Below are 144,179 nucleotides of genomic sequence, written 5' to 3' on the forward strand. Positions count from 1 at the left end.
CCTCTCGGGTATGAAAGGTCGAACCCCCGGAGGCAGAGCCATGATATCGGGATCACCTCCGGCGTCCGAAGGACCTCCACCATGGGGGAAATGACCAGCCATTTCGGAAAATCTACAAAAGGGGGCAAAATGAGCGAAAATGAGCCAAAATTGGAAAAAGTCAACAAAAGTCAACTCTCGGGAAATGAAAAAGTCAACAAAAGTCAACTCTCGAAAAAATCTTCCAAATATTGAGACAAACTCACCTCAAGTGGCGAAAATGAGAAAAGAAGCCTTGAAAGCAAAATTTAATCGGTTCAAAGTGCTTAAAACTGAAAGATTTCACGAAAACAACTTGCGTGGGACGTCGGAAAACGCGTATAGAGCACAGATCTGAGGGAGAAAATGGTTTGGGAAGCTAGAGGAGATGTTTTCGGAGCTGCACTTGTGAGCACAAAGTGTTTGGATGAGTGTATTTAAAGAAAAGAGGGTGAAAGTACGAAATTGCCCCGAAATTTGGCAAAATGGCCGGCCGGCCACTTTTTCTTGCAGGCCGGCCATTCCCTTTTCAAAAACTGGCCGGTGGCCTCCCACTCCCAATAAAGATGGCCGGTGGTGTTCCCCACATGCCCTTCAAGGTCCCTGCAAATTTTGGGGAGGATTGGAGTTCCCGGGAGCTGAAAAAGTACAAGAGAAGTGCACTTTCTGTCGCGAAATCGCTCCGCCGGAACCTCAACTTCAACTTCCGATGCGTGTCTCATCATTACTCATCGAGAGTGAGATATATCCTTTTGAACATGTTGTAACCTCTCCGGGAGGTGAACCGGAGGCCGCGAACGAGTCGCCCTCGCCAAAACGCGCATTTCCTTGCTCATTGTTTTGTGACAAACATACATCCTGGTTTACGCTTGTTCTGCATTATCATGCACATAACTTGCATTCTCATGCACATACTCACATTGTTATGCACGCCACTTTGATATCACCGAGCCTCCGTTCTTAAACTCGCATTGTCACGCGCGTTTCTTCCCGCATTGCGATGCACTTTTTTCATCAACAACGCGATTGTCTGCATTTGATATCACATTGAACATATGTTGTTAGATATGTTGTGCTTGTTGAGTTTCTTTCTTTTGCAGGCACGATATTGTATGTACGGTTCATTTGAAGCTGATGCGACCAGACGAATCGCGCAGGTATCGTATCTTCTCCGTGTGAGACACAACGAGAATTGAATAATTCTCTGCATTCCTAACTGCACGAAATGTAGTTGTTGCTTTGCATTCTTGCTTAAAACTGTTGCATCTATTTGCGAATACTTGCCTCATTACAGCTTGCTGCATTTGAATGATCATGAGCTACATTCGGCTTTGTGCATATCATTTTGCATCTTGCCCCCTGCCTGCGGGCACATCTCTGTTTATCTCACCTGTTTGTCTAAGTCTTCGGCCTTGTCAAAAATGGATCGTCTCTAGGCTTTGACATTCACTCCCGTCACTTATGACTTTCGAGTTCTGTCAAAGAGGGGCAACTGTAGACACCCCATTCTTGATCAACCTTAAGACTCACACGTCACCGATTGAGCGCTTGGTGATGTTGCATATAATGCTCATTCAGAAGTTTTAGAGTCTCGGCTGCGAGCCTTGCCTCCAGACTTCCGGACTCTTTCATGCTTTGCCTCGGTTTGCGAACCAGGCTCTATTTTCTCTGTTTTCTCTTCCTGAAGGGAGGGAGAGGTCTCGTCGATCATCTCTCAGTGGCCGTAGGTTACGTTTCGTGGTCATAGGCCATTTTGCCCGTTTGGAGTCCGGTTTTCGATTTTTCGGAGCCGTTGGCCGTGTGCCTCGGTTCGGGACCGCTTAACCACCTCCGTTTGCTCCGATTTTTGGCATGCATCTTATTTGCTCCCTTTTGAGGGACACTATGGCTCGAGAGACCAACTTCGTGGTTGAACACCACTTCCGGTGCCTAACAGTCAGTTTTCGGGGTCTCGGGCTGCGCGTTTCGGCCCCCGAACCTTCATTTTGCATCGGTTTGGGTTCATTTTTGGCAGGGACCTCTGTTTCATTGTTAGGAAGGTCATAGAAGGGTGGGAGGCCAGCAATTGTTCTGACAACCAGTTTTATTTCTCCATCGACCTCCGTCGCCCGTTTTTTCTCACTTGGAAGCCAATGTTGACCACCCTAAGGCCACTTTTTCTTGCCCCAAACCACATATTTGTGTTGTACACACCTGGGAGGCCACCAATATCATATGGCCGGCCAGTAATTGTGTGTGACCCTTTTGAACCCCTCCAAAAAGTAGACTTTTCTCTCTCCCGGTTTACTTTCTCCAGTTTTTGACCACATGGTTGTGTTGTGCACACATGAGAGGCCCTCTTTTTGGCATGGCCGGCCAATAAACCTCATTGAGCCTTTTGACCCTTGGCCGGCCGGCCATGGGGAAGGCCAACCGGCCACCTAAACCCTAGCAAACCAGCCGGCCTTGATCCTCTCTCCAGGTACATTACAAATATGTATTTTGTTTCCCCCTAGATTGTGTATCTGGGGGGCTGCACTTTTGGGGGGAAACTTGAATTCATTTCCCTCCCTTTTTCCCACACTTTTGCCTATATATCAGGCCCTCCAGCTCCCATTTGAAGGGTTGCAAAATTTGCTCTAAGCCTCCTATATTGTATCTCTCTCTCCCTACACTCCAACCCTCAAAATCTTCCAAACCCTACACCATTTCCACACCACCACATAGCACCACACCACCACCATCCTTTCCAACACTTGGAGCTGGTTTTCCAGAGGCAAGGAGCACCTTTTCTCAAGCCAAGAGGCTGTTGAAGTTTGGTCTACAAGGGTGAGCCACACTTTCCCTCTTTTTGAGCTTCTTTTGCATGCTTTCTAAGCCATACTTGCTTCAATTTTTGGACTCCGAGCCTAACTAAAAATAGTATTATTTTGAGTTTCTTTTCATGTTTGTTTAAGGGCCTCTCCCTGTTTGAGGCTTCCTTTTTACACTTGCTTCTTTACCTCTCTTGTATGCCTCTTTCTTGCATAGTATTTTAGGCCTATTTTTAAACTGTTTTGAGCTTGGTTATAAACTGTAAAGTGGCTTATTTTGAGCCCTTATTCAACATTGCTGAAGGGCTCTTTACTGTTTGAGGCTTCCTTTTGTCACTTGCCTCTTTATCCCTCTTTTGGCCTTATTTTTGGATGTTTTGTTAGCCCCTTGTGCTTGTGTTTTTGAGCCCTAGTCCGAACTATAAATAGCCTTATTTTGACCCCCTCTTCATGTTTGATTAAGGCACTTTTTCTGTTTGAAGCTCCCTTTTTGCTCTTTGTGTTTAAACCTCTTTTTAGGACTTATTTTGCATAGTATTTTAAGCTTGCATGTGCACTGTTTTGGGTCTGGTCACTAACTGTAAAACACCATGTTTTGGGCCCCTCTTCAACTTTGTTGAAGGGCCCTCCTCTAGTTGAGGCCAAAAACCATCACTTGCTTCTTTGTCCCCCTTTTGGCCCATTTCTTGCACAATAGTTTAGCCATACTTTTGTTTGTTTTCGTGGCTTGTTGTAAACTTTAAAGTACCATTTTTTCAGCCCCTCTTCAACTCTGTTGAAGGGCTCATAGCCATTTAGGGCCATCAGCTGCTACTTGCTTCATTATCTCTCTTTTGGGGCCATTTTTACATGTTAACTTAGCCCTATTTGTGTTCACTTTTTGGCCTTTCTTAAAACTGTAAATATGCTTGTTTTGGGACTTTCTTGATTCTTTCTTCACACTTTGTGTTCAAATAATGCATGCTTTGTATAGCTATAGGCCATTGCGTGTGCCTAGTTTTGCATTTCGGGTCTCATTTCATGCATCGGGTACCATATTGCCATATTTCGGGGCTGTTTTGCATCATATTTTGGTACTTAAATTTTCAAGCTTGTATGCCATATTCCATGCCTTGCCATGCTTTGGTAGAGTGGCATTCGTGCCTTAGGTTCGGTCCTCGGTTTGCGTGCATGTGTGCACGCATTTCGAGTGTCTCATTTTCACACCATGGCTACTAATGTGAGTGTGGCTGAGGTCCACTCATGTTGGTGTAATTCCATTATGCATTGTGTGTGCCATTTCATTTCATAGCATTGTGTATGCTAGGTTGTATGTTAGCGCATTGTGTATGCCATGTTACCTCGTGCATCGTGTATGCCATTTCATAGCATTGTGCATGCTAGGTTGTATATTAGTTGCATTCATGCATGTCATGCATACTGTATTGTGCTTGGGATAGGAGTTAGCCCGAGCACGGGAAACGAGGTACGTTTCGTACTCCGAGTGACGGAATGTATCTCAATTCCCAGTCACCGACACTCCGGATTATCCATGATGGAGTTTAGGTTTTGTTGTGTTTATATGTGCATTCATTTCATATTGAGTCGTGCAATTCGTCTCCTCGGCCATCATGCATCGATATGCGTGATTGGTGGCAGGAGGATCGAGGACTACACTCCCTGAAGGGTAGTCATGCATACATATGTGAAAATACTTTGCCATGCCCCTTTCTTGCTCTCTATTACAGCAAATCAAGAATCAGCAGCCTTCCGAAGCTTGGCACGCATCTCGAGAATAATTGCAAACATAGGCTAATTGGGGCATCGCAATGGATTTCTGCGCAAGGCAACCCGGACATGCATCATTCATCATCCGAAGTAGCATCGAGGCAGTCCCTAGCTTGCATGCTAGTTTACAGCTTACCTAGTTTAATTTTTTAATTAATTAGGATTTTGTAATTATTTGGACTGTAATATTTATTCGGGACTGTATGTTATTTATTTGGACCCTCTGCGCGAGGGCACAACTGTAATAAGTGTGCGTGTGTGTGATGTATGTCTTCCAATCCCACGTCTTTCTTCCTTTTATTTACCCGCTTATGATGGTTAGATTAGGGCATGTTTCAATTAGCATACAGTATGATAGCATGTTTGCATTCATTCATCTGTTTTGCATGCACCGGGCTCGGCGCATCGTACTAACTGCATTGCATTTTCAATTCCAAGTTGAATACATGTTAGCTGTAGCATTTCATATGCCATGTTTAGAATAGCCGAGCCTGCTATAGTTGCATTTTTGCATGTGTTGCATTAGGCACTTCTGTATAGTTAGGATTATGCATGGATTTCTAATCAGCTTCTGTTTTGGCTTGGAGTACTCGGTAAGTTTTATGCTTTAGCATCCTTGCATGTGTGTGAGTGACTGCCATGACAGCATGCTTACCATGAGGCTAATTGCTTATGTGATATAACTGCCTGAATGCCTGTGGGTGAAGGTTGGGTTATTTGAATTGGAACAATTCATCAAATGTGTGTTTTAAAGCCCACTAGATAGTGGCAAAATCTTGTTTTCTAAGCCCACCTGAGGGTGGCAAATCCACGTCTTAGCCTACTTGCGGGTAGCACCGTCAAACCATTTTCAAAATAAACAAACATGAAATGTTTTGTTCCAATTCATACGATCCAGCCTATACTTGTATGTTGCGCGCATCACATAGTAAATCTTGGCTAATAACCGGAATAAGAACGCATAAAGTTTTCAAAACTAGATATCATGGTTAGTAGAGGCCGATCTTTGATCGGGCGAGCGGGGGTGCTCACGAAGTGACCTTCCCCAATCGTACTCAAGTTCCCGAGCCGAGGCAACTTTGGTAATGACGGACACGTGGCCTTAGGCAAACGAGTCAGGGTTTCCTAAATTTCTCCAAAATAAAACATTTAGGTGGCGACTCTGTATCTGGCAAAGTAGTCCATGTTTGGCACTTCTTTCAAAATCTGTTTTCTCAAAACGATTTGCCGGATTTGGACTCTTTGGTTCAGATTTAGAACCGTGACAATTTGAGAGTCCGAACTGTAGTGAACCCCAAATGAACAGAACGGGACTCATCCCTCCCGGGGCGTTCGGGGACGTCTACAGCTTTGAAGTCATGTTCTAGGCCTCATTTTGAGGGTTTTACGGTCTGCCTTAGCTCTGTCCAAGGCCCTTTTGGGCATATTTTATGTCCCCCATGCATGTGTGGAATAACCCTCCTTATGCCTTTCAAGAGGACCTTTTATTGTATGCTTTATGGATCAATTTCAGGCCCTTTTTGGTGAGTTTTAGGGCTTTCATATTTGATGTCCAGAGTTGGTTTTGCTATGCTAAGTGTCCATCATATATGTGTTGAGTAACCCCTTGCATGCCCTTTCAAAGGAGCTCATCATTTTCGCACAGGTTGGCTGCATTTCAATGGTTATTTGGGCATATTTTGTCATGTTTTATTCACTGTTTTTAGTTGGTTTGATGAGTTCTCATACGCTTTATATACATGCCATGTAAACCATGCTTGCTAGCCAAATTTGCATGCTATTTTAGTCCATCATGTTAGCACTTTTTGGCCATGCTTTAAACTAGAAATGTTCATGTTTTGGGACTACCTTGGCTCTGTCTTTATACTTCATGGCCAAATAATGCTTGCTTTGCATAGTTATAATTCAATACATGTGCCTAGCTTTGAGTTTCGGGGCTTATTTCATGCATCGGGTGCTATATTTTCATGTTTTGGGACCATTTAGCATCATGATTCAGTGCTGGAAATTACATGTTTGTATGCCATCTTTCATCCCTTGCCATGCTTTGATAGAGTGGCATTTTATGCCTTAGGTTCGGTCCCCGGTATGCATGGACGTGTGCACGTATTTCGGTTGTCTCGTTTCCATCTCATGGCCACTGATGTGAGTGTGGCTGAGGTTCACTCATCTTGGTGTAAGTCCATCATGCATTGTGTATGCCATTTCAGTTCATAGCATTGCGTATGCTAGGTTGTATGTTAGAGCATTGTGTATGATAGGTTGTATGTTAATCGCATTGTGTATGCCATCTCATTTGCATCGTGTTTGGAATAATGCGTTTACTGTGAGTTTTAAGCCCACTTGAGAGTGGCAAATTATCTTGTTTTCTAAGCCCACCTGAGGGTGGCAAAATCTGCATTTTAAGCCTACTTGCGAGTAGCAAACCATTTTCAAAACAAACATGAGATGTGTTGTTCCAATTCAGGCGATCCGGTCTATATTTGTATGCTGTGCGCATCACATAGTAAATCTAGGCTAATAACCGGAATAAGAACGCATAATGTTTTCAAAACTAGATATCATGGTTAGTAGAGGCCGATCTTTGATCTGGCGAGCGGGGGTGCTCACGAAGTGACCTTCCCCAATCGTACCCAAGTTCCCGAGCCGAGACAACTTTGGTGATGACGGACACGTGGCCTTAGGCAAACGAGTCAGGGTTTCCTAAATTTCCCAAAACGAAACATTTAGGTGGCGACTCTATATCTGGCAAAGCAGGCCATGTTTGGCACTTCTTTCAAAAAATCTGTTTTCAAAAACGATTGCCAGATTTGGACTCTTTGATGATTCATTGGTCTTGCATTGCACTCTGCGAGATTAGATACAGGACCGTGACTTTTGAGTCCGAACTGTAGTGAGCCCATATGAGCAAAACGGGATCTCCCTCCCAAGACGTTCGGGGACGTCTACAATTTCTGGCAACTCTGCTGGGGAGTTAGAGAACTTGACTCGAACTCATGATATCTGGTTTCGACTACATTTATGTGTTTCTTTGCATTGCATCTGCATTGGTGCACGTAGAGCACCGTGTCTGCCGTATGCTATTCCTGAATGGTTTGCTAGAGGCTCGTTTTGAGAAGCGTGCCATAAGGTTGACCAGTTGCGAGCTCTTCCACGACGGGAACCCAAACCCCGGTTTTACCGGGGCACCCTTTTGACCATTCGACATAGTGCATATTCGCAATCCATTGTGACCATTCCAAACTAGGACAGGTTGCTTACCCGTTTATAGGTTGTTTGAAACCGCTGCGTGCGTAGTGGAACCCTAGCTCCTGACAAAATAGGACAGAGAAACCCTACCCCAACATAGGGGGTGTTTTTGCTCTTACTTGCTTGTTATGTGCTTTTAGAGTGCATCTCTACAGGAATGCATGTATCAGTTTGCAAGTTTGGGCATCAGGCCTGCGTGCACCAGTTTAGTATTTTGGAAGAATTAGTTTTACCTGAGGGTATCAGTTTAATGGCAGAATTTTGGGCAGAATTTAGTAGAGAGCACACTCATACAACTATGCTCGTATCTGTTCAGGTGAAATCAGCCTGAGATGCTGTCTATTTTCTCTTTTGCTAGGTAGTCTTGGAACCATAGCTTCAAAAGGCTCCAATATCCCCCGGGTACACCGAACTTGTGTTGATAGACTTTGTTGGGTCAGAGATTCAATTCAAGGGAAATCAACGTTCCTTTGCCAGAGACAGGGTAAAAGGGGCCAGTTAGGCACAGATCACCGGTTCAGCAGTTACCAGATCAGTGGCCCTTATTCACCACACTAGTGAACAGTCAGGCTGGGGCCTCAATTTTTATCACAGAGATAGATATACCAGTCAGTCAGCCGGAACAACAGAACATGGCAGGGATGGAGGAAATGATGCGTCAACTCCAAGAGAGTATGAAACTCATGCAGCAAGACGCTGCCCGCCAGACGAAATTTGCCAAACAGTAGGCAGCGATCATGGCCCAGCAGGCTGAGCTAATCACCTGGCTGCAACAGCAAACCGAAGCATCTGCTTCGCACCAAGCCCCTCCCCCACCAGGAGTTCCAGCACCTGAGGAGGCACCAAATGTCCAGGGAGATACGGACATTCCGACAGGACCGGCTCCGCCCCCAATCCTATCCCAATTATCCAAAACACCCACCAACCTGTCGGATTCTCCCTTTGAGTCTGAGGTGGACCCCACAGCATTGAAGGTGAGCAAGCTTGAAAAACTGTTCAAGAAATCTCAAGGCGTCAAGTCCATCCCGGACATTGAGGATAGGTATACTGATGCGACCGTGACGCTGCCAGACCGCTTTAAAATGCCACATATTGACCGCTTCGACGGGTCCGGGGATCCCATGGTGTACTTACGGCTGTTTTCAGACATATTAAGGCCGATGGGCCTCACCAGACTACAGAAGCTTTCTTTATTCGGCCGGACCCTGTCGGGTGTGGTGGCCATCTGGTACACAAAACTGGAAGATGACGTTAAAAGGAATTGGGATGAGATGGCCGAGGCTTTGACGCTCAGTACTCCTATAATACACAGATCGAGGTCACAACCCGTGATCTCGAGACGACTAGGTAGGAGCCTAAGGAGAGTTTTTCTGACTTCGTAACCTAGTGGAGGGCCAAGGCCTCAATAATGACCACTAGGCCCACTGACAAAGATCAGATTCGGATGATTGTGCGCAATCTCCAGTCCAAGCTTATGCAGAAAATGATCGTTCTCCCCTTCCCCACCTTTTCAGACTTACATGAGATGGGAGTACAGATCGAGTACACTATGAAGCAGGGCCTTCTTGACCAGGAGAAAGAGCAACCCAGGAAGGCGTTTTCCCGCAGTTCAAATGCGACCACCAGTGGTGATGCAGCTGCAAGATCTTCTGAAGTGGGCATGGTTACCACCACCGCATCAAAAACAGCTACCCCGTTCACCGGTGCGTTCGGAAGTATCTCACAAAAAACCAAATATCCACCTCGAGTCAAGAGGGTTTTTACCCCACTTTATATGCCTTTGTCAAAAGCTCTAGAGGCCTTACTTCGGAAGGGATATCTAAAACCGTTGGAACAACGACCTCTACCTGATCCTCTCCCTCCAAAGCATGACCAGACTAAGTACTGTGCCTACCATCAACAAACCGGTCATGACACTGACAGTTGCTTTCGTCTGCGCCATGATGTGTAGGATCTGTTTGACAACAAGGTCATCGCCGCACCTGCTCAGCAAAGTCTATCGCCACTGGATCAATGAACTTGGGGGATAGTGCGAATATGTGATCAGGGGATGAACCACCTACGGGTGCACTCAGTGTACTCCAAATGTGGCGTGTGGCACGCACTGTTTTGAGCATTTATGAATGCTAGTTTTTGTATTTTCTGACTTAGGTATTGGGTCAGTTTTGTTGTTTTGTGCATAGTCAGTCTTTTTGTACTGTGTCAGTTGGGTCTGTCTTGTTGTATCGAGTCAGTCCTGTTTTGTTAGAGTCGGGTGATCCTGGGGGCGTTACCTCGGATATCACTATTTTGTTTTGTGTCTGTCCTTTCGCTTTCTTTTGAGTCTGTTTCTACCGAGGAGACAGTAACACCAAAAGATTTGAATGAAACAACAGTGATTTTCACACTTTTGTGTTTGCTTCTGCCTTGCGCCAGTTGTGCTAGAAAGTTTGAATGAAGCGGCAGTACTTTTCACCTGCTCTTCTGTGCCTTGAAATTGTTGCATTGACCTAAGTTTTTCAAAACTTTTTCGTACACTGCGGTGAAAACGAAGAGGAAGGAATTCCGCGGGTTTTGCGAAGTTTTATCAATTGAGAGAAAGAGAGGCATGCTAAGCCCTTAATGAATGAAATCATTATTGTTAATGTGAGTACTAAGAAGGATCCTGGCTTGATCTAGATTGGTTTCGCATTGTCTTCCGCGCGAGCGATTAGTCGCTTTCCTAAAAGATTTCAAAAAATATTTCGCACAGTCCTGCGAAGACCTGTGTGGAATCGCTCTTGAGATTGTGCAGCTTAGGATCGCTCTCAGCCTCGAGACTCGACCCCTTTACTTTCAAACCTTGAACTTGGATTCAGAATGTTCAACGGTCAACCATCATGTAAAGCCCGTGTGGCCGGATCAGAAGCAGCCCTCGAACTAGGGGCAAGTCATATCAAGAAGATCAGATGTCGTCAAAAGAAGCTTGCAAAGCTAGATCAGAAGCACCCCTCGAACTAGGGGCAAAGATGACAGATGTGCTCGAAGAGTCAAAAAAATTGGGATGTTTCTCAAACTAACAAAGATCGGCAAGAATGCCAAATCCCAAAAGGGAGGAAAGAAGAAAGTATTGCTGATGGATAACTGAGTTCCTATCCACAACACTAGGGGCAAATTCAGCCCCTCCCATTGGATGGACTCCTGCATCATCAGCCAACAATAGCCATTCTTGGATTCAGATGGCTCTGAGATCTCAAACCATTCAACATGGACAAAGCTACACCTTTACCCTTGAGAGGCTCGCTGGGCCAAAAACCCGGAAGGGCAACCCAGGAAAAAGTTAGAGCAAGAAAAAAAAAAGAAGAAAAGAAAAATGCAAAAAAAAAATGAAGAAAAAGAAATAAAAAAATCTTGAAAAGATTGAAGAAAAGAAAATGAAAAGAAATGAAGAACAAAGCTCGGAAGGCCAAAAACCCAGAAGGGCGGCCTTGGCAAAAGTTAGAGCGCAAAAGGAGAGGTTAATACCCGAGTGTACCTTAACCCCGAACTACGTAAGGCTTGATTCCCATCTTTAGGATACGCAGGCAACTTCACTCTGAAGTCCAGTCGTAAAACACTTCAAATCTGATTGTGTCCATGTGATGGTTTTGGTCATCTTTGTCTTCTCTGTATCCGAGAATTTGGTTGTAATTGTCACTGTGAGGACTGGTTGCCATGTGTTGCGGCGCTAGTGAGGACTGGTTGCCATGAGCTACGACGCCATTCAAACAAGGGGCAACTTTCCGTTGCCATACAGCGCGCTGCGGTGCCATTCAAACAAGGGGCAACTTTCCGTTGCCATGCAGTGCTGTTCAGACAAAGGGCAATTCTCCTTCGGATATGAGGTTGTGCATCTCGAGAGTAGGTTCCGTGCTCGTTGAGCAGTAGCCGTTTGCAAAAATAGTTTTTAAGAATTTTTACTAAGGTTGATTAATTTTCTTGAAAAGTATTCCATTTTTCAAAACTCGACCATTTCTTGGACCCAAAAAGGAAAAATTTCAGTGCTCATAACCTACCTTGCATGATTTTAAATCAGAAAATCGAACAAGCACGTTAATCTAACTTTCATGTTTTAGCAGAACGTCAAAAACAAAAAATGATCAAAATAATGAACTAGGGGCACAGTTGAGTCAGACTTCCTATCTTTCTCCCGTTGTCAATGCATTTGCCAGAAAAGGCACCATACTTGCCAAGAAGGACACTCTACCTGCCAGAAAGGGGCGTAACTAAAGCTACTAATAAAGGGCCGAACAGCTCTCTTATCCTCCAAGCAACGAAGTATCATATCAAGTGCGAAGCACGAACTGGAATGGAGCAAGGCATTCCACTCCCTCATTCGGGTAGATCTGATCACGTCCAAACTCCCTAGCGGAGCATCGTCAACCAATGTCAATTGCAGATCTGCTGCGCGTCTGGTCGCATTGCAACCCGTCTGTGACAGAAACTCACTGTTATGAACAAGAAAGAGAATCTAGAAGAATGCTAGGGGCAAGAGCCCGCAATTTTTTGTTTATCCATCAACCACTCAGGGGAGGGATAAAAAAATGAGAGATTAAAGAATAGAGAGATGTGTGCTGAGAGAAAAAGTGAGAAAAATGGCTTTTTCAGAGAAAAAAAAAGAGAGAGCCTGAGGGCCGAGTGATTGGAGAATCAAAAATGAGAGAGGGTGGGAAACAATACCCAGAGAAACAGGTTCCCTGTGCACGTCTGAGTGTCGTGTCTTTTTGTTTTATCTCGATTCTTGTCTTGAGTCGTTTTTTGAGTGTCTGTGTTTGTGTTTAGGTTGTTTTGCCTTTGTTGTCCGTTGTTGAGTCCTTTTTCACTGTGTTCAGTCGTAGGCTCAATACCCGGTTGAAAACCCACTCCTCAAATCGTTTTATGCTCAGGGTGCTGTGCCATTCTCCACATTTGTGCAAAACAGGATTGGTTCTTTCATAAAACCTCAGGGTTCAACCCAGGTCATGTGGGAACAGTAAAACCAAGACCTATCTGAAGCTATATAGGTTCCAGACTGCAAAGTAAAAGAAAAGAGGGAAAATGTCGGGTATCTGAGTTTGTTTCAACTTCAGTAAGTTCCGAGATTGCATTTCGTGTGTACCTCTTCAGGTCTTGCCAATGCTCCGAAGCATGAGCGTACCTCTACCTCAAGCTCAAGATCAAGTCTGCTTCAAGCCAGAATGGCGATCAAAAGTTCTCTCCCTGAGTACCATTCCCTACTAGAGGCATCTTGGCTGTGTTCGCAATGAGTTCCTAGGAGACCAACTGCGACGGTGGAAACTAGAGCTCGAATGGCTGTTGCCTAGAACTCAAAGGTTCCGGATTTCCGAGACTAAAGTCTGGTTTAAATACCAGAGGTGGGTCCTTGGCTTGAAATCTATATGGAAGCCCCATAGGTTGAGATAGCATGTATGCACCTCAATTCTAGATACTGAACCAACCTAGTCTGTCACCCCATTGGAGAATAGGGAAAGTTGTGAATATGATCAGGAAGAAAGGCAGCATCCAAAGTGTTTTACGTGAAAAACCCTTGTCAGTATTTCAGAGCCTTTGTACGGTGAGTTGAAGGTAAGTGTTCGAAGAGCACGAAAGGAGATCCCTGTCAGAGTAGAGCGGTTCATCGCCACTCACCCCATGAGGTGCTTTCTAAAGCACCGCTACGCTTGTTTATTGCGTTCTTTAAACATCATGCATTGTATTGCATTGTACCTATCAAGTTTCTTTCTCATTCATGCACGATATTGTATGTACGGTTCATTCAAAGAAGTTCCGTTTGAGATCATTTATTTAGTGTATCAATCACACTTCATTCAGTTAGTGTACCAATCACACTTCATTTACTTAGTGTATCAATCACACTTCACTTTCTTCATTTACTTAGTGTATCAATCACACTTCACTTTCTTCATTCGCTTAGTGTATCAATCACACTTCATTTATTTAGTGTATCAATCACACCCTCTTCACTTAGTGTGTCAATCACACACATTCTCATTTTGTGTATCTATCACACACATTCTCATTGTGTGTATCTATCACACACATTCTCATTTCCTGTATCTATCACACATTCTCATTTTCTGTATCCATCACACGTTCACTTTGTGTATCCATCACACGCTCGCTTTGTGTATCCATCACACATTTACTTTCTGTATCCATCACACGCACGCCTTATGTATCCATCACATGCTCACTTTAGTGTATCTATCACTACACTCGCTTTGTGTGTCTATCGCACATGCTTACTCACTCTGTGTATCTATCATACCTCATCCACTTTTGTGTATCTATCGCACATGCTCGCTAAGATTGCATAATCTTTTTATATCCTTTCTGTATGTAATATAGTTTGGTTTTTATTCTTACTTAAAACGGTTGCATTTATTGTGAATATTTGTTTCATTACAGCTCGCTGCTTTGCATTGTCACGAGTTGCGTTTGGCTTTGTGCATATCGTTTTTGCATTTTGCCCCTGCCTGCGGGCATGCCTTCGGGCACATCTTTGTTTATCTTGCCTGTTTGTCTAAGTCTTCGGCCTTGTCAAAAATGGGTCGTCTCTGGGCTTTGACATTCACTCCCGTCACGTATGATTTCCAAGTTCTGTCAAAGAGGGGCAACTGTAGGCACCCCATTTTTGACCAATCTTAAGACTCACACGTCACCAGTTAAGCACTTGGTGATGTTGCATATTGTGCTTGTTTTGAGGTTTCAGAGTCTCGACTGTGAGCCTTGCCTCCAGACTTCGAGGCCCTTTTGTGCTTTGCCTCAGTTTGCGAACCAAGCCCTGCTTTTTCTGTTTTCTTTTCCCGAAGGGAGGGAGAGGTCCCGTAGACCATCTCTCAGTGGCCGTAGGCTATGTTTCGCGGCCGTAGGCCATTTTTCCCGTTTGGAGCCCAATTTCCGATTTTCAGAGCCGTCAGGCCGTGTGCCTCGGTTCAAGACTGCCTAACTACTTCCGTTTGCTCCGGTCTTTGGCACACCCCTTATTTTCTCCCTTTGGAGGGCCATTGTGGCCCAGGAGACCACCTTCGTGGTCATACGCCACTTCCGGTGCCTAATAGCTTGTTTTCGGGGCCTCGAACTGCGCGTTTTGGCCCCCGAACTCTTGTTTTGCATCCGTCTTGGTCCATTTTTGGTAGGGACCCTATTTTCATTGCTAGGGAGGTAATAGGATGTTGGGAGGCCACCTTTTCCCCTAAAAAACTAGTTTTCCCTTTTTCTCTCTCCAAAAGTCGATTTTTCTAACAGAAAGCTGGTTTTTCTCACTTTTGAACCACAATTTCTGGCTTTTCATACCACCATTGTGTTGTGCTCATCTGGGAGGCCACCAATACGGGAAGGCCGACCAGTATTTCATCTTAACCCTTTTGAACCTTGCTAAAAAGTTGGTTTTTCTCTCTCTTGGGTCACATTTTCTGTTTTTTCAATATACAGTTGTGTTACACTCATCTGGGAGGCCACCTTTTTAGGGTGGCCGGCTAGAAATTCTTCTTGAACCTTTTGACCCCTGGTCGGCCGACCAAGGGGAGTGGCCGGCCGGCCACTTGAATTGGCCGGCCTACTTCTTGCTTTTTGCCCTCTCTGAATGCATCACAGTTGTGCCAGCTGTGAGGCAATTAGACCATCCTCCATGTATGTGTATGGAGGATATGTGAAGCCACTTTAAGATATTTTAGAGCCTCTCATCTATAAAGGGGAGGCTGATCTTCCATTGCAAGGGTTGAACCCCTTTTTGAAGGCTTACAACCCTCTCTCTCTCTATATCTCTACACTTGAGCTTCCAAACCCTAATATTCTTGCACCATTTGCACACCAACCCTTAGCACAACACCTCCTCCATCCATTCCAGCACTTTGGGACTGATTTGCAAGGTTTGAAGGTTCACCAACTTGGTCCAAAAGCTCCAGCTTTGCTGCTCTTTAAGGGTAAGCACCTATTTCCCTTAAACTTGTATCTTTTTGTTCCATTGATTAGCCTTACTTGAAAGCATTTCTGGGCCTCCACCTAAACTGTAAAGTGTCTTATTTTGAGCTTCTCTTCAACTTTGTTGAAGGGAACTTTGCTTTTTGAAGTGATCTACTTCCCCTTCCCCTATATCTCTTTTTTACGGCTTTTTTTGCATCATATTTTGGCCTTACTTGTGAACATTTTTGAGATTTGTCATAAACTGAAAAAGATCTTGTTTTAATCTACTCTTCAAGTTTGGTTAAGGTCTCTTTTCTATTTTAGGTCATCTTCCCCCTATTCATGCTTCATCTCTTCATGATTAGGGCTATACATTAGAGCACTTGCATTGGCCATGTTTTGGCCTCTTAACCACTGAAATCCAGTATATTTTAAGTGGCTTAGATGCATTTTTGAGAGCCAAAATCAGAGGGGAGTGACCCCCTCTCTCCTTGTTTTGTTTGGTGGTCTTGTTGGCCTTCCAAAGGGACCCCTTTTTGCATGCTTTGAAGTCATGTTCCAGGCCTCATTCTGAGGGTTTTGAGATCTGCCTTAGCTCTGTCCAAGGCCCTTTTGGCCATATTTTATGTCCCTCATGCATGTATGGAATAACCCTCCTCAAGGCTTTTCAAGAGGACCATTCATTGTATGCTTTATTGATATATTTCAGACCCTTTTTGGTGAGTTTTAGAGCTGTCATATTTGATTTCCATAGTTGGTTTTGCTATGCTAAGTGTCCATCATATATATGTTGAGTAACCCCTTGCATGCCCTTTCAAAGGAGCTCATCATTTTCGCACATGTTGGCTGCATTTCAGTGGTTATTTGGGCATATTTTGTCATGTTTTATTCACTGTTTTTAGTTGGTTTGATGAGTTCTCATACGCTTCATATACATGCCATGTAAACCATGCTTGCTAGCCAAATTTGCATGCTATTTTAGTCCATCATTTTACCACTTTTCGGCCATGCTTTAAACTAGAAATGTGCATGTTTTGGGACTGCCTTCTGTCTTTATACTTCATGGCCAAATAATGCTTGCTTTGCATAGTTATAATTCAATACATGTGCCTAGCTTTGAGTTTCGGGGCTTATTTTATGCATTGGGTGCCATATTTCCATGTTTCGGGACCATTTAGCATCATGATTCAGTGCTAGAAATGACGTGTTTGTACGCCATCTTTCATCCCTTGCCATGCTTTGATAGAGTGGCATTTTATGCCTTAGGTTCGGTCCTCGGTATGCGTGCACGTGTGCACGCATTTCGGTTGTCTCTTTTCCATCTCATAGCCACTGATGTGAGTGTGGCTGAGGTCCACTCATCTTGGTGTAAGTCCATCATGCATTGTGTATGCCATTTCAGTTCATAGCATTGCGTATGCTAGGTTGCATGTTGGAGCATTGTGTATGCCATGTTACATAGAGCATTGTGTATGCCATTTCATAGTATTGCGTATACTAGGTTGTATGTTAATCGCATTGTGTATGCCATCTCATTTGCATCGTGTTTGGGATAGGAGTTAGCCCAAGCATGGGAAACAAGGTATGTTTCGTACTCCGAGTGACGGAACGTGTCCCAATTCCCTGTCGCCGACACTCCGGATTACCCATGATGGAGTTTAGGTCTTGTTATGTTTTCATGGCCATCATGCATCGATATGCGTGATTAGTTGCACGAGGATCGAGGACTACACTCCCTGAAGAGTAGTCATGCATACATATGTGAAAATACTTTGCCATGCCCCTTTGTTGCTCTCTGTTGCAGTAAATCAGAAATCAACAGCCTTCCAGAGCCTGGCATAGCATTCCGGGATTAATTGCAAACAGAGGCAAACCGGGGCATCGCAATGGATTTTCGCACAAGGCAACTCAAGCATGCCTCATTCATCATTCGGAACAGAGCTGAGGCTGTCCATGGATTTGCGTGCTAATTTACCTGCTTTCCTAGATTAATTTGTTAATTAATTAGGATTTTGTATGTATTCGGACTGTGCTATTTGTTCGGACTGTATATTATTTATTCAGACCCTCCAAGCGAGGGCAATATTGTAATAAGTGTGCGTGCGTGTGATGTATGCCTTCCAACCCCACGTCTTTCTCCCTTTTATTTACCCGCTTATGATGGTTAGATTAGGGCATGTTTCAATTAGCATACTTATGCTTGCATGTTTGCATTATTCATCTGTATTGCATGCACTGGGCTCGGCGCATCATACTAACTGCATTGTATTTCAATTCCAAGTTGAATACTTGTTAGTTGTAGCATCTCACATGCCATCCTTAGAATAGCCGAGCCTATTGTAGTTGCATTTTTGCATGTATTGCATTAGGCATTTCTGTATAGTTAGGATCATGCATGGATTTCTAACATAGCTTCTGTTTTGGCTTGGATTACTCGGTAAGTGTTTATGTTTTAGCATCTTTGCATGTGTGTGAGTGACTGCCATGATAGCATGCTTACCATGAGGCTATTTGCTTATGTGATATACCTGCCTGAGTGCCTGTTGGTGAAGGTTGGGTTATCTGAATTGGAATAATGCATTGACTGTGAGTTTTAAGCCCACTTGAGAGTGGCAAATCATCTTGTTTTCGAAGCCCACCAGAGGGTGGCAAAATCTGCATTTTAAGCCTACTTGCGAGTAGCAAGCCATTTTCAAAACAAACATGAGATGTGTTGTTCCAATTCAGGCGATCCGGTCTATATTTGTATGTTGTGTGCATCACATAGTAAATCTGGGCTAATAACCGGAATAAGAACGCATAATGTTTTCAAAACTAGATATCATGGTTAGTAGAGGCCGATCTTTGATCAGGCGAGCGGGGGTGCTCACAAAGTGACCATCCCCAATCGTATCCAAGCTCCCGAGCCGAGGCAACTTTGGTGATGATGGACACGTGGCCTTAAGTAAACGAGTTAGGGCTTCCTAAATTTCCCAAAACGAAACATTTAGGTGGCGACTCTGTATCTGGCAAAGCAGTCCATGTTTGGCACTTCTTTCAAAAAATCTGTTTTCAAAAACAATTTACCAGATTTGGACTCTTTGATGTTCATCGGTCTTGCATTGCACTCTGCGAGATTAGATACAGGACTGTGACTTTTGAGTCCGAACTGTAGTGAGCCCATATGAACAAAACGGGATCTCCCTCCCAGGACGTTCGGGGACATCGACAGATAGCTTTGAAAATTGATTGTTGATTTAAGAAGTTGAGCGATTTTGAAAGTGGGTTTGTCTCTTGTTCTTTTAAAATGATCTTATGGGTTTTGATCTTCGTTGATTGAAGAAAAGATGATTTTGAAAAGTTTTCTTTCAAAAGATTTGTGTTGTGTAGTTTTGGTGAGAAAACCTTGAATTTGGAGATTTTTTTAAAGGAGACTGAAAATCCATGAATGATATTGTTATATTTATTTAGTGTGTCAAAATAAATGAATGTTTGGAAAATTTATTATTTATATTTATATAAATGATGAATTTCAGGGAATATGAGAATTGTTGTTCATTTTGAAAATTATTGTTCAAAACGTTGAAATAGTCTTGAAACAACTAATTGTTGAGGATACTTAAGAAGAGAGAATTGTGCTATTCCTTGGATGATGAATTGGAATAAAAGTATTTATATTCATCTTGTGAAATTGGCATATCAATTCATTTGATTACATTAAACTTTGAAAGTTGATTTGAAAACTTGCATTGAGAAAAGAATGTTTAGAAACAAGTTTTCATGGAATGGTTTTGGGGTAAATACATTGGTAAGTCTTGATAGGTGGTGTAGATGATATTGAACAAGTTGGCCTGAGAGTCCGGGGTGAAAGACAAAAAACCGGCACAGATAGGTGTCGAGCCTTCCAGTTAATACGGTAAAAATGACAATTTGGTAGTACTTGTATAGTCTACTTGTAGACACTGACCTAGGGATTACCAAAGTCATATTTATTGCCCTTGAAATAAATTGTTAAGTTTTGAATAATGAAATTGTATAATATCATTGAGCATGATGGTTTTCAAAAGATGAAAAATGTGATTTATCTTCAAAAAGGGCATAGCATGGCATGTGCATTTCATCTCTTGAGGCTAGTATAAAATGTATATACTTTGTTAAGAATTTCTCACTGGGCTTTATGCTCACCCTATGGGTTTTTTGTGCAGGAAAAGATGTGGTGATGCCACCCAACTAGGGGCATGGAAGTATGTGTGTTGGGAGTACAATGCTCTCATTTTGCTGTGACTCTCTGTGTAAGCCAAGGGCTGTGTTTGTGTAGGTTTGAATAACCGTTTTGTGTAACTAGGCTTAACCCTTGGAAACTTGTAAACCCTTGGGGGTATTTATTTGTTTATTTACTTGTTGTTGGATTAATGTATTGTTGCATGAAGAACTATTGTATCATGTAATGTAAGTTTGGAAATATATATTCGGTTTTCCTTTAAAGAGCCATGATTGTTGTATTATCATTTGGGCTAGAAATTTGGGGCGTTACAACTTGGTATCAAAGGTACCGAGTTTGAATACTTGGAGCTCGTGGGAAGTGGTTGTTTAACCGCAATGGGTTCATTTAGCATGCTTAGGAAGTGTTATGCATTTTGTGACTATGTGATAACATGCTTATGTTACTAAATGGGTATGGGATTGGACTTTTGGGATGTTGTTTGTGCTTGTTAAATTCCTTGAGGTCTTATTAGAAAGGTACTTGATCAATACTCATTCTACTAAGAATTCTTGGTTTTTCGTGGGATGAATCTTATCACAAGAGTATAATCCGTATGTGTTTACATGACTAAGTGTTTATGTGGGGTGAAATTTAATTATTATATGGTAGCGGAATATATAACATTATTGTAATCAAACATGTGAGGCAAGTTGTGGGCACGTGTTGGTTAGTGTGCTAAATTAATTCTACTATCATTTATAGGATGTCAGGAAGAGGTCAAACCCGTGGTGGTACATGCGGGAGGAGTGGTAGGGCTTGCCGAGGTGTGCATGAGGTACCGGTGCAAGAGAAAGAGTCCAGCCAAGCTAATGTGGCCAAACAAGTGGGGCATACGGGAATCCCAGGACAAGCGGGTCAAACTGCAATGGGGGCCCTAGCTCAAGAAATGACAGGGGCTTTAAGGGAGTCTATGAACTTGTTGTGGGTGGAGAATCAAGCCCGAGAGAACACCGCGGAGTCAAGGGCGAGTTTCCTTACTAGAGTGTTCTTGCGGGCAAAATCAGATGAGTTTCATGGTGGTCCTGAGCCCAAGAAAGCGGTTGAGTGGCTTGAATAAACTGTGAAGACATTTGAGATGTTTCACATCAAAGATAGTGAACTAAGAGTGACTCTAGCGAGTTACTACCTTAAGGGAGACGCGAGTCAATGGTGGAAATATGCCAAGGGTAGAGTGGAACCGACATGGGAAGCCTTTACAGTGGCTTTCTAAGATAAGTACATACCTCTCACTACTAGGGAGAGATTGAGGCAAGAGTTTAAAGACCTCAAACAACTCGACATGCCCATGGTCGAGTTTAAGGCGGTCTTCTCTAGTTTGTCTAGATTTGCACCAGAGTTGGTGGCAATGGAAGAGTGCCGTTGTATTGAATTTGAAAAAGAAAAATTGAAAACAAAAATTATGTTCAAGCTTGTCAGAAATATGATTCGGGAATATGACCGTCTTGGAGAGACGGCGACACACGTAGAAATTTCAATACAAACCGAGGAGAAGAGGCTTCAGAGTTTGAGGTTTAGGGGCCAAGAGTCTTAAGGAGACTATAGGCAGAACAAGAAGAGTAGGAACACCTATCCATGCCAGTCCCAACCACAGTAGTGTAGATTCACTTTTCCTTTGCCTAGTGCGGGTCCGGGAAAAGGTGCATCGAGTAGCTTCTCGTGTTTCAAGTGTGGCCAATCGGGTCACAAACCTTCTCATGCCCACAGAAGGGAGGAGGGCAGTTAACAGTACCACCACCTAACCGATCTCAAAGTCAATCTCAGTCTCAGAATAAAGGTCGAGGGTTTAATTGTTGTCAGTGTGGTCAGTTGGGGCATATGAAGAGAACTTGTCCACAGTTGGGAGGCGCATCTGGCGTATCAAGGTCGAGGTAGACTCAGAGCCACCAGTAAGCTCAATCAGTCCAAGCTTCGCGAGTTAATCAGGGAGCCACTCCGGCTTAGTCAGTACAATAGGCCTATGCTCCGAGAGGGGAGCAAGTCAATTAGGGGCCACAGGGGCGCGTGTATGCTATTACCGTGCAAAAGCAGTTGCCAGAATATTCAGTTGTGAGTGGTATTTTTGTAGTGTGTAATTCTTTAGCTAATGTGTAATTCAATTAGGGGCCACAGGGGCGCGTCTCATTCATTTTTATCTACTACATTTGCTTTTGCATTGCGGTTAAAGGTAGTAGGGTTAGTGCCTCCACTCAGAGTAGAGTCACCTGTTGGGGGTACAGTTGATTTAGACCGGGGTTATCGTGATTGTGAAATAGAAGTTGTCAGGCGTCGACTTCTGTTTGCTTTTGTGTTGCTAGATATGTCGAGTTTTGATGTCATTTTGGCATGGATTGGTTGTGTTCTTATCAAGCTGTGATTGATTGTTACCGTTAGAGAGTTACAGTATGCACTTCGGGTGGTGATCGTTTCTATTTTCTGGGGAATCGAGTTGATAGAGCTTTGTCGCCAGTTGTTGACCCTCGTAGTAGGACCAAGCTTAGTGGCCTTCTTGCAACTCTCTTGGATAGTGAGAGTGACGGGGCTCATGTTGAGTTACCATGGGTAGTTTGTGAATACCCGGATGTCTTTCCAGAAGATCTTACTAGTTTACCACTTCACTGGGAGATCGAGTTCTCCATTGAATTAGTGCCTGGCACGACACCAATTTCCATGTCACCGTATAGATTTGCACATGCCGAATTGCATGAGTTGAAGATTCAACTCCAAAAACTTTTAGACAAGGGCTTCATTCGCCACAGTACATTGCCTCGGGGAGCGCCGGCTCTCTTTGCGAAGAAGAAGGATGGGTCATTGCGGTTTTGTATTGATTACCGCAAGTTGAATAGAGTTACAGTTAAGAACAAGTATCCTCTACCCTGAATGGATGATTTGTTTGATTTGTTTGACCAACTTTGAGGGTCTCATTGCTTCTCAAAAATAGATTTGAGGTAGGGGTACCATCAGTTGAGAGTCCGGGAGGAGGACATTCAGAAGACGGCCTTTCGTACTCGTTATGGCCACTATGAATTCCTTGTAATGCCTTTTGGGTTGACCAATGCACCAGCTTCCTTTATGGATTTGATGAACATAATTTTTTGGGAATACATGGACCGTTTTGTGGTCGTCTTTGTGGATGACATCTTGATTTATTCAACCTCTGAAGAGGAACACAAGACTCACTTGCGAGTAGTGCTGGCTTTACTTAGTGAGCACCAATTGTATGCCAAATTTGAAAAATGCGAGTTTTGGTTAATGGAGGTGAAGTTTTTGGGACATGTATTGTCTAGAGAGGGAGTGACTGTGGACTTCTCAAAGATAGATGCTGTACAGGATTGGGAATAACCCAAGAATGTTTTTGAAATCTGAAGTTTCTTGGGATTAACGGGGTATTATTGATGTTTTGTAAGGGACGTCTCTAGACTAGCTGCACCTTTGACTAGGTTGACTAGAAAGGGTATCAAATTTGTATGGAGTGAGCCTTGTGAAAAGTCATTCCAAGAGCTTAAGACTAGATTGACCACCGCACTGGTTTTGATAATTCCGGAAAGGGGTTTGAATTACAATGTCCATTGTGATGCATCCGGGGATAGACTTGGTTGTGTCTTGATGCAAAAGGGAAAAGTTGTGGCCTACGGTTCACGAAAATTGAAAACTCATGAGAAAAATTAGCCCACCCATGATCTAGAATTAGCAACGGTGATTTTTGCTTTGAAAATTTGGAGGCATTACTTATATGGTGAGAAGTTTGAAGTCTTCTCTGATCATAAGAGTCTAAAGTAGTTGTTTTCTCAAAAAGGCTTGAATTTACGACAATAGAGGTGGATGAAATTTATGGAGAATTATGACTTTGAGTTACACTATCATCCAGGAAGGCCAATGTGGTGGCCGATGCTTTGAGTTCGAAAATCTGTGAGTAGTTTGGCAAGTGTGGCAATTCGGGAATGAGATATGCTAGATGTTATTGGCAAGTTTGATTTGTACTTGGTTGAGTCCGGAGAGGGTGCTACCTTGTTTACTTTGAATGCTCAACCTACCTTGGTTAGTAAGGTCATAGAGGCACAGCGAGGAGACCATGATGTGGAATCAATTCGTGTTAAGATTTCTAATGGGAAGGAAGAGAAAGGTTTGAATGTTCACTTTGATATAAGTGTACGTTACCTAGACCGTTTGTTGTACCAAAAACTTATAGAGAGAAAGTACTTCAAGAGTTCCATCACTCATGCCTTGCGGTACACCCGGAAGGCACTAAAATGTATCATGATCTTAGTCGTCAGTTTTTGTGGAGGGGTATGAAACGGGATGTCGCTTTATTTGTATCAAAGTGCCTTACTTGTCAACAAGTGAAGGCCGAACACCAAAGACTAGCGGGTTTGTCACAACCCTTACCGATAGCCGAGTGGAAGTGGGAGCGTGTTACCATGGATTTTGTAGTTGGGCTTCCTAGAACACAACGAGGCAATGACGCCGTTTGGGTGATTGTTGATAGGTTGACTAAGTCTACCCATTTCATTCTGATGTGCACCAGCGACTCAATTGAATGCCTGGCAGAGTTGTACATTAGAGAGATAGTTCGACTTCATGGAGTCCCTGTGACTATTGTGTCAGATAGCGATCCTTGTTTTACTGCTCGGTTATGGCAAAGCCTTCAAGAAGCATTGGGAACTAAGTTAACTCTTAGTACCGCTTATCATCCTCAAACCATTGATTGAGTTTGCTTACAACAATAGTTACCAACAATAGTTACCAAGCTTGGGAACATACCATTCAGATTTTGGAGGACATGCTTAGTGCTTGTGTCCTTGATTTTAAGGGCCCTTGGGAAAGGCACTTACCATTGATTGAGTTTGCTTACAACAATAGTTACCAAGCTAGTATTGGGATGTCACCATTTGAGGCCTTGTATGGCCGACCTTATAGATCACTGGTTTGTTGGGCCAAAGTGGGTGATGCACCACTACTGGGTCCGGAAATTGTTAGAGAGACAACCGAAAAAGTTGTTCTCATTCGGAAGAGGTTAGCTATGGCCCAAAGCCGACAAAAGAGTTATGCCGATAAGAGGAGAAGACCTTTATCTTCTAAAGTTGGTGACCATGTGTATCTAAAAATCTCACCAAGGCGGGGTTTGATGAGATTTGGTAAAAGTGGTAAATTATCTCCAAGGTTCATTGGGCCTTTTGAGATCTTAGAGCAAATTGGGGAAGTGGCATACCAGTTAGCTTTACTGCCATAACTTTCGAGAGTTCACAATGTATTTCATGCAGCTATGCTTGGGAAGTATGAACCCGACCCTTCTCATGTGTTTGATTGGGCTAACTTGGAGGTAGATAAGGATGCCTCTGACGAAGAATGACTAGTTCAAATATTAGAAACCCGGGAGCAAGTGCTACTGGGCAAAACTATACCGTTGGTAAAGGTGTTGTGGAGACACCATGGGGTTGAAGAAGCGACGTGGGAACGAGAGGTGGAAGTCCGCTCCAAATATCTGGATTTGTTTGAAAATGTTTAAGTTGCTTTTCTTGTAATATTCCCTAGTGTTGAGGGAAACGTATTTCAAGTTGTTAACCACATGTTGATATGTGCGTTGTTGTTTTAAGCATAAGGTTGTTGAGAGTTGCCATTACTTTTTAGGAAATTTCATGTTTATGTGTATTTGGGAGGTTGTTGTTAATGCGATAACCATGGTGGAAATGGTGAAATTTGGTTGAGAGTTAGTATTGTGATTTGAAAATGAAATAGCGTGGTTTTGATCGCTAGAAAACTGTTTGTTTGGGTAGTTTGATTTGAAATTTTGGGGATGGAATTCTTTAAGGGGGGAAGGTCGTAACGATCCCAGTTTTTCCACTTCGCTGAGTATGTCGGGGATCAAGCTGCCCGGTCAGCTCGCGGGGGTCCAGGAGGCAGCGCCCCTTGGCGAGTCCTAGGGCAGCGCCTTGGCGGGGTTGAAGGGCAGTGCCCCTGAAACAAAAATGCAAAATGCATTAGAAGTTGCTTGTTCGCTCGAGCGGCCGTTTATGCGCTCGAGCAAAGAATGTTCGGTTCCAGAAGTTTGACCTCTCTCCAAAAGTACTGGGAAAATGTATTTGACGCTCGAGCGGGGCTTTCGACGCTGGAGCGGACCATGTTATATCAGTTCGTGAATTTGATATTTCAGATCACTTTTTTATATCGCTCTTTAAAAACCCTTTCCTCTCCACTCTTTCTACATTTCCCTACGCCAAATTGGATCAAAACCTTGATTTCTCAAGATCCATTAGAGTTCTGCCATAGGTTCTTCATCAAAGTTGGTTAACTTCTCGAGGGCTTCGTTGTGTGCGGTGAAGATCAAGTTTCGACACCGTTGATTTTGGGGGCTTCATAGCATTTGTTCTTCAAAACTTGAGGTAGAGATTTTCTTAGAGTTATATATATATATATATTTGTAAGATCTATTGATTTTCGAAATAATCTTTCAATAGCTTTGAAAATTGATTATTGCTTCAAGAAGTTGAGCGATTTTGAAAGTGGGCTTATCTCTTGTTCTTTTCAAATGATCTTATGGGTTTTGATCTTCGTTGATTGAAGAAAAGATGATTTTGAAAAGTTTTCTTTCAAAAGATTTGAATTGTATAGTTTTGGTGAGAAAACCTAAAATTTGGGGATTTTTTTAAAGGAGTCTGAAAATCCATGCATGATATTGTTATATTTATTTTGTGTGTCAAAATAAATGGATGTTTGAAAATTTTATTTTTTATATTTATATAAATGATGAATTTCAAGGAATATGAGAATTGTTGTTCATTTTGAAAATTATTGTTCAAAATGTTGAAATAGTCTTGAAATAACTAATTGTTGAGGATACTTGAGAAGAGGGAATTGTGTTATTCCTTGGATTATGAATTGGAATAAAAGTATTTATATTCATCTTGTGAAATTGGCATATCAATTCATTTGATTACATTAAACTTTGAAAGTTGATTTGAAAACTTGCATTGAGAAAAGAATATTGAGAAACAAGTTTTCATGAAATGGTTTTGGTGTAAATACGTTGGTAAGTCTTGATAGGTGGTATAGATGATATTGAACAAGTTAGTCTAAGAGTCCAGGGTGAAAGACCGAAAACCTGCGCGGATAGGTGTTGAGCCTTTCGGTTAATACTGGTAAAAATGACAATTTGGTAGTACTTGTATAGTCTACTTGCAGACACCGACCTAGGATTACCAGAGTCGTATTTACCGCCCTTGAAATAAATTGTTAAGTTTTAAACAATTGAAATTGCATGATATCATTAAGCATGATGGTTTTCAAAAGATGAAAAATGTTATTTATCTTCAAAAAGGGCATAGCATGGCATGTGCATTTCATCTCTTGAGACTAGTATAAAATGTATATACTTTGTTAAGAATTTCTCACTGGGCTTTATGCTCACCCTACGAGATTTTTGTGTAGGAAAAGATGCGCTGATCCCACCCAACTAGGGGCATGGAAGTATGTGTGTTGGGAGTACAATGCTCTCATTTTGCTATGACTCTCTGTGTAAGCCAAGGGCTGTGTTTGTGTGGGTTTGAATAACTGTTTTGTGTAATCAGGCTTAAGCCTTGGAAACTTGTAAACCCTTGATGGTATTTATTTGTTTATTTACTTCTTGTTGGATTAATGTGTTGTTGCATGAAGAACTATTGTATCATGTAATGTACGTTTGGATATTTATATTCGGTTTTCCTTGAAAGAGCCATGATTGTTGTATTATCATTTGGGCTAGAAATTTGGGGCGTTACATGTGAGTTGAATGACATACCTCTTTTGGGAAGAAAATATACTTGGTGTAATGCTCAGGAGGCATAGAAATAGAGCAGAATTAATAGAGTTTTGCTAAGCCTAGAGTGGTTGATTCACTTCCAAATGAAGCTTTGGGAACTGCCTAGACTAATATTAGATCACTGCCCTCTACTAATGATGGAAGATGAAAGAGATTGGGGCCCTAAACCCTTCAGATTTATCAATGCTTGGACTTTACATCCTAGTTTTTCTTATCTATTTAAGTCTTGCTGGGAAAACACTAATTTTGTAGGGTGGCCTGGGTTTATTCTCTAACAAAAATTGAAACACTTGAAGGTAGAATTAAAGAAATGGAATTCTGAAGTGTTTGGCAATGTCTCATCTAAACTTAAGGCTTCAGATGATGAATTGCATGCATTAGATATCACTGCTGAGGTTAGAGACCTGCTTGATTCATAAAAGGTTAGAAGAAGGGTGGTTAGAGGTGAAGTGTGGCAGCTTTATAGAAGGGTGGAGTAGTTATGGCATCAAAAATCCAGAGTGAATTGGTCCCTGCAGGGGGGCAAAAATACTAAGTTCTTTCATGTCATTGCAAGTACTAGACAAAGTCGCAACATGATCAATTCCATTTCAGTTAATGGTGTGTCTGTTGAGGAACCTAGCAAAGTCATGCATGAGATTTTTCTTCATTTCAGGACCCATTTCCATGATAGTTGGGTTATTAGGCCTACTTTAGGCAGGGATTTCAAATCAATTGAGGATAGCACTGTCTCTCAACATCTTATTCCAGAATTCACTGTTGCAAAAGTTTGGGTAGCCACAAAAGACAGCAATAGTAACAAAGCTCCAGGCCTCAATGGTTTTAATATGTTGTGTGATTAGAAATTTTGGAAAGTCATAAAGCATGAGATTATGCAATTCTTTAAAGATTTTCATAACCATAATATGCTTACCTATGGAATAAACATCTCCTTCATCACCCTCATTCCCAAGATAGATAATCTCAACAATCTGTCTGACTATAGACCCATTAGCCTGGTTGGTTCACTATACAAAATTTTGGCAAAAGTCCTAGCACATAGATTGAAGTCAGTGATGCCGTTAATTATTGGTGAAACTCAGATAGCATTTATAGGAGGTAGGAATATCTTAGACGGGGTGTTTATTGCTAATGAAGTAGTTGATGGTTGAAAGAAGGCCAAGTTGCAAGGGTTGATTATCAAGTTGGACTTTGAGAAAGCTTTTGATTCAGTAAATTGGGAATTCTTGTTCACCATGATGTCTAGTTTTGGTTTTGGGTCTCAATGGGTCTCTTGGATGAAAACTTATGTATCTTTAGCCCGTATCTCCATCCTCGTGAACGGATCACCAACTAAAGAGTTCTCTCCGCAAAGAGGTCTTAGGGAAGGTGACCTATTTTCACCATTCCGTTTCAATATTGTGGTTAAAGGGCTCAACATTCTCCTCACCAGAGCACTTAATCTTGGCATCCTCAATGGAGTACTGGTTGGGGCTCATGAGGTACTTATATCACATCTTTAATTTGCTGACGACTTTGTTCTCTTATGTGAAGCTAATATGGACCAGGTAGTAATTATCAAAAGAGTACTTCGGTGCTTTGAAGTCCTATCCAGACTCAGAATCAACTACCACAAAAGTGTTGTTTGTGGAGTGGGTGTGGCTGATGAGTCATTGCATACTTATGCTAACCTCTTGAATTGCAAGGTCCTTAGCTTGACTTTGAAATTTTTAGGGCTACCTTTAGGTGCCAACCCAAGTAGGAAATCTACTTGGAAACCAGTGCTTGACAATATTAGATCAAGACTATCAGGCTGGATGAGGAAATTGTTGTTCTTTGTTAGAAGATTAACTTTGATCAAGTCTATCTTATCAAGTCTACCTGTGTACTATCTTTCTCTTGTCAAGATGCCTGAAGGTGTGGCTCGCGAATTTGAAAAGATTGAAGCTACTTTCTTGTGGGGTGGTAATGAACTAAAAAGAAAATTTCATTTGGTGAAATGGATTGAGGTCACAAAGAGTGCTGCCCAGGGAGGTCTGGGCATTAGGAGGATTAGGGATGTTAATGCCAGCCTGCTTCTCAAATGGTGGTGGAAATTTGGAAATCAAATAAATGCACTATGAAGGAAAATTATCTGCAGCAAATACAAGGTTGAAGTAGATAGCTGGCATCCTCTTGTCACATCTTCTTATAAGCATTCTAGGGTGTGGTAGGATATTACTTTCATTGGGGTTCAGAATAGAAACTTGTTCAACTTCTTCTTGGAAAACTGCCAAATCAAGGTCGGGGATGGTAGCAGAATCAAATTTTGGCATGATAAGTGGTGTGGTGTTACTTGTCTCAAGGATGAGTTCTCTTCTCTATTCAACCTCTCTACTGAAAAGAATGGCTCTCTTCATCACTTTCATGCTAAGAAAACCAACATTACTGATTGGCACTTCCTTTATAGAAGAGTTTTGTACGCTTGGGAACTGGCTGATGAAGTTAGGTTAATTTCTTTGTTATCCTCTGCTCCTCCATTGAGCCCAGTAAGTGTTGATAGTCTGGTTTAGGCATATTCATCTGCAGGTTCCTGTTTTTTCTTGGTGTCTCTTTATACTCTTTTATCACTTCTCTTCTTGGGCCTCATCTTAGTATTAGCAAGTTTATTTGGAGAAATATCTTACCACCCAAAGTCCATTTCTGTGGATGGTTGGCTTGGAAAAATAGAATTAAAACTGCTGATTTCTTGGACAATCTTAGCATCCTTGGTATCAATGTTTCCACCTACTGCTCCTTCTGCAAATCTGTCCCTGAATCTGCTTGTCATATTTTACTCCGTTGCCCATTCTCTTGGTCCATTTGGTCATATGTGTTATATGAATGGGGGCTTCAATGGTGCATCCCAGAAACTGTGGCAGATATCCTCAACTGGTGGATGGGTGGGAAATTTAAGAGTCCACCCAGGAAATTTTAGAGAGCTATTCCCCTACTAGTTCTTTTGTCACTTTGCAAGCTTAGAAATGAGTGTGTCTTCACCAATGCTCATCCTAATTCATCTAACTTATGGGATCTCATCAAGTTTAGATTAGCTTTTTGGTTTAAAGACTCTCTCAAGGACTTTCCCTTCTCAGTTGTTGATGTTGTTCTCAATTGGAGGCAAATCATATGTTGCTATTGAGTTTATATTTTGGATGTCCTCCTTTTTGGGTAGAAGCTGGTTGCATAAGTTGGTTTGTTAGTCCTGCTGCATTCTATTGCTTTGCTTTGGCAATCTGGGAGCCTGCTGTTGGGTGATGATCTGTTGATCTGTTGGGTATAAGCTATCTGCTAGTCAGATGTGCTGGGTGCATTCTGTTGCTTTGCTGATTTCTTATGGGTGATTTGCTTTTGGTTTTTGCTCTGATTGTGGCTATAATTTGGTTGTTTCGAACCTGGTTTTTTTTTGTTTTCTCTTTTGTTAGTTTCTTACCAACTGGAGCTTCGAGCATCAGCTAGCTCTGAGCTCCTCTTTATTGATGTACTCTATCATACTTAGCATGTTTCCATCAATAAAGATTTATTTTGCCGATCAAAAAAATAAATAAATAAAAATAAAATTGGAACACATTATTGTGTCTTGAAGATCTCTCTCCATAGCAACCCCAAAAACATCACCTTGGGTTGGGTTGTGATGTAAACCACAATTCAAGTTAGAGAAGACTCTGAGCTGATGGGTTGCCCAACAATGTAGCCTGAGACCGACCAAACATCTCAATCATTGACGGTGTTTGATAGCACTGAACAAGACTTGAATCCTCTGTGGAGTCACCCGGTGCTGTTGCTCTCCACCATCAGTGTGGCTTAGTCTAGAAAGAATATAAGCTCTTCTAGATGCCTCATAGACATGTCTGCTCACCATCTTCTCCTACATCTCCTTCAGCTTAGCATCCAATTCAACGCAAAGCCTGTCACCGGATTTAGCTAACACATGCCCTACAACAACTCTCAAGGATTGACACCGCACCAGCTAGGTCTCCCAGCTAGGCTACACTCTGTGCTTGTGCCATTGCTTCTATTGCCTGTCCACTTTTATTGACACTGTCTCTTGTCCAACTATTTCATGTCTCTTAATCCTAACTTCTTCGCTCTTCAACAAAGTAATCATTTCTTTTGATATGGGATCGTTGTAAATGCATCTCACCTTTAACAATGATGTTTCGTTGCTTGAAAAGTCTGTTGGGACGGTGACTGAAAGAAGAAAATCCCTCTCCTCATTAGCATACAAATCTCCGACATTGATAAAACCCGTGCGTCGATCAGCCACCACACGATTTCGGTAGCTTCCTGCTCGTAAAGAGCCTATACGGATGGTTGCGTGTAAACACTCCACACACACTTGCAGCTCCTTCGCCATAACTCTCAAAAGCCCTTCAATGCATCCTGAATCACAACATCAGTCTTAATGAAAGAGATGGTCCCTCCCGAAATCTCTGAAATCAAGTGCATGGATGATGCATCATGATCTGTACCAATCCTAAATGCATGCGTTGGGATCTTAAATGCTCCGCTGTCATTTCCAAAAATAGACAAAGGAAGGAGTAACTGGTAATTTGGTTGTCCCTGATTGGCATTAGAAGCATTGACAGTATATGTATCCTGCCCGTCGGACAACAGTATTACATTAGAAACTGGGTTCTTGTCCTTTCGGTCTTCCATTACCTTGGCACCCTTTCACAAGCCTTTAGCGATGTTTGTCCCGCCATTTGCAATTAAAGAGTTAACATCTTGCAATGTTTGTTGTTTTCTATGGAGGGGAAGATGCAACGGGCGTTGAAGAGAAAGCAATGACAGACAACCTATCGTTGGGGCCAAGATTCTGTATCACGTGTTCGATTTATTTTCTAGTGTTGCCTAACAGCCTACATATTTTTTACATGTTTTATTTTATTTGGACTCCACAATTAGATAAAGCCAATATTTGAGATGAAGTTCAGTAATTAGAATTTTAATATAATTACTCTTCTAAGATAAGAAGGAAACCTTGACGGACAAGAATTCTTCTAATAGAGTTTATTTGACCCTATTCTCTCCTCTATAAAAGGATGGGTGACTCCCTTTTTATATCATAAGTATTTTTCTATCACTCTAAGTTCTGTAGTCATCATAATTAAGAGAGGCAAAGAGAAGAAGGTTTGCCAAGAATTTAAGGTTCAACTCTTAGGGGTATTTTCTCAACTTCTCTAATTTAATGGCTGACAAAGGTATGTTCGTTTTATTCTTGAGATGTATTGAATTCAAGATTCAGCAAAGTTCAATTCCACATTATTATTATGGTTACATGTACATTAATTTCTTACATGTGGTATCATAGCCTTAGTTTTGTGAATCAATACACATTGGAATAATAATATATTTATGAATATTGTTATTAAATTATAATTATATTTATTCATGATACTAAGTGTGGTCCCTTGCTTTTTTCTGATGTGTCCACTGAGGCATAACCGTCTGAAGCCAGTTCACCTAGTAAAGTCAAAGAGGTGAGTAGGGCTATCGGCTCTAATAATGGGGGAACGAAATTGTATGATAAATGTGTAATATGCATGCTTTGGTTTATCATTAATTTTAACAATACTAATTTTTATAATCATTATAATATGACACTAAATTGAGTGTAATATTTATATTGTCTGCCGTTATGATAAAGTGCATAGATTAAAAGCAATTTTAGAATTTTATTGAATCGTTCGGTCGATTAAATAAATATATTTATTTGACTGTATTGTGTTAGAGAACTATGTTTTTACCTTGTCTGATTGTGTACACTTATTGTTTATTATTATTGATATTTATGTATTTGCATTATTTAAATTTGATATCATGATATAATTTTATGTCATTAAATATTAAATATTGAAGTGGTTAATTCATATTAGGTGTAATTCTTATTGACCATTATATGAGATATTCATGGTTGTCATATTACATAATTTGATATATATATATATATATATATTTATGTTCATCTAGAGTTAATATTATTATATTGGTAATTGCAATCACAAAAAAAAAAAAAAAAAAAAACAATTTAGAAATAAAAAATTGTGATTTCATTAAAATAGTGATTGAATTAATGATAATTAATTAACTCAAATTAATGAACAGAGAATATTGTTGGTTAGTTCTGTATTCATAGGGTTTACCAATTTAGTAATTGCCAAAGTAGCCTAGATTTGTAAAACTTATAAACATAGAACTACATAAAAGAATTGTTAAAAAGGTAACATTAAGATCGATAATATTCTTAAATTGCAGTTATAATTAGGAGATTGGGACTAGCCCAAAGGAGAGTGTAGACACCCCATTTTTGATGGCCCTTAAGACTTGGGTGCCACTGATTGATCACCCGATGATGAATGTGTACGTTTGTCAAATGCTTGATTTCTTCAGCAGGAAACCTCAGTTTGAACCTACAAATCTTGTGCCTTGTTTTGGACTAAAACAGTGGTTTTTTAGGCATGAGCAACCAGGGACCTACAGACCCACTAGTGTGGCATGCCGCCCACTATTAGCCCACTATTAGGGGCTTTCCAGCCACTAGTGCAAAAAACTAGATATTTTCTGCGAGCTGTGTTTGTAAGGATATTTTTGAGGGTCTCTCATATATTTCTATATATAGATGACCCTCTCTTTTGTTAGAGAGGTTAGAAAAAATATTTCAATTTTGAAAATTTTGGAGAGCAAAAGTTTAGAAAATTTCTCTCTCTGCAATTCTCTCTCTCTCTCTCTCTCTCTCTCTCTCTTTCAACTTACACAACCTTTGCCTAAACACTCTAAACCAAACCTAGAGAGTTCCTTGTTGAGGTGATTTAAGTTTGCGTTTTAGCTTTTGAGGCTCTTGAGAGTGTGAAATAGTGGTTTGGGAAGTCAAGGGATCATTCCACTTCAAGAGGTATACATTCTAGTTCTTTTGTACCATCTCTTTCTCATCTTTTCTTTCTATTTTTGAGCTATTTATTACCTGTATTTTTGTGCTAAAACTTTTGGTTTAAGGCCAGTAAAGGTAGAGGGGATGACAACACTTCTTTGACCTTGCTTCTAAGGCCTTTGCCCTTGTGTTTCTCATCTTCTCATTAACCATTTTTCAGCTTTTTACCACTGATTTTTAGAGGTTTTTCATAGGCTAAAATCATGTTTTGAAGTCCCAAAAGTGGAGGGGTTAGCGTCCCCTTCTTGTGCTTGTGTGCTAGTTTTAATCCCTCAATATTTTAGCTTGTTGCTGTAGTTTTTTTCTTCTTTTTAATTCCAACACTTTTTTGGACTGTTTTAGGACTATTTTTATGAGTTAGTTTCATTCGTGGTTCATATAGTATGCTTGTAGTGTGATGGTCCTCATAGGCTTTGTGGTTTAGGTCTTAACCACCAACCTATTTGAGTTGATAGCCTTTATTTCTTGTTTTTCATACTTGTGTTCACCTCTAAGAATCTCTACAACCTCCCTCATTTCTTGGCTTTTTCTCTTTGTTTTGAGAGTCGCTCCAAAAAGAGTGTTGTTTAAGCTTGAAGGGGTGATATTGTGCTTAATGGTTTAATCCCCTTAGGGGTTCATTACCAATGTCATGATTTCCCTCTCATGCCTAAAATAACATTTGGTTTGGTACTTCACTCCATTAGTGGACTTAAAGCTCATTATTGGACTTAATTGACTAATGAATGGACGGTAATTACAATGGAGTAATAAAATTGGGGTTAAAACGAAGCAAGATAAGAAAACGATTTGGTGTTCAATCGAACGTCAATTGAACACATGGAGACTTGGGTCATTTCATACTTGTTAGTGATGAAATGGTTCAAGTTTCCAAGGTCAACCACTTCCCTTGATCAATCCATGGTAGGGAGGAGGTTTTGAGAGTCATTTATTGTGCATTTATCAAAATTGCATCGCTTGGTTCATAAGTCATCATGCAATGAAATTGCACCGATTGTTGACTTGCGAATCAAGCCTACCCCTTCTTTGAGCTATTTGATGATAATAAGAGGCAGGGTGGACAAACATCTCTTGAGAATGCTCTGTTTGAGATCTGTTTGTTATCTGTTGCTGCAGGAAAGAACCAACATTAGTGGCCAGCATACCATTTTTATTGGGCGGCAGACAACTATTAGTGGCTGGCTAGTCACTACTTCTGGGTTGCCGACAACTCTTTTTTTCCAGCTAGGCAGTATCCCTTTTCCAGCAGGGCAGAGCAGTGGCTGAGGTAGAATAACAGTGCAATTTTCTAACTGTGCAATATAGGCATTCCGATAGCCAAACAACGGAGTTTTTTCGAGTGAAAATCCGCGTGCATGCATGGGTCAACCCTCATTCCCCTGGGCTCATAATAGTTAATTAATTGGCTAATTAATTGTGCATTGTAATTAGCTAGGTAGTTTTTGTATTAAACTAAGTAGAATAGCTAGTTAATTTTGTGTTGTACTTATTTAATTAGCTAAAGTAGTTAGTTAATTTGTGGTGTTGTAATAATTATCTAGTGTAGTTGGTTTATTTCATTTGGGTTGTAATAGATTAGTTAAGTAGTTTAGCTAATTCATTCATTCAGACCCTCTTGTGCGAGGGCAAATATGTAATAACGCATATGTCTTCCAACCCCATGTCTTTCTTCCTTTTATTTATCCACTTATGAAGGAAATAATAGAACATCATGTTTCATTTAGCATATTCCATGTTTGCATCCACTTGTCCTGCATGCATTGAGGCTTGGTCCATCAATCTAACAAGCATTGTTGTTAATTACTACGTTGAATATGTGTTTAAACTGCATACTATCAAATTGATTCATTAGTAGTCGAGCCTATTAATTGCATCATTGCATGTGTTGCATTAGTCATGTTGCATTAGTTAGGGGCATGCATGTTTTCTAACTTTTGTGTTTCTTTTGGCTTGTCTTGGGGTACAAGGTGAGCATTTTTGTGCTTTAACATATTGCATGAGTGTGACTGTTACTATGTCTAGCATGATTACCATGAGGCTAAGTGCTTAATTGATATAACTCTTTAATGCCTATGGATGATGGCTAATTGCTTGAATTGGAATAAGTTGAGTAATGTGCATACGAGATCACTTTTTCAAGTGGTACATATTCAAAAAAAAATTCAAAACAAACATGAAATCAATGTGTTCCAATTTTTGCAAATTAGTCTATACTTGTGTGCAACACATAGTAATACTAGCCTAATAATCGGAATAGGAGCATATAATGTAAATAAGATTCACATCATGACTAGTAGAGGCCAATCTTTGATCGGGCAAGCAGGGGTGCTCAATTCATGACCTTCCCTTCTCGTACCTAAGTTCCCGAGCCGAGACACTTTGGTGATAACGAATAAGTGGCCTTTGGCACGAGTCTCAAGTTTCCTAAATTTTCCAAAAACGTTTAGGTGGTGACCTTGTAATCTGGCAAAACAGTCCATTTTTGGCATTTTGATTCAAAATTGATTTTCCAAAAGATTTGTCGGACTTGGACTCTTTTGTATTTATCTATTTCACATTGCACTTGTGAGATCAGACTGAAAACGATAGGAGCCCGAACTGTAGGGCTATTGTATCTGAAAGGAGCACGAAAAGTCAAACTATAGTTTCTGGTGACTCTGCTGGGGAAATTAGAGAACTTGACTTGAACTTCATGATGTGAAATTTTATTTACACTTATATGTTTTTTGCATTGCATTTGCATTAGTGCACTTAAGTCATTGTGTTTTCCATCTACTATTCGTGGATGATTTGCCGGAGGCTTGCCCAAAAGCTTGCCAAAAGGCCGACCGGTCGTGGGCTCTACCATGATGGGAACACAACCCTTCGATCTAGACTACCGTTGTACCGTTTGATCCTCCTTTTACTTCTCGATGTTAGGTGTTAGAGGTATATTAGGTAGTCTTGTTGAGGTACCCCTTTTAACCATTCAGCCTAGCTGCATATAGTAAAGCCCTAGTGACTGTTCCAAGCTAGGACAGGATGCTCACCCAAAATGCAGAATTGGCTGAAACTGTTTGATTAAAATAGTGAAACCTAGTTCATGACAAAACTAGGACAGGGTAACCCTACCCCCTCATAAGGGTGTTTTGGCTCTTCCTTAACTGGTATGTGCTTTACAGTGAAACTGTACAGGAATGTGCATAGCAATTGCAAATTTGGTATTTGTTTTGGGGGAAGAATTCTGTATGGAATATAGTCCTACAACTTTGATCATGTTTGTGTTGATAAACATATTATCTACCATGCTGTGCGATTTCTGATTATTACTCTTTTACTTTATTTCTTTTGCTAGGTAGTTTAAAACCATAGCTTTAGAAAGTTCGGATATCCCCTAAGTACTTTGGACCCGAGTTAGAAGACTTTGCAAAGCCGGTGATCTTGTTCGGGGACAACCCGTGTTTACCTCACTCTCATCGGTTACAAGACAGAGGAGAATCAGGCAGAGTTCACCAGTTCAGTTTTTATAACGGTCACCGCTCAGCTCACCTATGTCCAGTCTGGTTCCGGAACGGTCATCTACTTCTAGCCCATCATGAGATTAATTACCTTTTCCAATGACATAGTATCCCCCAGCCAGTATGGAAGAACTGATACACCATCTGCAACTAACAGTTGAGACCCTGTAGTAAGATGCAGCCCATCAGGCCGTGGTCATGGCTCGTCAGACAGAGGTTATAATCAGGCTACAACAACAACCATAGCCGGCTGTGGCCTCTGCATCCCATGCACCTACCGCGACTATCCCAACACCCAGAGCCACCGCTCATACTGCTAATGTTTAAGAAAACCAGGGCAATCCAATAGAGCCAATCCCAGCACAAACCTCCCAAGCCTCGGTTTATCAGACCGAGGCTCCGTTTGAGTTCGAAGTTGATCCAACTACGCTCAAGGTTAATAAATTGGAAAAGTTGTTCAAGAGAACGCAAGGGGTCAACTCCATCCCAAACATAGAGGATGGGTACACCAATTCTGCAGTTACATTACTAGATCTATTTAAAATGTTGCACATTGACCATTTTGACGGTTCTGGAGATCCGATGGTTCACCTACGACTATTTTCAGATATCTTGCGGCCGATGGGCTTAACTAAACTACAGAAGTTGTCTCTCTTTGGCCGAACCATGTTGGGTAAAACGGCCATTTGGTATGCTAAGTTGGAAGATTCTGTCAAATAAAATTGGGAAGAGATGGCCGAGGCCTTCATTGCTCAGTATTCTTACAATACACAGATTGAGGTCACAACTCGTGATCTCGAGGCAATATGCCAAGAGCCGAATGCGAGTTTCTGTAAATTTGTGACAAGATGGAGAGCTAAAGCCTCGATGATGACCACGAAGACATCTGAGAAGGACCAAATTAGGATGGTCGTCTGGAATCTGCATGGCAAGCTGTTGCAGAAAATGATTGCGCTTCCATTATTTACATTTACAGAACTTCATGAAATGGGAGTGCAAATCGAAGAGGCCATGAAGCAGGGGCTTATCACAAATGAGAAGGAGTCGGCAAAAAGGCCATTGGTTCACAGTTCCAATGCTGCCAGTGGTAGCACTGCTGCGAGGTCGTTAGACGTAAGTGTTGTCACCACAACCAAGGTTGCTGACCCCTTTGCTAGCACAAGCTCACAAACATCGTCCAACCCTACTCGATCCTAGAGGACTTTTAACCAACTATACATGACTCTCTCTCAAAAGCCATGAAGGTGCTAGTCAAGAAAGGACACCTCAAGCCCTTAGAACCTCGCCCACTTCCTGATCCTTTCCCACCCAAACATAAACTCGCAAAATACTGTGCGTTTCACCAACAACATGGTCATGATACCGATCAATGCTTTTGATTGCGTCATGAGGTTCAGGATCTCAATGACAAAAAGATTATCGCACCACCCCAGAAGCTAAACGTGAAAGTCAATCCACTTCCAGCCCATAAACAAGTCCCCCCACTGCAAAATCTTAACCTGATCCATATACCCACCATCTCTTACGACCCCAACATATATATTACTCCTTCCCTCCTACTAAAATTGACGAAGACCTGTGCATGATTGACACGACCAAACCTCAACCCAAGCCTATGGTGGTGACACTTACAATGAAAGGGGATTCGACCTTTGAGAAAGGTACTAATCTGTTGCCAAAGTGTCCTGAGGACTTATCTGATAGGGTGTATGATCCAAGTTGCTATATTGTGTCAACTAGTCAAATTGAGCCTGAATTGGTGCTGCCAACCTTGGTAGACATTAATGTGGTCAGGAAAGATGGACCGAGCTAGGGGTTGGATGATCTAGTAGAACCCGAAGAGGATTTGGATAATCTGTAGTTCCTTAATGAGCAGGATCAAGGAGATGTACAGATCAGTTGGTTTGACCTGAACGAATCAACTAATAACACTGGATGGCTGAGTGATAAGCCAGCTAAAGAAAAAAAAACTGGAATGAAACCAGAGGGAAAAGAAGCAGAGATAGCTATAATAGCCGGAAGGACTGATGAGAAAAAAAAGCTGCCGGAGAGCGCTAGTACGGAAAACCCAGCCCAGGAAGTGGGCATTGTGAACATTGTAGATATTGAACAGGAAGCTGCGCTCAGGCAGTTTGAACGAGAAAGAATTGAAGACAGCTGCAAAACTGTAATTTCACGACACCCTGTGGGGGACACCTATGATGTGAACGTGATACAAGCAAAGCTAGACAACTATTTGTCAGCCACTGAGGGCGAATGGTGGGACGCTAATGATCTGCATCTGGCCCATACTGATGAGGACTGGGGCGATTGCATTTCGGACAATACGTGGTATGCCAAGAAAATAGATCATCTCACCCGTAGTGGATGATATTTTAAGCCGCCGCACCTGGATCAAGCAAAGGTGTCTAGAAAAGACAAAGAGGCCGAAAAACAAAAGGAGAAACAATTAGAAGAAGCAGCAGTATTAAAACAGCTTAAGAAAATCCAAGCTGACATCTCTATCTGGGGTCTTCTCATGGCCTTACGAGTACACCAGCAGACAGTGTTGTCGGTAATGGACAAGGCTAAATTGTCCATTAACACCACGTCTGAGTAGCTTGTGGGCTTGGTTTTTCCAAGTGGTGCCAGGCTAATGCTCACTTTTTCTGACAAAGAGTTGTCGCAAGGAGGGCTCGGCTCACAATAAGCCATTGTACATATCTATGGAATGCAGGGAGAAATGGGTGTCGGTAGTGTTGGTAGATACCGGTTTGGCCATTAATGTTTGTCCTTCCCGTACCGCCTACGCAATTGGCCTCAAACTAACGGACTTTGTTCCCACAACCCAAGTGATACGAGTAGAGAGGTCATGGGTACAATGCAAGTGGGAGTCCAGGTGGGCCCATCAAAGCAAGAGATTGAGTTTCATGTCTTGGATGTGCTAGGTACCTTCAATTTGCTGTTACAGAGGCCCTGGTTGCGCTATGTGAAGGTTGTCTCTTCCACTCTCCATCAGATGCTGAAGTATACTTATGAGAGAGGAGTGGCAATTATTTTTGGAAACTCCTCCATCCATCTGCCGCCCAAGGTTACCACTCCAGTGCTAGAGATCAAACATGGCGAGGAGGTTGTATTCGTTTTGGGATTCACTTTGGCCAAAGCCTAGATCGTGCAAACAATCCTGGCCGTACACGAAGGCCTATACGTCAGAGTCTAGTCCATCTATTTTATGAACAAACTACGGCACGTTCTTGGAATGGGGCTTGGAAAGAGTGGTCAGAAAGGTGTTGCAGCACTGACAAATTTGCTACACAACCTGCATGCCTTTGGACTGGGCTATGTGCTCACCAAAGAGGACTGGATCAAAAAGAGGGAAAAAATGAGAGGTAGAGCCAAGGCCAAGCAAGCCAGAAAATGTTATGAACTCATCCACATGCTAATCTAGGGGACACTAAATGGTCATTTTGTTCAGGAAGGAGAGGATTTCCCTTTTTGTTGCTTTCTCGAGCCTTGGGTAAATTCCTCGAAGCAACATGTTCCTAGGTTCGAGATCTTCTTTGATCATTTGTTGTAGGACAATGATGATGAGGAAAAGGCTGAACTAAGCATCAGAGCTAAACAGAGCACAGAAGGTAACTCAGATGACATTGAACTTGGAGTAGGGGCAGCACTGGCTAGTCTCCTAACAGATCCTGCGGCTGACCTAGAGAACTTAGAGGATAACTTAACTGTCTCCATGATCGGGGAAGCACCGGGTGTGAACTCAACTAGTGGCATTTTGGATGTATCAGGGGCACCACATCTTACTTGGCAGTTGGAGAAAGGCTATCTTTCCAGTTCTGAATCGGGGGATGAGCCAGAATCTGATTCCATTGAGTTTGTGGGGTCGGGATCAGATTCAAGTTCTTATGAATTTGAGTCTAGTATTTCTAGGGGTGTAGACGTCCCCGAACGTCCCGGGAGGAGATCCCCCGTTTTGTTCGTTTGGGCTCACTACAGTTCGGACTCTCAAATTGTCACGGTTCTTAATCTGAACCAAAGAGTCCAAATCTGGCCAATCGTTTTGAGAAAAACAGATTTTTAGAAAAGAAGTGCCAAACATGGACTACTTTGCCCGATACAGAGTCACCATCTAAATATTTTATTTTGGGGGAAATTTAGGATACCCTGACTCGTGCCTAAGGCCACGTGTCTGTCATCACCAAAGTTACCTCGGCTCGGGAACTTGGGTACGATTGGGGAAAGTCACTTTGTGAGCACCCCCGCTCACCCGATCAAAGATCGGTCTCTACTAACCATGATATCGGGTTTTGAAAACATTATGCGTTCTTATTCCAGTTTTTAGCCTAGATTTACTATGTGATGCGCACAACATACAAGTATAGACTGGATCGCCTGAATTGGAACAAAACATTGCATATCCGTTTGTTTGGAAATGTTTGAAGTTTGCTACTCGCAAGTAGGCTAAAATGCGGATTTCAATGAATTATCCCAATTCAAGTAATCTAACCTTCACCCACAGGCATTCAGGCAGTTTATCACATAAGCATATAGCCATATGGTAAGCATGCTGTCATGTTAACAATCACACTCATGCGAGATATTAAAGCATAAATACTTACAGTGTACTCCGAGCCAAAACAAAGAACTCGTTAGTAATCAAATTTATGATCCAAGTCCATGTTAGAATGGCTAATGCATCGCACGCAAAATGCAACTAGAATAGGCTCAGCTAATCTATGGATGGCATGTGAAATGCAACAGATAACACGTATTCAAGTTAGATTGGAAATACTATGCAGTTAGTACGATGCGCCGAGCCCAGTGCATGCAATACAGATGAATGAATTCACACATGCATAGCATAAGGTATGCTAATTGAAATATGCCCTAAATCTAACCATTATAAGCGGTTAAATAAAAGGAAGAAAGAAATGGCGTTGGAAGACATGCACGCACACACCCACACTTATTACAATTGTGCCCTCGCTCGAAGGGTCCGAATAAATAATACAAGCCACCTAATTAACTAACTCACAATCTAATTAATTATTATAGAACCAAATTGAATAACTAGCTACAACTAATTATTACACAACTTAATTAATTAACAAATCAATTAACTAATTAATGAATGACAACAAGCAGGTAGGGAAAGCAGTAAACAGTGCTATTCCAGCTCTGTTTGAAGAAGGGAGGAATGCATGCTCGCTTCAGTTCTTCGCCTCGAAACGCCTTCTGGTTGCTCTTTAGACGCTCTGTTTGCAGGGTGTCTTCCAGTGCTTGTTGCTGGACCTTACCAAAACACTGCAGGGGAAGTCACCAGTGGCTTGCCGGCCGTGGAAGGATCACTGCCGGCCAAAGGTGGTCCATTGCCGGCCAAGGGTGGCACACTGGTGTGCTGTGACCCCAAACTGTAACGAAGCACAAAATAGAGGAACTGAAGGGTCTCCCAAAGACATGTATGCACCATGGCACTCCAAATCACCTCAAAACATCAAGGGAGAGGCCTAGTCGGATCCACAACCATCAATCACGCATCCCGATGCATGATGGCCAAATATCCAACTTGTGCAAATCAATATGAAAATGAATGCACAAATAAAGCAAGTAAAGCCTAGAACTCTATCATGAATTATCAACAGCTTCGGCGACCGAGAATTGAGACACATTCCATCACTTGAAGTATGAAACGCCCCTTGTTCCTCGGGCTCGGATTAACACTTAATCCAAGCAATACAACACATAAGCATGGCAAACATGCAACATGACCTAAATGTGCAAACATGTAACTAAACTAAGCATGCAACAAGCATATAAGTATGATGTGAGGTGATGACCTTGGACAACATGACAAAATGCAACATGAACATGTGAGCATGCAAGGTATGCAAAGTTAAACAAGTATGTGACAACATACGAAATGAAACAAGCATGGGACAACATGGTAAGATGGGCTTACACCAAAGATGGACAGCTCTCAACTAGGTCCAAATCAGTAGCCAAAGCGATGAATTAAGCCAAACAACACACTCAAGCATGCGAAATGCAAAAGGTTCATCAAAGGGGCCTAAATGGGCAACTCTCAAAAGTGCCTAAGAAGTGACAAATGTGCAAGCGTAACAACACTATATGCACTGAAATGAGATGATAAATGATGCCAAATCATTTAAATAGCTCAAGGATAGCATGCGTCAATCACCGAAACACGAAGCTTGCAAGGCCAATTACACTACAGCTATACAAAGCATGAAGGATATGGTAAGGGCAACCCAAAACAGTCCTAGTACATGTTGATATGAGACTAAAACATGCAAGGAAGTAAGCCAAAGCCAGCTAGCATACAATGCTAAAACATAGGACATGCAAGGCTACAAAAGAGGCAATGCACCGCACCTATTAGAACCAATCATGGCGTGACTTGGACAACCAAAAACAGAGTTACGTCATGGTATATTAGGACCCAAAATGTACTGAAATGATGAGCCAAAGACTTAGGCTAAGTGGCATGCGCAAAAGTCCATTCTTGAAGCATAAAGCATTAGCTATACAAAGCATTAAAGGCATGTCAAATGCAAGTGAACAACAATATTTCATGGACTGAAATAGTATGTGGAATGAGGGCAAGGCATGCAAACATCACATGTATGGCATGGTAGGGGCCTCAAAACCCAAGACTAGCCTAAGCATTTACACTATAGCTATACAAAGCATGAGTGATATGGTCATGGCAGCCCAAAACAGTCCTAGAACACTTCAAAATAAGCATAAAATCAAGTTTGAGCAAAGCCAAAATATGCTAGTATGATGAGTCAAAACATCATGCACAAAGGGCTAGTTAACATGATTTGTTCTACGCCTATATGGAGCATGCAAAGGATGATCAAACCAACTATGGATAGGGTCATATCATGCCAAATGATGACCAAATACATGCTGGAATGTAAACCAAACAAGCTAAAATGACATGACATGGAATGTAAACCAAACTCTATCATAGATCATATGAAGCTAGTTTAGGGGATTTACACTACAAGTGCATCATGCAAGCATGGGGTAACAAAACCAACCCAAAACAGGTTCATGGCATGGTAAAACATCACAAAAAAACCCACTGAAATGGACTCAACACAAGCTAAGCACACATGCTACTTTGATGAGCTATGGATGGAGTTACACTACACATGCTAGATGCAAGCAAGACATGACCAAACCAGCCTTGGACAGGGCCAAGGCATGTCCTAGAAGTCACAAAAATAGGCCTGAACCAAGCCTCCAAAATGCATAGAGGGATGGTCCTTTGGAAGGCCAAAATGCAAGCAAAGAGGAACACAAAGAGAGGGGACTACCCCCTCTAATTTAGGACCTCAAACCCACACCTTTACCACTGAAAATCCACTGGATTTCAGTGGTAGGAAGGCTAAACCAAGGCTAGCTCGGGGGCTCCAAGATATGGCTTAAAGCAAAGCCAAACAAAGCAAGGAAGGGGGTTACACACCCTTAACAGCAAAGTGACCTCAACCAAACTTAAAAAGCACTTAAAAACAAAACTTTTTCCAGTTATAAGAAGATCCTAAATCAATATGCAAAGAGGACTAAAGCAAGGTGCAAGAAAATGCAAAAATGGGGAAAATGCTCACCCTTGAAGACCCTCTTCGAAACCAGCAATTTCAGGGGGTGGAAGCTTACTTTCAGACCTCAACAAGTCCTCCCAAGAAGCTTGGTTCAATGGTGGTGGTGTATATCTAGGTGTTGTAGTGTAAAAGTGCAAGGAAATCCAACTTCAAAGCACAAAACTCCAACAATATATAGAGAGAGAGAGAGATTTTTCTCTTCAAAATGGCTGAACCATTGGCAAAGAGGGAGCCCTCTTGCTTACATAGAGGAATGCAAAGCCAAAGCTTCTTCAAGAAGCTTTACAAGGGCATCATCCCTCTATACACATGTGTGGAGGGGAGTAAACAAAAAAACCAGCTGGCTCAAAAGATCTGGAGGAAAACCAGCTGAGACAGGGGGGGTGCTGGCCATCATCAATGGCCGACAGTGGCTCACTGATGGCCGGCATGGCTTCACCAGTGGCCGGCAGGAGCAAAGCAAAGGCCGGCAGTTCCATGCCATGGCCGGCAGTGCACCAAGAAGGTCCCTCTGAAAGGACCTAGCCAAGGTCCAAAAATGGAGCAGAAAGGATACAAGGTCCAGGAAGCTCGAACCCGGTGACGTTCCGCCGCGACAGTCGAGTACTCGGCGAGCAATCGAACTAGTCGTTGGGTGTACCTACAAGCACAACCAAGTCCCGAGGACGGTCAAAAATGGGGTGTCTACAGTTGCCCCTCTTTGACAGAACTCGAAAGTCACAAAGTGACGGGAGTGAGTGTCAAAGCCCAGAGACGACCCATTTTTGACAAGGCCGAAGACTCAGACAATCAATCAATATAGACATGTAGGGATGTGCCCGGAGGCTGGGGCAAAATGCAAACAGCATGCAAGATGCAAGAGCATGACTAATAATCATGCAAAGAAAGCTGTAACGAACCAATGCAACAGTTTTAAGCAAGTGGAAACCAAGCTACATTACAATGCAGAAAGGATGTAAGAGAATTATTCAATTCTCGCTATGTCTCACGCGGAGAACACTAAGAGCGACCGTTGGGGACACCCGAGGTCTCAAACAAGATTCTGACGCGTGGCACGCGAAAGGAAAAAGAGTGGCATAAGCATTAGAACATGTTCCAAATGCTCTTAACCAAAGATGGAGAAACATAGGGACATATCCCGGTGTTCCGAAAAGGTATAATCATTGGAACGTATTCCAAATACTCTTAACCAAAGAGGGAGAAACGTAGGGACATATCCCGCTGTTTCGGATTGAGTGAGAAACATAGGGACGTATCCCGGTGTTTCGGAATGGTGTGAGCATTGGAACGTGTTCCAAATGCTTTTAACCAAAGAAGGAGAAACATTGGGACATATCTCGCTGTTTCGGATTGAGTGAGAAACGTAGGGACGTATCCCAGTGTTTCGGAAAAGGAGAAACATAGGGACATATACCGGTGTTTCGGAAAAGGAGAAACATAGGGACGTATCCCGGTGTTTCAGAAAAGGAGAAACATAGGGACGTATCCCGGTGTTTCGAAAAAGAGAAGAAACATAGGGACATATCCCAGTGCTTCAGAAAAGGAGAAACATAGAGGCATATCTCGGTGTTTCCAAACAAAGGAGAAGAAACATAGGGACATATCCCGGTGTTTCGGAAGGAAGGGATCGTGCAAAATGATGCAATTGAAAGGGTGCATAGCAATGCGAGTGAAACGTGCATAACAATGCAGGTGGAACGATGCATAACAATGCAAGCGAATCAGTGCATGACAATGCAGGAGGAATGGGTGCATAACAATGCAAGTGAAGTGTGCGTGACAACGCAAGTAAAGAGATGTATGACAATGCAAGTAACGTGCGTGACAGCGCAGGTTAAAGAGGTGTGCAAGACAATGCAATACAGGTACACAAGACAATGCGATGTAGATTAAATGCACAAAATAGTGCGATGCAATACACTAACAAGCACAGGTAAGGTGCGCAAGATAGCGCGATGCAATGCACTAACAAGTGCAGGTAAGATGCACAAGAAAGCACGAACAATGCAATGCACTAACAAGGGCAGGTAAGGTGCGCAAGACAGTGCGAGTAGGGCGAATGCACAAAACAGTGTGATGCAGATAAGGTACGCAAGATAGTGTGATATAATGCACTAACAAGTGCAAGTAAGTCACGCAAGATAGCGCGGATGATACACTGTAATGCACAAAACAGTGCGATGCGCAAGAAAGTGCGAAAGTAAATTGCACAAAACAGTGCGATACGCTAAACAAGAGTCCAAATTGTAGGGCTAGTTATATCTAAAAGGCGCACGAAAAGTCGAGTTACAGAGGGTTACGACCATTATTCTGCATGACATGATCCACAAAGAGGTTGAGGTGTACGTGGACGACATGATTGTCAAGTCAAAGAACGAGAGGGCTACTACACCACGCAGGAGAAATTCTTTCAACAAATCAGGGAATACAGATTGAGGTTAAACCCGCAAAAATGCACCTTCAGTGTAACTGTAGGAAAAATATTGGGCTTTTTGATCATACAGAAGGGAATTGAAGTAGATCCTTCCAAACACTACTACAAATACAGATAAAGATCACACTTTTTTTGTGTGATGTTTGTTTTTTAATCACACCTTTTAAGTTTTATTAAAGTGTGGTCTTTGGGAGTGTGATTAAAAAGGATCATTTTTAATCACACTTTTTAAGTGTCATTAAAAAATGCTTTCATCACATCTTTTAAGTGTGATTAATAATATTTATATCACACCTTTTAAGTGTGATTAAAAACATTTTGATCACACATTTTAAGTGTGATTAATAAAATTTAGATCACACATTTTAAGTGTGATTAAAAACATTTAGATCACATCTTTTAAGTGTGATTAATAACTAATAAAACCTGTGATAAAAAAAAAAAGAATTCGACATATTTAAAAAATAATCAATATTATTTTTGTACGCGCATTTGAAGAATATAATACACACTATATACTATATTTTGAATCACAACCATATATTGAATGGAATAACGTCATGTATTTCATAAATAAAAGTTAAATGTTCAAAAGTATATACAAAGAAATTAACAAAAAGTTTTTAACTGTGATTACATATATTAAAAAAAAAAAAACTTGAAAAAACTAAGTTCTTGAATTCTTTGACCATATTTTGCATCTCTCCAAGAAATTTCTGACCTGAAAAATAAAAAAACAAATTAATTTAGAAACCGCTAGAAGCATATGAAAAAACTTACTATTTTTATAGAGATTGTTCTTGTCTTACAAAAGACAAAATCGAACATTTTCTCACCACACTAACTCTTCATCCCCTGCATCAATAGAAATAAATAACGAATTTGATTATTACTAGTATAAAATGTTTGTATTACCATTTTCTTAATTTTATTTTTTTAGGGTAAATATTTTATATTTTACATATTTATTTATTATTTTAATATGCACTATATTTCATACATTTGTGTGCTATATTTTTTAAAAAATATTTTTAAAATATTAAAAATTCATTTTATTTTACAAATATATTTTTAAATATTTTAATTTTTTTTGTTATGTGTTTGGTTACAATTTGAGTGTGGAGTTTTGAAAATAGTGTAGAGTTTCGAAAACAAATATTCTCTTTTAACAAAACAAATATTCTCTTTTAAAAACTCAACTCACAATTTCACAGTTAAATCATAACTTTACACTCAAATCATAATTCCAAAACTAAACCAAACGGAGCATTTTTAAAGGGATTTTAATGCTCATGTAGGTTTCCAATGAGAGGTTGAGAAGGATCCTCGGGAATAAAATTTTCATGTATATAATTCTACCAACTATGAATTATCAATGAATAGGAACAACAAGCTGGTAATTACAGTAGATGTCCCAATACCAAAAAAAAATAGCAAATTGAAGACTCAAATTTTAAGAGCAACAGTTTGCTAGTTCGCACTAGTTTAAAGCTATATGCATGAAGTCAAACAACATGTGAGAAAAGAACTTTATCATTCCCAAGAAAACTTTTTTTTAAAAAAAAGGGAGTCCAAAATGCAATGTACATACAGATTCCGTGACAGAGCAAAATGGGCAAAGATGCAGCACGCCTTGCAGCCACCTGTGATCCTTTTATCTTGTTCCTCAACATCGTGCATAAACTTGCAGTTGACTAATAAGCATGGTAATATTTTGAAGAGCACTATAAGGTGCACACATTACATCTTTACTTGCGAAAAGATTTTTGAATCAACAATGAGTGAATCCTACCTGAGATGACACTGTACAAAACTTATTAGCTATTTTGGTCACCTTGGAACTCAATATAATATTAGTTTGAAAACAATTCCAAATATGGCCAGAGGGAGCTATCAAATGAGATATTTCAGAATCATCTCATACGAATCTTATTTTATTTGGTAAATTGGTTATTTTCAACATGGGAAAACAGTACATAAAACAGAGGAACAAAGAGGAAATGAGAAGGAAAATATTGCATTCATACCTTGAACCAGGAAGCCAACCACTTAGACCAACAATGGCCCTCAAGTTAACAGGGTAATCGATTCCATTTCCATATTTTCCCTGGGCAAAACAAGTTGCAGAGTAGAGGGCAGTTGCAACACCCATACTAAAACCCCCGATACCAAGTTTAACTGTAAATGAGTTAATACAAAAATAAATAAATAAATGAAAAAGTATAGAATTCCTAAACAACACGGTGGTAATTTATTCACGATAGTTGATGAAACTTTTTATCACGATAGATAAATGAACTACTAACTAAACACATGGAAATTAAGTAATTTAGTGGCCTATAATCAATGAAGTAACAAGGCAGAAACTTACTATCAGCAGGCTCTATTGACAAGAAGTTTGCAATATGCGCTACTGAAGTGTCTAAACCTTCAAAATCATCAGGACTATCTTCTGAAAGTTCTCTAACGTCAAACCCTAATACGAAACCACAAAAGCACTTTAGATAATTGTATCAGTATCTCAAAATTGGAAGAAATCTAAGCTTTAATCTTACATGCAGTGCGAGGGAATCCACCATGTATAGCCACTAGGCAAGTAGGAGCAGTTGGGCATATCCACTTGATCTGCATCATAGAATTTCAGCATAAAAAAATGATATGTACCAACTAAGTTTTGCAAAAATCAAAGAACCATATACACGTGCATGGCCACGAGACTAAGCATAAAGTTCAAAAATATTTCAAGGGATACGTGTCCCTACATTTGGAAGAGCAAGTTTTTCCAAGAGCAAGTTAATTACAAAAAAACATAAAAATTTAACTACTATAGCATCAAATACAACATGTTTTTTGTTAGTCATCAAATACAGCATATTGTCACTTTAAATGAAATTCGAAAACAAGTGAATAATAATACACGCAATAATATGATCAAAACTACACAAATTCATAAAATTTATTTACTAATTGATTTTTCATGTAATAAAAAAATTTAAATTTTGAAACATGACTCACTTTGATAATGTATTAAATGTCGCATTAATAAATAAATAAATAAAAGTTATTATAAGATTTATCAATTTATGTAACATTACTCTTAATAGAATTTGTCCGAATGAAACACATGGAAACTGCACAATACTTTGTTGAGTTTTCAGAATTTGTTTATGAAAATCTTTCAAAATTGGTTTAGTCAAGAAAAATAAAAATCAAAATCAAAATTCATTACTTACATATGGTTTTTTTCTTTTTTTAAGACAAAAATAATTTTAAAAAATTAAAAAATATATATTTTTATATTTATTTCTATCAAATTAGTTTATAATTTTTAAAAAATAAAAAATAAAAAATGATTTTTAAAAATGCACCAAACATGGATGTCTTTCTATGAACAACGTAATTTATGGTCTGTATTTCAAAACTCTAAAGATCTAAAACAATTCAATGGTTTTAAACAAATAACAGCAAGAATATATGTTCGGACATCCACTTTGTTCGGAAACAAGTGGTTTAGATACATTGCACTAACAATATATATTTTGGGAGAACCCTAATATACATTTTGAGAATTCCAAGGGTTTGGAGAGTAAGTTCTAAAGTTGTAAGTTCCAGTTTACCAAGGGGCCATTGGAGGTTAATCCTGTTGTTACCTTCATTGGCTTTGGGGACTAGTTTTAGGCTCGAAATATAAGGTCACTCGAGTCCAATTGAACTAAGGTGGGTGAGAGATACCTCGAATTATAAAAAAAAGCAAAAAACAAAAAAAAAATTGCATTCAGAGATTCAATTAATTCCATAATCCAGGAAGAGCTCTCATGAAGATCTCCCCCAAAGGTACCAACTATGTGACGATATGGAATCAACTAAACTATACAAGACCTAATGAGCAGTAACAGCAAGTTATGCCTCGTGTAATGAATAACTCTCCTGCTAGCAAAGGCATCTCTAGACAATCTTCCCTATAGTGCACAAAGCACATGCTATAATGCAGTTAATTCCTCAAGACAAGATATCAAAAGAATAATTAAATAAATCCAATTATGTACAGTGAGCAGTTTAACAATCATCATAAAATTGGCATGTTAAAATTTTCAATGCATTGAACAAAATGATACGCTAAGACTTAACCACAACCAACCCCAGCCACACTATCCCCATCCCACCAATACCTCTTCTTCCCTCCGCAAGCCAGAGTTCTCATCCAAAAGGCAGGGTAAAACCTCCATAGTTTAAATCTTGGTACTGAAACAAGCAGATTACATGAAACTCTTCCACAACTAAAATCTATATTGATTACATCTTCATGTCAATGACTAGCCATTGCGAAAATTAATGAAAAGAATAGAGAACACATGCATGCACCATACATAGAAAGAAAGAGAAAGAAAGCAACTTTCACTTACTTTTCACAAGCACCCTTCCTAAACTTTTCGGCCTGATAAATTTTCGCACCTCTGTCATACCATGATTTGGTATAATTTGGATCTGACTTCCATTTCCTTTGATGTTTTAAACTCTAACAAGAAGAAAGATAACAAAAGTTTGCAATCTCCAGCCTTCACAAAACACAAAATGTAACAACAAAATTACTTAAGAAAACATACCGGTCTCTCTGCATTAAGATACCAAGGTGTAGACGACATATACTGAGGAATATGAGGGTTAATTTCTTTTCCATCCTCATCAACCTCAGCTAGTGCAAGACCTGCCTTACGTGCTTCTTCCAATTCCAGCTGCTTTCTATGGTCCTCCCTAGATTTGAATGCCACCGCAAGTATCACAATGCCAAATCGAGAATCATATAGTGAATCGAAATCCTAAGTTTGGAAATCATGAATCGAATCGAATCAAATCGAGAATCGTAAACAAAATTAATCGAATAGTGGAAAACCTATATTTCTGAAAGAGAAATAAATAAACAAAAGAACCAAGTTTGTATATCATGAGAGATAAATAAATAAAAACCTCAACCCTACAGCAATCCAACCTAAATTTGAGGTAAAAAACCAAGTTCAATTAAAAAAAAAAACACTACTACAGGAATAAAATGTTTTATGCACATAATTCTGGAGTTAGGTGTAAATGGCAAGATTAAATACATGAATAAATTTTTTGTTAAACTATACTATCAAAAGGACATCCATAAAGCTAGATCTAGAAGGAGGAGGGAATAAAATTTAGAGAAAGAATCTTTCCTTTTCTTACAAATTTTTACCAATACGAACCCCTCATGAAAAAATGGTGGTTTTTATGTACCAGCTATACTCAGAAACTCAAAAACCAACCTTGACTAAATAGATATCTTGAAGAAACTAAGACACAGCAGTTATATACCTCTGTAACAAACCAGAGAGGGGCAATAGAAAATCCATAACCAGCAATCTCCTTGGTCGTAAGCTCTTTCTGTTCTTTTAACACGTCTACATCATCTATGTGTTTAGGAACTAATGGCTTTCCCTCTTCTAGAGCAGAAAGGTCTGCTTCACTGTCTTTTTTATTCAAATTCCCTTCAAGTTCAATTTCAAAGATGTTACGCCCCGCAATGCAGTTCAAAGGGGAGCTAAATCCAGCAGAAGACTCATTATTACAAGAGCGTTTTCTTATGATGCTACATATCCAATCCTTAATGAATGCTATTGGGAGATAAACTACCATTAGAGAAACTCCAAGATAGGTCACTGCAAATGGTTGCTTAAAATCTGTAAAAATACCCTGTTAAAAGGATATGTATATACAAGTTAATATCTGGCTAATGAATAGAAATTATGGATTGTGTGATTTTTAGATAATAAAAAAGCTATTATGCATAAGAGCAAAATTAATTACGAGGAACAAAATATAAAAACATTGATGGATCAAATATTTAAGGGCAAATTACACTCACCTCACCTCCCTTAAGTTAGGGAAAATACAATTAGCCCTACACTTTTGACATAATTACATTAGCCTCCCTTAACAGTTAAGCCCTTTTTTATTAGTAATTCATTAGTCATATGAATAAAAAATGGAGAAAAAAAATAAAACACACTTTTACAATCAATTGAGGACACATGAAACACCACTTTAAATTAATGAGTTCTTGCATATTTATGCCACAAAACAACAGTTCATCAGGGAAAAAAAAGAAAAGTGAAGGATTTTTCAGTACTTAAAGTGCATGCCTTGGGCATATATCAATAGGCTGAATAGAGAAGGGTTATTGAGGGGCCTTGGGAAAATAAAAAAATTCAAAACTCTGTTCAGGCCTCCAACCTCCAATGCATATTTCTTTCTTAGTTCCAACTTCCAATGATTTTCCATCTTATTTTCATGTTAGTTCCAGATAATTCAATTTTTTCCACATGGAATAAAATCTTTCCCTTCCCCATTTGACTGGAAAAATACTTTCTTTTTTGCAACTAAAATAAGGAAATCTCATTACCTTACAACATGACGGAAGTTGACAGTGCAAGCAAACAACCTTTTTAACAATTTAATTTCAGAACAAATCAACATCCTCCACTAGTTAGATCCAACCAAACATGTTTTTAAGGGTGAAACTTCTGTTAGCAAGAACCTCTGAGTTTACACTAATCCTCTGTTTGGTTGCCAAGAAACCTAAACGGAGGTAAATAATTTACAAGCAAATGATAGCCCGAGACCTAATTTTCAACTTTTTTCCAAAAACCAAGACAGTCCAAAGTGTTTAAGTTTTCACTTCTATTTTGCTTTATTTTCCTCCAGTTTTTCTGGGGGTACACACGAAAATGAATAATTGCAATAAGCTTTTTAACAATCAAACTAGTGTTATTGAATCTTTTACTTTTTATTTGAATCCCAATTGACATTTCAGTCTTTTAATTCAAATCTCATTGGCAATTCCTCAAAAACAAACAAGAATTCATCAACTTAGGCAAATGTATAAACTTCACCATATAAATGAAGGTACATGAGCTATGCATACAAACATGCAGAACATACATTGCAAATACAGAATTTTAAAACCTTAAACTAGAAATGAAATTAGAGAAAGAAGTATGACCACCTGGGTGACTTCTGCAGAGGTGACCCAAATGATTACAACAGCAGCAATCAGGAACAAACGAGCCCTGTATCTCCAACCCATCACAAATCGAAGAACGACCCAGATATCAAAATTGCAAAATATACACGAAAATCAACAAATTTCGATGCGGGTTTCTCTCAGATTATCAGATCTTCGACGTAAGTCTTTGTTGTTTCACTTGTCACCAACACACCCCAAAAAAAAAAGACAAAAAAGAAAGAAAAAGGTTAGCTACAAGTTTATGAATCGATTCAATTAATTTCTGAAAGAGAAATAAATAAACAAAAGAACCAAGTTTGTATATCATGAGAGATAAATAAATAAAACCTATATTTCTGAAAGAGAAATAAATAAACAAAATTAGGAAACAATGCACCAAACTCTGTATATCATGAGAGAAGAAGGCTTACCAAAGAGAAAAACAAGCACCAAAAAAAAAAAAACACCCGCAAAGTAGCGAGAAAGACACCCAATGTCGCCCACGGCGAACGACCCAATGATGAAGGTATCGGCAAAGGTATCTGAGACGCCGCACCGCCACTGCTACTGCAGCTGCTAGCCATCGTCAATCGCTGCTCACCGTCATCGCTCGTTGGCCGCCGTCGTCCCCCCTTGCCGCTGCTTGTAGTCGATAGAGAGAGAGATAGTATTTTGGGAATTTTTGAAATTGGGGATATTTTTGTTTAAGGGGTTGGGGAACAAAAGGGGGGAAAGAAAGGGGGGAATTAAAAAAGCGGGAAAACGAAAAAGAAAAAGAAGAGGAGAGCTAGTCGTTTTATTTATTTTTTATTAAAATAATTTTTATTTTTATTTTTATTTTTTATTTTTTTTTGTAGTTAATGAAACTTTTTTTGTTTTTATTTATTTTTAGTTACTAAGGTTGAAATTTTATTTGTTTCATTTTTATTTTAATGAAAAAAAAATTATTATTATTTTTTTATTTGGTAGAAGTAGAGGTAATTTTTGGGAGATTTTTGAAATTAGGAATTTTTTGTTTAAGGGATTGGGGATTGATCATTTGAGATCATGAGAAACAAAATGGGGAAAAGAAATGCGGGAATTAAAGAGCGGGAAAATAAATTTTTTTTGGTTAAAATAAATTTATTTTTTTGTAGTTAATGAATTTTTTTTTATTTTCCATTTTTTTAATTACTAAGGTTGAAAATTTATTTGTTTCATTTTTATTTTAATGAAAAAAAATTATTATTTTTTTATTTTGAAGAAGCAAGGGAAATATTGTAATAAAAAATATTTTTCTGCGGCTCATTTTTTTTTTTTTTTTTGTTACTAAAAATCAGAAACTAATTTTTTGTGGTAGAGAAAATTGAGCAATAGTGAAGGTGGTGGATAAGAGGTGATGGTCGTGGTGGTGGCGGTGGTGGCGGCAAAGGAGATTAGTGGTGAAGTTGTGGTAGTGGTAGAGGAGATGGAGTAGCGATGGTGGATGAGAGATAATGGTAGTAGTAGTGGCGGCAGTGGTGGTGGTCATAGTTCCACCAATTGATTTTAAGTATGGTGTTTGTTTTGACTTTTCAAATCATAATTCTACATCCATTTTTCAAAACTCAATTCAAAATATAATCATTACTTTTTGAAACTCACAACCAAACACATAATTCAAAACTTTTTTCAAAACTTAGGTCTCGTTTGGCAAGAGGCTATTTTAGCCAATTAGCCAAAAAGTTACTAAATTAGCCAAAAAGCCAACAACCCATACCAAAAAGTCAAAGATTCTCTTTTCTCTCTACTTTTTGCACATCTTTTCGTAATTAGCCAAAATGTCATCCCAAACATACAAGTTTTTTTTACCTACCTTTTTAGCCAAATAGTCAAAAAGTTACTAAATTAGCCTGTTCCCAAACGAGGCCTTAATTCAAATTAATTTTTTAAATATTTAAATATTTAAAAAATATATTTAATTTTGTGAGAGGCAGATAAAGAAGAGAGATAGAGAGAGAGACAGAGATAGAGTGATGAGCGAGATAGAGAGACAAAGTGGTTGTTAAAAGTGTATTTTCTTATAGTGGATCGATAAATCGAGAAGGAGCTCGATAAATAGAGAAAATAGAAGTAAGAGAGTGAGCAAGGCGAACATAGTGAGAGAGAAATAGACAAATAGACAAGTAGACACAGAAAGAGAGAGATAGAGAGAAGAGTGATGAGTGAGAAAGAGACAGGGAGAGAGAGATAGACAGAAAAAGAGATAGAGAGAGAAAGAGAGAGAGAGAGAGATAAAGGGAGAGAGAGAAACAAGAGATTAGCGAGAGATAGACAAAAAGAGAGAGAAATAGAGCGAAAAGAGATGAGCGAGAGAGAGATACAGAAAAAGAGAGAGACAGAGAGAGAAGAGAGAGATAAAAATAAAGATAAGAGAGAGAGAAAAAAGAAATGAGAGAGATAGAGAAAAGAGAGATGAGCAAGAGAAACAGAGAAAGAAAACAGATGAGAGAGATAGATAGAAGAGAGATGAGTGAGAGAAACAAAGAGAGAAAACAAATAAGAGAGATAGAGAGAAGAGAGATAAGCGAGAGACACAGAGAGAAAATGAGAGAAAGAAACAGGCAGACAGAGAAAGAAGAGTGATGAGTGAAAGAGATAAAGAGAAGAGAGAGAGAGATAGAGACAGAGAGACAGGAAGATGAAAAAATGCATGAAAAGAGAAATGTTATATCAAAGGAGTAAGACGACATTGTTTTTTTTAATTTTTTTTGCGACAGAAAAATACCGTTGAATTTATTCAAACCATTTTGTGACTGCATATATATGAAGCTGTCTCAAAACGACAATCACTATGCTAGGTTAGAGTTTTCCAAAAACTCTTTTGAGAAAATTACACTTTCTTGTTTTCCGTGTTATATTGTTTTTACTGAATTTTTTTAATATTTTAAGTATTTTTTTTATTTTTAGACATACCTAACATAAATACACCTAAAAATTAAAAAAAATGTAAAAAAAATCTTTTAAGAATTCACTAAATACCAAAAATACAAAAAAAAATACAATAATTCAATACATTTTTTTTGTATTTTTAATTTTTAAAAATATTTTTTTCATAAATTTTTTATTTTTTAGATACATCTAAGTAAGGTGTATCTAAAAAAAATATTTAAAATTAAAAAAATATTCACTAAAAAAAAAAACACGAAAGTCACTTTTTGCGACGGCACAAAATGCTGTCTCATTTTTTTAAGACGGCAAATTATGCCGTCACAAATGCTCTGCTTTTTTGAGACGGCAAATGGTGCCGTCGCAAATACTCTGCTTTTTTGAGACGGCATTTTGTGCCGTCGCAAAAAGTGACTTTTTGAGACGGCAAGTATGCCGTCGCAAATAGTTTCGTTTCATATACCCGCTTTTTTTGTAGTGCAATGGGGCAATTGGTAATGCTACTTTAAACCTTAGAGAGGGGATTGTAATTTCTAAAATGTGAGGGTGTCAATGTAATTTATCCAATGAGGCAAAATTGGTATTTAAAAAAATTAAATTGCTGAAGGGGGAATTTGTAATGAAACTTTAAACCTTAGGGGAGAGATGTAATTTCCAAAAGGTGAGGAGGAAACTGTGATAAACATAAACCTCAGGGGGGTGTCAGTGTGATTAACCCAAAAAAAATTAATTGCAAAAAAAATTAATTGAAAAAAAATTTTGCTAGTAAAATTTTTAAATTTCTGTTTAAAAACCAACGTAAACTTATTTTTTGAATTTACATTTTTTCCTCAAATTTACAAACTAAGACAACCATTTATAAATCAAAAAAATTATCAAATAACCTTTTATGACAATTTTTAAAATTTCTGTAAATATAAATTGAAAATTGAAAATGAAAGCAAACAGGTTTTAGATGGTAAAAATGTTGTAAAATTAACAAATAATTAAATAAGTTACCAACGTAAGAAATAACTTATCAAAAGATTCTTAGGCCATATATGGTTTGATTTTTAGAATTTTTTTTAAAAAATTAAAAATTAATTTGGTTAAGAAATAAAAAATAAAAAATAATTATCATTTAAGGGTAAAAAATAATTATCATTTTAACTTTTGGGCAGGTTATATACATACGTATGGTTGTTTCAATTTAATTTGTAAAAAATTATTTCTAGCCACTCGAAAGATAAAAATTATATAAAAATGATAATTATTTTTTATTTTTTATTTCTTAACCAAATTAATTTTTAATTTTAATTTTTTTTAAAAAAATCAAACCATAAATAGCCTAAGAATTTTTTGATAAGTCATTTATTATGTTGGTAACTTATTTAATTATTTGTTAATTTTACAACATTTTTACCATATGAAGCCTGTTTGGTAACCATTTCGTTTTCAGTTTTCAATTTATATTGACAAAAATTTTAAAAATTGTCATAAAAACTTATTTGATAATTTTTTTAGATTTATAAATGGTTGTCTCAGTTTGTTAATTTGAGGAAAAAACGTAAATTCAAAAAATAAGTTTATGTTGATTTTTAAATACAAATTTAAAAGGTTTACTAACTATTTTTTTTTTCAATTAATTTTTTTTTCCAACTAATACTAACCGAGGGGGCAATTGGTAATGCTACTTTAAACCTTAGGGAGGGGATTGTAATTTCTAAAATATAAGGGGTGTCAATGTAATTTACCCACTAAGGGAAAAATTAGTATTTAAAAAATTAAACTGCTAAAGGGGGAATCTATAATGAAACTTTAAATCTCAGGGAGGGAGATGTAATTTTCAAAACGCGAAGGGGGAACTGTAATAAATACAAACCTTAGGGGGTGTCAGTGTAATTTATCCTATATATATATATATATATAATCACACTTTAATTAGAAGTGTGATTAAAATATATATATATATATATATAATCACACTTAATCAGAAAGTGACATAAAAAATAAATATTATCACACTCAATCAGATTAAGTGTGATTAAAAATTTGGAAATTGTATATTTTATATAAAAATCAATTTGAAATATTTTATACAATCACACCTATTTAGGAAGTGTGATTATATATATATTAAAAAGTGTGATTAAAAAGTAGTAATGTATATATAATCACATTTTAATTACATTGTATGATTAAAAAATATATAAATAATCACACTTTAATTAGAATGTGTGATTAAAAAATATATAAATAATCACACTTATTTAAAATGTGTGATTAAAAAGTAATAGTGTATATATAATCACACTTTAATTAGAATGTGTGATTAAAAATATATATATAAATAACCACACTTTAATTAGAATGTATGATAAAAATATATATATATATATATATATATAATCACACTCATTTAAAAAGTGTGATTAAAAAGTAATAGTGTATATATAATCACACTTCAATTAGAATGTGTGATTAAAAAATATATAAATAATTACACTTTAATTAGAATGTGTGACTAAAATATATATAAACAATCACACTTATTTAAAAAATGTGATTAAAAAATAATAATGTATATATAATCACACTTTAATTAGAATGTGTGATGAAAAATATATATAAATAATCATACTTTAATTAGAATGTGTGATTAAAAATATATATATATAATCACACTCATGTAAAAAGTGTGATTAAAAAGTAGTAGTGTATATATAATCACACTTTAATTAGAAGGTGTGATTAAAAAATATATAAATAATCACACTTTAATTAGAATGTGTGATTAATATATATATATATATATATATATATAATCACACTTAAATTAGAAGGTGTGATTAAAAAATTGTATATATAATCACACTTAATTGAAAAGTGACATAAAATATAAATATTATCACACTCAATCAAATTAAGTGTGATTAAAATATCAATCTAATATTTTTTATCACACTTTCAATAAAAGTGAGATATTTTTTTTTATCAAAGTGTGATCTTTAACTATTTTTGTAGTAGTGAAAATCAAGGCCATCTTAGAAATGCGACCACCAATGACAGAAAAGAAGGTGCGTGGCTTTCTGGGTAGAGTGCAATTCATAAGACAGTTTATTTCCAAATTAACATTGTCGTGTGAATCACTATTTGGTCTCCTGAAGAAATGGATGAAATTTCGATGGGGTGATTGATGTCAGTTTGCCTTTGAACAGGTTAAGTAGTACCTCCAGAATCCGCCTATGTTGTCGCCGCCAGAGCCGGGGAAGGCTTTGATTCTGTACTTATCAGTAATAGATACGACCATGGGATATATGCTTGCTCAAGAATCTAAAGATAGGATGGAGAAAGCCATCTACTACATGAGCAAGAAAATGCTAGACTACGAGACCCAGTACATTCCTTTAGGAAAAGCTTGCATAGCCTTGGTATGGGTTACCAGGAAGTTGAGGCACTACTTGTTAGCTCATCTGTAATCTTGGTTTCAAGATTAGATACCATCAAATATTTTTTTGAGAAACCAATGCTTATGGGTAAGCTGGCTCGTTGGTTGCTTCTTCTCTTCAAATTTGATCATAAATATGTCACCCGAAAGTCAGTTAAAGGAGGAGTTATAGCGAAGTTCTTGGCAGACCACCCAGTAGAAGGCGATGAGGCAGTGGAATACTTGTTCCTAGATGAAGACATTCTGCAAGTTGAAGATGAAACTTGGACGATGTACTTTGAAGAGCGTACAATTAGTACGGTTATAGGATAGGTGTGTTGCTCATAGCAACTGATGACTCCCGTATACCTTTAGCCTTCAAACTTCGGTTCAAGGTGTCCAACAATGAAGCAGAATATAGAGCGTGTATTACTGGTTTAGAAGCTGCCCTAGAACTAGGGGCAATAAGGTTAGATATCATCGGGGACTCGAACTTGGTTGTTTTTCAAGCAAACAGAGACTGGAAAGTCAAAGAAGAGAAAATGAAGGTTTACCATTAGGCCTTGGATATGCTGATTCCAAGGTTTGAAAAGTTGACATTTACGCATCTATTAAGAGAGAACAACATGCTCGTCGATGCTTTGGCAACTCTATCTTCTGTGGTAGACATCCCACTTGGGGTCCAGATGCGTCCGATTATCATCAAACAGAAATACACGTTGGCTTATGAAACTATTGCCGCTATAGATGAAGTACAGGAGAAAAACCCCAGGTATTACGATATTTGGAACTTTCTGGAAAATGAGACATATCCACCAGGGGCAAATGCCAAGGACAAACGGGGAATACGTCATCTGGCCGTCCAATTTATCATCTGTGGAGATAGGCTATATAAGAGAGGTTATCTGGGAATGCATAAACTGTGTGTGGAGGAAGAGGAATCGAAGCGCCTTATGGAGGCTATCCAAGGCGAAAAATGCAAGGCGCATGTGAATAGTATGATGCTCAGCCCGAAGTTCCTCAGACAAGGCTATTACTGGTCCACCATGGAAGAGGATTGTATTGGTTTTGTGCAGCGATGCCACAAATGTCAAATTTCATGCCAATAGCATGAATATTCCACCGTCAAAGCTCTACAACATGACTTCACCATAGCCCTTTTCATTCTAGGGAATCGACGTTATCGGTGCTGTCTCGCTAAAGAGGTCAAATGGACATGAGTATATCTTGGTGGTGATTGATTTTTTTATGAAGCGGGTGGAAGCTCAATCCTATGCAGTGTTGAAGGCATCGCATGTGGCCAAATTTATCAGAAACAATATCATCTACTGGCACAGAGTTCCGAACGAGATCACATTAGATAACAGCTCGTACTTCAAGAAAGAGGTGATAGACTTGTTGGAGAAATACAACGTGGCTTTTCATAAGTTATCCACATACAGGCCACAAACCAATGGAGCTGTTGAAACCGCCAATAAGAATATCAGGAACATCTTGCAGAAAATGGTTGAAACCTACAAGGACTGGCCGGATAAACTGCCATTCGCACTTTAGGGTCATAGAACCTTGATCCGGACAACAAGGGCAACCCCTTATTCTCTCGTCTATGGGATGGAAGTTGTTTTGCCAATTGAAATTGAAGTGCCATCGCTGCGAGTTATGGCTGAGTGTTAGATAGCCGAGGCAAATTGGCAACAGAGTAGATTTGAGGAGTTAATGTTGTTTGATAAGAGGAGGATAAAGGCATTGTATCATGTTCAGGGCTACCAGCACAGAATGGCCAGGACTTTGTGTTGAAAGACAACCAAGCTCCTATCCATGACCCTAGGGGTAAGTTCAGACCCAATTGGACTGGTCCTTACATTATCAAAGCTATCTGGTTAAGAGGGGTAGTTATTCTCATGGACCTAGATGGCCTGGAATTTTCATAGCGATCAATATGGACAAGTTGAAGAAATACTACCCTTGAGAGGCTCGCTGGGCTAAAAACTTGGAAGGGCGACCTACGCAAAAGTTAGAGCATGAAAAATTAGAAATAAAAAAAAAAAAACTGAGCTCGCAAGGTTGAAAACCCTAAAGGGCGACTTTGGCAAAAGTTAGAGTGCAAAAGGAGAGAGTCAATACTTGAGTGAATCTGAACTGAACTATGTAAGGCCTGATTCCCATCTTTGGGATACGTATACAACTTTATCATGAAGTTCGGCCGTAACTATCTCCAACTCAACTGTCCTGTCTATATTTCTGATCAGCTCATCTTTGTTCATCATCTGTTAGTTTCGTTGTGATCTTTATTTTGGGAAGAAAAGCTGGTTACAATGCAGAGCAGTAATGGTATGCAATCAAGGGCAATTATGATCTTTTGATTCGAGGTTGTACATCTCGAGGGTTTGATTCTGTGCGTGTCAGGTAGTGATCATTGTCGAAAATGATTTGGAAAGTTTTAATAAAAATTGATTTTGTTCAAAATTTTACCTTTTACAACTTAGACCATTTTTGGGAACCTTAATTCCATTGATTTTAACACAAGTACATTTTCCAACTCTCTGATACAAATCAAAGTTGCTTTTACATCATAAAACTTGAAAAGAAAGGTCAAAGCAATAAACTAGAGGGATAGGTGAGTTAGGTGCTTCTGCGTCCTCTGTTTGTGTTTGCAGAGGCTTTTGTAGCCAAAATGGGCCCGGCTTGTGTCTCATTCTTGAGCCAAGCCTAGCACTTGCTAGAAAGGGGCATAACTAAAAGTAGGGGCAGGGGCCAGATGCTCTCTTGTCCTCCAGGAAGCAAGTTACTAAGCTAGGTGTCAAGCACAAATCGGGAATGGAGCCGGGTATTCTACCCCCTTTTCGGGGCAGGTTTGATCAGGCTCGAACTGGTATCTGAGCTGAAAGGGAAAGTAGAACACGCAGTGCGTGAGGCTAATCAATTGTATGCCTGGCTACTGGGTCATGCTGTAACTTATCTCAGTCAAATTGAGCCAGGGGCAACCCTAAGCTATGTTACCTGTAAATCTACTCCACATCCAGTTGCACCACCATCCCTCATTAGGAAAGTCCACCAGTCGCTGGCAAAAAAAATAAGCTCGTGCTGAATACTCGGGGAAAAGGTCCACCACCTTTAGCTTATCCATGAGCCATACCTGGGAAGGGATGAAAAATAAGAGAGATTAAAGAATAGAGAGATGTGCATGGGGAGAAAAGTAAAGGAAGGGCTTTGAGAGAAAATAGAGCATGAGCACCGAGTGATGTGCAAGGCATATATCAGAAAGGGTGGAAAACAATACCTAAAGAAGTAGTGGACTCTCTGCAAATCTAGTGGTCTCTTATCGATGCAAAGCATCTAAGCCCATCAGGGTCTTCGCTAGCGTCAAACTGATACAACACTTACCTTTTTTCAAACATTGGGCCATTTTGATCAACCGAATGCTAGTTCTGCCGTAACTAGGGGCAAGAAAGAAATGCGCAAGCATACATAAACAAAGAGCATGTTGCCGAAAACCTCGCCAGAGAGGGTCGCATCTGTTACCTATGTTAGAAAATCGATGAATCAAGCTGGGTATATCTGGCTCTCCGTCATAGGCCAAGAATCGAGCTTCAAGCAAAGTAAGCCCACACATTTGTCCCAAAGGAGCTAAGGCATGATTTCTTTATCATGCTAGGTTTCTATCAATGCTCAAAACTCTTCAAGAGTCAGGCCCATTTCCTATGTTCTGAAGCGAAATACATGCGTAATTGGGTCCCAGCATTGGGCCGCAGCATGGAAGAATGGAAAACAAAGCAGTGTACTATTTAACAAAAAAAGAATTTTTACACTGAAACCACAAAAATTTACCTTTTCTGTGCCGCCTAAAATGGTTATCCAGTCCGTGAGCTTCTTGGCAAGGAATATCTCTATTTGTGGAAAAAACAGCAGCAAAAATAAGGTTCTGGTGAAGAAATCACAAAGAAAGGCCTTTTGTAGAAGATAGGGCTATGAGTGGAGGCCATCTATTAGCCGTCTGGTGGATCCATCACAAGTGTCCTGCTGCCCACTTTTATTGGCCTGCCGTTACTTGTGGGCCTAGCAGTTTTGGCAGTCTAGTTTTTTCTTGGTCTTTGTGTTTTGAGGTCATGTTTTGAGTCTTTTGATTTTAGCAAGTGTGCATATCTGTGTTTGAGTTGTTTTTGTTTTGTTTATCGAGTTGTATTTTGTATTTTGGTCGTTGGTTAACTCATTACCCGATTAAGAACATCGTGTCAATACAAGTTTTTATTTTTGCTTTCAAATTCAACTTTATTTTCATTGTGCAAATGTGGTGCTCATGATGCAAAAACAATAACTCTTTTCATAAAACTGCAGGGTTTTCCCCTGATCATAGTTTTTAGAAAAAAGAGTACAAGTTTTCAAAAGCAAAAGTAAAAGTCTATCTGAAGCTATACATGTGCTGAACTACCAAAATAAAAGAAACTAAACAAAAAGTACAAAAATCAACACTAGTCATCTCAAGCTCGAGAGGCACTCTTCGTTCTCTTCCTCAGAGGGGACTTAGGGGCACTGTCTCCGTCAGCACCGCTATCAGAATCAGACTCTAAGCCAGAGCCGATATCATCATCTCCGCTTCCTACCTCAGAGTCGGCCTCGGTGTCATCTATGATCCCTGACCCCGAGCTAGCATCATCACCTCCGCTCTTAGACTTAGAGCGTCGGCTCACTGCCTTCTTAGAGTCACTGGCCTTGATATCATCCCCGCTCAATACGGGCTCAGACTCGCTGCTTTACCTCCGATCACCCTTGCCTCTGCCTCGCCCTCAGCACTCATTTTAGCAGCATGTTGGGGCCCGTCTATCTCTCCTCCCTGCCGCCGGAGGAGGTGCTGCTACTGCTGGTGTCCTCAGTATAGATGGGATCTAGAAAACAAGTGTTGATATGTCAGATACAATGCAGTATGCGGAATGAATGCAAAAGGTATAATATGAGTACAATGTGTCAGTGTAGTGAATCAGTGCAGTATGGGGTGGTGTAAATGTTACGGTATGTGTATCAGTGTACTAGTGGGAATCTGATGGTGTGGTGCATAATAGTGTGAGGTAGCAGTGAAATGTATGTGGAAAATAGGAAAAAAAATACCTGGATATCGTGGAGATCAAGCAACGTCTCTCTCCTTGTAGACACCCCATTTTTGACCGTCCTCAAGACTTGGACGTCACCGTTTGAACACTCGGTGATTATCCATATTTGTGTTCGTTTGGAGTTCCCGGAGGTCTCGGCTCGCGCGCCTTACCTCAGGATCCTCGAACTCAACCGTTTAGTGTCTGGTTTCACACCAAACACTTGTGTTTTGCCTTGGAGGGGCAGGGAATGCCTTGTGAGGCATCCCCACTCATCACCGGCAGTGGCTAGAGGTCACCGGCTGGTTTTTGCTGCCATCGGCACTATTTGTTGCCGGCCGGCACTCTTTTTTGCCAAAATGACATTTTTGGCCGGCCGACTACTGTGCATCTGCTTTTGCAGATATTTTAAGACAGCTGTCTTGCTTTTTGCTCCCCTCCATACACGTGTATGGACGGATCTCCCTCTTATGAAGCTTGTCTTGTAAGCTTTACAAGACAAGAAGTTCTATAAAGAGAGGGGCTCTCTCTTGTTGCAAGGGTTAGACACTTGAGATATTTTAGAGAGCTTAGACAGCCATTTTTAGGGTTTGAGTTCTAGGGTTAGGGTTTGATACACATTATCTCTCTCTTTTTCCCTCTTGTGTGTGTTAAAGTGTGTTTGTGTCTTACTATTGCACACAAACACATAGTGTTTCACCTTCCTTTGGCTCCTGAGGTTCTAAGGGGCTGATTTTGGTATTTGGTGTTGGATTCAAGCCAAGGAGGGCTATTGGAGCACCATTGTTGAAGAGGTCTTCAAGGGTGAGAATCTTACCCCTTTTTACCCCATTTTTGCATTGTATTTCTACCTATCTTAAATTCGTTTTTGAGCTTGGTATATAATACAAAAAAGTTCTTTTTTTTATCCCTCTTGATTGTTTATTAAGGGTGTTTTGTGGTTTGAGGGTGTTTGACCCCTCTTAGGCCTTGAAAGGCCTCATTTTGTGCTATTTTGTGCTAGTTTCGAGACTTTGGTGTTTGGGCCTCTTCACCACTGAAATCTTGAGGGATTTCAGTGGTGGAGATGGTGCCTTGAAGTCTCTAAAAGGAGAGGGCCACCCCCTCTCCTTGTTGTCCTTGAAATGGACCATTTTTGGCCTCTTGAGGGAGCACCATGTTAGAATGTGTATCGACCATGCCTTGGCTGTTTTTTGTGCTTAATATGTCATATTATGCCTCTTTTTTTTGTTGGTTTTGGTACACCATGCATGCTTAGCATACCTACCATGTAATGCCATGTTATTGCCTCAATGTGCTTTAGGTTGTTAGCCCTTGTTGGAGCATGTTTTAGGCTTAGTCTTGTGAAGGTCTTGTACATATTTTGCCATGTCTTAGGTCTGTCCATAGTTGTTTGGGTCGGATTTGGCATGCTTAGTATAGCCCCTTTGCATTCCGGCTTGTTGGCCTTAAGTATGTGAATGTATAGCATGACATTTTTGCATTGATTTGGTGCTTTGGAATCATCCACCATGTCATTTCAGTCCTATTTGCATGCCTATATGTTTACCTTGGATGCATCTTTAATGCTTTGGAAGCTTGTGTAATAGGCTCCATGTTTTGGTGATTATGCATGCCTTTGTTTTTTGAGCCACTTAGATGCCATCTAAGTGATCCTTAGGCCTTGTCTTAATGTGCTAAAACTCTGTTTTTGGTCAATAAGTTCATGCCATGTTTGGTCTTGCTAAGTGTAGTTCAATACCCCATTAGTTTACTTTGAGCACTTAGGCCATTTGTTGCATGTTTGGCTTGATTTATTGCTTAATTTGGCTCCATGTTTAACATGATTTTCAATGCTTATGTTGCATGCTACATGTCCATGATTACCCCTTTCAAATGTGTTTGAGAATTGTCCAATTTGTGCCTAAGTGTTGGCCTTTAATCATGCGCATGTGTGTATGTGTTTTGGTCCTTTATTTATAGCACTTTGGCCCTTGTTTTAGGCCTAATTAGAGCTGTCTAAATCATGTATATGTCCATCTTTTCATCCATTTGCATTGCCTCATGTTTGCTTGTATGCTTGCATAAGTGCTTTGCCATGCCATGTTGCATCCTTAGCTTGCATGCCTAGGTTGCATTGCATCTTGCATGCATGCTTTGTTCCTTGACTTGGTGATAGGAATTGGGCCTTGATTTGTTTGTTTGGTTTGCATTTCATTTGACATGAAAGTTGCACACTTGGTCACTCGGGCCATCATGCATGGAAATGCGTGATTGGTGGTCCGAGAACCGAGAAATATGTCCCTTTGAGTCATTACCATGATAAGAGACATGATTGGTGCATATATGCCTTGAATTGTGCTGCCATGCTTTGCCTTGCCCTCTGTTGCTGTCAATTGCAAATTCTGCAGGAACACTCCGCCGACCGGCAATTTCTAGTGCCGACCGGCAATCATTTCCCTGCCGATAGATTCATCCTGTGCCGGTGGTCACATGTTACTGCCGGTGGCAATCCCATGCGGCCGGTGGTGTTCTCTAATGTCCAAGGAAGCAGTCCTGAGGTTTTGGCAGCCTCCAGAGGAGTAAAGGAAGGAAAACAGAGGCAGCCTATGCATGGCGGTGCATTTCCAAGCAAGATCCGGGCATGCGCTGCATTTGGCTCTCCTCCCGAGGTGGTTTACTGCTTTTCCTAGATTAATTAATTTGCTCATTTGATTAGGCAATTTGTAATATTTAATTAGCTTGCGTAGTTAATTAATTTGTAATATTTATTTGGTCCCTCTGAGTGAGGGCAAATTTGTAATAAGTGTGGGTGAGTGTGTGAATGTCTTCCAATCCCAACTTCTTTCTTCCCTTTTACTTACCCGCTTTGATGGTTAGTATTAGGGCATCTTTAAAATTAGCATACCTTATGCTACGCATGCGTGCATTCATGCATTTGTATTGTATGCATCAGGCTCAGTACATCACGCTAACTGCATTTGTACATCAGGACTGCTTGCCATGACAGTATGCTTGCCATGCAGCTAAATGCTTATGTGATAAATTGTTTGAATGCCCGTGGGTGAAGGCTGGATTGTTTGAGTTGGAAAAACTCGTTGAAATCCGTATTTTAGCCTACTTGCGAGTAGCAATTTCCAAAGCGCTTTTCAAAACAAATAGATATGCAATGCTTGTTTCCAAATTAGGCAATCTAGTCTATACTTGTTTGCCGCGTGCATAACATAGTAATTCTAGGCTAATAATTGGAATAAGAACACGTAACGTTTTCAAAATCGGATATCATGGTTAGTAGAGGCTGGTCTTCGGACCGGGCGAAAGGGGGTGCTCATAGCTGACCTTCCCCGATCGTACCCAAGCTCCCGAACCGAGACAACTCCGGTGATGACGGACATGTGGCCTTCGGCACCGAGTCAGGGTTTCCTAAATTTTCCCATTAAAAAAATATTTAGGTGGTGACTCTGTATCTGGCAAAGCAGTCCATGTTTGGCACTTCTTTCAAAAAAAATCTGTTTCTCAAAACGATTTGCCGGATTTGGACTCTTTGGTTCAAGATTAAGAACCGTGACAAAAATCGAGTCCGAACTGTAGTAGCGCGGGCGCGTCTACAGTTTCTGGCGACTCTGCTGGGGATTTTAGAGAGCTTGACTCGAACTCGTGATGTCCTGTTTTGATTTCACTTATGTGTTTCTTTGCATTGCATTGCATTGGTGCGCCTAGGAACACAGTGTTTGCCATCTGCCATTCCTGAACGGTTTGCCGGAGGCTTGTCTTGTCAAGGCATGACCATAAGGCTGACCGGTTATGGGCTCTGACAGCATGGGAACACAAACCCCGATTTACCGGGGCACCCCTTTTCGACCATTCGACCTAGTGCATATTCGGATCCATAGTGACCATTCCAAGTTAGGACAGGCTGCTTACCCGATATTAGGTTGTTTGCAAACTGCTGCGTGCATAGTGAAACCCTAGCTCCTGACGAAATAGGACAGGGAAACCCTACCCCAACATAGGGGTGTTTTGGTTCTCTTTACTTGCTATGTGCTTTTAGAATGTATTTCTACAGGGAAAGTGTATATCAGTTTGCAAGTTCGAGTATCAGATCTGAGGCCACCAGTATCAGTGTCAGTTATGAGAATCAGTTATCTGCGAGTATCAGGTTCAGTTTTGGGACAGTGATTTCTGGGAACAGTGATCAGCAGTAAAGTACAGTTGTTCAGCTACACCTGTGTTTGATCTGTTTGGGCTGAAATGCTGTTTGTTTCTCCTTTCAGTTCAGAGTGTCCAAGAGCCGGTACAGAATAGCCAGTGTCCCCCTTGTTGAGGCAGGGCTTATGATGACGCAGAATTCAGAAGAGATCGTAGTTATGACGGCTGCATTGGAGCAGGGGATCACTCTGCAAAGTGAGGCCAACACTGATGTGTCACATCCACCCAGGTCGCCTGTTGTGCACCCGGTCTGGGCCCCCCAGCTATACCAAGCTCGCGAGCCTACTACATTTGAGCTAATGGGGATGATAGGTGATCTCCAGAGGTCTGTGGCGGATCTCGCCTACGGAATGTCAGTTTCACCCCCAGCGGCACCGTATGCCGGGAATTTCATACCACAGGAGCCCCCGCTGCTGGGGCGAATTGTGATAGAGCTCAGCCAGCTAGAGGTGGCTTCCAGCTACAGCCACGACATGTCAGCAACAACCGGGCTTCGCTCTGAAGTAGCAACCCAAACCCTTGACCAGGCTGAGGCCGGAGGAAAAGACAAAATGAAGGCAGATGCCGATCCTATCGAACAACTGCTGTGGGCAGTCGAGGCTTTGAAAGCCGGGGGGATGAACAAGCAACGGATATCCGCAGTTGTGGCAAAGACTGTAGAGGATGCTTTCCCCACTCCACCTGAGAGTAGTTCAAGCCAGTCAAAAAATCGGGATAAGCCCCGTCATGCCAAGGCAGTTCCTCCTATTCCCACCCCTACACCCGAGAAAGATCCAAAAGCTAAAGTGGCGCCTGCCGACCCTTTCGCTTGTGCGGCTAGTAAGAGCGCTCAGACTCCAAAGTACCTGCCCCGGGGGTGCAGGACCTTTCATGCTCTCTATATGCCTTTGTCCAAGGCATTTCAGATCCTTGCCGAGAGGGGACCCCTTAAACCCTTGGAGCCTCGGCCTCTCCCGAAGAATCTCCCTACAACGCATGATGCTGCTCAGTACTGTGCGTACCACCAGCAGACAGGCCATGCTACTAACAATTGCTTCCGCCTCCGTCATGAGGTGCAAGATTTGATTGACAATGAGGTTATCCTCCCACCCACCTCAGCGAAGTCTGTTACCACCGAGCTGTTGGACTTTGAGGATACTGCAAGTATGTAATCAGGAGGTGAACCACCTGCGGGCGGCGTCCGATGTATTTTGAATATGGCGTCTGGCACGCATTTTTGAGTGACTGTGAACGCTAACTTTGTAAATCCTGACTTGGGTATCGAGTCAGTCTTTTGTTTTGAGTCTGTCTCTTGAGTCAGTCTTTTTGCTTAAGGGTCTGTCTTATTGTATCGAGTCAGTCCCCTTTGTATATAATACCAGGTGATTCTGGGGTTGTTGCCTCGAACACCGTTTTGTCTTGTAATTATCTATTTAGTTTGTAAGTCTGTTTCTGCCGAGGGTCCAGTTACACCAAAAAATCTGAATGAAACAGCTGTTGCCATCTCACCTTCATGCTTGCTTTCAGCATAAGTGCTAGAGAATTTGATTGGGCTGACAGTACATCTCGCCTGCTCTCCTGTGCACCAAACTCATTGCATTAACCTAAGTTTTTCAAAAAAAAAAAAAACCTTTTGAACACTGCGGTGATGAAAACGAAGAGGAAGGAATTCCTCGGGTTTTGCAAAATTTTGATTATTTTGAGAGAAAGAGAGGCATGCTAAGCCTTTTAATGAATGAAATCATGCTTGTCGGCGTGAGTACTGAGAAGGACCCTGACTTGATCCAGATTGGTTCCACACTATCTTCGGCACGAGCGATTTGTCGCTTTCTTAAAAACTCTCAAAAACAAATGTTTTACGTGGCCCTGTGAAGACCTGTGTGGAATCGCTCTTGAGATTGCGCAGCCTAGGATCGCTCTCAGCCTCAAGATTCAACCCATTCGCTTTCAAACCTTAAACCCGTTCAGAACATCCAACAGTCAACTGTCAGAGGAGGCCCGTGTGGCCAGTCTTGAAGCAGCCCTCGACCAAGAGGCGCCGAAATTGAATCAAGAAGATGAAAGAGCTCGTGGAGCAGCCATGACGGAGTCTCCTACAAATCATTGCAACAGCCGTTCTCCTAGACACAGAGAGGCTTCAACTCAAAAAACCATTTGGCATGGACTTGTTACACTTTTACCTTTGAGAGGCTCCCTGGGCCGAAAACCCGGAAGGGCGGCCCAGGCAAAAGTTAAAGCAAGAGAAGAATGCAGAAAAGAAAATAAAAAAAAAAGAAAAATACAAAAATACAAAAGAAGAAGAAAGAAAAAGAAGAAAAATTCAAAAAAAAGAAGAGAAAGAAAAGCTCGCAAGGTCGAAAACCCGCATCGGGCGCCTTGGCAAAAATTAGAGCTTGAAAAGTGAAGGTTAAAATACCCGAGTGTACCTTAACCGGAACTACGTAAGGCTTGATTCCCATGTTTAGGATACGTAGGCAACTTCATCGTGAAGTCCAGCCCCCAACGCTATCATAGCGTCTCAGTCCATGCAATGGTTTCAACTTCATCCCAAAGTCTAGTCGCCAACGCTTCCAAGGCGACTGTGTCCATATATTTGTTATGACCGTCTTCGTCATCGCTGTGTCCAAGAGCTCGACCACCGCCAATGAAGACTGTCTGCGGACTGCTGCGGCACCATCTAAACAAGGGGCAACTTTCCGTTGCCATGAACCGTCGTGAGCCGCCATTCAAACCAGGGGCAACTTTCTGTTGCTATCCACCCCCTTCAAACCAGGGGCAATTTTCCATTGCCTCCGATCCGAGGTTGCGCATCTCAAAGAGTAAGTTCCATGCTCGTTGAGCATTGTCTGTTTGCAAAATAGTTTTTGAAAATTTTTACTGAGGTTGACTATTTTTTCGAAAACTATTTCATTTTCCAAAACTGGACCATTGTCTTGGACCTAAAAAGGAAAATTTTCAGTGCTTACAGCCTGACTTGCACGGTTTTCAAATAAAAAATCGAACAAGTACGTTAACCTGACTCTCATTTTGATCAAACTTGTTTTAGTAGAAAGCAAAAACAAAGAATGGTTAAAACGATGAACTAAGGGCACAGTTGAGCCAGGCATTCTGTCTCCCCCCTCCCCCGTTATCAACATACTCGCCGGAAGGGCACTCTACCCACCAGAAGAAGTAGCCGTGAGCTAATGGCATTGGGCATGAATCCGCAACTTCCTATTCATTCATTAAACACCCCGGGGAGGGATAAAAATGAGAGAATGAAGAATAGAGAGGTGTGAGTTGAGAGAAAAGTGAGGAAAAGGGTTTTGAGAGAAAATCCGAACTTGAGAGTCGAGTGATGTGAGAATCACAAATCAGAAAGGATGGGAAACAATACCCAGAGAAACTGGCTCCTCGTGGTCCGAGGTCCCCCATCTTCGCTAACGCGTTTGTATGTCGTGTCTTTTGTTTTGTTTATCTCAACCTTTGTTTTAGGTCTTTTTCGAGCGTGTCTCGTTGTGTTTAGGTCGTGCACCTTTTCGTTCGAGTCCTCCCCGCTGTGTTCAGTGGTAGACTCGATACCCCGGTTGAAAAACCCTCATTTGATTTCAAAAATCATTTACACTCAGAATGCTGTGCCATTCTCTATATTTGAGCATGCTTCAACTCCAACTGGTTCCGCCTTTGAGCTCCGTCTTGTCAGATTGGGCCGTTCGCTCAGGATTTGCTGTGTGCAGGATGAACCGAATGCTGTACTAAGGGCTGTATGCAGATTAATCCCTAACAGAGTAAGGGCTGTGTGTCCAGAATCAGGCAGTGGGCTGCTTGGGTTATTTTGCTGTTGGCTGTTTAGTTATCTGATTATTACAGTGCAAGTGTTCAATTTTCAGACAACAGATCAATTCCATTTACATTGAGGTGTAACATGATGGGATGCAATGCAATACATGAGATATTGTAAATGTAACACTTTTTAAGCAAAAATCTGTTCATTTCATAATCTTTTTCAAGTACAAAGTTTTGAGGAAAACTAAATCTGCCCACGACAGTACAAAGTATCCTGACTATCAAAAGGGAAAAGTACAAGAAAGAAGAAAAATAACAAAAATCCGCATCTGTGTCAAGCACTCCAAGGGCCATCAGTCTGTCCTGGTCCTCTTCCTGGACGAGGGTCCAGGAGCATCATCAGCATCGTCGTCAGAGCCCGAGCTAGAACCGCCTCTGGTCTCCTCCTCCGATGACTCGGACTCTGCCTCTGCCTCCGCCTCTGACTCCTCGTCATCATCATCATCCGGGACTGGAGCTCGCGAGCTACTCCCGACGTGAGTACGCCCCGCTTTGGAGCGGGGGAATACTCGGCCCTCCTCATCTCTCCCCCGGGCAGGGACGGAAGGTCCTGCTGGAGCACCTCCCGCCATAGGAATCTGGAAAGGAGGCTGAAAAGGTACACAAAAGGGAAATGCATCAGTATACTGTGGACAGTTTAACGGTGCAGGATGCAGTGTATGAGTACAGTGTGTGTATGCCGTGGGCAATTTAACAGTGTAAAATGCAGTGTATGAGTACAGTGTATGAATGCCGTGAGCAGTTTGTCAGTTCAGAATGCAGAGTACAGTGCAGAATGCAGTGTATGCAGTGTGTCAGATGCTGTGAGATCAGTGTATCAGGTGTTGTGCTGTGCATCAGATTATGTGAAGCAGTGTATGAATGGTTTGAGGCCAGTGTCATAAGAACATACCGGAATGCTGTAGAGGCCCAGGAGATCGAAGGTCCGCTGGAGCATCCCCATCATGGAGGCATTTATCTCTAATGACTGTCGGGTGTACGCAGAAGAAGCCTGCAAAAATATCAGATGCATCAATATTCTGTGGAATATCAAATAAACTGAAATGAAACGACGGTACAAAAATGCAGTAATACATACCGGAGGTAAGTTGGGGACACCGACGAACTCGTGATCAGCTGGCGGAGGGGCGAAGGGGATCTGATAGGTCGCCCCACCCTGCCCCCGGAAAGTTAGTACAGCAAGCAGGGCGGGCCAACCAGCCCCCCGTCCTCCCTGAGCTCCGCCCCTGCCATGGACACAGGCCCTCCTCGAAGCTCCAGCCCCTGCTCCTGGCCCAGCCGCTGGCGCCGCTGGCCTGGCCCCCTCCGCTCGACGGCCCCCGCTCAGAGGTCGCATCAGGTACGTCTGCACGTACTCTCGGTAGTCGCCGGTGCCTCTAAAGCGGGCCTCCTCCCAGCCAATAGTGAAATCATCCATCTGCTCGGTCGTGAGCCCCTCGGTCTCCCTCATATCCGCAGGAGGGTGAACCGGGACTATCTGCTCAGGTAACCCTAGGGTCTGGCGTAGGAAATGCTCCCCCAGGTACCAAGCCCGACAGACCGGGCCCTCCAACAAGATCCGGAAACGTGAGGTCTCATCGGCACCGGCAAACCGATCTCGAGTCACAGCTGGCAATGGAGCCCACGGCTGCCAGGTGATCTGAAAATGCAACACAGTTTGTTATCTACTGTTATTGAAATATGCAGTGGAAAGGCAAAGCTTAAATAAACTGTAAGTAAAACATACCTCCGCAGGGGTAATGGTATCGAAGTATCGGCGGAAAAAGCCGAATGTCTCTCGTGGCCTCAGGGTGCATCTCCCGTCAAAGCGACGTGAAAAGGGGACGACCAGAGGAGTCTCTGTGACTGGTACGGGAGCGAGCCTAGGAAAGTAGGCGTAAACCCACAACTGCAGAGAAAACATCAAGATGACTATCAGATAAGGCAGAATACAGAATAAAGCAGAAATGGTAGAGCCGTATGTTGTGCAGTGTATTGTGCAGAGTATGCAGTGTGAGCAGTGTACAGTCAGTGAAAAGCAGAGTGTATGCGTGTGCCGTGTGTACAGTATACAGCAAGTATAAAGCAGACTACAGTGTGTGCAATGTACAGAGTACAGAAAATATAGAACATAAATGAAAAGTGGAGAAGAAATGTACCTCCCAAGCCTGCCAATAGCCTCCGAGCAACTGGCCGCTTCCGCGGGAAGCCGAGTTCATGGACCCATAGAGGGTGGCCAGAGCGGCGCCGCCCCAATCATAATGCAGGATGTCCCGGACGTCCACCAGTGCGCTGAGAAGGCAGAGAGGCACGGTGTTCGCCTGGTCGGCGAAGATGGTCGTCCCAAATAAGAACATGAGGAAGCCGCGGGCGTACCTCTCCTCGGCCTCCGGGGTCATCGGATCTGCGTCACCGAGAGTGGGCTGGACCCTAAACTGTACCTCGAACCAGGAGTACCGCATAAAACCTGGGTGAGCGAGAGGTGGGGCCTCCCCTAGCAGATAGACCTGAGCGGCGGCCCACTCGTCCATATCAATATCAAAGGGGATCGGATCACCCCCTACCCCGATGCCAGTGAGCATCGAGAAGTCGTAAGGGGTCATCGTCATATCCCCTGCTGTGGAGAAGTGAAATGAATCGGTAGTATCCCACCACCTCTCCGCCAGAGCAGCGAGGAGAGGCCTGCATGTGGTAAGCCTGGAGAGTCCTCGGCAGAAGGTGCCGAAGCCCGCCCGGTCCACTATGCGACGGACCGTGTCAGGGAGCTCGTCGTACCACTCCCGAGCGCCAGTGTTCTCATACTCGCGGATGGTATAGGAATCCTCCTGTAAACAGAAAATAACAATTGCAAAACAACACTCAAAATGCAGTTTTAAGAAGCATACGGATGTAGCATGCGTGCAAGTTTAACAGATTTAAACAGATACCGGGTACCAGTGTGCTTACAGTGAACTACAGCGTGTGATGCGTCAGCGTGTTCGGGTGGTCCAGTACAGTATAGCATGCATGCATGTGTTTAACAGATTCAAACAAATATCGGGTACCAGTGTGTATACAGTGTGCGCCGTGTGCTTGGGTGATTCAGGGCTAGTGCAGTGTGTGCGCATGTGTCAGTTTCGAGCAGATATCAGTTGTGTGTATGTTTACAGTCAACTACGGTGTATAGCATGTCAGCTAAAGCAGTTAAAGAGCATAAATAAGCTACGACAGTTTTTGTGCCCTACATTGCAGAAAGTAAAGTAGAGGAAAGAGAGTTACCTCGGAAACGCTGAAGGACAGGTGAGAGGTAGGCTCGCGCAGCAATAGCTCGGGTGGCACGTGCCTTTCGAAGCTCCGAAACTGGCGGAGTCCGTCGGGGGGCAGAACATGGATCGCCGGCCGGTAAGTCGCCGGGTCGAACGGGCGCTCGCGCAAGGGTAGGAGCTCGACCTCGGGATCCATCTCGTGGTCCGAGGGAGTCCCACCGCGTGGAATGTCGTCCGCCATGTAGGGAAGGATGAGAAAATAGCCGGAGGAAGGAAAACCGGGCTAGAATACGAAAAGTTAACCAAAAAGTCAACTCCCGGGAAGGCCAAAAATGACCGAAAAGGCCAGGATGTGAAATGACACGGAAATCAAGCGAAAAGTAAGGGGAACAAACTCCAAAAAGGCGGGAATGCCAAACGAGGCACCGAAACGAAGATGTGTTCGGTTGAAAATGTCCGAAACGCAAAGGAAATCGCGAATCCGACGACGAAACGGGCGTGGAACGCGAAGAAACGGGCGAAAGAGGAGAGAAAAACACTCTAGAGAGAGAGGGTTTGGGTTTTCGGCGGTGGAGGAAGTGAGAAAATAGGGTTTGAAACCCTATTTTAAAACACCCGAAGTGAAATCTCGAAACTGCCCCGACTCAGCAAATTTTTGCCAGTCGGCAATGTTTTGTGCCGGCCGGCATAATATTGTGCCGATAGAGTTATTCTGCAGCCGGTGGACAGCCGGTGGCCTCCCCTCCCGGCCGGTGGTGTTCCCACAGCATTGTTTAGGCCATATGAGAAGTTTCTGGTCTTCATAGCTCAAGAAAGTGCAAGAAAGTGCATCTCCGACGCTCAACCGGCCTCCGTTGTGACCTCGGGTCGTGTCTTCTGCGCGTGGCGCTCGAATTTGTGCAAGGTGTATCCTTTTTGTATCCTTTTAAATTCAAAAGTTGCCCCATGTGCGTTGCACGCGTTCATCGCACTACTTCGGTGCATTACATCGCACTGTTTTGTGCATTTCAAAATCAATCGCGCTGTTTAGCTCATCGCACTGTTTTGTGCATCACATTTCAATCGCGCTGTTTTGCGCATCGCACTGTTTTGTGCACTGCATTTCAATCGCGTTGTTTAGCGCATCGCACTGTCTTGTGCATTGTAAATCAATCGCGCTGTTTAGCGCATCGCACTATTTTGTGCATTTCAAAATCAATCGCGCTGTTTAGCGCATCGCACTGTTTTGTGCACTGCATTTCAATCGTGCTGTTTAGCGCATCGCACTGTCTTGTGCATTGTAAATCAATCGCGCTGTTTAGCGCATCGCACTGTTTTGTGCATTTCAAAATCAATTGCGCTGTTTAGCGCATGGCACTGTTTTGTGCATTGCATTTCAATCGCGCTGTTTAGCGCATCGCACTGTTTTGTGCACTTCAAATCGATCGCACTGTTTTGTGCATTGCATTTCAATCGCGCTGTTTTGCGCATCGCACTGTTTTGTGCATTTCAAATCACTCGCGCTGTTTTGCGCACCGCACCGCACTGTCTTGTGCACTCGCGTTGTCTAATGCATCGCGCTGTTTAGCGCATCGCACTGTTTTGTGCATTTCAAAATCCATCACGCTGTTTAGCGCACCACACTGTCTTGTGCACTCGCGTTGTCTAACGCAACGCGCTGTTTTGCGCATCGCACTGTTTTGTGCATTTCAAATCACTCGCGCTGTTTTGCACACCGCCTCGCGCTATCTTGAGCACCTCACTTGTACTTGTTAGTACATTGCATTGTTTTGAATACAAACCGGCTTCGCGTAGCGTATAAGTCCAATTGTCAAAATTTTGCATTCCGTGTGGCATGCGTGTCACACTTGCATCATTTTGCATCTAATGAGGCACGCGTGTCTCATTTGTTTCATTTTGCATTCCGTGTGGCATGCGTGTCACACTTGCATCATTTTGCATCTTATGAGGCACGCGTGTCTCATTTGTTTCATTTTTGCATTCCGTGTGGCATACGTGTCACACTTGTATCATTTCGCATCTAATGAGGCACGCGTGTCTCATTTGTATCATTTTGCATTCCGTGTGGCATACGTGTCACACTTGTATCATTTCGCATCTAATGAGGCACGCGTGTCTCATTTGTTTCATTTTGCATTCCGTGTGGCATGCATGTCACACTTGCATCATTTTGCATCTTATGAGGCACGCGTGTCTCATTTGTATCATCTTGCATCTTGCTTCATTTGCATCGGCATGCGTGTCACATGTTCGCTGGTATGTGTGTCGTCATTAGCATTGGCATGCGTGCCTCATTCTTGCATTGTCATGCGTGTTTAGGCGGTCTGGCGAGACGTTAAACACGCGCGTCGGTCTGGCGAGACCTTAAACACGCGCGCCGGTCTGGCGAGACCTTAAACACGCGCGCTGGTCTGGCGAGACCTTAAACACGCGCGGTCTAGGAGACCTTAAATCCTTGGAAGGTGCAAAACCTTCGGCACATTGATGTGTGCAGTTCATTTGCATTGTCATCCATATTGCTAACAACATTGTACCTGTTAAGTTTGTTTTCTTTTCAGGCACAATATTGTATGTACGGTTCATTTGAGGCTGGAGCAACCAGACGAACCGCGCAGGTATCTCCGGTCTAGGAGACCTTAAATCCTCGGAAGGTGCAATTCCTTCGGTGTTTGTCATGCCCGAACGACTTTCGGTGGTCTGGTAAAGCCACCTGCCTATGTTTGCGATGAGTTCCTAGAAGACCAACTAGGACGGTGGAAACTAGAGCTCGAACGGCTTATGCCTAGAACGCAAAGGTTCGGGAGTTCCGAGACTAAAGTCTGGTTTAAATACCCAGGGGTGTATCCTCGGCTTGAAATCTGTATGGAAGCCCCATAGATTGAGGCAGCATGTCGGCGCCTCAGTTCTGGATACTGAACCAACCTAGTATATCGCCCTCTTGGTAAGATAGGGAAAGTTGCAATCATAGCCATTGCATCATAGTGCATTGTCATGCATTTCCATTGTAGCTTGCATGCATCCATTGCATTTTCCCCAGTAGATCGCATCATACTGCATTGTCATGCATTTTGTAAATATCCATTCCATTGCATATTTGTAGATATTGCATTATAATTTGCATGCATTCATTGCATTACATCCACCTATGGCTCGCGCCTTTCCATGATTGAGCTTGGTTTGGTATGTGCCCTTACTTTTCACGTTAAAGCACAGTTCTGCATGTGTACGCGCCTATTCCACGCTGGTATGTTGGTTTGAGGGTTGCGGCACCTTTTCTGTGTTAGACATGGCTTGTATGCGTACATGTTTTTCCTAGGCAAGATTTGGTTTGGCCCGCGTGCCATATCCATTGCATTTTAGTTTACATGCATCCACCGCATTACTTCCATCTATGGCTTGCGCCTTTCCATGTTGAGCTTGGTTTGGTATGTGCCCTTACTTTTCAAGTTAAAGCACAGTTCTACATGTATACGCGCCTATTCCACGCTGGTATGCTGGTTTGAGGGTTGCGGCACCTTTTCTGTGTTAGACATGGCTCGTATGCGTACATGCCTTTCCTAGGCAAGATTTGGTTTGGCCCGCGTGCCATATCCATTGCATTTTAGATTACATGCATTCATTGCATCACCTCCACCTATGGCTTGCGCATTTCCATGTTGAGCTTGGTCTGGTATGTGCCCATACTTCTCGTGTCGAAATATAGTTCAGTAGACCGTTCTATGTTAGACGTGGCTTGTATGCGTACATGCCTTACCTAGGCAAGATTTGGTTTGGCCCGCGTGCCATATCAATTTCATCTCCCCAGCATATCCATATATATATATATATATATATATATATATATATATTACATTGTAGTGTAATTTTTGCATCCGGCATTAGGATCATTGTCCTTTCTCCAGCGGGTTGTTTCCCCACTTATGTCAATCCCCCCCCCCAATACTTGTTCTTGTGTCTGTCTACAATGCTCATAGTTCAGTTGACCGTTCTATGGTAGACAGACTTGTTACCTCCATCAATCTATTTGACATAGGTGTGGTTTCGAACCACTCGTGATTGGATCGTGATTCAATTGCTTTGCATTTTAGTTTGCATTGTTTATACATTGTTTTGTATATATTGCATATCATTTTGCATCCATTCTTGCATTGTCATGCATGTTGCTAACGATATTGTACCTGTTAAGTTTGTTTTCTTTTCAGGCACGATATTGTATGTACGGTTCATTCGAGGCTGGTGCAACCAGACGAGCCGCACAGGTATTGTATCCTCCGAGTGAGACGTATTGAGAATTGCATAATTCTCTTACATCCTTTCTGCATTGTAGTGTAGTTTGGTGTATGCTGGCTTAAAACTGTCCCATGTGTGCTTCGTTACAGCTTTCTTTGCATGATCATAAGTTATGTCCGGCTCTGTGCATTGTCTTGCATTTTGCCCCTGCCTTCGGGCGCATATCTTGTTTGTCTTGCATGCTTTCGTCTAAGTCTTCGGCCTTGTCAAAAATGGGTCGTCTCTGGGCTTCGACATTCACTCCCGTCATTGTTATGACTTTCGAGTTCTGTCAAAGAGGGGCAACTGTAGACACCCCATTTTTGACCGTCCTCAAGACTTGGACGTCACCGTTTGAACACTCGGTGATTATCCATGTTTGTGTTCATTTGGAGTTCCCGGAGGTCTCGGCTCGCGCGCCTTACCTCAGGATCCCCGAACTCAATCGTTTAGTGTCTGGTTTCACACCAAACACTTGTGTTTTTGCTTGGAGGGCCAGGGAATGCCTTGTGAGGCATCCCCACTCATCACCGGCAGTGGCTAGACGTCACCGGCTGGTTTTTGCTGCCATCGGCACTATTTGTTGCTGGTCGGCATCTTTTGTTGCAGGTCGGCACTATTTGTTGCCGGCCGGCACTCTTTTTTGCCAAAATGACATTTTTGGCCGGCCGACTACTGTGCATCTGCTTTTGCAGATATTTTAAGACAGCTGTCTTGCTTTTTGCTCCCCTCCATACACGTGTATGGACGGATCTCCCTCTTATGAAGCTTGTCTTGTAAGCTTTACAAGACAAGAAGTTCTATAAAGAGAGGGGCTCTCTCTTGTTGCAAGGGTTAGACACTTGAGATATTTTAGAGAGCTTAGACAGCCATTTTTAGGGTTTGAGTTCTAGGGTTAGGGTTTGATACACATTATCTCTCTCTTTTTCCCTCTTGTGTGTGTTAAAGTGTGTTTGTGTCTTACTATTGCACACAAACACATAGTGTTTCACCTTCCTTTGGCTCCTGAGGTTCTAAGGGGCTGATTTTGGTATTTGGTGTTGGATTCAAGCCAAGGAGGGCTATTGGAGCACCATTGTTGAAGAGGTCTTCAAGGGTGAGAATCTTACCCCTTTTTACCCCATTTTTGCATTGTATTTCTACCTGTCTTAAATTCGTTTTTGAGCTTGGTGTATAATACAAAAAAGTTCTGCTTTTTAGCCCTCTTGATTGTTTATTTAGGGTGTTTTGTGGTTTGAGGGTGTTTGACCCCTCTTAGGCATTGAAAGGCCTCATTTTGTGCTATTTTGTGCTAGTTTCGAGACTTTGGTGTTTGGGCCTCTTCACCACTGAAATCTTGAGGGATTTCAGTGGTGGAGATGGTGCCTTGAAGTCTCTAAAAGGAGAGGGCCACCCCCTCTCCTTGTTGTCCTTGAAATGGACCATTTTTGGCCTCTTGAGGGAGCACCATGTTAGAGTGTGTATTGACCATGCGTTGGCTGTTTTTTGTGCTTAATATGTCATATTATGCCTCTGTTTTTTGTTGGTTTTAGTACACCATGCATGCTTAGAATACCTACCATGTAATGCCATGTTATTGCCTCAATGTGCTTTAGGTTGTTAGCCCTTATTGGAGCATGTTTTAGGCTTAGTCTTGTGAAGGTCTTGTACATATTTTGCCATGTCTTAGGTCTGTCCATAGTTGTTTGGGTCGGATTTAGCATGCTTAGTATACCCCTTTGCATTCCGGCTTGTTAGCCTTAAGTATGTGAATGTATAGCATGACATTTTTGCATTGATTTGGTGCTTTGGAATCATCCACCATGTCATTTCAGTCCTATTTGCATGCCTATATGTTTACCTTGGATACATCTTTAATGCTTTGGAAGCTTGTGTAATAGGCTCCATGTTTTGGTGATTATGCATGCCTTTGTTTTTTGAGCCACTTAGATGCCATCTAAGTGATCCTTAGGCCTTGTCTTAATGTGCTAAAACTCTGTTTTTGGTCAATAAGTTCATACCATGTTTGGTCTTGCTAAGTGTAGTTCAATACCCCATCGGTTTACTTTGAGCACTTAGGCCATTTGTTGCATGTTTGGCTTGATTTATTGCTTAATTTGGCTCCATGTTTAACATGATTTTCAATGCTTATGTTGCATGCTACATGTCCATGATTACCCCTTTCAAATGTGTTTGAGAGTTGTCGAATTTGTGCCTAAGTGTTGGCCTTTAATCATGCGCATGTGTGTATGTATTTTGGTCCTTTATTTATAGCACTTTGGCCCTTGTTTTAGGCCTAATTAGAGCTGCCTAAATCATGTATAAGTCTATCTTTTCATCCATTTGCATTGGCTCATGTTTACTTGTATGCTTGCATAAGTGCCTTGCCATGCCATGTTGCATCCTTAGCTTGCATGCCTAGGTTGCATTGCATCTTGCATGCATGCTTTGTTCCTTGACTTGGTGATAGGAATTGGGCCTTGATTTGTTTGTTTGGTTTGCATTTCATTTGACATGAAAGTTGCACACTTGGTCACTCGGGCCATCATGCATGGAAATGCATGATTGGTGGTCCGAGAACCGAGAAATATGTCCCTTTGAGTCATTACCATGATAAGAGACATGATTGGTGCATATATGCCTTGAATTGTGCTGCCATGCTTTGCCTTGCCCTCTGTTGCTGTCAATTGCAGATTCTGCAGGAACACTCTGCCGACCGGCAATTTCTAGTGCCGACCGGCAATCATTTCCCTGCCGATAGATTCATCCTGTGCCGGTGGTCACATGTTACTGCCGGTGGCAATCCCATGCGGCCGGTGGTGTTCTCTAATGTCCAAGGAAGCAGTTCTGAGGTTTTGGCAGCCTCCAGAGGAGTAAAGGAAGGAAAACAGAGGCAGCCTATGCATGGCGGTGCATTTCCGAGCAAGATCCGGGCATGCGCTGCATTTGGCTCTCCTCCCGAGGCGGTTTACTGCTTTTTCTAGATTAATTAATTTGCTTAGTTGATTAGGCAATTTGTAATATTTAATTAGCTTGCGTAGTTAATTAATTTGTAATATTTATTTGGTCCCTCTGAGTGAGGGAAAATTTGTAATAAGTGTGGGTGAGTGTGTGAATGTCTTCCAATCCCTACTTCTTTCTTCCCTTTTACTTACCCGCTTTGATGGTTAGTATTAGGGAATCTTTAAAATTAGCATACCTTATGCTACGCATGCGTGCATTCATGCATTTGTATTGCATGCACCAGGCTCAGTACATCACGCTAACTACATTTGTACTTCAAATTCAAAACTGAATATGTGATAGTTGTGCATTTTCACATGCCATGTTTAGGTTAGCCGAGCCTATTCTAGCAACATTTTGTATGCGATGCATTAGGCACTTAACATGGACTTGGATCATGCATGTTTGCTAACGAGTTTTTTGTTTTGGCACGGAGTACTATGTAAGTATTTTAATGCTTTAGCATCCCGCATACGTGTGAGTGTTGCCATGACAGTATGCTTGCCATGCAGCTAAATGCTTATGTGATAAATTGTTTGAATGCCCGTGGGTGAAGGTTGGATTGTTTGAGTTGGAAAAACTCGTTGAAATCCGTATTTTAGCCTACTTGCGAGTAGCAATTTCCAAAGCGCTTTTCAAAACAAACGGATATGCAATGCATGTTTCCAAATTAGACAATCGAGTCTATGCTTGTTTGCCGCGCGCATAACATAGTAATTCTAGGCTAATAATTGGAATAAGAACACGTAACGTTTTCAAAATCGGATATCATGGTTAGTAGAGGCCGGTCTCCGGACCGGGCGAAAGGGGGTGCTCATAGCTGACCTTCCCCGATCGTACCCAAGCTCCCGAGCCGAGACAACTCCGGTGATGACGGACATGTGGCCTTCGGCACCGAGTCAGGGTTTCCTAAATTTCCCCATTAAAAGAAATATTTAGGTGGCGACTCTGTATCTGGCAAAGCAGTCCATGTTTGGCACTTCTTTAAAAAAAAAATCTGTTTCTCAAAACGATTTGCCGGATTTAGACTCTTTGGTTCAAGATTAAGAACCGTGACAAAAATCGAGTCCGAACTGTAGTAGCGCGGGCGCGTCTACACTCTTCTGTACCATTTCAATTAGAGAAGCAACCAGCTAGAGCAGGCCCTCTGTGTACTTAATCAGTGCCTCCAAGTGCATTTGAATGATCAATATCTAGAGTACTTAATATCTAGAAATGACGAGTGCAATTACAAGTTGTAAAGTGTGGTTCATACCTGAGGTGCGCTACGGGCTCTGACAAACCCGTGCCTTGCCTCAGGTGGCTCTATCACAATCTGATAAGTTGACCTAGTTGGCCACCAACATGTAAGCGCAGTGGGAATCGCCTGCCAACAAGCAACCTGCACAACGGGAGGGCCCCCCCAATATCGGCCTCGATCTCCTGAGCAGCCTCACCCGCCACGAGGGCACCTACTGCATCGCCCGTGTGAATGCCCGTTAGGGGTGGCATGAGATGAATTTGGATAAAATTCACATAATCACCCTCTGCTCTAAAATAGTCGGCATCCAGGCCCACCATAAACTAAATAAAAGCTCTAGTTTGGAGGCTATCGGCTATCCTTATGGATGTTGGGGATGGCATAGGAACGACTGTGACAAGTGAGCCCAGAGTCTAGCGTATGAAACGCTCACCTAAGAACCAGGCCCGACAAAGTGGGCCCTCCAACAAAATTCAGAATTGAGATATGCCCAAGCCTTGACATACTGGTCCCTCACTCCTGCTGGCACCGTCACCCAAGGCTGCCACGTAATCTGCAAATAGAGAATGTACAAATTGTTAGTTACCGTCAGTTGTCGAAGTATGAACAGAACAGTAGTAAGCGCGAATGACTGTGAGTTTTAGATTACCTTATGGGCAACCACCGTATCGAAGTATCGGCAGTAGAAGGCGAATTTCATATCGTCGCGGCTCTGGCGCTGGCACCGGCCGTCGTATCATTGCAAGTAAGGCACGATGGGAGGGATTTCATCCACTGGCTCTTGAGCTAGAGCCAGGAAATAAGTGTAAACCCATAGCAACAAGAAAAGGCCAGTATTGTTAAGCACAATCTGTCAACAGATATAGAATAGAAAGTACAAAGCAGAAAGCACAATCTGTCAACAGATATAAAATAGAAAGTGCAAAGCAAAAAGCACAATGTGTCAACAAATATAGAACATAAAGTGCAAAGTAGAAAGCACGATGCGTGAACTGATATTGAACAGAAAATGCAAAAGCAGAAAGGTGTGGTGCATACCTCCCAGGCTCACCAGCATTCTCCGACCCGTTCTCCCTTCGTGCGGGAAGTGGAACTCATATAGCCGTAGAGTGTGGCGAGACCAGCTCCACGCTAGTCGTAAAACTAGACTCGAGGCATGGTCACGAGGGCACTCAGTAAGTACAAACCCACGGTGTTCCACCTGTTTGTAAACAAGGTGGTATCGAGGAGGAATATGAAGAAGCTCCGAACGTACTACTCTACCTCCTCCTATGTCTCGGGCTCACTCCCGCTGAAGTGCTTGAAAAACCAGCTATATCTTACCATCGCTGGCCTGCATAAAGGTGGGCGCACTTCAAACAGGTAGATCCAAGCCACCTCCCACTCGCCCATATCCATGTCAAAGGGAATCAGATCACCCCCTACTCCTAAGCCTGTGATCATAGAAAAGTCATAGGGAGTCATCGTCGTCTCCCCAGCGGAAGAGAAGTGGAAAGAGTTGGTGGTGTCCCACCACATCTTCACCAACGCTCAGAGTAGAGCCCGACTCACCATGTGTCTTGAGAGCCCGGTGCAGAATAAGCCAAAGTTGGCCTCATCAACAAGGTTGTGCACCTCGGGCGGGAGCTCATGATACCAATCTATGGTTGCCACTACCTCGTAAGCCCTGCAAGAATGAGAGTCCCCCTGTGGCAAAGAAAGAGTGAATCAGATGAAAGACAGTGATAAAAGAGCAGCCAGATGAAAGGCAGTGTAAGAAATATAGTCAAACAAAAGGCAAGAAAGCATGAAAATAAAGTTTGTACCTCAGAAGCGCCGTAGGAAATGTGGGAGTACGGCTTTCTCAACAAAATGTCCTCTAGAATGCCACCGATGAAATCGTCGAAACGCATCATGCCTTCAAGTGCCAATATGTGCGTGCTAGGATGATAAGTGGTCGGATCAAAGGGACGTATCCTTAATGGTAGTGGCTCAGGTTCGAGCCCTGGCGCGAACTTTACCTCGAAGTTGGCTGCAAGGCCTTCTGCCGCCTTGCCAGCCTTAGTGACCGCCGACTTCTCGACCTCAACAAGGGGTGAAAGTGCATGTGGAACCTCAAGAAGAGCATCAGCATGAGGAATGTCAGCTGCTATTTGAAAAGTGGGTGAAGACTGGTGAAAAAGTGAAGAAAATGAAGAAAAATGGGAAAAACTTGGAAAAAGTCAACCCTAGGAGAGAGAAAATGGGAGAAAAAAATCAAAACACAAGAAAGTTCAAAAAACCAGAGAGAAACTCGAGGGAAACAAGCCCGAAGTGGTGAAAATGCAAAAAAAAAAAAAATCAACAAAAACAAAATCTGATCGGTTCAAAGTGTAGAGGATCAAAGAGAGTTTATGAATAAAGTTTACGTGGGGCATTCAAAAACGCATATAAAGTACAAATCTAGAGAGATGAAGCACCCAGAGAGAGAGGGAGAGTGTTTTCGGGCTTGGGTGTGTGAGGAAATGAGGTGTGGTGGTGTACTTAAATAGACCCGAGCCGAAATCCCTATTCTACCCCCGATTTTGCATTAATGACCGGTAGGCCTCATTTGTGGCCGACAGCCCTCATTTGTGGCCGACAACCCTCATTTGTGGCCTAGTGCTGGTTTTGTTTCTTTTTTGCCATGTTTGGGAGGTTCTCTTTTGGGTCCAGATTGATTTTCGAGGAGCTCGAAACTAGGTTCCAATTGCACCGTTCCCAATACTCGTTGTGTTCCAGCGCGCGAGCATGCCTTACGTGCCAATATGAATGAGGTGTATCCTTTTTGAGCATGTTGCAATGTCTCTAAGGGGTAACTCAGAGGTTGTTGTCGAACATCACTTTTGTTCGTTTTGTCAAGTTACATATTTGTTCTCTTTTGTTGCATCGAACGTGGGTTTTAACATACACTTATGTTGCACGCGTGCCCTACATCGTTCATGATTCACATGCTTACACAGTACATGTCTTCAATTTTGCATAGAGCATGCTTTCATTTTGGACATGCTTTTGATTCTTACATAGCACAATCATGCATAGAACATGCTCTTGTTTCTTGCATAGAACATGCTTTCAATTAACATCATATGTCGGTTGTGTATAATCTTGCATGAAACATGCATTATCACTGTATTCATTTTCAATCTTGTTCACTTTGTACATCTATCGAACCTGTTCACTTTGTGCATCTATCGCACACACATGTTCACTTTGTGCATCTATTGCACGCACCTGTTCACTTTGCGCATTTATCGCACCTGCTCACGTCGTGCATCTATTACACACTTTCACTACATTGCATATTTCTCATACAATCTCACACCTTTTGCATCTATCTTAGTATGGATGAAATGCGACCCTGAGCAATTTTGCTCCTTTTTTCACGATTTCAGCGTGATTTGAGTATTTCAGGACACGTGAAATGCAACCTTGAGTTGTTTTTCTCCTCTTTGCATGATTTCAGCATAATTAGAGTATCTTAGGACGCGTAAAACGCGACCCTGAGCGGTTTTTATCTCTGGATGCGTGAAATGTGACCCTGGGCGATTTTTATCTCAAAGCACGTGAAATGTGACCTTGAGCGGTTTTTCTCCTCTTCTCAATATTTTAGCGTGATTAGAGTGTATTAGGATGCATGAAACGTGACCCTGAGTAGTTTTTATCTCAGGACACACGAAACACGACTCTGAGCGATTTCGCTCCTCTTTTCACGATCTCAGCATGATTAGAGTATCTCAGAACGTATGAAACGCGACCCTCAGGGATTTTTATCTCAGGATGAGTGAAACGTCACCTTGAGCGGTGTTTCTCCTCTGCTCACGATTTCAGCATGATTAGAGTATCTCAAGACGCATGAAACACGGCCCTGAGCAGTTTTTCTCTCCTCTTTTCATGGCTTCGGCGTGGTTAGAGTGCGTGCTTTTAGTTTTTCCCGCGTGAAACGTGGTTGGACTTCTTGCTATTACTTATTGCATCTATTATTGGTTAGTTCATTGTCTTGCATGATCATGAGCTTTCAAAATAGCCAGTTTTGCGAGGCATGTGAGTCCATCTTTCAAAGTGTATTTCTCATGCATATCATTTGCATTATGCCCTAGAACTATGCTAGTTTGATTCCCTACAAAAGGATACGTAGGCAGTTTTCGGGCTCAACTATTTTATTTTATGTCTTGATTGCTTGCCTAAGTCTTACTGCCTTGTCAAAATGGGTCGTCTCTATGCTTTGACATTCACTTACGTCATTTCATGACTTTGAGTTCCATCAAAGAGTGACAACTGTAGACATCCCCTTTTTTATGGCCCTTAAGACTTGGGCGCCACTGATTGATCACCCGATGACGAATGTGTATGCTTGTCAAATGCTTGATTTCCTTAACAGGAAACCTCAGTTTGAACCTACAAACCTTGTGCCTTGTTTTGGAACAAAACAGTGGTTTTTCAGGCCTGAGCATCCAAGGATGTGCAGACCCATTAGTGTGGCATGTCGCTCACTAATGTGGCCTACTAGCCACTAGTGCAAAAAACTAGATATTTTCTACCAACTGTCTCCACAGATACATGCATCATTCCAGCTGTGTTTGTAAGGATATTTTCGAGGGTCTCTGATATATTTCTATATATAGATGACCCTCCCTTTTGTTAGAGAGGTTTAGAAAAAAAAAATGAACTTAGAAAATTTTGGAGAGCAAATTTTGGAAAATTTCTCTCTCTACAATTCTCTCTCTCTCTCTCTCTCTCTCTCTCTCTCTCTTGCAACTTACATAACCTTTACCTAAACATTTCAAACCAAACCTAGAGAGTTCCATGTTGAGGTGATTTGAGTTTGCATTTTAGCTCTTGAGGTTCTTGAGAGTGTGAAATAGTGGTTTGGGAAGTCAAGGGATCATTCCACTTCAAGAGGTATACATTCTAGTTCTTTTGTACCATCTCTTTCTCATATTTTCTTTCTATTTTTGAGTTGTTTATTACCTATATTTTTATGCTGAAACTTGTTGTTTAAGGCCATTAAAGTTAGAGGGGTTGACAACACTTCTTTGAACTTGCTTCTAAGGCCTTTGCCCTTGTGTTTCTCATCTTCTCATTAACTATTTTTCATCTTTTTACCACTGATTTTCAGAGGCTAAAATCATGTTTTGAAGTCCCAAAAGTGGAGGGGTTAGCCTCCTCTTCTTGTGCTTGTGTGCTAGTTTTAATCCCACAAGATTTTAGCTTGTTGTTGTAGTTTTTTTTTTTTCCTTCTTAATTCCAACACTTTTTTGGACTGTTTTAGGACTGTTTTTATGAGTTAGTTTCATTCATGGTTCATATAGTATGCTTGTAGTGTGATGATCCTCATAGGCTTTGTGATTTAGGCTTAACCACAAAACTATTTGAGTTGATAGCCTTTATTTCTTGTTTTTCATACTTGTGTTCACCTCGAAGAATCTCTGCAACCTCCCTCATTTCTTGGCTTTTTCTCTTTGTTTTGAGAGTCGCTCCAAAAAGAGTGTTGTTTAAGCTTGAAGTGGTCTTATTGTGCTTAATGGTTTAATCCCTTTAGGGGTTCATTACCAACGGCATGATTTCCCTCTCATTCCTAAAATAACATTTGGTTTGGTACTTTTCCCATAAGTGGACTTAAAGCTTAATATTGGACTTAATTGACTCATGAATGGAAGGTAATTATAATGGAGTAATAAAATTGGGGTTAAAATGAAGCAAGATAATAAAATGATTTGGCGTTCAATCAGACGTTAATTGAACACATGGAGACTTGGGTCATTTCATACTCGTTAGTGATGAAATGGTTTAAGTTTCCAAGGTCATCCACTTCCCTTGATCAATCCATAATAGGAAGGAGGTTTTGAGAGTCTTTTATTATCAAAATTGTATCCCTTGGTTCATAAGTCATCATACAATGAAATTACGTCGATTGTTGACTTATGAATCAAGCTAACCCCTCATTTGAGATATTTGATGATATGGAGAGGTAGGGTGGACAAACATCCCTTGAGAATGCTCTGTTTGTGCTATATTTGTTCTTTGTTGCTGTAGGAAAAAACCAACATTAGTCGCTAGCAGGCCACTACTTCTGGGTTGTCGGCTACTTTTCTTTTCAACTAGGCAGTATCCTTTTTCTAGCATAGTAGAGTAGAGGCTGTGGTGGAAAAACAGTGCAATTTTCTAAATGTGCAATAGAGGCATTCCAGTAGCCAAACAAGGGATTTTTTTCGAGTGGAAATCCGCATGCATGCATGGGTCAACCTTCATTCCCCTAGGCTCATAATGGTTAATTAATTAGCTAATTAATTGTGCATTGTAATTATCTAGTTAGTTTTTGTATTAAACTAAGTAGAATAGCTAGTTAATTTTGTGTTGTACTTATTTAATTAGCTGAAGTAGTTAGTTAATTCGTGGTGTTTTAATAATTAGCTAGTGTAGTTGGTTTATTTCATTTGGGTTGTAATAAATTAGTTAAGTAGCTTAGCTAATTTATTCATTTGGACCCTCTTGTGCGAGGGCCAATATGTAATAATGTGTATGTCTTCCAACCCCACGTCTTTCTCCCTTTTATTTATCCGCTTATGATGGATAGAATATAACATCGTGTTTTATTTAGCATATTTAATGTTTGCATCTGCTTGTCTTGCATGCATCGAGGCTCGGTTCATCATTCTAACAAGCATTGTCATTTATTACTTTGTTGAATACGTGTTTAAACTGCATACTATCAAATTGATTCATTAGTAGTCGAGCCTATTAATTGCATCATTGCATGTGTTTCATTAGTCATGTTGCATTAGTTAGGGGCATGTATGTTTTCTAACTCTTTTGTTTCTTTTGGCTTGCCTTGGGGTACGAGGTGAGCATTTTTGTGCTTTAGCATATTGCATGAGTGTGATTGTTGCCATGTCTAGCGTGATTACCATGAGGCTAAGTGCTTAATTGATATAACTCTCGAATGCCTGTGGAAGAAGGCTAATTGCTTGAATTGGAATAAGTTGAGTAATGTGCATATGAGATCACTTTTTCAAGTGGTACATATTGAAAACAATGTTCAAAATAAACATGAAATCAAAGTGTTTCAATTTTTGCAAATTAGTCTATACTTGTGTGCAACACATAGTAATGCTAGACTAATAACCAGAACAAGAGCATATAATGTAAATAAGATTCACATCATGATTAGTAGAGGCTGATCTTTGATCGGGTCAGCGAGGGTGCTCAATTCATGACCTTCCCCTATCGTAGCTAAGTTCCCGAGCCGAGACACTTTGGTGATGATAGATACGTGGCTTTTGGCACGAGTCTTGGATTTCCTAAATTTCTCAAAAATATTTAGGTGGCAACTCTGTAATCTGCCAAACCAATCCATTTTTGAAGTTTTGATTCAAAAGAAAATTTTCAAAAGATTTGTCAGACTTGGACTCTTTTTTATTTATCTATTTCACATTGCACTTGTGAAATCAGATTTAAAACCATGGGAGACCGAACTGTAGGGCTATCGTATCCAAAAGAAGCATGAAAAGTCGAGCTACAGATAGTCACTTTCAAATAATTATGAACTGGGTAGGGTAATGTAATTTATGTAATTTGACAGATTAGAATTGAATACCCAATGGTAACATGACTAACTGAAAAGTTGCATAAATTATTTTAGACCTACATAAGTGATTCTTGACAAGTGGACAATAGATATACCTAAGTTTTGCCGAAAGGAAAAACTTATGTGATATCAATAGTTTATCATTATAATTCTCAAAGCTTTAATACCTATATTTTTCTATCTTATTTTAGTGATAGTTCCCAACTCATTGCACTCTCTTGCATCGAGCGACCCTCTACTTACTGTATCAAATTTTACAGAATGTATGAACATGTTCAGTTTACATTGGGTGTGTTCGACCTCGATATGACATTGCTTGAAGATAAACCTGCAGACATTAATGAATATAGTACTGCAGAACAAATTGCCCTTTCTGAATCTTGGAAAAGGTCCAATAGACTCAATTTGATGTTCATGAAGATGACCATTGCAAATAACATCAAGACCTCATTACCTCAAATTGTTAATGCATTGGAATACTTCAAGACTGTTGAAGATCGATTTGGATCTACTGACAAGTCACTTGCTGCACTATTATGGTTGAATTGATAACAATGAAATATGATGGCAACCGAGGGGTTCAGGATCACATCCTCAACATGGCTGACAAAGATGCAAGCTTAAAATGTTAGGGATGCAAGTTGATGAAACTTTCCTCGTGCAGTTTATTCTCAACTCACTTCCATCATAGTTCAAGGCATTCAAAATTCACTATAACGAATAAACATAAGTGGAATTTGAATGAGTTGACTAATATGTGTGTCCAAGAGGAAGTGAGGTTGAGGGAGAAGGACGTCAAACTGCATTGGCTGTAACTCATGGAGCTCTAAAGAAAAAGAATGGTAAGTTTGTAAAATCAAAGAAAAATCCACCAAGAAAAAAAATGAACATGGGGAAGAAAATTAGGCTCAAAATGGTCTCACTGTCAAGTGTTACTTTTGTGGCAAGAAGGGACATGTAAAGAAAGACTGCAGCAAACGAAAGGCTTGATTCAAAAAGAAAGGTAAGAAATTTTCTTTTGTTTGCTATGAATCAAATCTTGTTGAAGTACCTTCTAATACTTGGTGGATTGACTCTAGGGCCATGACCCATATTACAAATGACATGCAGGGATACCTCTCAACTAGGAAACTAAAAGAAAGTGAAAGATTTGTCTATATGGGGAACCGTCCCAAAGCTGAAGTCGTAGCTGTAGGAACCTACCGACTGATCTTAGAGACGGGTCATTAGATGGATCTAGAAGACACTTTTTATGTTCCTTCAATTTCTAGGAATTTAGTTTCGTTATCCAAATTAGATCGTGTTGGATATTCAGTTTTATTTAGTTGTGGAATACTCAATTTAATGTTTAATTCAATAATGATTGGTTCTGGTAATTTATGTGATGGTTTATATAAAATTACCTTAAATCATGAGTGCGCAGAATCATTAGTAACTCTGCATTCGAATATTGGTTTAAAACGTGGTGTAATTAATGAAAAATCTTCAATCTTGTGGCATAGACGGTTGGGGCATATCTTTAGAAATAGAATTGAAAAATTGGTGAAGAATGGGATTTTGGAAAACCTATACTTCACTGATTTTGAGAAATGTGTGGATTGCATTAAAGGAAAGCAAACCAAACACACCAACAAAGGTGCCACAAGAAGTAATGAGCTTTTTACGATAAATCACATAGATATTTGTGGGCCACGCAACATCCCATGTCTTAGTGGTGAAAAATATTTTATCACATATATAGATGACTTCACACGTTATGGATATGTGTATCTAATTCATGAAAAGTCTCAGACTGTTGACATCCTTAAGGTGTACATAACTGAAGTCGAGAAACAATTAGATAGAAATGTTAAAATCATGAGATCAGACAGGGGTGGTGAATATTATGGTAAATATGATGAGTCAGGCTAAAATCTTGGCCCATTTACCAAATTCTTAGAAAAGAAAGGCATTTGTGCTCAATATACAATGCCTGGAACACCATAGCAAAATGGAGTTGCTGAAAGGCATAATCGTACACTTAAAGATATGGTTAGGAATTTGTTAAGTTACTCAATTGTACCCATTTCACTGTGGGTGAAGCTTTAAAGACTGCAATGTATATCTTAAATGGGGTTCCTAGTAAGGCGGTCCTAACAACTCCTTTTGAGTTGTGGACTGGTAGGAAACCTAGTTTGAGACACTTACATATTTCTGGTTGTCTAGCAGAGGCAAGAATCTTCAACCCACAAGAGAAAAAGTTGGACTCGAGGACAATATCTGGATATTTCATTGGTTATCCAAACAAGTCTACAGGGTACAAATTTTATTGTCAATCACAGTACGAGAATAGTAGAGAATGGTAGTGCTAGATTCCTAGAGAATGGTGAAATTATTGGAAGTGAAAAAATACGAATGGTGAATTTCAAGGAAATTAGGGTGGATATGCCAACATTTGGCCCTTATCGAAAAATTGTTGTTCCTCAGACTATTCCACAAACTGAGGGAAACGAACAACATGATGAAAATCGTTCACCACCTCCTGTTTCACCACTTCATGAAGATACCACCATTGAAAATATTGTAGAACCACCACATCCGACAGTTCTGAGAAGATCTCAAATGGAAAGAAAGCTTGCCATTCTAGATGATTACATGGTGTATTTACACGAATCAGATTTTGATATTGGGATTAACAAAGATCTCGTCTCATTTTCACAAGCCATGAATAGTGATGATTCTACTAAATGGGTCAATGCTATAAATGAAGAGTTAAAATCCATGGAACATAATAGTGTTTGGAATGTCATCGAATTGCCTAATAATTGTAAAATGGTCGGGTGTAAATGGATCTTCAAGACCAAGCATGACGCAAAAGGCAATATCAAATGATTTAAAGCCAAACTTGTTGCCAAGGGTTTTACTAAAAAAGAAGGCATAGACTATACAAAGACCTTCTCTCCAGTATCTAAGAAGGACTCGCTTAGAATCATCCTAGCATTGGTAGCTCATTATGACTTAGAGTTGCATCAAATAGATATGAAAACTATTTTTCTAAATGGAATTTGGATGAAGAAATTTATATGGAGCATCCAAAAGGATTTGCAAAGAAAGGTAAAGAACATTTAGCTTGCAAATTAAAGAAATCCATATATGGCCTTAAACAAGCTTCCAGACAATGGTATTTAAGGTTTAATGATACCATTACCTCCTTCGGATTTAAGGAAAATGTAGTTGATCAGTGCATATATCTGAAGGTTAGTGGGAGTAAGTTCATTATTTTAGTGCTATATGTGGATGACATTTTGTTAGCTAGTAATGACCTTGGCTTATTGCATGAAACCAAGGAATATCTCTCCAAGAAATTTAAAATGGTCGATATGGGTGAGGCAGGCTATGTTATTGGTATAGAGATCTTTAGGGATCGATCTCGAGGATTGCTAGGACTATCTCAGATAGGATATATTGATCATGTTTTGAAGAGATTCAATATACAGTTTTGTTCAGTCAGTGATGCACCAATCATGAAGGGTGATAAATTAAGTGAAAAATAGTGTTTAAGAAATGACTAGGAAAGAAAAAAAAATGAAGGACTTTCCATATGCATCAGCTATAGGGAGCTTGATGTATGCTCATACATGCACCAGGCCAAATATTAGTTTTGCAGTTGGAATGTTGGGAAGATTCCAAAGTAATCCTGGAATCGAACATTGGAAAGTAGTGAAGAAAGTTATGAGATATCTTTAGGGAAAAGAGGACTATATGCTCATGTATAGGAGATCAAAACAGTTGGAATTGATTGGATACTCAAACTCAGATTTTGCTGGTTGTCTTGATAGTAGAAAATCTACATCAGGTTTTGTTTTTCTACTAGCTAGTGGAGCAATTTCATGGAAAAGTATGAAGCAGTCCACTATTGCTTCATCTACTATGGAGGCTGAGTTTGTGGCATGCTTTGAGGTTGCGAAATTTTATTTCAGGACTTGGTATTGTTGACTCAATTGCCAGGCCGCTGAACATATATTATGACAATGCCGTAGTAGTTTTCTTTTCTAAGAATGTAAAGTACTCTAGTGGTTCCAAACACATGGAAGTAAAGTACTTAGTTGTTAGAGAAAGAGTCCAGAAACAACAAGTGTTAGTTGAAAACTTAAGCACCTCTCTTATGATTGTTGTTCCATTCACAAAGGGATTGCCACCAAAGATATACACAGAGCATGTTATCAGGATGGGTCTTTTAAGCAACCCATGATGTGTATGGATAATCTTGAGTGCTTATTTTTATTTGACATTATTTGCGCAATAATAATTTTGTTTCTGCTTTTCCTGTTCTAACAGTGTGTGTACACATTAATTTGAATATTGATAAACAGGAAATCTCTTAACAAGACAAATTACAGGGGCCTTTCAGGCAAATAATTACATATCTCGATAATGGACTAGGTTAGTGAAGGTTATCGTTGGTGTGGTGCATAGAAGGAAATATGACAAAAATGTTATATAACTGCTATGACTCACATTGGTGATCTGAAGTAATCACAGTATTATTGTTTCTAATATATCTGAACTTATTGGCTATTTTTAAAATTCGTGATCACGTGTCAAAGTTAGTGTGGAATCCAATAAGTCAAAATTTTTATAAATTGCATATTTTTGAAGGAAAAAAAAAATCTCATAGTTGCATCATAATTGGCTTAATGGGACTAGTAGGAGAATATTAGATTTATTTTCTAGTGTGGCCCAATAGCCTACATATTGTTTACATGTTTATTTTATTTGGACTCCACAATTAGATATAACCAATATTTGAGATAAAGTTCAGTAATTAGAATTTTAATACAATTACTCTTCTCAGATAAGAAAAAAACCTTGATGGACAGGAATTCTTCTAATAGAGTTCATCTGGCCCTCTTCTCTCCTTTATATAAGGATGGGTGACTCTCCTTTTATATCAAGTATTTTTCCATCACTCTAAGTTCTATAGTCATCCTAATTAAGAGAGACAGAGAGAAGAAGGTGAGCCAAGAATTCAAGGTTCAACTATTAGGGGTATTTTCTCAACTTCTCTAATTCAATGTTTGACAAAGGTATGTTCGTTTTTATTCTAGAGATGCATTGAATTCAAGATCCTGCAAAGTTCAATTCCACATTATTATTATGATTACATGTACATTAATTTCTTACATCATGATCCCCATGGCTTGCTTTAGTAGTGCAAGCTTGGTCCCTGCCATGTTGCCGCTAACGCCGAGTACCGCGACAAGGTCAATAGGAGCGTGAGGAGTTTGAGAAATTTGTGGCGAGTTAAACTTGATTTTTGTTGGAATTTTGGTCGGAAATTGAAACAAGAGCTTTGATGTGGATGAGACAAAAAAACACAATGACAGAAGAACCCCAAAGCTTCCCCTGCTGCCAAGCCAACACAAAACCCACTACGGACAAAACCAGGCTCAGAGGGAACCACTAGCAGCCATCCTAATCAGGTGGAGGTTAGAGACAATATCATGAACTATATAAAAGCTCTTGTTTAGTTGGTTCCTCACCAACGTTCGCAATGTGTGCTAGCATATGATAGGGTCCCTTCTCGATGCCAACTTTGTTGGGATTGAATTAGTATTCCCTGATGCTCTTTACACTCCCCCCCCCCCCTTTATTGATGTATCTCCATACTTTGTATGCTCATTTCCATCAATAAAGTTTCCTTTCGCTGATCAAAAAAAATGTGGATGAGCATAGTGAAGTCATTATACAAATTTAACTGTGGGACTGTTGGAACTTCAAGGAACGTGTTGATCTTTAATGTCCTGTGAAAATTATTATCTGTAATGTTTGTATTTGAGGAACTTATGTCAACAAACTCAACACTACAACAAATGGCATTTTTTGTGACTAAATTTTTTAATTGCCAAAAGTTATCAAATAAATTTAAAATGGCATTTTCAGCAACTAACATTTTTTGTCGTCAAAAACTTAAATTATTCAGGACGACTAAACTTTTAGTCCCTAATTTTTATTTTTATTTTTATTTTTGGTTCATCTTTTTTTTTTTTAGCTACTAAATGTTTTAGTCTCCTAAAAGCTAATTTTTGTTTAGCTACTAAAGTTTCTCACCGAATGATTTTTTTTTTTTTGCTACTAAATATTTAGCCACCAAAAGTGTTATTTTCTTTTTAATTTTTGTTTGGCTACTAAAGTTTTAGTCGTGAAAACTTTTTTTCATTCTATTTGTTTTAAGCTACTAAAGAATTATTAGTTGCTTGAAGTCATATTTTTTTTGACTACTAAATATTTAGCCGCCAAAAGATTTGTTTTCATTTTAATTTTTTTTTTACCTATTAACTATTTAGTCGCTAAAAATATTTACTCCATTTTTGGCTACCAATTGTTTAGTCGCCAAAAACATCATTTTATGTTTTTTTAAAAAAAATTAATTTGTCCACAACACGTATGTATTCCATGCAACCTATACCAAATATATAAACAAAACAATACATATATTATTACTTATTTCACAATCTGCATCCATTTCACTTACAACCATGCAAAAAGGAATAACTTTTAATATCAAACTCCATACAAACTAAGTATATTTCAACTTAAAATAATAATTCCATACCAAACACCCAATTATACGAAAATCATGTCCTCCCTACACAAAAAATATATTCACTACCATACCAAATGGTAATTTGGCATGATACAAATTACCATGGTAATCTATCACAATAAAAGGTAATCTATATAGCGCAACAATAATTATCCGTTCGATGCCAAAAGTATTCTGTACCGCGCCAAAAGTTATTTGTACGATTAATACAAATCCATACAAAAAGTAGAGGAGGACATAACAGCGGGATTATTCAAAACTGTAATTGTCCTCCGTACACAAAAATTGAATATCCATAAGTCCATGCCAAAAACAAAAAAATCTACATCCATTAGTACCATATAGCATTTGAGGATAAGATCATACTATTTATATAGAATATGAGTACAAAATTGATGTGTTTTGTTTGGTTCTTTGCTTGCATATCAATTGAATTATTTCAGCTCAGCCACATGCTTAGTAGTTTAGTAAAATAAAAAAGTAAAGCTACTATAGTTAACATCACTACAGTTGACATCATTTATTGTTTTGCCTTTTTTGGCAAGTCAAATGAAAGTTCATACACCCTGCTGTATCTCAGTTTGTAGAATTTTATTTTTTTATTTTTAATCAACAACACACTTAAGCAAGAAATAGTACGTTCATGGAAGAAGTCCTTAGTTATGGCATACAAGTTATTTCTGTAGTAAAAAATTGCAGACTGTAAGAACAAATCAACAATTGTCCAAATCAATAAATTACACTACAAGACATAATGCCCCATCAACATTAGACAAATTCTTCAAACTTATTCAATTAATGCATTTTCGCTCCCCCAAAAGCCTTTTGACTAAGTTTAAGGTGTTATCAACACTAACTCCCAACCAACTTGTCATGAGGAATTTGTCTGTGACATCGATAGAGTGGTTTAGGGGCTGTTTTACATTTTCGCCCCCCCAATGTCATTTTTCAATTAGGTTTAAGGTATTTTTTACTCTAACTCCCAACCTACGTGTGCTAATTACATCCCGTCTATCCCAATAGGTCTTATTTGTCATGAGAAAACTACTCGTGACATCAAGAGAGTGGTTCGGGAGCTATTTTAGAGTTAGAGTTAGTAGATTAGTTAGAGTTAACTCATCATGGTTAGTCTTGAGTAATTGTTGTATAATACTCTACATTCATCTGTAAAAAATATAATGAAAGTATAGCTTACAATCAGACTCATCAGTCGCAACAGTCCAAACAGTTCCAACAGTTCCAACTTCTGTAGCAGTTCAAACAACCTTCATCATCAACAACATCCACGTGTGAGAAGCTGCAAGCAGAGTCCAATGATATCATTCCATATCCATTATAATATCTGTTAGATATTGTTGTAACAGAATTAGTTCAGTAGTTAGTTAGTTAGAGTTAGAGTTAGTAGATTAGTTAGAGTTAACTCATCATGGTTAGTCTTGAGTAATTGTTGTATAAACACTCTACATTCATCTGTAAAAAATGCAGGGAAATAAGATCTCAAATCTTCTTTATGGTATCAGAGCTAGATATTGCTCTCACGAGTTTGAAGGTTCATCAATGGCGACCTTACCTTCTTCTCAGCTTTCCTAAAATCTTTCACTTCTTATCTCCAATCTAAATTCGTTTATTACTGTCAAGCTTGATTCTTCCAATTTCATCATCTGGAAAAATCAATTTCACAACATTCTCAGAGCTACTGGTTTGCTCTGTTATGTTGATGGCTCTACTGCACCTCCTCCTCAATACATCAGAGAGGTACCTAATGATGCATATACTCAATAGATGCTTGTTGATTCACATCTTCTGAGCTGTATTACAACTACATTATCCTCAGTAGTGTTCACCACAGTGTTTCATTGCAAGACTAGTTATGAAGTCTGGAGTACACTTGAGAAACGTTTCACTTCTCTCTCAAGGTCTCATATTCATCAGCACAAGAACATGCTTCATAATGTTGTAAAAACATCCTATTCAATAGAAGAATATCTCTCTCAGATTAAAGCTTTGTCTGATCAATTGGCTATGGCTGCTTCACCAGTTGAAGATGAAGATCTGGTTCTTCTCACATTAAATGGCCTTCCTACTGAATGCAATGCTTTTAAAACCACAATTCGAGCAAGATCTGAATCCATCTCCATGGAAAATCTGTCAGCACTGCTCTGTTCAGAGGCAATTCATGTAGAATCTGTTTCCAAACAGAATTCTACTAATCTGCATGTGGCTTATTCAACTCAAGGTTTTTCTCAGAAAAATTCTACTCCGTCTTCAGATTTTCGCAATTTTTTTGGACATTCTCAATTTAGCAGAGGAAATAAATCTGGTGGTCGATATTTCTCACGAGGAAGAAGAGGTCGAGGTTATAACAACAATTCCTCTGGCTATCACAATTCCTCTGGTTCTAACAACAATGCTTCTGGTTATATTTTCAATGACAAATCTTTTGTGATTTGTCAAATCTGCGGCAAACATAATCATGTTGCTCTCAATTGCTGGTACCGAATGAATACTTCTTATCAGTCTACCAACACTAAGACCTCTCTCTATCGTAGTATTGTTGGTGCACTTCAGTATTTGACAATTACTCGTCCAGATATCTCCTTTGCTGTTAATCATGCTTGCCAAACTATGCATTCTCCTACTGAGGCTGATTTTGCATCTGTCAAACACTTGCTGCGGTTTCTTAAAGGCACCCTTCATCAGGGTCTGTCCTTCACTCCTGGTCCTCTTGAGCTTCATGCTTTCTCTGACTCCGATTGGGCAGGCAGTGTCAGTGATCGTCGCTCTACTACTGGCTACTGTGTCTTTTTAGGTCCTAACCTTATCTCTTGGTCTGCCAAGAAGCAACCTACAGTGTCTCGTTCATCCACCGAGGCTGAGTATCGAGCTCTTGCTCAGGCAGCAGCAGAGTTGAGTTGGCTTCAAATGGTTCTCACAGATTTACACATTGCTCATCCATGTCCAATTTTCTGGTGTGATAACTTGTCTGCTATTTCCTTGAGTTCCAATCCTGTTTTTCATTCTCGGTCTAAACACATTGCTGTTGATTATCATTATATCCATGAAAGAGTTGCCTCCAAACAAATTTTTGTCAAGCATGTTGCCTCCTCTGATTAGCTTGCTGATCCGTTTACTAAAGCTTTACCTGTCTCTCGCTTTCATTTTCTTCATGACAAGCTCATGGTGCTTTCTTCCCCTATGAGCTTGCAAGGGGGTGATGAAAGTATAGCTTACAATCAGACTCAGCAGTCGCAACAGTCCAAACAGTTCCAACAGTTCCAAGTTCTACAGCAGTTCAAACAGCCTTCATCATCAGCCACATCCACATGTAAGGAGCCGCAAGCAGAGTCCAGTGATATCATTCCATATCCATTATAATATCTGTTAGATATTGTTGTAACAGAATTAATTCAGCAGTTAGTTAGTTAGAGTTAGAGTTAGTAGATTAGTTAGAGTTAACTCATCATGGTTAGTCTTGAGTAATTGTTGTATAAATACTCTACATTCATCTGTTAAAAATGCAGGGAAATAAGATCTCAAATCTTCTTTAGTTTTCAATTTTAACTGCCAACTTACGTGTGCTAATAACATGTCATTTGTCTTCACAAGTCCTATTTGTTGCGAGAAAGTTGTCTGTGACATCCGTGGAGTCGTTTGGGGCCTGTTTTGAAGGGATATTACAAAATAAAGCAAAATAATGGAATATTGCTGTTGAATATTACAACATATGATGGGATATTACAACATAAAGCAAAATCATGGGATATTACAAAATCGAGCAAAATCAAGGTTGAGATTTTGAACGCCAATCATGCAATTACATGTTATCTAAAAGAGAAAAGTTTTGAAAGCATCCAATGAAAAAACAAATAAAAAATTAAAATTTAAGGCAATTAGTAATCTATCAAAGAAAGGGGAATCACGAATTGCTGTTGAATTTTGCTCCCCCTCCCCATTTTGCTTTTGATTAATCTTTGTACACAAAATTATACCAAAAAATTTACTAGAAACTTGATTAATGTGAAAAAATGATTCATATACAGAATGATCACATAAAAAACATATATAAAATAATGTGACAAAATATTTTTAAAATTTTAAAAACACTGATAAATTTTAATTGAAAATGAAATAAAAATTTTATACAAAATTTATTTTGGGTAAATTACAAATACACCCCCTGAGCTTTGATTAAAATATGAATCTCCTCCTATGGTTTCTGAAATTACATTTCACTTCTCGAGGTTTCTAACTTCATAATAAATCACCCCTTTTACTAATAAATTATCAAATCAATTAACAGTTTTTAATGATATTAAAAATATGTTTCAATTAATAATTTAAGTAATTTTATTATTGTATAGGAGAACAATTGTGAATTTTATTTTTTTTAGTTAATTCTATTAAATAAAAAATTCAAACAAGGGGTATTTGTAATTTTTTTAATTGCTGAAGACAATCTATACTTTACAAAAATTTCAGAGATTGTATTTGTAATTTATGCATTTATTTTTATATGATTACTCTTGATATTAATGTGATATGATTTTCTAGTTGGCGAGCCTTGAGGGGGCCACACCATTACCACTTCTAAACAAAATATCAACACAGGAATTAGAAAGGTAAGATAAATCAAAAAAAATCGATCAAATCAGTAGAATTAGATTGAATCGATTATAATTGGTCTTCTTTTTTAACAAGAATCGTTCTATGTAATTTTTTAATTTAATTTTTTTCTATTTCTGATTTACTTTTGGTTCAAACATCTTGTGCATCGAACTAACCCAAAACCGATCACATTAACGTATATTGTATTTAATATATATATATATATATATATACAATCTCATAATATAACGATATTAATTAACGTTATCATCTCTATAACCTAAATTTATAAACTCTTATTATCTAAACTCATTATTCTTGAAATTTTAGTATTTTTTAACTTTTTTTTATTTGTATTTTTGTTAATTTAGGAATTGAAAAATATTTATTAAATGGATGAATTTGATATTTTTGCAATGGTGGACAAATAACTAATTCAGTGTTTTTATATAGATTTAGTGACTCTATTAAAAAGTGACACAAGTTTGAAAAGTTCTAAACCAATTAAACCGCATCGAACCGAATTATTTAAATTAGTTCTGTTTGATGCGGTTTAATGGAAGAAGCAATATATATCGGTATTTAAAATGAGAAAATCGACATTATCGATTTAGTAAAAAATTTACCTAAATATTGACCGTATCAAACTGATTACATTCCTAACAGCAATAGTTAGTGAAGCTCTAGCAAATTTTGCAGGGGCCACAAACACCCACCCCCCCCCCCCCCCCCCCCAAGTGCCCTTTGTGTCCACCAATGCCTACAAAATAAATAACTCGAATCATCAAAACGTCTCTCAAATTTAAAGCACAACTTATCTTAAAGCCTATTATATGCTTTAAAAGCGTAGGTTTGTAATTAATAATTGATTACTTGATATTCAAATTGATGACATTCATATAAAATTCATAATTTCCGATTAACTAAAACAACTCAATCGGTTGATTCATGCATTTACTACCCTCGCTTACAGTACGATTGGGCAAGATACTTACAAATTCTAGAACCTAATTAACTTTGACTTTCATTGGTTGATTGAAGTAGTTCAAATTTTCATGTGACACGGTTTTGTGCTTAAATTTGTCAACAAAACAAGGTCAATTTGATTCTATGCTAACTTTTCTAGGAGTATATTCTCTAGATTGGTCCTAATCAAATCAAATGTTACGGTATAATTTAGTTTGTTTAATATACGATTTGATTATGAATTTTAAAATAAGCATATTTTATGATTCTATTAGTGATTTTATAGGTATAATTTTAATATGAAATCGAACTACTTAGCTATCTATATAATTTGTTATTTATCGTAAACATTTGAGTATCTTTTACTATCTCAAATATATTTATAAGCTGTTAACTCTCTATTTTTATAAGTGTGTTATTGTATAATGATAGATTTAGTTTTAAATTTCCATTTAAACAATTCTTGTTTGTAACATAATAACATATTATTTGGTATAAGCATGCGGTTAAATTATAAACAAAACAAGGTTTGATTTTGTTTCCAAACCAAATCGAACAGCACATTAGTTCCTTGATGGGTTCCAGGCCCCATCAAGGTTTGAAAAACCTATAAAAAAAAAAAAAAAAAAAATTATTTTATATTATTAATATTTGATTTCATATAGTTTGATCCTATTAAAAAATTAAGGGACCCCATCAAATAGACATTTACACTCATTAAGGAAAAAAATATTGAGTCAATAAAAAACTTTAAATGCGATTCAATGAATCATCCATGTCTCCCACTAAGCAAACACTGTTGTAGTTCCTACCACAAATTAAGATTACTTATTAAATAATAATATCGCCCCATAATATCACTGTCATATTCAACATTTAGTAGTTATGATTGAAAATATATCGTAAATATTAATAAATAAGTATTGGTTTATTTTACTTGCCATTAGAAACCCATTATTTGACAAATTTAAATCAGTCTGTTTGGTTAACAATTTTTTTTAAAATAATTTTGAGTTTTTGTATTTTTTAAATCTTTTGTGAACTTCTAAAATATTTAGAACCACTAATCTAGAAACACTTAAAAGGGAAAAAAAAAAATTGTAATTTTTTCTTTGTGAAATATTTTCTATATACCAAAAAAGAAAAAGAAAAAAAAAACAGTTATTGCTTTTTTTATTATAGAATTTATGAAATTAAGTTTGTGGAGGTCATAAAAAAATTAAAATAAAAAGAGGTGGATCCCCTCCAGCCCTTAATTCGAATTGGAAAGCATTGTTCGGGCCCGTGAGTTCCACCACGGATCCCATTTCAAGATCCAAATTGTAAAGACCCTAACTTTTGGTAATTATACTTGAAACCCTGAGCCTCAGGTTAATAGCATTTTAACACCTAATTTCGTTAAAGTCTACAAAATGGTCCAATAAAGAATAATTTTCCCGTATATTATTATAATTAAATCCTAGAACACTACTATATAAATGGAAATACCCTAACATTAGGTTTTTATTTATTTTACCTCCTAGTCTCTAAATTAATCCATACATTTTATCATTTTTTATTTAATTTATTATTTATTTGAAAATGAATATTTACATAGGTATTTATAAATATTATTTTGTGAAAAATTGGGTGTGAAACCACCTAGAAGACTTGAGAAAAATATCTAGATATTTACTAGTCTTCTACTTTCCTTAGTCATTAAGCTAGAGGGTAAAATTGTATTTTCAACTCAAACTCATTGCCTATAAATTGAGACCATTTCCCAATTCCTTACTCACATTTTCAGCGGCCAAGAAGAGGGTGAGAGGAGGAGATTGTGACTAGAGGAAAGTAGAGAAGAAGAAGAAAAAAAGAAAAGAAGAAAAGTTACTTTCTTGTGTTAAGGTAAGAACCATATCTCTCTCTTGTCTTCTCCAATTCTTTCACCCATCTCATCATATTGTCAAGTATGTGTTCTTCCCCGGTGTAATTAAATAATAGAAATAGATTTATAAAACAATGTAAATCTCAAAAAAGAAAGTTGTTGGAAATTATAAGTTGAACATAAATTCATAACAAAATAAAATGGTAAAAAGAAGCAAACTGAAGCCTGCACAGTAGTAGTTTCCTTAAAATCGATTTTCGCTGCCGTATGGATCGAGTGCTTGAGGAATTCTGGCATCTGTCTCCCAGGATACGATGGTCAAGGACCAATTATGGCAAAAGCACTCTCTGTCTAGCTTAGCGAACAAAACGTGACCGCACTCTCTCACTGTACGATATTTTTGGCAAACTAACTGGATAACGGAAGAAACAATTTTCTTTTTTTCTTTCTTAGAGTTGATAGGAGGGTCTCAATTTATACATGTATACGGAAGAGATGAAGACCTGTTAGGCTTCAGGGCTGGCCACTAATGAACTATTAAACTCTACAATATTGCAGGAGTTACAAACCTATAATACACGTGTATAATAATCCTGCAATAGCCACACACAAACCCTAGGTCTGGAAAAAACCAATAGAGTTTGGTAGATACCTCTTTCATGAAGCTAACTTCATGAGACAATTTCTCATTTAAATCTCAATGGTTTTTTGCCATTCTTTTTGTGGCGTAAAGATCTCATTGCAATGTATCTACACCCACTTGGACCCACCACAATAGTTGGTTGGGACCCACTTTAATAATTTATTAAAGTCACTAAAAAACTAATTTTCCAATAATCCCCCACATGAGTAAAAATTGGCCGAAAGACTCAACAAATGGAAAACGTTCAACAACAATGACTCGGAAAGAGAGTACGACGGACTAACCCCGACATTAGAGAAGGTAGCTATTGGCTTTGAACCTCTTACAGTGAAAACCAATCGAGTTTACTAGCTAATTAGTGAATATGACATCTTGAATTGCTCTGTCATTTGTGTAAACTGAGACAATAAACCTCACACGAGAATTACTCCTATCACTATTTTGCTCTCAGCGATGTGCCCTGTATGGCCCTGAGCACTAGCCTGGTTCAGTGAGCGGTTTCAAAGAATTTTGTCTTACCAATTCTTCTAAAAGTGGCCCCACTTCACTCTCACAAAGGTGACTCTTCAAAGTATCCTGCTATACCCTGTTTGATTTCTCAACACATAAGAGTCATTAAAAGCTCTGCTTAACCGTCACACCCGCATGTATCATTGCTTAAAGGAATGGCTTGAGGGTTTACCCCCCACAGTGACATACCACTGTTACACGCAATTAGGTTGTCCCATTGAACCTAGATCTTGAGATCTCCAATCAACTAGATTGGGTTTCCATTCTGGTAACACCCAAAGGCCTCAGCCCCATTCCTTTTGACGACGCCTCGACTAGCACTCGATTTAACCCTTTGGTTAGCGGATCTGCAATGTTGTCCTTAGACTTTACATAGTCTATAGAGACAACTCCATTCGAGAGTAGCTGTTATACGGAATTATGTCTACGATGGATATATCTAGACTTTCCATTATACGTATTGCATTGAACCTTACCAGTTGCAGATTGACTATCACAATGAATACAAATAGCTGTCACAGGTTTAGACTAACGTGGGATATCTTCAATGAAATGGTAAAGCCATTCTGCTTCTTCTGTTGCTTTATCTAAAGCAATAAACTCTGATTCTATCGTTGATCTAGATAAACATGTTTTCTTGGAAGATTTCCAAGACACGGCTGCCTACCAGGAGTGAACACATATCCACTAGTGGACTTTGAGTCCTTTATATCTGATATCTAGTTCGCGTCACTATAGCCTTCTAGCACCACTGGATATCGACTATAATACTGCCCATAATCCCAAGTGTAGCGTAAATACCTTAACATTCGCACAACGCCCTTTCAATAAGTAGCATCGGGATTACTCGTGTACCTACTAAGCCTGCTAACCGAGTAGGTTATATCTAGCCTAGTACAACTCATCAGATACATCAAACTTTCACTAACTCGAGAATATTCTAACTGAGAGACACTCTCTTTATTATTCTTGGTAAAATGTAGACTCAAGTCTACAGGTGTCGTTGACACACTCGTATTTGATCCACTAAACTTCTCAAGTATCTTATCAACATAATGAGACTTAGAAAGTACATTTCGCCAGATGTTCTGGTAATCTTAATTCACAGGATAGCATCTACAACGCCCATATCCTTCATGTCAAACTTAGAGTTTAACAACTTCTTAGTAGTTTTGATCATTTCATCATTACTACCTACAATGAGCATATCATCAACATATAGACACAAAATGACATAACCTCTGTCAGTGTCTTTGACATAAACACACTTGCCACATTCATTGATTCTAAACCCACTTGACAACATTGCTTTGTCAAACTTCTCATGTCATTGTTTAGACGCTTGCTTTAAACCATACCATGATTTGACAAGCTTACAGACTTTTTTGCTTTGCCTGGAGTTGAAAACCCTTCAAGTTGCTCCATGTAGATTTCTTCATTCAAATCTCCATTTAAGAAAGATGTCTTTACATCCATTTGGTGTATCTCTAGATTACGCAAGGTTGTTATCGCAATCATCATGGGAATGGATGTTATCCTAGTCATAGGTAAGTATGTATCAAAGTAATCCCGGCCTTCTCATTGCCTGTACCCTTTGATAATGAGCCTAGCCTTATACTTATCAATTGACCCATCGACCTTCATCTTTCTTCTAAAGATCCACCTGTAGCCCAAAGGCTCACTACTTTGAGGTAAATCCACAAACTCCCAGGGGTAGTTCTATAAGGTGGAGTCAATCTCACTTTTGATCGCTTCTTTACACAAAGAACTCTTAGGAGAAATCACAGATTCGTAGAAAGTTTGAGGTTCGTTCTCAACCATATAATTTAAGAGTCTAGACCAAAAGACTTAGACTTCCTAGCCCTTTTACTCCTTTTAGGCTCATCTAAAACCTCAATTTGATCATCAATATGATCATCATCACTAGCAATCTCATTAAATTGCTCCAAAGACCTTGGGACCCATTCTTGGGTTCGACAATGAAAAATGTCTTCAAAGAAACATGCATTCCTTGACTACATGATGGTATTCCTGTGTATATCTGAAATTTTAGACTTATGTACAAGAAACCGATATGCACTACTATTATGTGCATAACTAATGAATATACAATCCATGGATTTCGGACCTATCTTAACCCGTTTGGGTGTAGCTATCACCACTTTTGCAAGACACCCCTATATTCGTAACAATTTATAAGAAGGCTTGATGTCTTTGCATAACTCATACGAAGTCTTGTCCACCTTCTTCTGGGGTACTTTATTCATAATGTAATTAGCGAAGAGAATTGCTTCCCCCCACATGTTCTGTGGCAATCTAGAACTTATCAACATTGCATTCATCATCTCCTTTAGTGTCCTATTCTTTTGCTCAGCAATCCCATTTGACTGAGGAGAATAAGGCCCCGTGGTTTGGTGGATAATCCCAGATTAAGCATAAATCTCAATAAACGGTGATTCATACTCACTACCACGATCACTTTTTAAAGCCTTAATCTTGCGGCTTAATTGATTCTCAACTTCATTCTTATAAAGAACAAACTTGTCAATAGCCTCATCTTTGCTTTTGAGCAAATACACATAACAATACTTAGTGCAATCATTAACAAAAGTGATAAAGTACTTATTTCCACCACATGATTGTATAAACTTTAACTCACACATATCACTATGCACTAAGTCCAACAGCTCTGAACTTCTTTCAATAGAATGAAACGAAGATCTTGTCAACTTCACTTCAACACAAGATTCACACTTGTGTTTCAGATTAATCCTAAAAGATGGTATGTGATCTAACTTGATTAATCTACGTAAAGATTCAAAGCTCACATGTCCTAGTCTACCATGCCACAAATTGAAAGACTCAAACATGTAAGCAGAAGAATATGCATTTTTATTCATCTTTGGGATAAGAGTCATTACATTGAGTTTAAACATACCCCCCAACATATATCCCTTACCCACATACACTCCGCTCTTGGTCAGAATGACCTTGTCGAACTCAAAGACCATGCGAAAACCATGTTTGCTGAGAAGAGATCCCAAGACAAGATTCTCACGAATGTCCAATACATACGAGACTTCGTTCAAGGTCAGCTCCTTTTCTAAGGTCAACTTTAGGACTACCTTTCATTTCCCCTTAACAATTGAGGTAGCAGAATTCCCCATAAACAACTTCTCACCGTTTGTAACCGGCTCGAAAGCTATAAATAACTTTTTCTCAGAGCAGATGTGACGTGTAACCCCAGTATCAATCCACCATTCTCTTGGGTTTAAACCCACCATATTCAACAACAGTAGACAAGTGCATGTCATCCTCATCATGGGAGTGTTCCTGCATATCTGTCATGTGAGCACGGGGTTTGGTTTTGTATGGCTTCCTTTGTTTGTGGCAATCACTAACCCAATGCCCCTACTACCACAGTTGTATCAGTTCTCTAAGAACCGATAAACAGGTTTCTGCGGCTTGTGTGCTGACTTCTTTGCAACACCACCCCTTGGCCCCAGCTTTGAGCCCTTGTTCACAAGGGGCTTTTTACTCACCTTAAAAGATTGGCCATACTCAATGATATTGGCCTTCACGGAGAAGGTACTCCCTTATTTCTTTCTATTATCTTCCTCAATTCAGAGTCGGACAATTAGGTCTTCAACTGACATTTCCTTGCGCTTATGCTTCAAGTAGTTCTTGAAGTCTTTCCAACCATTGGGAAGTTTCTCAATGATCACAGCAACTTGGAATGACTCATTCAAAGGAATCCCCTTAGCATGAATTTCATACAAGATTACTTGAAACTCTTGGACTTGGCTCATCACAGTTTTTGAATCTATCATTTTAAAGTTCGGGAATCAGTCAATGAAAAATTTCTTCGCCCCGGCATCCTCAGTCCTGTATTTCTTGTCCAGAGATTCCCATAACTCTTTTGCTAAGCTCTTGGCACAAAACACACTGTAAAGTGAGTCTGCCAAGCTATTGAACACATAGTTCCGACAAAGATAGTTTGTCTGCTTCTATGTGTCAAGCGCCATAACCTTCTGCCTTTCTAGCTCATTCTCTGCCACGATTGGAGGATCCTCGCCCAAAACCTTTGCAAGGTTCAGCGTGGTCAAGTAGAACATCATCTTTTGTTGCCATCTCTTGAAGTTCACCCCAGCAAATTTCTCTAGGCACTCATGGTGACTGAGCAGTCCTCTCAGAACAGCCAAAATAGCACTAGGGTTGACCACAAAAGGTCATAGTTGGGGTTGGCAAACCAGTCGTCCCGAGGTTATGATCTCCACCAACATTAATAACAGCAGCATCATTAGTGATAGTTGCCATTTCTGAAAAAATACACCAGAATGTTATCATTCTGTGTTCTCAGAGAACAAACTTAACACTAGAAAATCTCGGAGTCAGAAATTTAATTCAAAACTAGTCTCACCTGTTACCCTAGAATCGAAGATGGTCCGGAATGTTCCCAGGAAGACTGGAGGGGTCACATCGGTCCCATTTAAAATCCAATTAACCTTTTGACAAAACTTTCAAGAGCATGTTGACTCCTAGTCCGTGGGACACAATTTTTAGAATTAAACTTTCCAATGGATGAACTAGGTTAAACCTATCCAAGTTCCAAAACTTTACAAACAATCTAACAATAGCCAACCAATATCCAAGCAATTCAAAAAATTTCTACAACAATTACAAGAAAATATACCGTGCTTCTAGAATTTAAACTTAAGCAAAACTTGCTTTAAATATAAGATGAGAAAACCAATCCAATTGAGGATTGTAGTCCAAAAATTCATTTCCATGCTTATGTATTCATGTTTAACAAAAAAAAAAAAAAAAGGTTAGTAGCCCAATTTTTCCCCAAATCCTATTCATTTGGATTTGTATATTTTTTTTTTTTCCTTTTTTTTTTCCTCATTCTCTTCCACATAGGTATTCTTGTAAGCAGGGAACACAAGGAAATACAAACCAAAAAATCTAAAGAAATTGTACATATAATCAACTATCATCAAACCTTCTAGCAAATCATTGAATATTAAATCAGGAATTAAAATGTTGCACAAGTTATAGAAACCTTACTAAGCAAGAATTACAAAACTTAAAATTGATAATTCTAAATAATTAAATTAAAAATGTAATTGATAATTAACCTACACTTAACTCCAGAGCAATTACATTGTAAATAACTCATTAATAAAGGCTAATTAGCATGCATATATGTACACAAAATTTGTAATCATGAATTCATCACCAAACAACTGTTTTCAAATTTATCTTATTATTATACTAAACATGCATAACAGAGGCAGTGTGTAAAGAAATTGCTACATTACATGTGGTCTCACACAATATTTATGTTTTTGGAGAAAAAACCCCTAATCACAAATTGAATGCAATGAAATGGTAATTTAATAAAATAACAGTGGGCTATTCCACATAGTGCTGATTAGAAATAATAGTTTATTCACAAGCATGCAAATCTAAAACCATTCTAAACAATTCAGCTCTTTCGGAAACTCTAACAAGCATATATATAAAATTCAATTCTATAAGCATAAGTAGAATAATATATATATATATATATATATATAAATCCATTGGAATTCTCATCAAGAATTGGTGAAACAAAGGGCGAAATAGAGGGCTCCTAGGAAACATTGTAACAAGCATATATATAAAATTCAATTCTATAAGCATAAGCAGAATAATATGTAAATCAAAGGTAAATGCAGCGGATGAAAAATTATGGTCATACCTTTTTCTTCAGAGTCTGAAGTGAAGGATCTCGTGGGTAAATCACGTGCTTCCTGAATCTGATCAATCAACCCAGCAATGGAGTGATATTACAGAATGAATATCACCCACACAAGTCATAGTGTAAAATGGCTCTTGATCGTTGTATTTTGGGAGAGAGTCAGTCTATGGGAAAAACATACGACATACGTTGTTTTTTCTTTTTAATCACCCATATCCCATATCATATCAGATATATAGGATAATATCACATCTATCCATATCAATTGATATGATAGATGTGGATATCCTGAGTGATTATCCAAATAGGTTTTGAATTCAAATTCAAACTTATTTGGATAAGGTTCAAAAGGTTCAAAGAAGGGTCAAGCCATATGGGCGCCCAATTTCGAACATCTCCCACTCACACATGAGTTGGCATGACACTGCCATATCTCTATCTCAATCTCCCCCAAAATGAACAATCTCATACTAGCCAATGCACCATGCGACTGCTGAGAACACCTGCATGTGGGAGCTCTATACTAGAAACTCAATATGAGTCAGCATAGAGACATCAACCCAAAAAGAACAAAAATAATGTCTCATGTACCCAGACCCATCTAGCTACATCAGTTCAAAAACATCTCTAATCCCTCAAAAAGCATGTTTGACTCTCCTAGGTCCCGCATTATATTCACACCCAATCAGCATCTCATAAAGAGCGATGTGAGTTGTCGACAGTGAATATAGAGCAGAGATATAGAACTAGATGATCTTCCCTTCACCCTCATATCATTCAATTTCAAATTGACCACTTTTCCAGTAATGTCCCTTAAAGCCGAATCATACATGACCGCAAGCAACATACCAAAGTAGCTGAACATCAACTCCTCATCTTATGACATAGTCAAAGGTCACAAAAGGCACAAAGTGAAGTCATTTAGCGAAAAATGACTTTTAGGACTCACACGGTGAAGAAGCAGGGATCCATTTTTTCACCTCGCTAACGGGTCGATAAGCACATGTAGTATGAATGCATGTTATAGTGGAGTAACTCTTTCAAAGAGTGATGTTAAACTCACATACCATACAGATCTTAGTCTAGTCGCTCTTAAGCGCACAAGTCACTTCCTAGCGTCTAACTCGAATTCTCTATTTGCTCGCCTCTCAGGCATCAAATGAGAGCTCGCATCTGGCTATCCATAATAGGCACATCATGAAAAAAGTGGGTACTCTCATATCCATGGTCGGTCTCTAACAACACCTCATCTTGGCTCTAACCAAGGCGACATAGCTAGTGGATAATTTTGGCTTTCTATTTGCTCCAAATACAATAAGCCACTAGTCTCATCCTTACTCGCTACCTAGCGCTAAAGGCGATTGCTCGTGTGAGTGAGACAATCTTGCCTGCTAACATCAATTTAATTATTTTGTGCATGCTAATTCACAAACCATTGCAAAAGGTAGTAAACATAGATGTGTAATAGAAACAAATATGAATACTAATGGCATAAATATCCCAAAAATATCAGTTCAACTGAACACACATAAATATATCACCACCTACGTAGTCCAAAAGCCCTAACATGAGTAAGATAAACATCTCTAGCAATGGGCTTAGTCAAAGGGTCCGCAACCATGCGACTCGCAGGGATGTGCTCTAGGATCACTTCTTTCTACGCGAGTGCAGCCATGTTGTCACAATGGATAGTCACAGGGTCTGAAGTGTGTGTGACAACATCCAAATGCTGAAGGAATCTCCTCAACCAAACGGCTTCCTGAACGGCAGATGAACAAGCCACAAACTCAGCCTCCATAGTCGATAAGGCGATACAGGATTGCTTCTTATTGCTCCAAGAAATAGCACCATCGCTAAGCATGAAAGCATATCCTGAAGTAGACTTATGCTCATCTAAGTCTCCTCTCCAGTCAGCGTCACAATAGCCAACTAGATGTAGATCTGAACTTTGATAGCAAAGTGTGTAATTTGCAGTCCCTCTAAGATATCGTAATATCCTCTTAACTGCTTTCCAATGAGCTGGTCCTGGGTTGGATTGGTAACGACTCACCAATCCGACTGCATAACAAATGTTAGGGTGTGTGCACATCATAGCATACATCAAGCTTCCAACAGCATTTGCATAGGGAACACGGGCCATCTTTTCATTCTCTTCTTGAGTCTTAGGACCCATATCAAGGCTTAGGCTCTCGCCTTTTGCAACAGGAGTGTCAATGGGTTTGCAGCTCTGCATCTGGAATCGCTCTAGGATAGTCTTAATGTAAGTCTCTTGAGACAAACTAAGAAGTCTCCTAGAGCGATCCCTAAGGATCTTAACACCGAGCACATAGCTTGCCTCACCCATGTCCTTCATCTCAAATGTAGAGAACAACCACATTTTAGTGGCGACAATCATCTCCTTGTCTTTTCCAGCCAATAATATGTCCTCTACATATAATGACAATAGTAGAAAAATGTCCTTGGACCGCTTAACATACACACAGTGATCTTCATCAATCATCGTAAACCCATTAGAAACAATGACTCGATGAAATCTCAGATTCCGCTGTCTGGATGATTGCTTTAAGCCATAAATAGATCGTTGAAGCTTGAAAACTTTACGCTCCTGACCTACTGCCACAACGCCTTCTGGTTGATCCATATAGATCTTTTCATCCAATTCTCCATTGAGAAATGCAGTCTTAACATCCATCTGATATAGCTCTAAGTCCAACTGAGCTACTATGGCCAGGATTAGGCGAATAGAAGCAAACCTTACAACTGGTGAAAAAGTTTCCTCATAGTCCACACCCTCTTGTTGGGTGCAACCTTTCGCCACTAGGCGAGCCTTATACCTTTCTATGGAACCATTCACTTTGCGCTTGATTTTGAGAACCTATTTGTTCCCAATAGTCTTGCGCCCTGGCGGCAAATCAACCAAGTCCCAGACATGATTTTTCTTTATCGACTCTATTTCTTTATCCATTGTAGTACTCCATTCTTTACTAACAGGGGATGAGAGAGCCTCTTTGAGATTCTTAGGCTCCATCTCATCACTCGAAGCAATCATGAATGCTTCCCCTTCAATCTCAAAACGACGACGGGATATAGCTCCACGTTTGCTTCTACGTAGTTGAGAATCCTGAGAATCCTCATCCATTGGATCTAATCCATGGATAGGTAGATCGCTCCCACTATCCCTAGGAGCATGAGGAATTATCTCCTCATTCTATACTAGGCTACTAGGTGCGCCTTCAAGTAGATCCTCCATCTCATATAGTTCTACTTCTCTAGTTACCTCACCTTTGCTTGGGAAATCCTCCTCTAGGAAATCCACATCTCGTGACTCAATTTCAGTCACACTTCTATCCAGATGCTCCCCAACAAACACATAGCCCTTAGAATGCTCACTATAGCGAATGAAGATACACTTCTTTCCTCTAGGGCCCAACTTCCCAAACTTATGAGAAGCGTTATGTATGTAAGCTGCCAAACCCCAAGGCCGCAAATTGCCCAAATCAGGCTTTTTGTCGATCCACATCTCATATGAGGTGGAAGGAACTAATTTGGAGGACACACAGTTAAGGACGTAGGCAGCAGTCAACAAAGCATCTCCCCAATAAGAAATGGGAAGATTAGCTTGCGCCATCATTGATCTAACCATGTCAAGCAATGTGCGATTCCTTCTCTCCGCTACACCATTTTGCTGCGGAGTCCTAGGAATTGTCAATTGCCTGATGACTCCTTTTTCCTCACAGAGCACTTTAAATTGCTCAGATAGATACTCACATCCTCGGTCAGTCCTTAGAGCCTTAATGCTCTTGTCTAATTGATTCTCAGCCTCATTAACATACTGTCTAAAGCAATCCAATGCTTCTGACTTGTGAGAAATCAAATAGACATGACCAAAACACGTGCAATCATCTATAAATGTGATGAAATAAGGGGCTGCATGCCTTGCCCTCACATTCATTGGTCCACATATATCAGAATGAATAAGTTGCAATGGGATAGATGCCCTTATGGCTTTCCCAAATGGTTTCCTTGTTGCCTTACCAACAAGACAGTGCTCACAAGTAGGCAAAGTAACTCTAGCGAGTGGGCCTAAAAGACCTTCTCTAGCCAATCTAGTCATCTAGTCTTGCCCTATGTGGCCTAATCTAGAATGTCATCTCATAGAATCATTATCACAAAAAGATGCAATATTCGAAACAGAGCCATTGGTATTTTTATTAAAACTAGAATCATCCACATCCAAAACTAAAACACCATCTGAAAGATAACCAAAACCATAAAAAATTGTTCCCAAATAAATGTAAACACCATTATTCTCAAAACAGAAACTAAAACCAAGGCTCATCATGCTAATAACTGAAACTAAGTTTCGCCGAATATCCGGAGCATAAAGAACATCATGAAGATACAAGGTGTGCCCTCGTCGCATTTCCAGCTTGTATGTGCCAATGCCAAGCACCTCAACACTGGTCTCGTTCCCCATGTAAACTTTTCTGCTCACAGCAGGTACTCGGCGATACTCAACGAACCCTACTCTGTCCCTCGCGATGTGGTCTGTTGCTCCGGAGTCTACAACCCAAAAATGAGGAGAATGAGCAATTAATGCTTGACTAGACACAAAGCATTGAATACGAGAAATTAAGTAAGGGAGTATCTTCTTCTGCTCAGAGCAATCCCGAGCGAAGTGTCCTTCTTTGTTACAGTTAAAGCATGTCAATTTAGCCTTTACCTTCTTGCCACCTCTCTTGCCCCTACGCTTGAAATTTCTAGCCCCATTGGGCTTTAGCGCAGCTGCTGCTTGCTTCTTAGGGGCATCGTTTGCTTTTTCACGTTTGAACTGAGAAGTCCTACATGAGATCGACTCAACCACCATAGCAGAACCATCAGACTTAGCTGCCTCAAGGCACTTAGCCTCTAGCTCCAAATGACACGATATGTCGTCAAATGTTTTCACACTCTCATTATGCATCATGTTCTGCTTCATCTACTCCCAAGAATTTGGCAGAGAGCGAATCATAGCTTGTACTTGCTACTCTTAAGTCAAATTGTGCCCAGCAGTCGCTAGCTCACGTATCATGGCTGACATGACCCTTAAATGCTGCTTCATTGAGTGATGCGCCCTTTTTTGATAAGAGTCAAACTTCATAGTCAGCCCACGTAGCTTTGCCAAGGAGGTAATACCAAACTTTTGTTTGAGAGCTTCCCACATCTCAAATGCAGTCGGGCAATGCTCAAACTCACTAATCAAGTCGTTGTGCATGCTGCTCAACATAGTAAAGCGCGCACACCGATCTTTGTTGACTTCAAGATCATGACGATGTTGAGCTGTATTGCCCTGCTCTGGCTCAACCATCACTTGTTCGTGTGGTCAACACTTTTTGCTCATTGAGGAGGTATTGGATCTTATAGCGCCATATATCATAATTGTCGCCATCCAATTTCTCTCCCTTAGTTAAGTCTGCCACCACTGTCTTAGCAGCCATTTCTACATACAGAGTAAACAAATGCACAGGGGATATTAATGATAGCAACACAAAAAATTATTTTGCAGCAAAAAAAATCTAAATTAAATAATGATAATTTTATACATGTCTCAAGATCGAAAATTTGCTATGCTCGTAATCATCTCTTGCGCCTCTAGTGATAATTATCAAAATTTAATTTAATTCCATGCGCAAAAAAAAAAAAAAAAAAAAAAAAAAAAAAAAAAAAAAACAATCTCCCACTACTTATGGCATATACAAAGCATGATAAATTCCATACAACAACATCTTAATATAAATTTACAAATAACTCATGCTATATTCATTTAATAATGGAATTCAAATAAATAAATAACTAATCATGCTTCTTTAATTGCAATATATTACAAACCCAGAAAATATGTTGTATTCAATATTCAGATTATGCCACAATAAAAAATACATCATTCTGAAATTTTCTGGAATTCTAAATAACTAATAAACACACATAAAATTAGAAATAAAAAATTTCAAAATCTGATAAACTGAAAAAATTATACCAGTAAATAGTAAAACATTTCAGAAGCCTACAATAAAAATTTCAACCCCAGAAAATTATTTATGCAATACCAAAAGCATTTTAAAGCATAAATAATGAATTATTATCACAGAAAAAATACTTTTTATTTTCATAAAATCTTCACGATTTTACAGAACATGAAAAATTTAATTTTGAGTCTAACAGTACTAACCACATATAAAACAAATCTATAACGAATTAATTATGACCATTTAACGCGATTTAGAATTAAAAACAAAACAAACAGTGCCTTATGCATCAGCAGCCAAGCCAGCCAAGCCGGCGGAGGAAAACGGCGCGGATCAGCGCACGTGGCTCAACACGCGGCTCGGCACGAGGCTCAGCACGCGGCGCGCGTGTGTGGCGCAGAGGGCGCGCGCGTGATGGCGCGTAGAGGCACGTCGGAAGCGCGTCTGGCATGTGGTAGCGCGTGTAAGGAGCTCACGGCGTCAGGTGGCACGTGCAGACCACGCGCCGCCTTCCAGGGTGTTTTTTGGTCTAATTTTTTGTATTGCCAGACTCCATTTTTCGAAATAAAACCATTTATGGTATTAAAAAAGACGTTAATGAACATAAAAAATAGGTATTTATGCTCTTAATCTAATGAGAGTAGACATTTTCCTCCTTTACAAACATTCATGTAGATAATGTGTACATATATATATATATATATAAATATACACTTGATTAAAGAAAACACGAAAATACCCATTCAAGCTCTGATACCAATGTAAATCAAAGGTAAACACAGCGGATGAAAAATTATGGTCATACCTTTTTCCTCAGAGTCTGAATTGAAGGATCTCGTGGGTAAATCATGTGTTTCCTAAATCTGATCAATCAACTCAACAATGGAGTGATATTACAGAATGAATATCACCCACACAAGTCACAATGAAAAATGGCTCTTGATCGTTGTATTTTGGGAGAGAGTCAGTATATGGGAAAAACATACGACATACGTTGTTTTTTTTTTTAATCACCCATATCCCATATCATATCAGATATATAGGATAATATCACATCTATCCATATCAGTTGATATGATAGATATGTATATCCTAAGTGATTATCCAAATAGGTTTTGAATTCAAATTCAAACTTATTTGGATACGGTTCAAAAGGTTCAAAGAAGGGTCAAGCCACATGGGCGCCAAATTTCTAACATACATATATATATATAAATCCATTGGAATTCTCATCAAGGATTGGTGAAACAAAGGGCTTCTAGGAAACAGTTATGGTTTGTGGACACCAAACAGGTTTTGTATGTTTTTCCTCCAAATTGAATACTAGCAGTAGCAAGAAACTAATATGCAATTCCATGAATCTAACTAATAGAAGCAGACCACGAAGATGATGATGAGATGAATTAATCTATTATATATCTAAATCTATTTATCTAATTTTATGATAAACACCAAAAAAAATTTTAAGCTTGTTCTCCCCCAGTGTAATTAAATAATAGAAATAGATTCATAAAACAATGTAAATCTCAGAAAAGAAAGCTACTGGAAATTATAAGTTGAACATAAATTCATAACAAAATAAAATGGTAAAAAGAAGCAAAATCGAAGCCTGCACAGTAGCAGTTTCCTTAAAAAAGATTTTCGCCGCCACACGGAACAAGTGCTTGAGGAATTCCGACATCTGTCTCCCAGGATACAACGGTCAAAGACCAGCTACGGCAGAAGCACTCTCTGTCTAGCTTAGCGAACAAAACATGGTTGCACTCGCTCACTGTAGGATATTTCTGGAAAACTTACTGGATAATGGAAGCAACAATTTTCTTTTCCCTCTCTTAGACTTGATAGGAGGGTCTCAATTTATACATGTATAGAGGAGAGAAGAAGAGCTGCCAGCCTTCAAGGTTGGCCACTAATGCACTATTGAACTCTGCAATATTGCAGGGGTTACAAACCTATTATACACATGTATATAATAATCTTGCAGCAGCCACACACAAACCCTAGGTCTGGAAAAAACCAATAGAGTTTGTTGGATACCTCTTTCATAAAGCTAACTTCATGAGGCAATTTTTCATTCAAATCTCAATGGCTTTTGGCCATTCTTTTTGTAGTGAAAAGATCTCATTGCAAAGTATCTAGACCCACTTGGACCCACCACAATAGTTGGTTGGCACCTGCTTTAATAATTTGTTAAAGACACCAAAAAAAAAAAAACCATTTTCCCAACAGTATGCCCTCTTGTGTTGCATAGTAATTGTAAATAAGGTTTTTGGTGTGTATGAAAGTGTGGGTATGATCTAGTGACTTTGTCTTGCAATTTTGTAAAACTATGCACTGCTGCAACTTCTCTAATTTATAAGAAATATCAATTTTATTTATTTCTCAAATCTGAATTTAATATAGGATATTTGGTGTGCTTAGAGCTTGTGATAATTTTATTAGCCCCTCACTGTGTGTTTTTAGGGCTTGGATATTTTGTTTAAGATATCTGGTCTTGATTCTCTAAAAATAGTCCACTTCTTGCAATTTTACAAAACTCCATAAAAATAATCTCGTATTGGATCTTCTGTCCAAATTTAGAATTCTGAGTCCTCTTTCCAACAGAATTTATTTGGGTGGAAATCATTCGGTAGACTGAGAGGAAAGCTAGTTTTCCCAAAAGGTGACAAATTTGGACAGATTTTCGAACATAGCTTGTAGATAAATTTCTGGATGTGCTGTGCAAATTCTGAAAATTGGAATTGAAAAAAGACATTTTGTTTATTGTTTTTGTGTAATTTCAGCCCTTTAATATAACCGGGAAGTATTTTTACTAAAGCATTCTTTTTAACTCTGTAATTCTGAAAAGTGCTGAAAATTGTGCCTTATTGTATTATTCATTTCCAAGTACATCAAAGCATGTCTAATGTTGTTTGCTTACCTTTTCATACCTTATCATAGGCTATATTTCCTCTCTTACACTACAACAAATTTGGAATTTAAAGATGAAACAAATTTGTCCCAAAATGTATATATTTTGTCACCCAAACTAATTATGAAAAACATTTTTCATCACCCGTTTTGTCGCCAAAGCGTCATCGCTAAAGGGTCTTAGAGACGAAAAAACAAATTCGTCATTGAAAATAATAAATTTGGGACGAATTTTTTTGTCTCCAATACACTCTGTTGGGAACATACTTGTAAGTAATTAGTGACAAAATATTTTGTCATTAAATGAAGAAATTAGAGACAAAAATATTTTGTCATAAATATAAGAAATAGAGACGAAATAACTTTGTCACGTTTAATATAAATGAAGATGAATTTTTTTTGTCAAAGAAGCTACCAACAGAGACAAAAACAAATTCATCATTAAAAATGATAAATTTGTGATGAATTTTTTTTGTCTCTAATACACTCTATTCGGAACATACTTGTAACTAATTAGCAACAAAATATTTTTTCATTAAAGAAAGAAATTAGAGACAGTATTTTGTCATAAATATAAGAAATAGAGACAAAATAATTTTGTCAAAGAAGCTACCAATAGAGACAAAAATAAATTCATCATTAAAAATGATGAAATAATGTCAAAAAAAATTCGTCACACATTGAGGGTAAGAGTGACAAAATGTGACAATATTTTTTGTCATGACAAATTCATTTAGCGACGAAATAAAGAATTCATGACAAAATTAATCATCCACCTAAGCCAAATAAGAGACGAAAAAACCTTCTTTAGGGATGAAAAATTTTGTCAGTAATTCGATTATATTTTTTTCCACATTATACACCTATTTTATCAAAATCTAAATTTTAGTTCAACAAATATAACCCTATTCATGTTGAAACCTGTTAAATATAACAATTCCAACACAACTTAACCTAACCTGTTATCAACACATTTACGAATTAACAAAATGAAAATTTCCATTCATCATTACAAATAATTTCATCCTAATACAATAAAATAGTGAAATATCCACAAAATATCCAAAAGTTATAATTTGTTCAATTCCACCAAACATCCAACAATAACTAGTGCAACTCCACAAAGTATGTGTATCCTTACCAAACAAAAATGAACATTCAAGCAAATTACATCATTGTTGCACGTCAAAAATGCCGCCCAGATCCAATCGGTAAAAAAATAAATTAAAAACTTTAGTAATTAATCAATTATACAAAAGATTAAAAATATTAGTAACTCATGAATTTACAATTAGTTAAATTATACAATTTATCTCTCTAACAGACTTTTTTCTAGATTATGAGAACAAAAATTAATTTTAAGGCTAATTCATAAATGGTGCATCCCATTAATGTGCCATAAGTTCATACAACTTATATTGGTCTCTCCTAAGGTGTTTCTATTGGTTCCTATACAAATTTGTGGTTGTGTGATAATTTAGCATTTCGACGGCCTTTTTTGAAGCTTTAAGTATTGAGAAAAATAATATTTTTTAGGCTACTTCACAATTTATACATCTTGTGCACTTGTACAAATTGGATGTCATATCCATGTTTTCATTATTTCCTAATTCTTCATACATATATTCTTTTATAAATTTTGTTGTAGTAAAGTTAATATACTTTACCAAGAAGTATGTCCACTTGTGGATGAGTCCCCTCCACTTGTAAAGGTGAATCCTTTGGTCCTCAAAAAGTTGACAACATCAGCCATTATCTCCCCTTGCTCCTTCCTACCCTCTTCAAGATCTTCTATTTTGTTGTTCTGCATTTGTATTTGTTCCTTCTATGTCTCTATTTGCATCTCAAGGCGCTTCACACAATCATTTGTTTCAGCATATATGGTAGTGGTCCTCCTAATAGAGGATGAAGGTCTCATGCCAAGTCCCTTCACATAGCCAGACCTTGGCTTTAGGACTTTGATTGACAGCTCTTCTGCAGCCAAAAGGGTTGATCCCAGCTATGAGAGGTGATCAGTCTGTGTCTGTATCATATTTTCCTATCAAATATAAAAAAATAAATAATTATTAGAAAATTAAATAAGATTATAACAAATAGTACTCTAAATTTTTTTTAATAAAAATTGCAATCTATACTCACATAATTACACTAAGCTTGAGATGAGATTCACTCATGTGTTTTCTCATTATAGTGAGTTTCCTTGTAAAACTCTGCTAGATCAAGTAGCATCTTCTTTTCTCGTGCCTAATTCCATAGACCAAATATTCAATAAATAAAGCTAAGAATCTAATATAATTCTGAAAGTGCAAGGATACATACCAGTTTTTCTACTCTAACAGGGATTGACCTAGAGCCACACCTATGTTTTGTATACATCCTTTCTCTGTTCGCGATGTTGGCCTTTGGTTGTTCTTATAAGGAAGACTGACCAATATAACAATGAAATGCATCATTAGTAAGACAAATATGTCGGCTTTTGATTGTTCCTGTAAGGAATAATGAACCAATATAACAATGAAATATATCACTAGTAAAACAAATTTAATACTTCATAATAAAGATATGGAACAATTACTGATACCAAACTTATAACCCTTTCTTTCTTCCACAACTCTATTAAATCTAAAGTTTTGTCTCAATACCCTGTATTAGTTACTCAGCTAGTCGCTTACCATTATCATGAAACTTCAGACCAAACCCAAGAACAAACAGAAAATACAATCACAGAAACTGAAATCATAGTTCTTTATTCTATGATGTGAAAGATGCACTTTAAGGAACCATAAATTAATCTCATATTATGTGAGTCTTCCAATCCATGTTTAATAGTTTCCCTTTCTCATTTTCTCACTTATTTGGTTTTTATTATGTTTCACTTTCATGCCTTGAAGATAAAGGGAAAAGAATACATATCGAATTTCACAGCAAATTGATTGTGTTCTTTCTAGTTTTTTTTATAATCTCTTATAATAAAAAAGATGAAAATGTTACCAGAAATTCTTTAGTGTTCCACTTTTTATCAATAAGATCTATTCACTTGGTAGGATCAACATCCTTCGGTGGGTGGTTTCTTGCATACTCCTCCCCTTTAGTCTCCTTCAGCTCCATGAATTGTTTGTGCAGCTTATAGGTATGGTTACTCAATCTCTGACCAAATTTTGTGTTCATTACCTTCTCTATATCAACAGGGTCTCCTTGTAAATCAAATTGATCCTGCAAAAAATAGATAAGTCACACATAATTCTTATAAAAAATAAAATAATTACAATAAATAATTAAAATTTCTAACCTATTATAAAAATGAGTAAAATGTCCTATAATAGAGTAGACAACGAACTTACATTCAAGCGTTGAAATATCGCCTCCTTAACGGAGGCATCAACATACTTCCACCTACAAACACTTGGATCTTGTAAACGAGTTCGCACTTCTACACCAATCTTTGAGGCTAGTTTTGAGGCATAGTCCCCTACCGGTGCACGAAATTCTGGACAGTGTAGACATCCAATTTTTGACCGCCCTTAAGACTTGGGTGCCACTGATTGTTTACTTGGTGATGAAAATTGTGCAATGCAAAGGTTCGATTTCTTCAGCAAGAGGAGCTTCAAATCCAACCCTCACACCCCATTCTTGGATCAAAGACTTTTGACCAAAATGATTTTAGACCTTAAAACTCTCTCTTTCAAAATATTTTTGAAACAAAGTTACTACGATGTTCCGACGCTCGCATTTCGTTAAATGTTACGCGTTTCGGTAAACCGAGTAAGGGCAAAGTGGAAATGAATGGAAGAGAGATGAACTCTTTGGAAAAATCATTAAAACATTTTGTTTAAATGTTTGTATTTGAAGAAAAGAGGAGAGGAGGGAAGAAACCAAGTTGGAGAAGAAGTTGGGCATGAATCCGAGTAGGATTGAAACTGAGCAGTCTTCACTAAAAGAGCATAACGTTTTTCACACTTGGAATTTTGAAGTGAGTTTGCCACCATTGGAAACAAGACTTCCAGGGCTTCAATTTACGCTCAAGAATGACCTACAAAGGAGTCCAGATGAAGGAGGTATGTCCATTTGAAGTTCGGCCCAAAAAGTAGATTTTTCTGGCCAACCAAAGGTAGAGGTTATTGGTCATGAATGGGATTTTCTGGCCATGTGCTGGCCATGAATGGCCATTTCCGGCCCCCTGCCATCCAAGAGTGACCCTTGCCGGTCGTGGATGATGTAGTGCCAGCCATTGATGTCAGAAATCAGATTTTTTGCCGATATTTGTCCTCCAACTATTCCAGCTGTCTCTTTTGAGATATTTTCGACCAGAGCTTGCTTTTTTCTATATGTAGAGGCTATTCTCTATTGTTTTAAAGGTTAGAAACATTTTAGGAGCAAAAGTTTGGGAGTCTCTCTCTCTATAACCTCTCTCTCTAGATTTCTCTCTCTCTTGAGCTTTGGTGCTTAGAAGCTTGTATACATCAAACTTTAGCCTATACATCCTAAAACAAAGTGGTTCATCTTTGGGCTGAAGTTGCTTGAAGCTATCTTGGAGCTCCTTAAGAGGCTTTTGTCATGAATTGGTGCCAAGAATCACTCTTCTGTTCAAGAGGTATAACTATCACCCTTTAAGCTTGTTTTCATACTTGTTTTTGCCATCTTTTTGTGCTATTTTTGGGGTGGTTTTGAACTGCAAGAATATCTATTTTTATGGTTTAAAAATGGTGGTTTGAGGTTCCTTTTGAGTTTGGGGGTGGTTTACCCTTCTTGTCTCTTTGCTTGTTAAGCTTTGGTGCCATCTTTTCATCACTTTCAAAACAACTTTTTGGGCCTTTTTACCACAGAAACTCAGAGGTTTTTCAATGACAAAAACTATGTTTTGAGGTCCAAAATAGGAGGGGTTGGCCTCCCGTCCTTGTGTCATGTTTGCATGAGTAAATAGCCTAACATGTGAGCATGTTTTTCTACCATTTTATGACTTGATCTTAGCATGTTTTTGCTACTTTTTCAACCTACTTTAGCTCTACTTTGAGCTGGTTTGGCCACTTGAGGCTTGCTTTGTATGCTTGTAGTGCTATGGTGCTTAATAGTCTAGTTTGTGCTATGTGTTAGCCTTGCATTCTAGCCTTTTTTAGCTTTATTCAAGCATGTTTTAGGCTCTATTTTGACATGTTCCAACTCTATTTTTGGTTGGTTAGAGCACTTGTTGCTTGCTTCTTGCACTTGTAGTGTAATTGTGCTTACTAGCCTAGCATGCCTAATGAATTAGCCTATCATTCTAACTTGTGTTAGCTTGACTCTAGCATATTTTTGCTACTGATTTAGCATGCTTTAGCTTTGTTTTGGGTGGTCTTGGTCATATGTGCTTTGCCTTACATGGCTATAGTGTAGTTGACTTCACTAGCTTGTGTTTCAAGGCCTTCAACATGCTTTGCATGAGATGATTGCATGATATAGCATCATTTAATATGTGATTTCAGTGCATATACCTCCGTCATACTCTCACACATATCACTCTTTCATTGCTTTTGAGAGTTGTGCCTTTGTGCCTTGTTTATGGGCTAGCATGTGTGCATGTTTCCCTAGTTTTTTGAGCTTCTATGTCAGCATGTTTAGACCAATGTTTTGGCATGTTTAAGCTCTATCCAGAGCTGGTTTGGCCATTTGAGTTTGATATTGCATGCCTCTAGTGTAGTGCTCTTCACTAGCTTTAATGCTTTTAGCCCTTAACATGCTGTGCAGGTGTTGCTTGCATGTTTTAGCATTATTTGTCATGTCATTTTAGCACTGAAATTCTGCAACCTCCCTCATTTCTTCATTTTTCTATTTTTTTTGAGGGTTGGTTTATGTTTAAGCTTGAGATAGAGCTTGTGCTCAATGGCTTTAACTCTCCTTTGAGGGTTCCTCCTAGCCAAATGCATGATCTCTCTCATGTCTTAAACCATCCTTTGGTTGACCCCTCTCTCACTAGAGGACACTCATCTTGGACTTAACCAACTAAAGAATAGCTTGGTAATGCTAAAATGAGTAAATAAAATGAATCAAGTAAAACATGACCAATATAAGCATGTTATGTGTGCATTGCATGTGTTCAATTGGAGGTTATATTGAACACAAGGTTGATTGGTCCATTTTATACTCAAAGTGATGAAATGAGTCAATCTCCTTTGGTCTCCATCACCCTTGATCATGCATGATAGGGTGGTGGTCCTTAGAGTCTTGTTTTTGTCCATTTATTAAAAGTGTACAACTTGGATCTTTGGCCATCATGCATTGAACATGCTTGATTGGTTGTTTTGGATCCAAGAGTACCTCTCCTTTGGTGTTTTGAGATGATAAGGAGGGGCACAGTACAAACATGTCCTTGGAAAACCCTCTATTTCTTCTGTTTGTGCTCTGTTGCAGTTTGGTGATTCAGCACACCAGTGGCCGGCAGTGCTTTATTGGTGGCCGATAATACATCATCCTTGGCTGACATGGCTCACTTTTGGCTAGTAGGCGGCCGGCAGCAAGCCCTCATGGCCGGCAGGCCACTGGTGCATTCCTCAGCAATGAATTTGTAAGGTGGAGCAGAAAATTCTTGGAGTAACTCTGCAAACAGAGCCTGCAAACCGGAAGGCTTTCAGGGCGAAAACCGAACGCATGCATCTTCAATGTTCTAAAGCAGAGCTGAGGCAGTGTAGTTTAATGCTTTATATGTTTAATGTACATTTGTTTTGTAATTTAATTAATTAGTTAAGTGTTGTAATAATTAGTAAGTAGTTTACTAGTTATTCGTTTGGTTTGTAATAATTAGTCTAATTAGTTTAATTAGATTAGTTTGATTAGTTAGCTTAGCTTAGAGTAGCTTAGCATATTCATTCGGACCCTCCTTCGAGAGGGCGCAATGTTGTAAAAAGCGTGCGTGTGTGTGTGTGCATGTCTTCCAACCCCACATTTTTCTCCATTTTATTTAACTGCTTTCGGTGGTTAGATTAGGGCACGTTTTGATTAGCATACCTTATGCTTGCATGCGTGCATCAATCATTTGTCTTGCATGCACTGAGGCTCGATGCATCATTGAAACTGCATCGTATTTCAATACTTATTTGAATACGTGTTTCAAAATATGTTATCAAATTGTTGCATTCATATGGCATCTTAGATAGCCGAGCCTATTTAATTTCATATTGCATGTGTTGCATTAGACATCTTGTATAGTTAGGATCATGCATATTTTTCTGACTTTGTTTTCCTAGCTTGGAGTACACTGTAGGCCTTTACACTATAGCATACTTGCATGAGTGTGAGTGTTGCCATGATAGCATGCTTGCCATGAGGCTATTTGCTTAAATGATTAACTGCATGAATGCCTGTGGATGAAGGCTTTATTACTTGAATTGGGACAATTCAACGAATGAGAGTTTTAAGCCGACTTTGCGAAGTGGCAAATCATCATGTTTTAAGCCCACTTGAGGGTGGCACTTTCAAACCATTTTCGAAAAACAAACATGAGTTGTTTTGTTCCAATTCTTGTGATTTTAGTCTATACTTGTATGCTGTGTGCGTCACATAGTAAAGTTAGCTAATAATTAGAATAAGAACATATGTGTTTATAAAACAACATATCATGCTTAGTAGAGGCCGATCCTTTGATCGGGCGAGCGAGGGTGCTCCTTTCAGGACCTTCCCCTCTCATATCCAAGTTCCCGAGCCGAGGCAACTTTGGTGATGACGGATACGTGGCCTTTGGCACGAGTCAGGGTTTCCTAAATTTCCCAAAAATAAAATATTTAGGTGGCGACTCTGTAATCTAGCAAAGCAGCCCAATTTTGGCATTATTTGATTCAAAATCTGATTTTCCAAAATGACTTGCCGGATTGGACTCTTTGGTATTTATCAGTCTCACATTGCACTTTGTGAGATTAGATTCAGAATCGTGATAGGAGTCCGAACTGTAGGACCAATTCAAGCTCTCCAAAAGGGGGCGCGAATAAAGTCGAGTCTACAGAGGGATAGTCACGTTAAGCTTTCCATCTCTATCAACAAGGCCTTGAACGTCTTTGCCTCGAGCCGGGCCACGAACATGCTTAGCAGTTAATATTGTGAAGCCATAACATTGAAATAATATGTGAACAAATTTAATTAAGATCTCAAATCAATGTAAATAAAAAGTGTATCTTACCAATAGTATTACCAGCAGTCACCTCAAGTTGAGGCTCCACATTGAGAGGTGGTGGCGGATGGCTAGCCACCTCAGGACGTGAAGAGGTATCCCCCTCTTCTGATGCGTGAGTCAATGTCTCAAGATGAGATTGTGAACGGGCTCTCAATGGTATCTCTAACAGCTAAATAACATAATAAAATATGAATATATGTACAAAGATATACATGTCTATGTGTGTATGAATTGAAAGTAACAAGAAAGAATATATTTCACAATGCATAAATGTATAGTACCTCATGCTCAAACGAATCATAGGATTTAGTGTCACTGCCATCTTCAGCCTCTGATGGTCAATAATCATCGTCATTTTCCTCAATTGGTATTTGTTTTTCCTTCCTCAATTTCTTATGTTGAACTGCAGCCTTCAAACAAGCTGTTATATTCTTCACTCCTAGAGCATTCATTCTCTCACGATTTTTATTAATTGTCTTCATTCTTTGTTTCTCATAGTTCGTTACCTTCTTAGTTGCGGTACTTGGTTTGGTCAACTATTTTTTTGTAGTGTCCATTTTGCCCAACTATAAAGCATAATTGAATATTTTTTTGGTGGATAAGGATAATTGAACATTAGATGTAAAGAAAAGATAATTATATATTTCTTTACATAAAGCATAAAGCAACAACAATCTCAACAAGTGGATATGTCATATAGGCTCTAAATCATTGAAATATGGCTAGAGTGAGATGGATGTTTTTTGTTTTTACCTTTTACATATCATAGAACAAATTAATTATAAAGTCATCAGACACATAATATGACCAATCAACGATAAACCTACATAACAGTGGATGAACCCCACAACTGAAATTCAACTACATTAATTAAGAACAATGTTCATATAGAAAGTGCAAAATAACTACAAATCCTAGTCTACATCAAGATCCATATCGTAATCCACATCAGGTTCGTCACACTCTTCATTTTGCCTGTCAGCTCTAGTCTATATCATTATTTCATCAGATGACCTAACCCTTGTAACAACTTCTGCATCAACACCATCTCTATAACATTGAACATTAGGGCTGATGTCAATTGGAACAACATCGGTAATATTTTCTTGTTGGAACACATTGTTTTCTTCTGGTTTATCTAATGATTTTCCATCACCTACCTCTGGTACATCAAAGACACCCCTATGTTGCACTCGTTGAACGACTTGCCAAGGTTGTCCCCATTTGGTATCATTTAGGTAAAAGACTTGCTTAGCCTGGCTAGGCAAGATGAAAGGGTCGTCATCTATACGTTTGTCCTTGTGCCATCTCATGTCCTCAGCAGTCTTCCTTGACATGTACAATCTTTTCAACCTTGGTGTCAATGGGATGTACCGCAACACCTTATGGGGAATCTTCTTACCCCTGCCACAATTGATCTTGTATCTAGATGCCTTACATTTTGGACATTTATCTAACCTTGCATTTTCCTTCGAAAAGAGTACACAATCATTTATACAAGTATCAATTAACTCATATGACAAGCCCAAATCACAAAGTATTTTCTTAGCTTCATAAAATGACTTTGGAACCAAATTATCTGTTGGTAAAAGTTTTGTTTAAAACTCCAACAGTGTGTCAACCGACTTATTGCTCCAGTGGTTTGTTACCCTCATATTAAGCAGCTCGATGACAAACTTCAACAGAGTGTATTTTGTGCAACCTAAGTACACATCATAGTAAATTAGGTTCACACCTAATCAAAGGATGACAAATTGTGTGATGTGGGACACACCCATAGTAAATTAGGTTCATACATTCCTTTTTGGGGATACTTTTCTATTACTAAGTGTTGCTGCTACCTAAAATTGACAGTTAGGGAAAATAACCAAAAGTTTTGTAATGTCTCTATACTAGCATAAGAAGTGCTTCTCATGCCCAGACCTGACAAGTAATGAATTTGCTACACCTAATCAAAGCGGAGACCATAAATCACATATCATAATTACTTTGCAAGGCAATGCAAAACATAAACAAAAGCAGTAGATGTGATGTAAAAATTCAAAATTGCAAAATAGTGAACACATTAAAAATAGACAACATAAAATATATCAAATTAGCTTTCACTTGACTCATGACTAGTGCTCTCTAAATCTACAAAATACCTTGATAAAAATTTGCCACAAAATCAGAGAGTTTCCTTTCCCATTACTGATCAACTAGTATATCACCCGTGCTATGCACGGATTATGTTTACAATTATCTATATATGTGAATTGTGATTTTTAAATTTTATTTTTATAATTGTCTTCTTTTTTTTTCATTTTTATATTATATTAAAGTTTAATATTTTGATAATAATCATATGTATTGGACTTTTCAAGGAATTAAATGTCTTCTTTTTTATTTATATTATATTAAAATTTTATATTTTGATAATAATCATATGTGTTGGACTTTTCAAGGAATTCATATGGGTCTTCAAGGATTTTTTTTATGCTTGTTTTTAATGCATTAAAGTGTTATTATGAGAGTAAGGCTTTGGGGTTGGGAGAAATTTAAAATTTAGCCGTCAAATCACGATTAAATATATACATTTATGTGTATGGTCATATATTATTTATACAAATACACATACACACAAGGTAGAATATCCTGATATATAATTCATAAAAAACGATCAAAACATGTGGTCAGAAACTAGTTGGAATTAAATAATGACAAAAAAAACCTCATAACAAAATAATAATAAAGAACACCCAAGCATAAATTTTGCACAAGAAAATAGAAACTCTCAAATCGTGAAAATATGCAAAATTATTCAACTTCTTCTCTCAATTCCAACAGCATTGCATAAAATAGCCTAGAAATTTTTCTATCATCAAAGAAAACAAGAGAGAAAGTGAGAGAAAATTGAAGCAGCAGCAATACCTGATTTGTTCAATCAGGTGGAGATGTCAGGCTCGGAACCTACAAACGGACGACATGGATTGAAAGGGAAAATAAAAGGATTAATGAGAAAATTGAACTTTCACGAGAAACAAACAGAAAATGTATAAGAAAATGGGGGAAAGAAAGAAAGGAAAATTGAATCTATCTACCTCCACAAAAACGACTGGTGGAGAGAGAAAACCCTAGAACGAAAAAGAAAAAGCAAGAAAGTAGAGAGACAAAGGAAGAAGAATTTTGAGTGCGAAAAGTTTGGGTATTTATAAAGTTTGATTGGAAAAAAGACATGCCAAACAAGGCATGTAAACGAGTCAGTTGTCGAATTCGAAAAGTTTGGGTATTTGTTGTACATCTAAAAAGTAAAAAATAAAAAACTAACTAAAATATGAAAAAAAAATCAACAAAGACAAACGAAAATCCGCTTCAAAATAATATATGAGAATTTAAATCAAAAAAATTTTTAAGTTCAAAAACTAGCCAATAATAATATGAAAAAAAATCAAGTTGGAGTTTTTTCTTATTTTTATTTTTACTTTTTAGATACACCTAATTTAATACACCTATAGAGGATTTTTTTAATCATTTAAAATCAACAAATTAGAAATTTTAGTTTGAGATATTGAAACTCCCACAAGACTTGTGGTTAGAAACTCCATTTTACTTATATAATATATATATATATATATAGACAGATTTAATAAGAATTTATATTTGTTTTAGATATTTTTTTAATGTACAAATTATTTTTTAAAATTTTTTTATAAAAATAATTTAACAAGCCCATCAATAACCATAGCGTATGAGAGAAGTTGAAAAGGGTATAAGAGTAGGTATGAGAGAAGTCAAAAAGGCTTGTGGATTGGGATAAGTCAATAAATGCTAAGGTTTTTTTTTTTTTTTAAATCAAAAATTTAGAAAATTAAGATTGGTTTATAAAAATAATTTAACAATCCCATTAATAACCATAGTGTATGGAAGAAGTTGAAAATGGTGTAATTTTGCTTGAATGAAAGCTATAAAGGATTTTTTTAATCATTTAAAATCAAAAAATTAAAACTTTTAGTTTGAGATATTGAAGCTCCCATAAGACTTGTGGTTACAAACTCCATTTTACTTATATAATATATATATAAATAGATAGATTTAATAAGAATTTGTATTCGTTTTAGATATTTTTTTTATATACAAATTATTTTTTTAAATTTTTTTATAACAATAATTTAACAATCCCATCAATAACCATAATGTATGGGAGATGTTGAAAAGAGTATATGAGTAGGTATGAGAGAAGTCAAATGGGCTTGTAGGTTAGGAGAAGTCAATAAATGCTGAGATTTTTTTTTAAAATAAAAAATTTAGAAAATTAAGATTGGGATATTAGAATTCCCACAAGGCATGTGAGTTAGAAACCCTTTTTTCCTTATACAATAGATAGATAGATAGATAGATAGATGGATAGATTTAATAAGAATTTAAGTTTGTTTTAGATATTTTTTTAATATAGATATTATTTTTTTAAAGATTTTTTTATAAAAATAATTTAACAATCTCATCACTAGCCATAGTGTATGGGAGAAGTTGAAAATGGTGTAGGAGTAGATATGGGAGAAGTCAAAAAGTGGGTTGAGAGAAGTCAATAAATACTGAGTTTTTTTTTTTTTTTTAAATAAAAAATTTAGAAAATTAAGATTGTGATATTGGAACTCCGACAAGGCTTGTAAGTTAAAAACCCCATTTTCCTTATATAATATATAGATAGATATAGATATATAGATATAGATAGATAGATAGATAGATAGATATAGATATGGCACATACCATTTATATGACATGAGGACCAAAGTACCGGTACAACTGTTGCAATTTTCCCTCATCCAAATTAAAGGGATTTAAAAAGTAAAAAAAAAATATAAAAATTATAATATTAAAAAATGTTCACTAAAAATATATAGATTAAAAATTACAAATTAATTATTAAAAACTCCATAGTAAATAAGGTAATGTTTTCTATTAATTTTGAAAATTAAAAAATTATTATTAATTTTTCCTTTGTTTTTTTTTTCTCACAAAAAAATAGCTGCATTAATTTTCTTTTTCTTTTTTTTCTTTTTTTGTGGAGAGGGGTTTTGACCTGTGATTTTTCTAAAATGGGTGTTCTAGACGGAAAGGGTAGAGTTGGTTTAGACAATAAGAAAAAGTGCTTATGCAAGAGGTGCCTTCACTATGAGAAAGAATAGTTGGTTTTGCATAGGGTGTCTTCTTGGATAATAGCTTCAATGCTGGCATGCATGAAGGGCTTAAGTGTGAGACATATGAGAGGGGCTTTAATGGTTTACAGAGTGTCTTCTTGATTCACGACTTCAATACTTGTGAGAGAGGAGTAGGCTCAAGTGCGAGAGAGAAATGAGGGTTTGTAGGATGTGTCTTTTTGGGTCACGACTTGAGTGTCCTTGCAAATGAAAATGAGTGATAAGAGTCAGAGTGTGTCACTTGGGGTCACGGTTTCAATGCTCTGAAACACAAAACCATAGCATATTAATAAAGAAAAATAATTAGTGATAAAATATTTTTGTCTCCTTAAATACAAGAATAGATAATTTATTATTGTTGACGAAATATTTTTGTCTTCCACAACATAACCTTATGAGACGAAAAATATATTCCTCGCACAATCAATCAGAATTTATTAGTGACGAAATATTTTCATCTCCCACAACTTATTCTTTCAAGACAAAAATATATTTGTCACTCATTTAATAGAAAGATGAAACGGCATCGTTTGTATGATGGAGTGTTTATTGGTGATAAAATATTCTGTCTTCCATAACTTATCATTCCTAGACAAAAATATATTTGTCGCCTAGTAAATGGAAATATGCAACGACATCGTTTAATAGGTAGGGAATTTATTGGTGACCAATTACGTTCATCCCAAAAATATATATATATATATTTTGTGACAAAAATGTTTGTCTCCAATGATCTAAAATAATTTGCGTCAATGCAAATGAAATTGGCGCTTGAATTTTGCAGACGAAATTTTTTTTCATCTCCTATACGTTTGAAAAAAAATTAAAACAACGACAAAATTAATATTTTGTCATCTTTGGGTTAAATTTCAAGACAAAAAAAAATTTTGTCACCAAATTTTATCACAATAGCCTAGATTTCTTGTATTTTGTTTCCTTATTTAATTATTATTATTGTTATTTTCTTTTTGTAGAGAGGGGTTTACTGTGAGAACGAACAGTAGCTTTACACAAAATGTCTTCTTGGATAATAATGTTTGCATGCACAAACAGGTTAAATGTGAGAGATAATAGAGGAGCTTCAATGCAAAATGGAAAAGATGGTTTATAGAGAATGTTTTCTCGAATCGCAGCTTCAATACTTGTGAGAGAGGAGACTCAAGTGCGAGAGAGAAATGAGGGTTTGTAGAGGGTGTCTTTTCGGGTCACGACTTTAGTATTTGTGTGTGTGTGTGAAAGTAAGTGATTAAGGTGAGAGTGTCTCTTAGTTTCTGACGATATTTTAATAAAGAGAAATAATTAGTAATAAAATATTTTTGTCTCAAACCCATACGTTCGTTGCCTAATCAACAAAAATACAAAACAACGTTGTGTGGGGATGGAGAATTTATTGGTGATGAAATATTTTCATCTCCTTCAACTTAACCTTATGAGACGAAAATATATTCATCGCGCAATCAATCAAAATGCAACACGACACATGGAGAATTTATTAGTCACAAAATATTTTCGTCTCCCAAAACATATCCTTCCGAGACAAAAATATATTTGTCGCCTAATTAACAGAAAGATAAAACAAGCATGAAGAGTTTATTGGTGACGAAATATTTTCGTCTCCCATAACTTATCATTCCTAGACAAAAAATATATTTGTCACCAAATAAATAAAAAAATGAAATGACACCGTCTAATAAGTTTGGAATTATTTATTGACGAATTCCTTTTGTCGCAAAAAACTTTAAATTTTGTGACAAAAATGTTCGTTTCCAATGAGCTAAAATAATTGGCGCCAACTAGAAAAAAATTGGCGCCTCCTTTTTTTCTGACGAATTTATTTTTTCGTCTCCTATAGTTTTGAGAAGAATTAAAAGAAATGACAAAAGTAATATTTGGTCATGTTTGGATTACGTTCTAAAACAAAAATAAATTTTATCACCAAATTTTAAAAATTAATTATTGAAAACTCCATACTAAACAAGGTAATGTTTTCTATTAATTTTGAAAATTACAAATTTTTTATTATTTGTTTCTCTGTATTCTTTCTCACAAAAAAAAAAAGAAAAAAGAAGCTACATTAATTATCTTTTTTGTTTTTCTTTTTTTGTGGAGAGAGGTTTTGACCTTCGATTTTTCTAAAATGAGTGTTCTAGAAGGAAAGGGTAGAGTTGGTTCAGACAATGAGAAAAAGCGCTTGCGTGCAAGAGGGGCCTTCACTATGAGAGAGAATAGTGGGTTTGCATAGGGTGCCTTCTTGGATAATAGCTTCAATGTTGACATACACGAAGTGCATAACTGTGAGACAGAAGAGAGGGGCTTTAGCGCGAAATAGAAGAAATGGTTTACAAAGTGTCTTCTTGAGTCACGGTTTCAATACTTGTGAGAGAGGAGTAGACTCAAGTGCGAGAGAGAAATGAGGGTTTGTAGAAAGTGTCTTCTTGGGTCACGACTTCAAGGTCCATGTACATGAAAATGAGTGATAAGCGTCAGAGTGTATCTCTTGGGGTCACAATTTCAATGCTTCGAAACACAAAACCACGGCATTTTAATAAAGAGAAATGATTAGTGATAAAATATTTTTGTATCCTTAAATACCAGAACAAAGAATTTATTATTGGTGATGAGATATTTTTGTCTTCCACAACTTAACCTTTTGAGACGAAAAATATATTCGTCACGCAATCAATTAGAATTTATTAGTAATGAAATATTTTCGTCTCCCACAATTATTCTTCCGAGACAAAAATATATTTGTCGCCTATTTAATAGAAAGTTGAAATGACACTGTCTGCATGATGGTGTGTTTATTGGTGACGAAATATTTTCGTCTTCTATAGCTTATCCTTCCCAGACAAAAATATATTTGTCACAAAAAAAATGTTCATCTCCAATGAGCTAAAATAATTCGTGCCAATGCAAATGAGATTGGCGCCTCATTTTTGCAAACAAAATTTTGTTTTTGTCTCTTATACTTTTGAGAAAAATTAAAACAAATGACAAAATTAATATTAGTCATCTTTGGGTTAAATTTTAAGGGAAAAAAAAATTGTCACCAAATTTTGTCACAATAGCCTAGATTTCTAGTAGTGTTATGGTTGCCTCATGCTCTTTTATATTACCAAATGTGACTAATTCGCTTATCAAAATATCTAATAAACGAGAAATGAAAAGGGGTTGGTAATGGATGATGTTCATACTAGCTTTTCGAAATGATTTATGTAATATACATATGAATGAGATGAATTGTGATGGAATTAATACCAAATGTGTTAAGTCTTGCGCAAGCGGTCTAAGCGAACCCCTAGGATGGCATGGATGTATTCAGACTCTATACGGTGGTTTCAGGGTGTAAGCGAGCCCTTTAGTATGGTATGTGCAGGGTGTAAGCGAGTCCTAGGCCCGATTTGGGTGTAAGCGAGCCCACTTGTTTGGTCGTCCCTTTTAAGGTCCACCATATCCCTACCCGGTATATAACCGATGTGGGCATAGGTGGTAAGGTCTGCAAAGCAGCAAAAGGGAGAGTTCTAAATAGTCTGGTGTCCAATCCTTGTGATTGGGAGGAAGGATCTCTTTAGGAGATTCTAGATGCCTAGTTTAACTACTAACTTAGAGTACCTTATTGTATTATTGTATTTTGTATTTCCCAATTTGTTCTATGTATGGTTTGATTAGTTGACAGAAGGTATGTGGATTCCATGCTCATGGCATGTCATGCCGAGTGATGAAGCAATTTACAATGGTAAAGGTTATTTTGAAGGCAAACAAGATGAAGTATTGGAGCCATAGTTCGCTTGAAGACTTTCTTTTCTTTTTTTTTTCTTTTTTTTTTGACTTTTGGTTTGGCAATGTTTTGTAATCTTGTAAAGGAACACAAACAAATTATCTTTGATTTTAACTCTGGCTATATATGTATGTTAAGATGTTTTGGTTATCTATCCCGCTTGTGTTGTTTTATTGTACTTATTTGACGGTCTCGGATTTTGGGGCGTTACAATTTGGTATCAGAGCTTCGGTTCAACCCTTACCCGCACATTTCTACATGCATTTATAGACAGCCTTACCCCGACTATGTTATATTATGATAGCACTATCTATTCTATGAATTAAAAGACATCAAAAAAATGAAATTTTCTTGACCTACCCTAGGACTTTTCTTCAAGTTCTGGACACAATATCGACTCCTGAGAACATGCGTCATATTCTGAATCGTCACGCGTTTCGACTTCAAATGATTTTATGATCACCTACGAAGGGAAATGGTTTTAACTTTGACTAGGGTGACGTGTTACGCATTAGATACAATATAGAAATAAGGGTACTGTTATTTCTACGAGTCATCTATCGATCGTCATACCCTTATCTCATATTTGTATCCTTGTTTGATGTTGTTCACTTTCAAGATTAAGCCATTACCATCTGGTCTTACTTTACATTTTTCAATTTTACCATTTGCTAGATTAACAATCTTGAGCCTTGATTGTTCCATCTAGTACGAGAATTTTTCTAAAGTTGTAATTTCTTTACTCAGTGACAAATCTTGGATATTTAGTTTGAAATATGGATGGCCGACGCAATTTAAAGTTAAATATCTAACTTAGTCACTACCTTTATAACCTTGAGCACATAAAAATATGAAACCATAATGCCATCTATTCCTTTACATTATTCATCTGTATTTCAGATGATCCTTGTGTTAATTCTTGCTATTACTATAACCGCTTCATCTTATTCCATCTCCACTTTGTATTCCTTTTATTAATCTAGTTTTAAAAGTCTTATAGTTATTATTTTGCCTATATATATATATGTGTGTGTGTGTGTGTTTGTGTGTGTGTGTGTGTTTGTACGTGTGAAGTTGTATTGTGTTCTTCCCTATATTTATTCTTTACTACTTGATCTAATTGCTTTAAACACCTTAGGATAATTAAACCGTAACTTTAAGATTAGTTGATGACCCTTGAGCAATTGCCTCCATAATTAGACTCCAACTTATGCCTCACCATGTACTATGAACATAAAAAAAGAAAAAAAAAATAGTGAACCACACTTGAGCCAACGGCTACACCAAGACAAGAAATAACATACGAGCTCGTGAGCAATAACGCAATAAGAATGAAATATCATGTCATTGAAACACTGAGAATGGACTAATAACCACAGTTGAAATCTTGAGCCACATTAGAAACCATATTCTAGAATAATTGGGTCAATTGAGAGGGGAAATGCAAGAAAGTTCGAATGGGGGCTAAACCCTACGATCAGAGGAAAAGGATGAAGGCTCATTAGTAATTAGAGGTAACTTTTTACTCTATAATTCTTGGATTCATGTTCTATTCGATTCTGGCGCATCACATTTTTTTTTTTTAATCAACATCATGTGTTAAATCGTTAGGTCTTGAATGTGAACCTTTAAAAACTACTTTAAGTATTGCATCACCCTTGGGAGGAAGTGTTAGGGTAGGATTAATTTGTCGAGGGTGTGAATTAGAAGTGTCAGGTTTACACTTGATTTGTGACCTTTGGGTCATGGACATGTCTAATTTTGACAAAATCTTAGGTATGGATTGGCTATCTACCCACCGAACAGTGATTGATTGCTACCAGAAGAGGGTGATGACTTATATACCTGATGTGAGGTGTTTCCAATTTAAAGGGGATAGAGAGGAGTCTCTGACCACGACATATCGTAAGATGCGGTGGCATAATCAACTTGCTGAGTAATTAGCAAGTTTGATCCTCGACGAAAAAGCCCAATCAGAATTAAATCTTCCGCATGTAGTTTGTGAATATACTGATGTTTTTGAATTGCCAGGACTACCGCCACATTGTGATGTAGATTTTAGTATCGAGTTACTAGCGGGTATTGCACCAATATCCATGACACCCCACCGTATGGCTCTTGCCGAACTTTGGGAATTGAAGATGCAACTATAAGATTGCTAAAAAAAGGATTTATCCGACCAAGTACCACATCGTAAGGAGCACCAATTCTCTTTGTAAAGAAAAATGACAGAACACTGAGATTGTGCATTGATTATCAACAACTCAATTGGGTGACGATCAAGAACTGATACCACTTCCACGGATTGTTGACCTATTTGACTAGCTTTGAGGTTTGAAGTGTTATTCAAACATCGATCTTAGATTTAGCAATCACTAGTTGCGAGTCGTAAATGCCAATATACCAAAGACTATTTTCTGAACCCGATACGGCCACTATAAATTTATGGTAATGCCCTTTGGATTAACCAATGCATCTGCCATGTTCATAAGCTTGATGAACAAGATTTTTACTCCGTACTGGACCAGTTTGTTGTGGTGTTTATTGATGACATTCTAGTCTGTTCACAGTCTGAAGAAGAACACGAGCAACACTTGAGAGTGGTTCTCCAGGTTTTAAGAGGCAACCAGCTGTACGCGAAAGCAAGTAAATGCGAGTTCTGGTTGAAGGAAGTCAAATTTTTAGGACACATTGTGTCTAAGCACGGGATCGCAGTGGACCCGGCCAAGGTAGAAACAGTATTAGATTGGAAATAGCAACCTCAATATTTGAAGTTCGTAGTTTCTTAGGGTTGGCCGATTATTACCGACAATTTATTCAAGACTTTTCCAAACTAGCCAAGCCAATGACTCGTCTAACGAAAAAATGGGTAAAATACGATTGGGATGAAGCATGTGAACAATCCTTTCAAGAACTCAAGAGAAGATTGATTAGTGCCCCAATGCTCATCATTCCGGAGTGAGACGTAGTATATACAGTGTATTGCAACGCATCTAAGGATGGGCTAGGCTGTGTGTTAATGCAAAATGGGAAGGTGGTGCTTACTGCTCCACGCAACTGAAACCACATGAAAGGAATAATCTGACACACGTTCTGGAGCTGGTAGCGATGTTTTTTGCTAAAGCAATGGCATTAATATGGTGAACAGTTTGAGATTTTCACGGACCATAAAAGCTTGAAGTATTTGTTGACACAGAAGGACTTGAACGTGAGACAAAGACGGTGGCTAGAATATCTCGAAGATTACCATTTTACTCTATCTTCTCATTCTGGCAAAGCTAATATGGTGGCGGATGCCCTAAGTCGCAAGAACTGGGGGATTATT

At 39.0% G+C, this 144,179-nt stretch overlaps 1 protein-coding gene and 1 pseudogene across 1 annotated transcript; both read right to left on the reverse strand.

The window, feature by feature from the left end:
• Window positions 1–31,392: 31,392 nt before the first annotated feature.
• LOC114282710 (putative E3 ubiquitin-protein ligase EDA40) lies at window positions 31,393–101,839 on the reverse strand (annotated as a pseudogene).
• On the reverse strand, window positions 49,714–51,078 carry LOC114304291 (uncharacterized). The gene is made up of 5 exons (XM_082884588.1): window positions 50,980–51,078; window positions 50,773–50,842; window positions 50,589–50,693; window positions 50,245–50,395; window positions 49,714–49,900 (listed from the first exon to the last, which is right to left on the reverse strand). Exons 1-5 carry the CDS (start codon window positions 51,076–51,078, stop codon window positions 49,723–49,725), a joined length of 603 nt encoding a protein of 200 aa, XP_082740714.1. The 3' UTR covers window positions 49,714–49,722.
• Window positions 101,840–144,179: the final 42,340 nt, after the last annotated feature.

This window comes from Camellia sinensis, chromosome 8 (assembly GCF_055761805.1).
Source record: "Camellia sinensis isolate YWXY chromosome 8, ASM5576180v1, whole genome shotgun sequence".
NCBI lineage: Eukaryota > Viridiplantae > Streptophyta > Magnoliopsida > Ericales > Theaceae > Camellia > Camellia sinensis.

Excerpts from the sequence above, each read along its gene's own strand:
- LOC114304291 (XM_082884588.1), bottom strand. The coding sequence starts at position 51,078 with ATGACTAACAAAAAACATGTTGTATTTGATGCTATAGTAGTTAAATTT. Across the intron at positions 50,694-50,772 it reads TGGATTCCCTCGCACTGCAT|GGTTTGACGTTAGAGAACTT; the intron begins GTAAGATTAAAG and ends GTTTCGTATTAG. Across the intron at positions 49,901-50,244 it reads GGTTGGCTTCCTGGTTCAAG|TTTATGCACGATGTTGAGGA; the intron begins GTATGAATGCAA and ends GTCAACTGCAAG.